Source organism: Thermobia domestica, chromosome 2, assembly GCF_964235325.1.
Source record: "Thermobia domestica chromosome 2, izTheDome1.hap1.1, whole genome shotgun sequence".
NCBI lineage: Eukaryota > Metazoa > Arthropoda > Insecta > Zygentoma > Lepismatidae > Thermobia > Thermobia domestica.
Window position 1 is genome coordinate 146,761,060 of NC_137455.1, and position 132,088 is coordinate 146,893,147.

Genomic DNA, 132,088 nt, shown 5'->3' on the forward strand with positions numbered 1-132,088 from the left:
TCCAGATCTACCACACGGTCAATTTTGGTCAAGATCAGATGAGTTTTACGAATCACGTCCTTGTGACTAATTTTTGAAAAGAAAAATCAAATGAAAGACGAAAAAAATGTCGAAAAAACGGAAAAAGAAATTTGCGAGTCGAAAGCAGATTTTTCAAAAATGGCCATTACTAATTGAAACCGGAAGTGAGGGATCTTCCACTTTCGCTTTCCACACAGGAAATAAGGAAGGATAAATTAAGGCATTGAACCCATTAATATATATTTCTCTCTCTCTCTTACAACTTTTGCATTAAGAGGATCAATATTGAAACCAAAAATCATAGATTTCTATCAATTATGCTTTAAATAGAAGGATAAAGGTCGAGATGAAACAAATTCTTGAGACAAAGAATCCCGATCAAAATACTACTTCCCGCTGCCTCTGATACCTGTTACCAGACAGACAGATGACCGGCCGGATACTTTTTTAAAATTCTTCTTGTATGGCATAGTTTGCTAATAATTAAAAAATAGTTTCTACATGCGCAAAATTCGTTGTTGGTCGGACACTTAAGCGCAGGAGGTTGATTTAAAGAGGTCTTAATCCTCAATAACAAATATATTTTTGTCCATGGACGCAACCTTGAATGCAAGTGCGACGACTTTGATGCTGTACTGTTACCACTGATTTAAACTGATGGAGATTCTGCAATCCGTATTGTCTTTTCTATTGCGCTATTGCAATTTATTACTAATTAATAACAGCGCTGTAGCTTTTTAATACGATTCACGGTGCAGTGGCCTACTAGCAAGCAAGAAAAAAATTGGAAAAATTATGCTTACAATTAAATCTTTTGATTTCTCTCTCTTATAAAACCACTCTTTTCCATGGTAGGGCCGCGGTGGCTCAGTGGTAGAGCGTTCACCTCTGGTGCATGGGGTCCCTGGTTTGATCCCAGCTCGCGCCAAATGAACTTTGTGGTGAACAAACATCGTGTGCGTAGGTTCCCTCGAGGTTCTCCCGTTTCCTCCCACTTTCTTCATTCCACCGTTTTATTCATTTCTCATCGTCACCGTCTCCTTTAACCTAGCCGGCATAAACGTGGGACGTAAAATTCAAAGATTTCTTTTCCATGGTTCCGCTATCTTTCCGCTATCCAGGCACAGGAGAAATGAAGGAAGAAAAAGAAAACAGTTCCACTTATTTTGTATAAGCAACAGATATTTAATTTCTATTTCTTTATGTTGTATTAGTAAAAAGTACGCATTTTTTTAAGTGCTTACAAATACTTTTTGGCTTTCAGTTTGTACTCTGCTTTTTAAATCCATAAGCAAAAACACAATATCATTCAAGCATTGATAATTATGTTTAACTGAACAGTAACGTTACGTAACAATGCATGAAATATATTTACAAATATGTATATACGAAATTTCTTAAGGAAGAAGTAACAATGGTTTAAAGAAAGAAAAGGAAAAGAGTTTCGAAACGAGCTTTACACAAAGTTGTCAAAGTGTTTACTTTTTTATATAAGCTGGCTAATACTGGAAAGCAGTGAATATGATTAGTGGGCTAGATTACGTTAGAATTACATGGAAAAAGGATTTATGACATAAAAATTATGAAGAGTGAAGGGAATTTTGCCTAAAACTAAATAATGACTGAATAATTACTACAGATGCGAAGCACAAAGATACTGCATTCATATCAATCTATTAGAGATCATATGACGACTGTTTGCTTTCCTTTTATGACCCCTTTTCTTTTTCAATTTGAGCTTGATATGAATGTCTCAACATGATTTAAACCATAAAAATACATTTTTGCGACATCTGCCCTTTTCAAAGACAATTCAGGATCAAATAATTTTTCAAGTAGACCTGACTTCTGGATAAACTTATCTTCACTACGAATATCAGAAATCGAAAGGATTTTTAGTTTACAGAGACGACATGAAATAGGTTCTTTTGGTTAGTAACCTTTAATAGATCATGTTTTATTGAGAATTTTATTCTCAAGTATTCGTTATGTCTTATTTCCTAAAATAGATCATAATAGACTGTATTTTCTAGCACACATTTCCTAATAACACAGTACATCAGTTGAGAGAAAGAAACATATTTAATTTTAGTTTCACGCTATCTTGGTTTTAATAATATCTTAGCTTGTCAAAGGAGATAAAGATCTTATCAAGCATACAATGCAACGAAACTGACATAGTTTTATCCAATACCATATATGAGTACATATTAATATTAATTTTATTTTTCTAATACTTATTTCTAACATTTTTAATAGATATTCATATCTTACTTTTATGATACTACACATTAAAATCTTCCTTCACTCTCTGGAATTATATGAAACATACCGGATCGTTCGAGTTTTAATATCTACAAAATTTAATCCATTTCAACATACTCTACCGCGTTGAACACAATGAACGTTGCGATTTAATTTTACAAAGCTCACAGATCATTTCAAAACAGAGTCTCAAGTGTACATGTGCCTTAACGCATAATTGCCAACATATGTATATACAAGGTAACATATTATCAATGCAATACATTAATCTTCTCATTTTACTATAACTCGATAATAAAATTGTAATTTTTACCTTAATGCGTTAATTTTCCTTTATTATAATATAATTGTATTTATTCTTGTATCAAATTATTATACTAATATGTAACCCTGGTCCCTCAAGTATATGGTCCTTAATTTAATGTTATGATTATTTTTTTATTTGATGATTCTGAGTGTTTTTGCTTGAGCGCTGTTAAGAGAAAAACGCTTATTTTCTATTCTATTTACAAAGAATTACAAAAATAAATAAACGTATAAAAATATGGCAGCCTAGCTGATAATACTAGGGATTCTCTACATAGTATATCTAGTTGAAACAAAATGATATTTTGTATAACAATGTTGAGAACGGTCATTTAAGAAGTGAGTAATTTTTGCATACACTCGTCCAAATATTGAGATTCAACTCAGGATGACATATATACACACACACACACACACACACATTCCCTGGCAAAATCTACATACCTACTTCATGAAAATATGTTATAATTTAAATGTTATATTCTCATAAATTGTTCACATTCTAGTGTGACTGTGAAGAATGAAAAAAGAAAAAGAAAAAAGATTTAATTAGATATGCACCATATTTATATTAAAGTCTCGATTAGAGTTCCCAATACCTTGTTACCTTCTGTCAACAGTTTCAGCAAATAGTCATCCAAAATGCTACAGACTACTTATAAAAATTAAATTAATAACTTTTTTTTTAAAAAAAATAAAAAGAGACAATGTCTATAAATAAGAATTCTACAATCATTATACAAGATTTTTAAGCACCCGAACACAGAAAAACAAAACTCTATATTGGATCTTTACAAAAAAACGTACAACACTAGATATTTAAAAACTTTTAAATTTTAACTTACCCATACAACATGAAAACAAAACGAAACGAAATATTCATGTAAAAAAATCGCAATATTTTTTTAGCTATCTCTTACTTAGCTTTAAGGATAATTTAAAATTTTACGTATTTCTTTAAAAAATATCACTTCAGCACAAATAAAACACATTAAATCCACATGTTTGAATAAATATGAAGAAAAAAAATGAGATTATCTCCGATAACGAAAACTTAACAAAACTGTAAACAGGTAAGCATCAACAATTTTTCTCATAACTTTTCAAGTAATTTTTTTCTGGTTATATGATATCATAAATTAATAAAAATTAACCACGCATATGATTATTCTTTACCTTAAATCTATAAATAACTTTGTAGGATAAATTTACTATTACAAACAGCACATAAATTAACATCTACACGATATTAACTTTCCGATATAAATTTACTTTCAAAATTGATTCAAAGTATTAAAATCCAAGTTATTAATTCATTTTGCATGAAGTAAAATGATTTAACACATACTTGCCAGAATGGAATGTACGATTAAAAAAAAAAATAATAATCCATACACACACACATACACACACACACACACACACACACGGGATTTGAGGTATTCAAAAATGAGATAAATCATTATTATGTATGTAACAAATCCGAATTAACAGAATAAAAATTATTAATTGTACTTCTTTCACCATAACAACTTTAATATAGATAGAAAAAAATCGAGATAAATGATTTCGTCAACCATATTATCATTAAATGATACATAACAATGAGCAAAATAATATACAGTCGGACAGGAAAAGACGCCTCAAAAATTCATAGAAAAATGGAAATACTAACATTTTTCTAGTAAATTGTGTAGCACAACAATTAACAGTTATAAAAACTTCAGTATTCATTAACATAGTTCTGTTTCTCTTTAGCAATAACAAAAAGTACGCATAACGTCTTATCATCATCATTGGTACACTATTTACAACTATAACTTCAACTCCTGCATGCGTTTCTTCATGTATGTTTCCTGATGAGAGTAATCCACCAAAGTGTTCTTAATGAGTTCACGTAATATACTGGGCCATTCTTCTTCCAGAATATGAAGCTTTTGTACAGCCTGACAGGCTAAGTCTAGCATCCGCATAAAGTGTACTCGGCCTTTATGTCTCCATGAAGCTTCGTCCTGCCAGAAAAAAGACAATAAAATATAATATTTAAGTGACAAAAAGTACTGAAAACAGATGATTAAAAAAATGATACACACTAAACACCATTTGCATTAGAAAACCTGTCACAAGATATCAAGGATGCGATACCACGGAGCATTCACGTCACAATCGGCTCGCAAAAACGTGATGTCCTTTCTCTTCTGTGCAACAATTACAACAGTTCTTCGTTGCAAGTGAACGTAGTGATACAGCCTCATGTAACTAGCATCCGAATGTGCAGTGCCAATATCCCGGAAACAACTACATTTATTGCCTACTTTTATCCTACAGCTTCAAGGATGTAAGAAGGGTTGGGTGCAGAATAACCAGATCGACAGACGAGCACACACAGGCCACACATGTATGGTTGATCCGAGAGACGAACGATGGGTATCACAATTGATACGTCGATAACGATGAATCACAGCGAAACACTTTACCCATCAGTACAATAGCGAGAAAGTACGACAATTGTCCTCTATGACGATGCGATGTGCCGTATGTCGAATGGAATCTACACCTATAAACTACCACGGGATCCTTCGTTAGCTTCACATAATCACCGACAACACCCTCCATTTACTGAAAACAGATGTCCATGGACCGTGAATACATGGAATTCCATTATTTTAAGTGAAAAGCATTATTTTATGCTTTAGCAGCGAGAATGAAGGGTCCTTTTCGTAAACAACATGAACATGAAGGCACATCATTTCTTTGGTCGCTGGATTTCCAACAAGCCGGCAGTGAAGTATCATGAAGTGGGAAGTGTTTTGCTGGCGTGTTTTTAGAATTGTTGGTCATGACAGAATTATTGAATTGTGAACATTACACGGACCTGTCAAGTGACAATCTGCATCCGTACTTCCACGAGGTCTCGCCCAACCACAGTGTCATTTTCCAACAGAACTATGGACTGTACTATGAAGTCAGGCTCACTGCGGAGTGATTGGAGGTATACGACAACGGATTATTATATTATTTTGGCTTCTAAGCCTGGTCAAAACAAATAAGCTTTTCAGGCACATTAAATCCGATGTTCTTGTTGGGATACCCTATACTACAATATTGTACTTATGTACAGTATTCAACACCTAATTTTATACTTCATACCGGAATTAGCTACAAATTTATTAACTATATGTATGTAATTATCACCGTACAGTGCTATATTTGGGTAACGATATTCTTAGCACTTTAAATATGTAATTAAATCATTATTATCGTTATTTAGTTCCTATTTAACCGAATAGTTGGCGTGTGCGACCTCGGTGTATATTGTTCGTGGCTCTATTCTCGGTGGGAGCATTCAAATTTTTCGGTATTGATACAGCATTATGAGGCAACTGGCGAAACTACCTGAAATAAGAAGTAGCGATCTCCAATTTAAAAAGCCAGAAATAATGACGCCTGCGAACTGATACACTGCTACGCATCACTTAGTTGAAACGGAGAAAAGGCAGCATTTTCTATAATGTTCAAATTTCCAGTTCTTTACACAGAAAAACTCAATTAAGAATTCATTTAGGTTAGAGATTCAGTATATAAACTTCTAACTGAAATTAATCGAAAACGTGTTTCTGCCTTTTCAAAAATTACTAAAGTTTTAGATTCTTTATTCTGAAGATACTCATTTTGAGAATTTGCTTAGATTGGAGGTGTGAGAAAATGAGTGAATATATGTTGTAGCGTTTCCGAAAATTCCACTTCCAAAGGGCGAACAAGTTGTTTTTTATTATTATTATTATTAAATATCCGGTTTTATATGCATTAAACCTTAATGTTCCCGTTCGAAGAATGGACACTTCTACTTGCTGTATCATAAACATTCTTTATTTGTCGTAGAAACACGTTTAAACACTTTGGAAGGACCAAGAAGACGTTTGAGGGAAGAAGGGCCCACTTTCCCCCGTGGTTACATTTTATAATCAATTATATTTACTGAAAATTTTTACAACTTCCGAAGTAGTCATAAGTTTATGTAATTAGATAAATTTTACATCAATAACATTTAAGAATTAGTGATGATTATATTTTATATGTCCAGCTAATCTTACGAAAAGGCTGAAAAGAAAGACAAACGTTGTACCGTTCTAGGATTCCACTGTAACGCTTCTTTCGCTACGACACCTCGCAATGCAGGATCTGCTTCCCATAGCCACTCTTTGGCACTTTTGTTGGTTGATCCTCTATTTCCCAGCTGTAGACGGCCAAGCAATGGAGTCAGAAGGCCCTCTGGAAGTGACCAGAGGACAATATCGCTCAAACTTTGGTATTCCTCTGATGCAGCTGCTATGTCATCGTCTGTAATCTGTTGAAAATAATAATAAAAAAAGTAATTTTAACAAAGACGTAAATCTCAAAACCTTCGTATTTTAATCTGAGGAAAGAATTTATACAAATGTTATAACTTTTTAAAAATCTTATTTCTAAGCAAATCTTCATATTTTAACCTACGAATTAGAATATGGAACTTTAGAAACAAGACATTTTATATACACTGATGTGCAGAATTTAAGGACAAAAGTAAGTTTCGCATGCTATGTCACTCCCAAGTTGCACAAATCGGTGAAACTTGAATCATATATAGAAAGTAGTGCTGCAGTATGATACGTAATTAGAGGAACAAAAATGCCACATTTGTACCGAGGCAATAACTTACACTGAAAGGATTGTGACTCATGATGCCCCTGACATTACAGGAATGAAATGGTCCTTAAAATGGTGTGTGATCATTACCAACAGCGATGCACACTCTGCAACATGCTCCCATGCTGCTCACAAAGTTGTAATGAGTCGTTGTGGTATGAAGTTTCATTATACCACCAGCGCTGTTGACAACTGTTGGATGGTCCTGGTCATCTGGACGTGCTACAGGATACGATACCCCATAGCATCTCAAACGTACTCGATGGAATTTAAGCTGGGGAAACAGGCAGGCCACTTTGTTTGCTGAATGCTCTCTCGTTCTTAGAGCTCCGCCACCTGCGCTGTTCGATGCGATCGCGCATTATCATCCATAAAGAAGTAGTTGAGGCCGACTACACCTCTGAAAGAATGATCGTAGAAGAATAAAGTGTCATAATAACGTTGACCGGCGAGTGTATTGCATTCAAAAATTATAAGGTCGGTATGCCCATGCAACATTATGGCTAACCAGAAAGAAAAACAATGGACAACCAAAATGATCATGTTTGACAACGTTTGTGGGATCACTGCGTGTTCTCACTTCTCGCCAAATATGTTCAGAGTTACTACTTAGACCGAATTTGCTCCATCGGAGAAGAGAACGCGACCATACTCCTCCCTTGTTCCAGCTCTGATATTCTTGGCACCACTGAAAACGATACTGCCAATGTGCAGGTGTCAGTGGAATATAACGTAATTGCTATCGGACAAAGAGACCACTCCCACACAGTTTATGTGTCATTGTGGAACGTGAGATTGGGTGACTTCCAGTCTTTCTAGATATGTTTGCAATTGCACCCGCTTTTTGACCTCGATCCTTTCACACTGTTTCACAATGTAGCGCTCGTCCTCTGCTGTAGTTGACTGTAGTCGACCACCACTTCTCCTTTGCACAATACTGCCTGTGGTTCGGAATGCTCCTCATGCACATGAAACAGTGCTGTGGACAATATCGAATTCCTGAGCCACACTCGTCACACTTCATCCGTCTTCCAGTTCCCAATGGTTCTTTCTCGTATGAAGTCACCCAAATGTTGTCTTCGGGCTACGTTGTTTTAATACACCACAATGAACCTTAACAACTCTCTGAATGACGCACGTTGTCTCGTCTCTCTCATTCAATTTCATGTTGGGGGAAGCAGTCGCATTCAGCGGTACTATCACACTATGCAATGTCTTGTTCCCTGTGGACATATGGGAAACGTCTGGCAACATCCTGCCGAGCTTTTATTTATTTGCATCGACTACGCAATATTTTATGCTACTTCATCTCACTCGTCTTTAAGTTTTGCACACCAGTGTATATGAGAATGACAGGAATACTTTCTAACTGACACAGGCTCGAGTGGTAACCAGGACAATTAACTCGGTCATGGATAAATATGACGCAAGTGAATTTTGTTTTACTTTATCGTTCCACAAAGTCGCCATTCATATGAATTTTAAGAGCCTTTTAGCCTATAGAAAATGATTACTGGACGTTAAAACTATTTCCATTTTATTTACAAATATTTCCTTGCAAAAAGAATGGCGCAAAATTTTCGTATATTGTTGACTTGAAAGCAGCATCAGGGAAGCACTTTAACATATACAACAGACTGATTTTATACTATTAATATATTTAAAAATTAACTATCTTTCCTGTTTTTCCTCTTATTGAAATACTCTGGTATACTATTTTCAAAGTAGTTTCTGTTCTTGTGCATATATTTCATATGCCTGTCTCATCTATTATCTTTTGATAGTGTATTGTAGGTAACTAAAAATGGATGTGTTACATACTTATGAGTAGTGTATTTTTTTATATACACAACAAGCAAAGATTTTCATCTATATAAATAGCATATTAAGTTCTGTTTTATATCTTTATCTTCTATTGAGCAAAGAAGTAATTTATGTGGATCTACATTGCATGAATTTACAGTAATCTCTCAATAAACTGCATGAAGTCAATATTTTAAATGTGATACTCAACACTAGTGGAGTAGTTGATGGCATACTGCCCTCGAAATCAAGATATCGTTAGTTTGGAACTCACTGTGCCATCCAGATTGTGGTTTCCACACTAGACAAATGATGATATAGTCAAGATTGATTAACTTCCGTGCATACTATATAGGTTTCAGAAGTGACAAGCACTGGCAGCACTGACAGCAAGACATTATATATAAAAAGAAAATAAGAAGTATAACTCTACCGAGCGAAAAATATTTTGAGTCACTATGAGTCAAATGTAGAGTACACTATGCATTATAAAGTAGCTAGTAATTATGTCGAGATGGCACAAGAATAATATAACAGAACACGTATCCTTATACTAAAAACAGCTATTGATTATGTGAATTTCATATAAAATGACTTATTACTCTCAGAACAAAATCAGAACATAATACCAACAAATCCCTACTTAGTTACTAAGATCTTTGACAAATTGAACGCTTTGTAATGTGTATTAGGTAACGGTACCTCTTTGCCATTGATTCTTCTCAAACCCCAATGCGAGAGCCGATAGATCGCATATGATTCCCAGTTCTTTTGAGTAATTGGGTTGCCATCGGAATTAATTTCGAGAGACGTCAATCCTTGAACTTCAGCAAGGGCATTAAGCTGTCCTAAACAATATATATTGTTACCACGGAACACAAAATCTTCTGAGTTAGGGAACTTCTGCTTAAGTTTTCCAAACGAAGGCATAATGGAGTTGAACGTTATGTAGTTGAACTTCACAGTAGTCACCTCAGCTGCTTTCGATGGATTCCATGCACGATCAAGAAAGCGAACTGAGCTTTGGCCATAAACATTCAACGTTTCATCTTCAATTTCTACTAGGAAATCTGAACCTGGAAAAGAAAAGCAGAGTTATTTTCAACGAGAAGCTCGTAAGCTAGTAGCTACCTAAAACTTCTGTAGTATATTGCGTTTTCAAGGAGAACAAATCATTTAAATTGATTGTAAGAGATGATGTAAGTTTGTTAAACCATTTACAGCTCGATTCATAGTACAGACAATCTGGCGAAGATTTTCCAACCGCTTCGAGTAAATTTCGAGTAGGTACTTTCAACAGACACCTTGGCAATCAGGTTAATAATGTTACTGATGTTATCGCTCAAAATATGATATAGGTGACATATAGTTCTACAATTATCCATTGAAGGAAGTCTTCCCTCAAACATGAGACAATTTCGATTCTAGTGCTGGCTGACTCTAGAATTATTGACTGAAACTGAAACTACATTATAAACATAGCAAATATTGATAACGTAAAATTAATAGAACTGGACGTTACTATAAGTAAAGAAAATAAAGTATCAGTTAGTTAGGGGTACCCGCATTGTACAGTAATAGATCTGGGATGCAATGAATCCAATTTCGTCCTCTTAAGTCTTGCTGCAAATTTTAATGCAAAATTTCAATTTAACCTATATCTATCTATGCTATAGAAATTAAATCGAGGTTGTCTGTTACATCATAAGGGAACAACGGCAGAAATGAATTCTTGAACATAGCTCCTGCCTCGAGCTGGTAATGTCATTCAGATAAAAATGCATGTCACAGGGGAAAAGCGGAAGTTTCAGTAATTATTTTAAAAACAGAATTCTAACCATATAGTCCAACTCATCGAATGTTATTTAAGAAAATTTTAACTTTTAAGTGGACCTCGTATAAAAGCACTCCTAAGAATTTTTCTCTCAGCAAACAGACGAATATGCATATATATATGTGTGTGTGCGTTGCGTCTGCGATGGAAGTCTTGGTGGACCCTCTCGCTTCTCCAAATAAGGTGCTAGAATCTAGCATAGAAAGAAAACTTCGTCTCCAAAAATTCCTGCCTATAGCTTGTCATAGTTATTTTTAGCTCTGACATCAACAGGTTGCATTGCGAGCCCCTCTGCTTGGTAGAAGCACGGGAAGATGTGGAGAAAAGCCAGCCAGTTTAGCTATGGACGGGCAAACGAACAACAAGCCAATTTACGTTTAAATCTCAGTAACCTATAGTTTTCAGTCTGAAACCTGAACATGATCAACAGTACGCACACTTTGCTACGCTTCGAGTGAAATTAATTATTGTCGTTTGTGCAATGAACATAGTAACAAATACTACGTATACAGTGCGTTACACTACATTAGTAACTAATATGCTATGATAATGAAAATGTTGATCCAGCCCAAAAGGAAGAAATTTGACATCATATCAAATGGAATGTCGTACACGAGGATTTCTACAAGCAACTGCCACGCTTCATGGACTTGCCAGGAAACCTTCCCTTCCTCTCCCAAATTATCCAAGGAACTGACAAAAGTGAAGCAATCGTAAAGTGACAGTGAAGTTCAATCGGTAACTCGCGTCTTCCGCGATCGTAGTGAAAATAATTAGGCCGAGTGTAAAATTGCATTATCATATTCAATTATTTAAATCAAAGTGCCAAAGTGTGATTTAATATGTGTTTGTGTCGTTTCAGTGTTGTTAATTAAAACAAAAGCTTAAAAGTTTGCATATCCTTTACGAAAATAATTACCATGATTTAAATTTATGTTTTATAGTTTAAGAGAATTTAATCTACTTTTTCTCTCCTGCATAAATAATTAATGCCTTTTTGCATTATTAAATTGTATCGGCATTAGGAATACGATTAGAATCAGTCTTTATGTCAATTTCCCAGAATGTTCTGACCTGAACTCTATATCGTACTGTCCAGTGGTTATATGATCGGCTTTGGTAAAATCTCCGAATCACTATTAAAGTCTAAAGGAGACGTTCAGGACATAGAGGATCGAATCCCAGACTGTCATAAACGCCTAAGCCCTCATAGGGATTTACACGCAAGCTTTCGGTACTCGCAATACAAGGACATGTGGACATTCGATGGATAAATTGTTATTGTATTGGAGAACCAAGATTAGGCCTATGTCACTTTTAAAGGTCAGCTGCTTAACCTTATTAGTGAAAGGGGATAGACAACTTGAACGATGCTTTTGTGAGTGCAGAAAGTATCTATTGAAAGTAAATATATTATTTTACATATAGTGTTAGTGTGAGTGATCTTCTTGTGTATGATTTTCTTATTCATATGCATGTTTTATGTATATGTGATTTTTCTATTATTTATGTGTCATTCATGTCTGTGTTCACTGTTTGACATTGCTCTGTTTGTGACATGCGGAAATCTGAAATGTGGGCATGGAGCTCCTGTAAAAACTATTTGAACACTATCAATTTATATCAACATTTTTGTGCTTACTTACTTGTTAGCAATTTTCTTTTATATGCTTCTAGATTTTCATATGCAATATTTGTTTTCTCTATTTAACTATTAATAGTACTCAGATTGCATTTTACTTAAATGGAAAACTGTCAAAGATAGCAACATCGACTTCTACTTTCACTTAACTCGGTTGTACTTACCCCTTCCATAATGAAACTGATGACCACTTTCCATTTTCTCCCTCCTCGCTCCCGAGCACTCTTATTGCAAACTGAACTAGGAAAACCAGCGGCTGGGACGACTCTGAATGTTTACACTTAAACACAAAATCCCTTTTAAGTTCTTTCGATTAATTTCGAACTATTATTCTCCCTCAAAACAATTTGTACCTCATCTTAATATTGGATATATGTTCAAAGCATGAGCTACCGGATTTTCATTTTATAAGAAATTACAGAACGCAAAAGGGTGCTGGTTGAGTTGGTACGAGGTGATACAAAAATTCTGTCCATGTTGCCACACGAATACAATTTTAACATGCTAACATCGAACAGTTAAAATGAAATATTTGTAACATTATACCTGGCTTCAGCCTTTCGATATGCGCACTGAACCCTACTTTTCCTCTTCTACACCACTATCACTACTAGATCTCATCTTACTAACAATAGGCAAAAAACGGTTCACTATGGACAATTACCTATCCCTGTAATACCTTACTATATCTAGTGTTCGAAAATTACTTTATACAAACATTGAAGAGACAGTAAAAGCTCTAATAGAAACTTAAATTGAATGAAGCTACCCCCCTTCTCTAATAAGGTGAGAATTTCTCGGCAGTTAATGAACGTCTTTTCGTCTATAGATGAAAAAGTGCATTTCTTTAACATATCGACGTTTTCACTGCTAGATAAGGATGCCTCACTCATTAAAAGCAAAGTATCATGATCTTCTTTCGGTGCTGACCAGATTAGTATTTAAATTTTCAAAAATAAATCACTGTTTGTATTTAATCTTATTAGTACACTCTTTTCCTTATGAATGGCACTTTTCCATCTGCTTGGAAATAGCGGAATGATTTTCGCTCTATTAGTATTTTTTTCTCTTTCAAAAGCCTTGAAATATATTATTAGTGATCCATATGGTGAAATACAAATATTTTGATCCTCAAAACCAGGTTTCCTAAAATACCACAATATTGCCACCACAGCTCTTACTCATATTACTGACAACTTGAAACTAGCAATGGATAGAAAGCTGGTAACTATTCTTGCTCATTTAGATTTCTCCAAAGCTCTTCAATAACACACAAAACGCTCTTCCATAAACTGACCACGAAATTTAACTTCTTCGCTGGCGCTGTGAAATGGGTGGAGAATATTTATATGAACAGCAGCAATTTATGACTTCCTCTTCACTGCGCAATCTCATCCATGGTGTGCCCCAGGAAGTGTCATTGTCTCTCTTCTTTTCTGTCTGCATATTAATGACCTGCTTCCTGTTTTATAATAGTGTAAATATCACCTACACACAGATAATTTTCAAATCTAGATTTCAGGTCAACCTGAAAACTTGGACAGTTTGATAAATGAATGATGATTTACATCTATCTTTTGTGGTCATATGAAAATGGGTTAGCCACAAATATACATAAATCTAAGTGCATTTGTGTCTCCTCCAAAACGACTAACATAAAGGCACCGTTTGAATTTATCAACAGTACTAATTAATGGAGCAATTATTCCACTTTCATAAATTTTGGGATAATATCAGGTTGTCTAAAAAGTACTGAGACTTCGGAGAATACATTTAATGTGGTTTGAAACACATTATAAAACCAAATATGCATAATTTTGATCGACGATCTTCTGCCATTTTTTCAGCAACATCGTATTCCCGTCGTTATAGAACGTCTGTGGTTTCTGGTATTAAACTAATATGTTTCACGTGGTTTTTACAGACCTCTTTTGAAACTATTTAATACCATTCAGGGAGCTCTACAGATAAAGAAACAAATAATAGTCGGGCGGTTAGGTCTGGGCTATACGGCGGATGATTAAAACTTTCCAGCCAAGTTCTCTCAATTTCTGATTGGTCGTTGAATATGTATGCGGTCTGGCGTTGTCAGTGTGGTATAGGACACATTTTCTGTTGACCAGTTCCCGCCGTTTTTCTTTTCTAGGTATACCCGCGCTAATTGTCGACAATACAGACCCGAGTTCATGTGGCAGCAGCTTATGATGCACGAAGTCCTTCCAATCCTACCAAACGCAGAGCATAATCTTCCTGGCATTAGTGTTGGCTTTTCTACAGACTTTGGAGCTTCTTCTCGCTTCGACCACGATTTTTTCGTACATTGTTGTCGTAGGTTATCTGCTTGTCATCACTCGTGATAACTCCTTCAGAAATGGATCGAGTTCGTTACGCTTCAGTAAATATTCACAGATAGAAATTCGATCGAGTAAATGCTATTAAGTCAGATCACATGTCACCTAAACGTCAGTCTTCTATTTGCAGCCAGCTTTTCCCAAATGATTTAACACTGTTTGAAGATGGATGTTTAGGTCATTGGCAATGTGTCATGACTGTTTACAAGGCGACTTTTGTCAGAATCTCATCCACTTTTTCAGTGATTCGTCGCCACTGCGAGGAGTAACTTGGGCATCAACATTTCCAGAACGAAAGCAACTGAACTATCTTTTAGCTGTTGCTTTTGATAAGTATTTTGCTCATAAAATCGCAAATTACTTCACAGGGTTGCACAGCATTTGCGTCTTTATCGAAATAAAATTGTAAAATGTAGAGCACTTTTGCGGAAAAATAACTAATTTCCACGTTGCAATACCTTACGTCTGGTTATAGGCATTCCATCTTCTGCAGATCTACTAACTTTAGATGTTAGCTCTCAAATAACATGTGCCTTGACCCGATGCAACTCATATACTCTGCGATTTGGAACGCCATCGCCAAGGCACAATACTTTTTAGACAACCTGGTATTTTAGAAAAAAAAATACAGAAACAAAGCTTAAATCTGTAATTTTTTTCTCATCTCGAATATTGAAATATAGCGCTCTCAAACTTAAATGAATTTGGGTACCATTTGCAACCTATCCAAAGTGCCAGTATTCGATTTGTTTACAGAAACAATCGAATAATTTAACTCCATACAACAGAAAGTTTGAAAGCTTTCCGAAGATGGTGTCTGCACAGACTTTTGTTTCCCTTCAAGACTTTTATGCTTTCAACAAGCTCCCTCGCCAAGACCACAATACAAGATCAGGTGTAAATAAACTTCTTTTTTTCTCACCTCAATTCATCGACCCATTACTTTATATCTGTCTTCGCATCCACTATGCGAGCATTGAATCACATTCCACCTTACATACGACATTAAAATTCAATCCATCTATTTAAAAATCGTTGAGCAAGCTGTTCATAACTCAGCGAATGGAAATCTGATGACAAGATAGGTGATTTATACTTTTCTTTCTTCTCACTTGCTTTTATATTCTTCTTCTTCTAACTTGCTTTTATACTCTTCCAATTTTATTCAGATTAGGTTACATTATATGTGTATTTGTAGTTGTATGTGTTGTATAAGAATGTCTGCTTGTGAATGTGATACATTTACTTGTACTTATTACTACTTTGAAGATAAGTAGGTCGCCAAGTGTCAGTTCTAAATGGGAACATCTGGAATACCAATTTATCCCGAATAGATGCGTTATTTACATAAGCTATCTCGACATTGCCGCACTCCTGTGTTTGATATTATAAGATGTACAGAACAGTTTTATATAGGATCATAAAAGAGGTAAAAGTGCTAGGAAATTATATTTATATTGGGAGAGCTTCCAATGCAATGAGAGGTACATGCCAAATAATTTGGAAATAATCTGGAGATGAATATCTTCTTTTACGATAACTAGTGTATTATATCAAAATTTAATGTTAATGCTTTTAACTGAAATTGCTACTGCTTTTTAACGACTACACGAATGAAGTAGAAAAGCTTGTCACTAATAGCGTGAACACAAAAGTATCTAGCAAACAATATATATACAGGCCAGATGTTAATACTTTCGACAATTCTTGTTCTTATATCCAGTAACTAGTCAGGAAATCAAGAACACTAAACTAAAAATAAAAGAGTTCTTCAGGACATGATGGAGTTCTCGATAAAATTTTTAAAGCAATGCTCTTTTGAGATTGCAGAAATTGTACTCTTTATAGTAAATAACTCATTTAATACTGGCGTTTTTCCTGAGGCTTTAAAGTTAGCAGTTGTTAAACTTTCACATAAAAGCAGTAAGGAAGAGCATACGTCGAACTACAAACCAATATCGTGTCTATCTACCTTCTCAAAACTTTTTGAAAAATGTATGTATAGAAGACTAGTTAACTACCTTAATAATTTTAACTTCATTTCTACTGCTCAAAATGGCTTTAGATCAAATAGGCCTAAGTCTACTGAAACTATTCTTTGCTCGTTTCTCTATTTCGTTCTAAACTCATTGAACAATAACGAGTATGCAATCGACATATTCCTTGACCTTGATCGCATCATTTGATATGATTGATCATGGAGTCATACTCAAAAAGTTACAAGATTATAGAATTAGGGAAAATGCCTATGGATGGTTTAAATCTCTAACCAGACCCAAACTGTTGAAATTAATTGTCACAATCACAACACACAAAGAGTAAGAATGGGTTATTCAGGTACCTAAAAGTTGAAATTTGGAATTCCTCAAGGTTCTATCGCAGGTCCTCTTTTATTCTTAGTATATTCTTCAAGTATATACATAGCTTGCCACGATGTTAGACTTCGTCGAAATTATTCTGTATGCTGACGATACGAAATTTAATACTAAGGGGGAAAACTTACGATGAACTACTTAATACAGTAGACTCCACCATGTCTGCCGTCGGTGACTGGCTAGGTAGAAATATACTAATAGTAAACAACAAAGTTTTCGTGCAGGTGTTTCTACGTATAGGGTAGAGAAGAAAGTTACGGAAAGAATTCCCTGGCATTTCCCGGTTTTTCTGATCATGTTTGCAAGTTTTCCCTGATATGTAATTAGCCATACAGACTTTCCCATGTTGATGGAAAAAAGACGAAGAAAACAATGACAACGATGATAAATAAGTAATACACTTCTCTTAATCAACTCGAAAAACGAATAATATAAGGACAAAGACAATGCATTTTATTATAAAACTAGCTGAAATATCCATTCCTCGCATAGGTAAGATAAAATATCTATGTAAACAAACTGAACAACGAAAGAAAAAAATATCAGTCATTTTCTACTACTTTTACAAATCCCGGGAAGAGCCCCCTGATCTGAATCTTAAAAAACAAATGCCCCTGGCCCCAGGCGATGGGGGCTGTATTTGGAAATCAACGCTTGTGGGAGTATCAGCATTCATCTCAGCGACCGCGAAAACTATGGATTTGACACTAATATCGGTCATTTTGGATTATTTTTACGTCTTGGTATTTCCCCCGGTGACCCCCGCCCCGCAGCCGAATGGGGTAAATTTGAAAGTTAATGCGATCGTACTTTCACCATTGATCTCAGCGACTGCGAAAACTATGAATTCGACACTAATATCGGCATTTTTTTTTTTTTTACTACTTTTACGTGTGCCGGTAAACGCCCACCCCTGAGACCCCCTGGTTCGACTTTTGAAGAAAAAAACAGCTTAGTCTTGGTCTGGGGCTTGGACCAAGGTGCCCGTGACCAAAATTTGGTAACTCTCGGTCCACTCGTCTGGTCTCCAGGCCGCACATAGACACACAGACAGACACACACACACATAAACTCTTTATTTTATTTAGATACATTATATTACAGAACACTTACCTAATAAAAATTTCTGTACAAAGCAAGAAGTTACATCTCCCCTGAAACTTGAATCTGTAACTTTAGTCACATGATAAAAGTTCCATCATATATGGAAGGAAAATATCACAGTAAGACACAATCCGAAAAAGGGTGCTAGTATGTACAAAAACTCACTTCAGTATTTATAACGACTCACCAAGGGTAGTCATCAACCTGGTTCGATCGATGATATAGGAATCTCGAGTGGTAGTAATAGTTTGCATGTAAAAATATCTTTAATAATTATATATACTATTATTCTCACCTTTTCTATAAGAATTATAAAGTCGATGAACGGCACTAAATGGTTTATTAGTTGATACACTTTATAATATATTTTCGTTCAAACTGTCATGCACACAGACATGATGATTAGGTATCTATAAACAACAACTACCTAGCAACTAATTACATAACACTATCCCATAATATATTTACATATATTAAAAACATTCTTCTTTTGTTATTATTAAATTAACATTCTATTAAGTATAGTGCACATGTATGAGCACTTTCTGCCCAAGGTACAGGTAATTAATAATCTATCCAAAGTATTTCGTTATATAAAATGTCGCCCGACAATTGGACTGAATATAAAAGTCATAAGCAAGCTTGGCTTTTATCTTCAAGAACCACTGGTCCGTTTACAATAATGGTCTTACTTTACACATGTTCATCACATTTTGATCGTCCCTCGTATGTATCTTCATTACATATCTATATATACATTTATAACAAATCTTTCATTTCATTAATACTTATTTTTGACAATAAAGTTTCAACACAAATTAATATAATGAAAACAATTTTTGTGTTTAATCAATCATGAATTAAATTATAATCCTCAACGTTAATAAGAAAGAATTAAAATCATTGAAAACTTATCGTTGGTTAATGAAAATCAAAGAAAATAAAATTGACTAAAAACCAAAAATTAAACATAACCTACGTTCGAATGACCAAAAGGAAGAAAATAAATCTATTTTTACACAAACAGAAGACACCCTTTTGTTATATATATATATTTTTTTTTCAGTCTTCTTCATTCCTATTTATTTGAGCAAGAATGTCAGGCGCAACTAATTCTTTCACTAGATGCATCCATTTTTCTTTTGTATACTGAGTAGGTTTCCAAACCTTCAACTCATCCATATTACGAAGTCCAATTGACATACCCGTTTTAGCGTTCAACAATTCAAAAACTTTAGGATTTATTTCCTTAAAACATAAATAAGGACCTGAGAAAATGTCACAAAATTTATAAATCTTCTTTAACAACATATTACTTTGTGGATGTTGTTTAACAAAAACTAAGACATTGACCTTGATCCGATATTTTCCTTCTTGCAAAGACTCTACTTGAGAATTACGTTTCAAAAATTTGTTATGTCTTCGGATTTTTACCATATTCACTAAACTGGAAGAATCTATAATTGTTGAATCTTCTAACTTGACATCAAAATGTTGTTCCACAGGGAAAATCAAATCAGAACCATTATGTACATTAGCAGGAGACACGCCTAAAGTATCTGATATAGAATGATTCAAAAGGTACGTGATTTGATTGACATGCTTGATCCATTCGGCATGTTTGTCTTTACAAAAGTGTCGAAACAACATACCAAAATTACGATGTACATTTTCTACAACAGAGCTACTAGGATGGTACGGAGTTACAAAATGAATTTTAATGTTAGCCTTGTTCATGGCTTTGATGAACACATCACTTTTGAACTGTGAACCATTATCGCATAATATGTGTTCGATAGGGCCACAATGTGGAATATATACATTCAAGATTTTATTTATGATAGCAGCGGAAGTTGCTCTACGCAGAGGATAAGCTACTACATAACGTGAAAAGATATCCATGGTTGTTAGTAAATAAGTTTCTCCAGTAGCTGCTCTTGGTAAAGGTCCATATAAATCGATTGACAGAAACGAATGTGGTCTTTCAGGCGTTATTGAGAGCATTGGTTTTTGTACAGCCTGGTAATTGTTTAATTCGCATGCACTCAACACAGTCCTTGATATAATTTTTGATTTGAGCTCTCATTCCCCTCCAGTAAAAGGATTTATTAATCAAGGCACATACCTTTACATAACCAAAATGACCAAAATCGTCATGATAGGCCTTTAATATGCGTGTTGTTAGCGTAGGTGGAATACAAATTTTGTTTCTAGATTTGAATTTAAAATCTTTAATAAGTAGAATTCCGTTGGTTAATTTAAATCTGGAATTCCAATGTTTGGGACAATTACATTCCTCACTGCATGAAGATAAATGTTCCATAATTTGTTTATATTCATGATAATTCATTTGATGTCCTCGTAGATCTTCTATTGAAATGGTAGCTATTTCATCCTGTAAGATCTTAAATTCGTTGATGGACAAGATATGTTGTTCTTCTCCAGGAAACAGACGTGATAAGGTATCTACGGGTCCATTATCTACCCCTTTAATGTGTCGTACTTCAAAATCATAAGCTTGAAGATCTAACGACCAGCGAAGTAGTCTGTTATTATATCCCTGTACGCTGTTAAGGTATCGCAATGAATTATGATCGGTAAGTACTATGAAATGACATCCGCTAAGATATGGAGCAAATTTTTGTATCGCAAAACGTACAGCCAAAAGTTCGATTTCTGTCGTGGTGTATCCTTTTTCAGCTTTCTTTAAAGTACGGCTAGCGCAATGAATGACAGCCGGTTCCTGAATAGTTGGATTAGGTTGCCAGAGTACTGCAGAGATTCCAAGTTGGGAACCGTCACACTGAACATAGAAAGGAACGTCATATCGGGGGTAATTCAAATGGATGTTTCGTTTTACGCACTCCTTCAACTTATTAAAACTGTGTTCTTGAATCGGACCCCATTGCCATGGTACTCCTTTCTTTATAATCATAAATAAAGGCTGGGCTATCTCGGCGAATCGCGGGATGGCTTTGCGAAACCAATTGAAGAGCCCTAATATTTGCCGTGTCTGTTTCACATTTAATGGAGCAGGCAGATCTTCTATGGCTTGTACTTTAGATTGACTGAATTGTAAACCAGAGGCATCAATTTGGTATCCAAGAAATTCTATGGAATTCTGCAGAAATTTCGATTTCTGTAGATTGATAGTAAGGCCCGAACTTTCCAATCTGTCTAAAACTATATCTAAGTACTTCAAATATTCATGTGGATTTTTTCCCATTATTAAGATGTCATCAGCGTAAGTTATCACGTTGCTACGTAAGTCTTGACCCAAGACTTTATTCAAGCAGGATGCTAACGCCGCACTACCATTGATAAGCCCAAAGACTACACGGTTGTATTCGTATAAGTGACCTTCAAAACTAAATGCTGTGTACGGTTTCGAATCTTCATGTAATTCGACCTGATTATATGCCATTACTAGGTCTAAATTTCCGAAGACAGCATTCCCTTGTAAAGAAGCTAGTATTTCTTCCACTGGAGGATACCTCACTTGTTCCAGATCAATGCGACAATTCGTGCGTCTCAAATCTAATACCACACGTAGAGAACCATTTTTCTTTGGAACAACATGTAATGGATTAAGATGCACGCTTCGTGAAGGCCTAATGATCCCATCTCTTAACATATCTGTAATTTGCTGACGTACATTTTCCCTGTATCTATATGGAATTATATAAGGCTTGGTTACTATGGGTTTGTCTGTTTTAACCTTAAAAGAATAAACAAAATCCTTGCAACGCCCAGGACGTTCTGAAAATACATTTTTATGTTTATATAGGATATTCTTAAAGTCAGCTTTTACTGTATTATCTGTAAAATCAAGACTGCTTTCGAGTGATTTAACACGTTCAGAAAACAATACATCGTCTTTTAAATTCACCAAATTTTGTGTGTCTTCCATTCGTTGATCATTTAATTTACCACTTTCTGCACTAACAGAAACATTATTCATTACATGAGAAATATTATTATATTGACAAGCACTATTATCTAATTTTGGAAGCAGTTTCTGAACGATTTCCTGAGGTATACCAGGTATAGTTAACGTTTGGTTTTTAAAATCAAGCATGACACGTAATTGAGATAATAAATCTAAACCCATAATTAATTTCTCGTTCAGTTCCTTTATTACCAGAATAGGGATTGATATTTCAAAATCTTGAATAGTTATTGTCACACGAGTAATTCCAGCTACTCTCTTTTTATGTTTACCGGTAAAATCAACTATAATAAGGTTCTCAGCCTTTTGTAACTTAGGGTTCGAATAATTACTAGTAATTGCTTTCCACAACGAATACGATAATAGAGAGGCATTTGCTCCTGTATCAAGTAAAGCTTCAGTGCTTAACCCATTGACTTTGATAGGTATTTTAGCTGTACTATATGATTTTAAAAATACAAAATTTTCTTCAATATTAAAACCATCATTGACAGTATCATCTTCGAACCAACAACGATTTACAACAGGTATAAATTGGTACTGACATCTATTAATTGCTATTTCCGAATAATTATTTACAGAGACGTCATGTGAAAGATCATTTTCATCATTAACATGAACATGTAAATTGGAAGATAAATGTTCATAAGAATTATCGCTTAAATTTGTAGATAAATGTTCATGAGAATCTACAGCTGATATGGGTTTAACCCCTACCACATCAGCCGCAATTAGTTTAAATTCATACTCGTGTATGGTTCCAATAAAGTACATTGTACTGCACAATCATGATTAGGTTCTACAATATGCTGTACATGTATTTCCTCGTGATTCTGATTTTGATACGAAGTGCCATCCCTTGACCTCCAATTACGTCTATCCATGTAGCTTGTTGTATTCCTGTAATTTCGCTCTATATTCCGATTGTTTTTATGTCTACTTCTGTTGGGTGATTTGACATCAGGATTACTACGATTAATTAGTTTGGGCTGATTCCCTACATAACTTTGTCTATTTTGCTCGTTTTGATTGCTAGAATTTACTCGGCTTAGGTTGTGTTCCGTATCATTCACACTTCTGATATTTAGATTCCGAACAGGTACAAAATGATCTGAATTATTTTTACTTTTACCTACTCCTGCTTGTTGACTCATAGCATGGTATTGAGTTTCATAGCATTGGACAAGCATTAATAAATGGTTGAAACTCATACACTGTGTAGAAAACAAGATCTGTTGTAACTTAAATGGGAGCAAATTTCGAATCGATGCTATTATTCTAGATTCCGATTGCAAAGGATTAACGACTTTTAATTCGTTGTATGTATTTACAACAAACTCCACAACAGATTTGTGCAAACGAGGATTGAAATGTTGATTTCTAATAGTGGCATCTCGATTTGCAAGCAAAAAGTCATTTTCATAATTCGCGATCAGTGCTGCCTTAAATTCCTCATAAGTATTGATGTGATCACGTACGGCCTTAAACCATAAAGAACATGGTGGGAGTAATACATGAGGGATTAATTTCATATATTGTGATCTATCTATACACATTATATTGCATTCGTCCTGAAATTTTTCCAGGAAAGAAGTAGCGTTTTCATTACATTTACCACTGAATTTACTCATAGCCCGTATTTCACTCATCTTAACACTTAACTTTACCTTCCTTTTATCATTCCGTGTACTCATTGGCTGACAATTCCTATCCATGACGTGATGTGTTGTTGCATCATCCCTTTTCCGCCCATCTGTCCTCTTCGGATGAATTTCTTCCAAAATAATATCCTCATCAGACACAGGTGAAGGCGAAACCATCTCTGGTGATTGGGGAAACTCCAAGCGATCACTACCCATATTATTGTGGTATGTGTTGTCCTTAACCTGTAGCGTTCTAATTTCTTCCTGTAGAGTAGCTATCAATTGCGTATTTGCACGTATGTTGTTAGAATTATTGATGACCTGAATCTTTTGCTGTTGAACAGAAGTTTCTATTACTTCTAAATCCTTTTTTACACCACTGATTTCTTGGATTTGGTGGTTGTGCTTATCTTGACAATCCTCAGAAATTCTTTTTAACTTTTCCTCGAACTGCGAGGTGATGTCATTCATCGCCTGGACAATTGACTGTTTCGTTTCATCTGACTTCTGTTCCATTCGTCTACTTAATTCCTCATATTGCTTGTTAGATTCATCGGATTTATGCTCTATCGTCTGCTTCAATTCTTCGTATTGCTTATTGGATTCTTCGGACTTCTGCTTTATCGTCTGCTTCAATTCTTCGCATTGCTTGTTGGACTCTTCGGACTTCTGCTCTATCGTCTGCTTTAATTCGGTAGACATCTGAATCAATTGTCGCTGTAAGGCTAGCAAGATTCGGTCTTCTGATGTCATTCCTGGTGCTACACTATGTTCACCGTCGTCACTATTATTGGATTCTTTCTCAATTGCCTCACCGTTCATTTTTCTTATAATTATTCTACCACTTCTTAGTCTGGTGAAATTTGTATTCATTAACTTTATTACTAAAGTAAATTCACCCTTACTTTGCTTCGGGATATGAATTTACAGCAGGTCCCGGGTGAGGTAAACCAAAATTTTTAGCTAATCCCGGTGTGAAGGCACCAAAATTTTTATAACGACTCACCAAGGGTAGTCATCAACCTGGTTCGATCGATGATATAGGAATCTCGAGTGGTAGTAATAGTTTGCATGTAAAAATATCTTTAATAATTATATATACTATTATTCTCACCTTTTCTATAAGAATTATAAAGTCGATGAACGGCACTAAATGGTTTATTAGTTGATACACTTTATAATATATTTTCGTTCAAACTGTCATGCACACAGACATGATGATTAGGTATCTATAAACAACAACTACCTAGCAACTAATTACATAACACTATCCCATAATATATTTACATATATTAAAAACATTCTTCTTTTGTTATTATTAAATTAACATTCTATTAAGTATAGTGCACATGTATGAGCACTTTCTGCCCAAGGTACAGGTAATTAATAATCTATCCAAAGTATTTCGTTATATATTAACATATCTTTAGAAAAAAATCAATAGTACGTATTACGTAATTAATTTCACTTCTCCAAGCGCTTCATTTTCTCATCAATATTGCGCGTATCTTCCATTATTTTAGTCTTTAGAATTCAAGTTAATTCAGAACAATCATTATTTTTCTGTCTTCAGCTTCTATTCGTTTCTTTTCCTCTTTCTCTTGTTGATTTGTTGCCTCTGCAAAACGAGTACGAGCATTTAGTGGACAATGAATCATAGATTTCCTTATGGATCTCAAGCCACGAGAAGAAGCTACTAAATCGCACACCTGAGTATCACTAAAGTTTATTCTTTTAAATTATCTGCTACACATTGTGCATTGATTGAAAATCCTCTGTCTAGGTTTAAACTTCCATACGAGAAAATCAAGACCATTTCAATAAATTATTTTATTCTGATGTAATGTATCTAAATTCTTCAGCCGAAAATCATCCTAATACTGACTATTTTAGAATACTGACTCATAATTGTTATACAAGTTGAATTCGAACAAAACTCTTTGAATTGCCTCACAATTCTTTTAGTTCTATTGCTATCTAACCAATTATTTTGAACTAGGTCAGCTTAAAGAAACTTCATGATATTCACTCCAAAATCAGACCCTGTAGAAACATTAAGATCCAAACACAAAAGAGCTCAAATCAATTTATAATTTAAAGGTGACTTCTTGAAAAGTTTAAGAGGAAATTTCTGTAAACACTTTCTGCAACTTTGGCGAAAACCCAACCGCTATTGGTTGACAATTCTTAAAGGTAGTATGTAGCAAAGCCAATGTCAACGTTTTTCATAGGAAGATGCTTTTCTTTTCTACATCAATTCGTATACATGAACTCAAAGAACTAAAAGCTTCTGGTTTTAAAATTTTATTTTTTATTTTTTTTAAATCGTGTTCGATAAAGTGTTGTAAACAAATGTACTAAGAGACGAATCAGTCAAATTCAGTAAGAGAAGGTTCTACTTCTGAAGCAAGTGTTTTAAAATGTATGTTTAGGAATAAGCATTTCTTCTTCTTGCAACATATCTAACACGACCTGATAGTTCGAAAAGCGGATTATCCTTCCTGACACTTTGAACATACAACAGAATATACGGATAAATATCTATGGCTCACTGGGCAACACTACTCTTTTCAAGTTAACAAAGAACAAAACCTCAGTGGAAATTTTCTGAGCCTCTACAGTAGTATACTCGACACGGCATGCTGGAACTCCTTAAAAAAGTTATGTAGAGTTTTTAGAAATTCAATAATTCTCCAATTCGTTACCTAAACTGCAGTCTTAAGTGCTCTACAGAAAGTAACCCACAGCTACTTATATCAAATATTACAGGGTTGTTTGGCGACATCTTGATAGTTGACTTAAAGATATGTAGAAATGTAAACTTTACATCGTCTGCTTTAAGGTCAAGGGTGAAGGCGTTTGAAAGCAATTAAAAGGCCAGAAACTGTTGAATTCCCTAAAAAAGACAATGTCAAATAACGCGTGTATACTTACTTTTACGGCATTCCAGAGTCGCACATTTATGTCTCCTTCAGTAACTGAATTAGGTAACTTCTAAAGGATGTTGATAATTCATAAGCAAGACTGTAAGCTATTTTGTCACGTTGAAGCTGTATTTTCCTGGCAGTCTCACTGAATGGGAACATAAGTGATACTTTTACATCTTTAGCACTGATGTATGTCATTACACTTTGAATACCTGCATACTATAGTAATTTTAGGTCTGTAATGCTACCTTTTACTAAGAATCTCGGTAAACTACTTTGTTTCGTTCTGAATTCATACTCACTTGCATCATAGAATTCACATTTGAGGAACCAACATCACCTGAAATCTATAAGTTCTGTAAGATGAGGTACAAATAAGATGACACTTCAACTCAGAAGGTATTGGCTTGATTTCTTAATTCACCAAGTCATAACTGTTCTTGATATTGAAATAGACGTTGTTATCTGCATATGTTTTTTCACGTTTTATCTGACTTACTACCATCTGCCAGCCCATGTTACTTAGCGAAAAGACGATTCGGCAATATTACAGCGAGCAGAAAATTTGTCACCTGGTACTTCTCGAATCCATGACAAAGAATTATCTAATAATCAGGAAATATTGAACGTGGTCTTGGAATACTTGGAAACTGACAAGGTTGTTATCTGTATAGGAACACTGCATACAACGAACATCGAACTCCACAACTATAACTCTTCACTTTAGATCCTGCCTCTCGCTGCTTGAACAACCACGCTAAAGGAGCAGAAAGCTGTTGCTATGTCTTCCTACCCCTTCCGCTTCTCGATGCCTTTCTATACAATGTGCTGTCGTGAATAAAAACTTGTTGACGATTGTATAAAATATATTCTCTTTTGCCACGTACGTCGCTCCGATTCACTGCGCCAAATCAACTTCCATTAGCTACTTCTTTTCTTTTTTGGAACACTGCCAGTTTTTTTGTTTAGTTTAGAAGTTTAAGCATTGTTTACGTTTGTAATATAAAAACATGAAAATGCTGAACTAAAACACCTAAACAATGAAACACAATCGCACGCTTAATGCACGATAATAAAGCGTATACACTCATTTTCAGGTATTTATTTATTTATTTGAAGTTTCTTGTAATATTATTTTTAGTACTTTACGCTTAGGTTCGTAGATTTTAGTATTTGCAAAATTCTGTTTTCTAACAACGAATACTATGGAGAAAGTAAAAGAAATTCTCACGTCAGAAAGCGAGTCGAGAATAGATTACTGCTGAGGAAAATAAAATCGTGTCCCGAAACATTATTTACGCGGATGGAAAAAGTCAATCATTGTAAATTCGTAGTTATACAATTCCCAAAGGTGCCTTACGGTTATTGACAGACGAAAACTAATTGTTTAACATTTATACTTCATATTAAAGCATTAGTTTAACGTCCCACAAACGAAATAGAATTACTGAATTAATGATGTAAGAACGAACGGAATGTGAATACGGAGAAGAATGGAAGAACTCCAAGAAAACCTGTTCACTCGGTGTTTTGTTTATTTACCACAAAACTCATATTACGCACCCATGATTTGAACACAGAAACTATCCAACTGTGTTTACTATGACCCTGAACCTGTTCTATGAGCCATGACGTACCCTTCCGAAAAGCGATTATAATTTCCGGTGGCATTTTGATCACTTCAACACCTTCACTCCGCTTCACAGCAGCTGACAGAGTGATACATGTGTGCGTACAGATTTGTTACTCTGTGAAAATTGGTTAGAGAGAGCTCGCTATCCAGAAATTGTTCGGATAGTAACGGATCAGCTTCTGTAATAGCTACAAACTTTGCTTTGTAAAATATAAAGTACGTTCTATGTGACTAAGTGAACAGAACATATTTAGATTACTTCTTTTTAAATGATTTCTACGTTTTCCACTCACCTTGTTCTTTGGTTCGTCCTGTTGGCTGAACAGTCTTCGCTCTAGGTTTGCTAGAAGCTGTACACGATCGACCTTTCGTTGCTGTTGGTTTTTGGGCTTGAGTTATTACTGTAGAACTTGCAGCTGGAACACACGTGGACGTCTGCTCTACACTTGTTGTTATTGTCGAGCTTCCAGCAGTTACAGATGTAGTAGGCACAGTAATAGTTGTAGTAGTAATACTAGTGATATCGGTGGAGTTAGATTCAATTGTTTCTGGTACCACTTTGTTAATAGCATTCTCTTCTTTTGTAGTTGCTGGTATTACTTCATGCTCTGAATGATTGTCACTATCGTCACTATCGACAGAACTAGATGAGCTATTCACATTTGGTTCTACACTCGATGTGCTATCACTATGCGCAATACTGGCTCGTACTGGGGCAGCGGTACACGGACGATTTTTCTTAGTCGTACTCTGAGATTGACTAGATGTAGCATTTGGTGTAGGCCTTTTGACTACAGCACTCTGTACTATACGTGCCAGTTTTTTCTGACCAGTTGAAGCTTTCAAACCCCCATGGGTTTTGATTTCACCTTCTTTAGAGGTCTGACCATCTAACGTCTCTGATGACAAAGATATATAGTGTAAAATTGGAGGTAAACGAACACAACCACCATGCAATGTACTACTCATAGAGTGCACATTCGACACATTTTGAGTGAAGGCTTTTTTCTTGAAATAGGATGCTTTCTTTTCTGTTCTCGTCCACGGACGCATTTTAGGGGTAGAAATAGCTCGTTTCGAGCCGACATTAACAGTTGCTGGACGCCGAGATGGAGGTTTTTCTGTTTCTGTTTCCGTCTCTACTGGGCCCGATGCACTAATAGGAGCCTCAGACATCGAAGCAGCACTACTGATTGCGGAATCAAAGTCTGAAGTGCCCGGTTTTTTCTCAGGAGTTGCTGTACTTTCCCGATCGTCTGATACATCCACAAGTGAACTACACAGTCTCTTGTTCTTCAATAGAGATTTCGCTTGACAACGCAATAGCTCCCAATGAGTCCTTGCATTAGTTATCACTTGCTCTCGTTTCTCTTCATAGTCTAATCCATCTCCTCGATCTACGGTTTTTGAGCCTTCTTTCTTCTTTCTCCACGTCAATGCTACCTTTCTTACTTCTTGGTTTATCTCCATCTGATTCAAGTAACGTAAATTGGGAAGAAAGGAGACCAAAAATGAAACACATTCGCCATTCATACACACGGAGTTTCCATCAACAGTTATCTCCTTCAGATTATTTGCTTCCACTAGACTGTACATATCGTCAATCCTGCAAAACAAACAGAAGTTATAATTCAGTTACCAGAGTTCTATAGGGTGTCATAAAAATCACAACTGGGCAATATATCATATGAACAGGAGTTGATAGGAAAGTTTGCATTTGCTAATGAGAAATAACAGAGGAAAGAAAAGCTTTCCGGATGACTATGAGGTTCGTACGCCACTTTGGTATTTGATAGCTTTGATTCAGTTAATTGTCATAGTCCCAGATTCAAGACGGACAATTGTCTTGGCTGGTTCAGTAGAAATTCCGGGATTTTTTAGGAAATTGTTTTTTTAGTATGTTAACTCGAATGCCGAGCATACACCCTAGAGAAAAATCTTGCATACAGTATTTCAGAAGAGTGAGGTATTTATTGTTCAGAATTCTGACAACACTCTCTTAGTGAAGTAAAGTCAATACGTTGCAATGTAGTGCAGGCATGGGCGATAGTGCTGCTTTTAATCACTAGCACGAATAATTATTCCTTTTTATGTGTTCACTTACAGTAGTGATGATTTTGATACGGAAAACTAAATTTAGATATGAGTATGCATAAGAATTTCTATTTATAAAACGAGGACCCTCGGATTAGATTTACATTAGATTAGAGCTACGCGTCCCTATCAGCAGATAGGGCATATGAGAGAAATACAGCTTAACGTGCGATCCGAACCACATGAGCTCTCATCGATAATCAAACCAGGGTCTTCCGCGTCAAAGAGGCGTACGCTAATTACATAGTCACGAAGGAGCTCCGAATACCCTCGCAGTTTGAAGCATTAAGTTAAATATCAATTTAGTCATCAAACTCTAATATACGATAATGCGAAAATTATAGCAGTCCTTGATTCAGCTCATTTTTAAAATAGGATTACGGTCACGTGATACTTTATGCTTTTAGGGCTAAAACTCGCTCAGACGCACGTTTAAACTCTATTTTGGAATGTATGTAACAGGTTAAATATGTTTGATGATACTCAGTAACTTACATTTTGTATAAACATGTAATGACTATACAAATTAATATTAAATATGCATTCTATTAACTCACGTACAAATATGAGTGGGTTCCTTCCTTCCTGTGGAACCTTTCTGAAAGAAAAAGGTAAATGAAATCCTCACTTCTCAAGCTGTGCTGAACTTGGCCGCTTAAAAAAAAAGTTTTTACAATATTTGAAGCCTGATACATCTTTTACCTGTTCGTAAAAAAAAGTTTGTGGAATTTTCTGCGGACTGGCATACAACAGAAAAGCTGCAATAAGCGAAAAGTTAGCTTTTATGCGGCTGATTTCTGTAAGATGTGAAGGAATTACTTCTTCTGAAATCTTTTATTTAAATAGATATACATTTTTGCTAAAACGCTATATTAATGGCTTAATAACGATTGCCTAAATTTATAAGGTGGGCCAATTTTTTTAATGCTGTATATCTCATAACGGAGATTGATTTCAAGGCCTGTAAAAATAGCCAGATAATAAAGCTTGATAGATGTCTATAAGGTACATAACTTAAATAGAAACAATCTTATCTTGTATCACGGATTTTTGTAATTCAATCAAACGGTTTCAGTGTTCGCTGACACTTTGATCAATAACATCTAAAAGCTGCTGAACTGGAAGCACAAGTTAAGGTTACTCTCTTCCGAAAGAAAAGTAGATACCCTCACATCTCAAAACTATAACAATATTCACTTGTCGGAAAATATAGGAGGTGATTATAAGTGAGTCGCCGCGTTTTAAAGTGCAGTATGTCGAAAACTATAAATACAATACGTTTGTGCTAATAATGAAACGAAAGAATACATTTGAAAGTTTTAACTTCTCATATTCGAAATCTTGGCTCGTGGCGACAGATGGCAGCACAAGCCTAATTTTCAAAATAGCGTCGTAACAGAAAGCATTCTCTGTTTTGGAGTATAAGAAGTATTTTTCCGTTGTTACCGTACAGCATGCATTACGTAAATAGTTTGCAACTGCATCATCAAGTTACCAAAGCATTCTAAGATTCTATCAAGTCTAAGAACACTAGCTGCCTGTAAAAAGATAAAAGCATACGACGTCCAAGCGTTTTTGGCGAAGCAGTAGAGCGTATATGGGGCGAATCACACTGCCTCATAGATGTACAACATGTGACGAAAGGAAGCCACAACGAACATTTGTAATAGCATGTATGAAACTTCGACAGTTTTGGTATATTTTCGGTACGTATTATTTGTTATTGTGTTTGTTATACATTTTTAAAATAGCCCTTTCAAACCTGACGGATCATTTATAATCACCTTGTTTTCTTAGTGAGAAATCACATGCACGTTACAAGTGGTGTTTTTATCTTTGCAGATGTAGCTTAATGTTTGAATGACATAATGTCACTGACAAAAGACGAGATGATAATCCGTCAGTAGCTAGATGGCGGATATAGTTCCACGGAAATTGCCAGGACCTTCAATGAACGATAGCTTGATCAGAAACCAGTCTCTGATAGTCCTATTAGGAAGTTGGAAGAGAAGTTTCAAACCACAGAATTGGTGGAAGATAAGCCCAGTTTTGGTCGTACAGCAATATGTGTTTTAGCGGCAATGATCGAGAGTCCATTAAGAGGTAACCAGACCTTTCTCAAGAACATACTATCTCTTAGAACAGTGTACATAGGATCTTAAGGAACATAAGTGACATTCATTCAAACTGCTTCTGCAAAACATCTGATGCACTGCAATCCAGATTGTAGGAGGGGTATTAGCACGACAAGACACATCCTAAAATTACCTACAACATACTGTTTAGCGATAAGGCAAATATTTTCGTTAATGGGGAGGTCAACAACCAAGACCTACTGCACTGATCTCCCCTGATAACTCACGGTGAATCATTCCTGTAAAATGAATGAACAGCGAAAAGTGGTGTATGATGTGGCATTTGTGGAAAGAGTCCCATTTATCCCATTTTCATCAAAGAATTTTTAACTGCACCGACCTACCTGCAAATTTTGGATGAAGTGGTGATGTCCTTGCTGTTAAATGAAAAGGGTACATTTTTTCATTAGTCTTTTCAGGGAATTAGTCTTTTCAGTGGTAGGTCGATTGAAGGTATAAGCTGGAGATTTAAGTTCAAGTTGCATAGCTCATATTTGCATCTCAAATACCCATTACCTAAACCTAGGTGAGCACTACTTACCCTTTTAGTTCGTTATCACTAAGATACAGTTTCTCGAGATGGGTGGCATCTGCTACTCCCATGATTTTGTGAATTTTATTTCGACGAAGATTCAGCTCCTGCAAAGATTTAAGTCCGATCAGATCTAATGTACGAACTTCATGGATCTGGTTACCAGCTAGATTTAATACTTTTAATTCCACCAACGACGAAAGACCTCCTATTTGAGAAATCTGATTGCCATGCAGATCTAATACTTCAAGTTTTTGCAAACAGTTTAGCCCTTCTATATGTCGAATTCTGGAAGAAGAACGAAAAAACATTACATGAGTGACTTATTTGCATTTGCTACGACAAATAATTTAAACAAAGAAAGAAACGATTAAGTAACAAGCAGCACTACATAAAAAAAAAAAAAAAAACTAATGCTTTTTTTTTATATTTCTTTTAATACAATCCTGGAAGTACTTTTAACACTTTAACTACACAAGTTATATCGAATCAAAAACTCAATAAACAAAAAGATATGCACTATTTACTATGGTGCCGAAATATAACAAATAATAAATGTACTTGCTTTATTCGAAGCTTTGACTTAGTGAAACTTGTACAGAAAATTGAAACAAGATGGAATATTGTATAACTACTTGTAACAGTTATTCACATATTAGGTAAACAATATTACATTTAATGAGACGTTTCAATTCCCATAAGAAGTACAAATTATTGCTGAAACATTTCTTCACCGTTAAGACACCTACTGCAAGTAATATTTGTTAAAATTCACTTGAACTAATCGTGGTATACGTCTGTCACATAAATAAGAATTGCTGAAATTTTCAACAGGAACTACATTCTTCCTCAGCGGCTCTTTCTTAATATATCACCATCAAATGTATCACATCACATGGCATCCGTCGATGAGATGCAGAGGTATCAAAACAAAAAAATCTCCTGTTAGTAATAAGAATATGTACAGATAACTCGATATTATCAGCAACGAAAGCTGCACTCAATTTTTTTTTCTCCTATTAAGACAAACGAAAACCTTTACAGAACCACTATTATGGAACTTTGGAATAGAAAAACTTCATACTAATGATTCAGCTAACTTGTTTAATTTATTTTTATTTATTTATCAGGAAAAAATTAAGAACTGTAGCTTTTGTTGCTGATAATATCGAGTTATTTGTTTATTTTTATTACTTTTTTTTAATACGTTTGTACTTCAACGATGGATGCCATATGACATGATACATTTGATATTTTAAGAAAGAGCTGCTGAGGAAGATGTGAGTTTTCATTGGAAATTTCAGCAATTATTATTTGACAGACGTATACCACTTGAGAAAGAGCCGCTGAAGAAGATGGGGAATTCCCATTAAAAATTCAGCAATTACTATGACAAACGTATACCACGATTAGTTCAAGTGAATGTTAGTAATCATGTGTCAGTTTAGTTTCTTAAGTTGTTTATCTAAAAAGAGTTTTGTGGTCCGAATCAGAAATTGTTTAATATGTAGAATATATATATATACAGGGTGAGTCATAAGTTTCCATACAAGATGACTAATGTTTATTTTTTATTTTCCAAGTAGTTGAACCAAAGTGAAAGAAGCGAAAGAATGTCACTTACGAAGGAAGAACGTATTGACATCATTCTGTTGGCTGATAGTGGTACCACGCGTCATGTAGCATGTGCGTTCAATGAAACACACAGAACGCAGATAACCCATGACACAGTGGCCAAACTCATTTAGAAATTCAAAAGGACAGGTTCTGTGGCCGACGAACCTCGATGTGGAAGACCGAAGACGGCAACAAATGAAGTTACGTCAACGATGGTGCTGGCAGCGATGATCAAGAGTCCGAAAAAGGGAACCCGACGCCTCTCTGCAGAAATTGGTATCAGCCAAAGCACTGTCATGCGTATCTTGCATACTAACAAGTGGTACCCATTCAAGCTACAAATGTTGCAGAAGCTGTCAGAAGACGATCCTAATCGCAGGGCAGAGTTTTGTGAATGGGCACTAAACACGTACCATAGTGATCATGATTTCGTTAGTACCATCCTTTTTTCAGATGAGGCAAATTTTTATGTTAGTGATGAGGTCAACAGGCAAAATGTGAGGTACTGGAGTGATACCAACCCACATTGGATGTCTGAGTGCAAACAGCAAGGTGCAGCGAAACTCATGGTGTGGTGCGGGATATGGGGTAACAGGATTGTTGGCCCTTTTTTCATTGAAGGAAACCTTAACGCCAAAGGTTATCTTCACATGTTGAAAAATGACATCTTCATGTCAATCTTGGATGAGAGTGGGGACTTCCCTGCATTTTTTTTCAGCTGGATGGAGCACCATCCCACTACGGCATTGAAGTGCGCCGATGGCTAGACCAGCAGTTCCCTGGGTATTGGATCGGTCGACGTGGTCCGGTGGAGTGGCCACCAAGGTCACCAGACCTCACTCCCATGTATTTTTATTTGTGGGGCCATCTGAAATCGATTGTGTACCAGGAGAAAATTCGGGATTTGGATCATCTTAAACAAAGAATCAGTGAAGCTTGAAAACAAGTAACAAGTGCAACATTGACAATTGTTCGTCCGAATTGGTTGGAGCGCCTGTCATTTTGTCTCAACATGCAAGGGAAACATGTGGAACATATTTTATAACTGTAGTGTAGTATTATCATCATTTATATGGAGACTTATGACTCTCTCTCTCTCTCTCTCACTATATATATATATATATATATATATATATATATATATATAATTTTGATGAACCTGAACATTTTACATTCTAAGATGTAAATAAAGTAGATAAAAAAAGCTATTACCTGTTTTTTCCAAGAAGTAGTACTCGTAAACTTGTCAGTTCGTTTAGTCCTTCAATATGGTCTACTTGATTGTCATACACATCGAGGAACACAAGACGAGTGAGACCTGCTAAGCCATCTAACCGGGTGATGAGATTGTGCTGAAGGGATAGAAGCTTAACCTTTGTCTCCCCAATAATGTGTGGACAGCAGGTAAGCCCTTTCCTAAAACGTAAGGAAATGATGTTATATCAAATGGAAAATGAACATTTTACTTAAAGATGTAAAACAAGGTCGCCTGATAGAATATACTCACATTCGCCAGTATGTTATGATAATAAGCGTTCCAATAAAGGTTTGAAGGAGACAAATATGAAATTTATTTAAATACACCGTACTCCACGACGATTGTAAAAATCAATTTTTATGGATTGGAAAATGAATTTTCAATGTAGTGAATATTTTATTTTATTCCTCAGAATATTTGTTACTGTCTTTCTCTGAAATATAGAAGATTAGACTGCAAATATTTGTTTTTATTTTATACATATCAGCATTGCAGCCACATCACGTAACGAATCGTTGTACAAAGAAAGCTAAGTTATTTTTGTTATAAAATGTCTGCTATTAGTGCGAAAGTTTAAGTTCATACGTAAACTTTTTTTTTTTTTTTTCGAGGAAGTGGGGGATGCATGATTTTGCAGCTCGTTATTGATATTTGACAATGAGTTTCGCTTCAGTATTCCTTTGATGTACCTACGAATAGTACAGAAACGAATCGTATTTACTTACTATTTAAGAAATACAGTTTTGCTATTTAAGAAATATAGACAACAATTAACTTCTTAACACTCAATTCTTACTATAATGCAGACTATATTGAATACTGAGCAGCGAAAATGTGCGCAGAAATCTGGGTTACCGACTTGCCATGGCATACGGTAACCACTATATTACTAAGACTCCTTCTAGAACAGGCACACACTTTCTTTCTTGAGGGTAGTGGACTCCGTCTTACACAACAGCTAACATCTGTTGTGATTAAAAAAAAAAGTTTTTGAATGAATATCTCAATGGTTGTGCAGGTGAACGTTCCAGCACGGTAGGCAGAGATCCGTGTTCGACCAGCGATTCAGTCGCACACTCTTTATACCTTTTTGTTCTTTATTATTAGTTGAAAATGTATTACTACATAGTCTGGAACATCACAAGAGTAATGCACTTACGAAGTACACACAGCTGTTTTCGTCTCTCACTGAAAGAAAATTGTTTTGAAGAAGCACTTTACTGATTTAGAGATGGCCGGAGACTATGTTTACTACATTGTGCATCCATTAAGTTATGTAATGGCATTATTACTATTAACTGTATGATTTATGTACAAAGATAGTCAGAAAGAAAGAATATAGCCAAACCTAGATAAGTAGGATCTGTACTAAGAAACCTCTATTACTGAAAAAAATGAAATGAAATCTTTTATGCCGGTTAGGCTAAAGGAGACGGTGATTATGAGAAATGAATGAAATGGTGGAATGAAGAAAGTGGGAGGAAACGGGAGAACCCCGAGAAAACCCACGAGCATGGTGTTTGTCCACCACAAAGTCCATACGGCGCGAGCTGGGATCGAACCAAGGACCCCAAGCACCGGAGGTGAACGCTCTACCACTGAGCCATCGCGTCCCCCACTTCTATTACTGGGCCCAACCTGCTAGGTAAGAAATTCGTTAAGTGAAATACCTCTGTAAATGGAATTACGCTGGCAATCCCTTGCGACCCCACTTATCCAGGTTTGACTGTACACACAGCATACATCCCCTAAACCTTATTTATTTACAAAGAAGTGCTGTTTCTTGGTAATCTTATGTAAGGATCAAAGTAAACGAATTTAACGAAAAACCGAGCATGATTATTATTATTGTTTTGACGAAACTGCAAGTAGAACCTGTTTGACGACTGACTTTGGCACTGAAATTCAGTACAAACATGGGTCCATTACACAATTACTGGGAACTTTCATGTTTGACAGTTTCCGCCACGCTATTTCACATAGTATATAATGAAGACAAAAGTATGAAAATGAACATGTTTGAGAGTTATGGAATTAAATTGCGACTAGTGTTGATACGATAGAAAATTATTTGGAAGAACAGTGATAATTTATGGTTCTTGCGAGCATCACCGAGTGTGGCTATATAAAAGAAGTCACAATGAACGAGCTCAAGTTGTGTTAATTTAACTCCCTAATATCAAAATAAAATGTACCGATGTTGTTTGCTACATACTGAAGCTACCCACGGTGCAAACCATAACATTAATTATAGCTTACAAGTGAAAAACTACTATGCAGATCTAACGTTCAGCCATGTGGATTTGTAGATTCAGTATCACCGAGTGTGTAGTATTATTAGTAGTATATATCGGATGTATCAGTAGTATATCCAGGGAAATAGCTGGCTTTCAACCTACAATGATGAACATTTTTCAATCGCACCATCCTTCAACCATTTGGACTCCACATTTGGTAAGGTGCCCTATGTTAACTGAAAGAGCGAAGTTTCAGTTTATCAGGCTGTTTGAACAGAACGTAAGGGCGCGAAAAATGGCATACGGCGACTGCTCATTATTGTGTGAGGAAACCTAGAATGCCTCGAATCTATTTCTCAACAATTCTATATTGTTGGTATGGTGACAGTCCAAGAAAACAGCCTGCTAAAATTGCAACGTTGCTTCTTCATTTAATATATGGCGCCTTACTTGTGTGGAGCCCAAATGGATGGTGCAGTTGGAAAAATTTCATAATTTTTTATTCAAAACCACCTATTCCCATTTCTTCGTATCTTTACTCATAACAGAGTTGTCTATGAACTAATAATAAAGTTAAAAAAAAAAAGTAGTAAGAAATAATGCGGAATTAACAATACTTAACTAAATGTAGAATCGCACTGAATGTTTATGGTGCATGTGCGTCCAGAGAAAAGCATATATACGAAGAATGATCGGAAGAAAAGGTTACAAAGCTTATTATGGGTTATGCGTGAGATATAACTGGAAGATCAAACACACCTGATGATAGAGAGCACTCAACGTTAGTCCTCGATGTAATCACCTTTTTTGTTCAAGAACTTATCACAACCGCAGATGAGGTTTTCCATATCGGTTGCACAGAAATCCGCTCAAGCTCTTGTAGCCACCATGAAGTAGAAGTTTTGACGTCATCACATATCAGATAACGATGGCCAGTTATGTTCTGTTTTAGAGCAGAGAAAAAGTGAAAGTCATACTAGGGGTTGTACGGGAGGTGCTCTAGTCATCCCAGCGTAAACGCTGAATACACTCAACGTTTTTTTTTAATGCTGAATGGGATCTCGCATTATCATCCAGAAGAATCACACCATGCCGAAAGACGTTTTCGTCTAATAGTATTCCGCAACTTTAGAAATGTCCTCCAAAACCTTTCAGCATTCATAGTTTCTTGCTTTCCAAATAATCGATCAGTAGTAAAACCTATTGCATCCCAGAATACAATACACAAAACTTTCCTGGATGAAGCAGCTACTTTGAATTTCTTCTTTCGTGAAGAAGATGAATTCTTCCTCGATGGAGTGAACAGATACAATATTGCTTTATCACCAGTCACTAACGGATGAAAAAAAAAAAAAACCTCTCCGTTATGTAACGCTGCAGAATATTCAGCGACGTCGTCATTCTGGTTGTCTTACGGATCTCGGATAGTGCACTTCGCGTACACTTTTCTATATTAAGGACATCAACCACAATATTCTGCACAGTACCATATGGTAATCCCAGGTAAGCTGATATTCAGCGCAATGTTATTCTATCTACAATATATTCATCCATACGACCACAATTCACGTCAGTGTTGAGCTACTGGGTTTACCGCTATGTCCAGCTTTGTCATTAATAATACCAGTCCGTCCTTCTTTGAAGGCACGACACCACTTCGTTACATGTTGCGTTCGAATTGAGCCCTCCCCATACGCCACAAATGCCTATAAATGCCTGCAGGTGTGTAGTGGTTTTGGACAACAGGAACCGCACCACTGATCTCACTTCTACTCTTGACCAATTGTTAAGACTAGTCATCATTTGAAATAATCACTTCAAGGTCAGAATCAGAAATCCTCAAACCAGCAACAAGGCAAACATGTTATTAATCTAAAATAAATTTTTGATTAGTTACAGTGAATAACACCACAGTTACATGCTTTGTAACTTTTTTTCTTCATTATTTTTCGTACTGTGTAAAGATAGATAATGCGATAGTATGAAACTGCATCTCTTGAGTCATTGACTTTGTTTCTGTTGCTCACTGTTTTCTATTAGAATATAGGATAGAAGAGTTCATTGCTTTTTATTTATTGGTGTTTGTTTAACGGTCCTTTTGCTTTAATAGTATACGAGACCTACAACCTACAACATGGGATTTGAATTACTTATGAGCTCACCAAAAATAAATCAAAGATAAAAACCTATCCATCTAGTCACGAGCGAGCTCTACGGGCATATATATACTAATGAAATACATAACAAAAAATATAATTATGCAGACTGTGAGATTCGAAGCAATTTTATCCATTCTGTAGATTGTTCAGAAACTATACAACCTAAAAATGAAAGACACAGATATGCTGGAAGTGATGAAACAAACGAAGGATTTCATATTTTAAAGAAACTAATTATTTCAATATTCAGGGTATGTGTGTTTTTTTTTTTTTAACTCAACATTGCAAAATATCTGGAGAAATAAGCATAAGGCGAAAAAAAATGTTTGCCATAAAAATGTAATATTTTGGAGGGGAAAATTCACCTGTGATAAAATTAGCCCCCCCCCCCATCACCTCCATGGGGAGTGGGATGGGGGGAGGTAACTTTGAAAATTTAAATGGGGATCTCTTCTTTTATTGCAGATTAGGATTCTATACACGTAAAAACAAGTAAATTTTATTCAAAACATCTTTATCGGTTCGTGATAGATAGCACTGTATACAGTGAAAACTAGTTTCACTAAGGTTTCTTCAATTCGGCGCTGCCACGTTTAATTGCGGAATAAATCTGCAATAAATAGTACAAATCTTTTGTATTAAACGTTTTCTCGACTTGTGGTAAGTGAAGTGAAAGAATGCTCTGTATTCAGTGTGAATTCAGATAATTCAAATGTAGATGTGCAATTAGGCACAGTCCGTGGTGGTAATGGTAGTTTGCTACTAAGCATTTTGCCGGCTGCATCTCTTCGTGGTCAACGCTTACGGTATCCAAGCGGGTATCCGATATATTTTTTATATTTGACACTTATTTCTTTAATTGAGAAAGATATTACTTTAATTGTTAATCAATAAGTTGCTTCATTTGTTTATTTTGTTTTCTTTTGAAGTGTATTTTATCTTACATTTTGGGTACTACTGAAACCACATCCAATTGCATAATTTTACTACATTCGTGTAGTTGCTTCACTTGTTTCGAACTGCTTTTATTTGTTGTTTTTGAACTAGTTTTGCTTAGTTTTATGACTGCGGAGTAATGCAGCCGATAAACTGCTTGGTACCCAACATTCAGCACCGCAGACTGTACATGCAACATTTGAATTCATTGAATTCACACCGAACGCAGAGCATTCTTTCATGCCACTTATCACGAATCGAGGAAACATTTAATACAAAAGATTTATCACAATTTATTCTCCAATTAAACGTGGTGGTTCCCAAACTAACAAACTTAGTGAAACTAATTTTCACTGATTACAGCGCCATCTATCACGAATCAAGGAAAATGTTTCGAGTAAAATTTAGTTAATTCTTCCCGTATAGAATCTGAATTTGCAATAAAAAGTGAGGGTACCCATCTACGTTTTCAAAGCTGTCCTCCGCCCCGCTCGCAAAAGTTTGCGGATGGGTGCTAATTTTATCGCAGGTGAATTTCTCCTCTCCAAAATATTTTTCATTTTGAACATTTTTTCGCGACCAATTCTTATTTTCCAGATATTTTGCAGTCACAAGCTAAAAAGATCACCATATATATAATTTAATATGCTAAATACATAGGTTGGATAAAAACTAGTGGCAAAACTGTTCTCATGACAGGACTGTGGTGAGAATTATAAGAGTTCTGCGTCTTATAAGGAGATATGAGACAATGAAATGTGGCGAGTGGTAATGACTGTATGTTGCACAACAATGTTTTCACGGAGCTCGTGAGACAACCTTTTCGCCAAAATGAAGGAACCACTTCGACACAAGATAAGTTACCATCGGTGCCATATGGCAGTTCCTGCGAGACATCGACAGAGGTTGGAGTGCTGACATTGTACGACAAATTGGCAGAAGGTAGTAAGAGGTGGAAAACGATTACATTGACGGAATGTACAACGTATTTTGTGTATAAAACCAGGTAGGAATTATAACAATGTTGCCATTACATTTTATCCAGCCCTCAAATCTCCACTTCTGCAAAACTACTATCTCTCAATTAAGACCAAACAGTACAGAGTGAGTTCTGTTGGAGAACAGAAAATTCTATATCACTGCAAATTACAAATAATGTTAGCACTTGTAGATTTCTCCTGAAAAATAGATAGAATATAATTTCCTTACATACATAATAAGTACAGCTTATTTAAGAACAAGCATACCCATCATGGTAGAGTTTTTCCCAATCTTCTTCTGATGAATCGTCATCGAGTCTTGTAATTCTAAAATCCCCCTCAGACGACGATTGGAAGCAATAATACCCACTCTCCTCAAAACTATCCACTAGGCAATCAACACTAGAAGATCTTTACAAACATGCAAAAACAAAAAGAGAGGAACTTAGGAGGTATGTAAAAATAAATAAATAAAGTGAAATAAAACTAAAAAATCATATTAAGGAAAAAAAAATAAATAAAAATGAATATCTTCTCCTCCCATACAAGTTACAATGAATTATGAATACTTTGTAGTAGTTCTATAATAGAGGTGTTCTTTGTAACTGATTAAAAGAGGGAAGTATTGTATAATAGCGCTGTAATTACGAGGTAAGTACGACTGGCAACAAGCAACAGATCAGGCCCTGAGTGCATATTGCTTATAACGGTTTACTGAATCGCATGATACACAGGATTACTGGGTAGTTTCCACCATGATTTTGTTGTTGTATATCTTTCCATCACAATAAGTTATGATAGCTGCGCCAGTTGTGAGATTTGATAAGCATCGAAATTCACCGTAAATTGTATAATATTTATGGACTGCAATATTCTATTTTCAATCAGAAGATTAATTCACGTAATGCTGCCACAAAATGAACTCCAGTAAAGGCGAAAAAATTCTAGCAAACCCAGTCAGAGAGACTATGACCATTTATTAATACAAACTACACTATTGGTGAAATTCACAAAGTCAGGAGCAGTAACCACAGAGCAGAGATGTCTGGTGAAAGAATTTTAAAAATAAACTATGTCATTCAAGACAGCAATGTAGAATATTGGCGTCAGGAATTTTAAATTATTTTCCTTTACAGTTCTGACTTTGCACCTTTCATGTCGTCTTACAACAGTTTATGAAAAGCCACAGTTGTTACAAGTACTGTTAATGGCTGTTACAGGCCAATTCCCAGGTGCATTGGATATTAGAACATTAGTTGCATATAATGTTTATGCATAGGGTATTCCCCACAAAAATCCCTACCAAAACAAAACAAACAAAGAAAAAAACTTAGAAAATAATGGCATTTACGTAGATGAATAAAGAAGACACTTTGATAATGTTACAGACTAATAATAATTTATCTCTATAGTTTCTGATCTTCAAATCCTTCAAATTAATATCATCGTGGAATTGTGGTACTTGTAGGGCGTCGCAGAATACCATCCAACACAATGAACAGGAAAAAATAAAAGGGAATATCTTTTCCCCTCCTCCCCCCGCGAACGCTACGCTAAATTATGGATACTTGGTTGCAGTACCTATAATAGAGATGTTCTTGGTAACTGAATGAAAAAGAAAACCATTGGATTATACAACGGTAAGCATTCTACGAGGTCAATTCACTCCTTTTACCTAGTACGCAGAGACGCACAGGCATATATATCTCTAATGTCACAGACACAGACATATACACACACAGACAAACGCTAATATCATCGAATTAAGATTATGCTGTCCCCTCGCTTTAAGTTTTTTCTCGCCAAACAATGTTGGCAGAATCACTGAACCATATGAATACCAAAGTTTGTAGATTATGACGATTAAAATTGTCCTTACATGAGGATAGAATTTGTGGTTTCAGTGGACGTATCACTACATGTCGAATGGTAAAAGGTCGCTTCAATATCTATATAAATAAAATGAATGTAACGCTGTTTGGTGGTCAATTCCTCCTGGGCTACTGCACCGATTTTCATGACTTTTGGTATATGAATGTGACCATGGCCTAACTTAGGATTTTATCACACCAGTTTTCCCGGAAGTGTTCCCTGGCCTAAGAAAACACCCCTACCAACGGCATTCTAATGATAAGATATGGGTTAAAATTTAACGACAACTGCTTCAGTTTGTTTAATTGAACTGAATAACAACTGGTTTCTTTATCCTTTTTAAACACATTTAAATTTTATTTGTAGGATATTAATGCCATTGATTATACAACCAACTAGAATTACGATTCTCCTTTAAATACGCAACTACAAAATAATGATTGGGAGTTTGTGCAGGCGAGTTCGTGTAGGAAGTGTTGTAAAAAATGACAAATACCGTTTTCTGTTTGTCGCTATAAAGACAGTCTGTGAAAACGTTTCAAGAATTTTGATTATGTCTAAATATTACAAGATATTTAAAGGTTTTAAGAGAAGGTAAACAGCAGTAAGACAATTGTGTAAAAAAGATATCAAGCTATTAGATAAACCATACTTCATATGTAAAACAATAAAGAATATAGACATTAGTTTACATGGTTTAAACTGACGCTGGGCAAGAAGACAACTAGATCACTATTATCACACTTTCATTGAAATATGTATTCTAGGCGAGAAAGAAGGTTCAAATACTTTTCACACACCTATTTTCTTCCTGCAAATAATGGTTATTTCAGCTAGTCTTAGCAATATTTTAAGTAAATCATGTGAATAGAAAAAATCATTATACTGATTTTTCATCATAAAGAAATGGTTGTATTTAAAAGATAATACCTCACGAACTAATTAATGAACGTAAAACACCAAAATTAATTCTATTTGTATTCGCCTTACCTATCCAGATTGATTCTGTCAGGATTTCTCTCTCGTTCCAATTGAGATCGCTTAAGTCGCAATCTTCGGTTATTGGAAGCTCCTTCCAGTGAGGCATCGTGAGGGGCCATGCTACCATCTTTGGATGCTATACTGGTGCAACTACAAAGCACGGGATACAACAAACAATAAAAAGTTAAATCCATTTCACGTAAAACGAAATACATAAACCAAAATAATATACAGATTAACGACTTTATAAGAAGATATGAGGCGTTCCGAATAATAACGGCGAAGTATTGTTGCTTGAAAATGCGCTGCAAATGGTTAAAATAATCATCCAGTTATTTTGAAACTACATCTAAGAGAAAGAAAATAGATTTCCACAAACTATACATATAAGCACTAGAACTAGCTGCCAAAGAGCCAGGGTTGTTTAAGTCACGATTTCAGTCGAAATATTTAAATTTATGATTTAAATCAAATTTATTTTGGTTCAAATAGAAATAAAATGCGATATTTCTGACTATTCTGGGATACTAATCGAATGTAAGCCTGAAATTCGCATCTTAATTCGTATGACAGGATCTTAGTTTTGAGATTATAGTTGATGGGCCAAGAATTTTCACAATATACTAATTTAATCATTTCATATTCTACAGGAGACTTGAGCAGAAAATTTGAATCCATTTTAACATTTAATATTCGTAAGTTTTAGTTCAGAATTGTATACATCATGGTAACACATACCGTACCTTCTTACCGTAATTGAAACGTTTATATGTATGACGGACTTAACCGTTTGAAATGAATAGTTAATACCTATCTGAAATTTGATTTTTATCACTTCACTTTGATTAAAATGTGAATCCTAAAAATTAACGAGATGAAAATTTATGCCCCAAAAATTAAGCGTCTCAGGAGTCTCTCAAGTTAGGAAAATAAAACTTAGTATATGAATTTCTCATTAAAAATAATTGGACACGTATTCTAGTGCCTTTAAAAATTCCTCTTCTAGAATTTTCCTTCCATATTCAAATCGACGTTGTCCGTCTTATCACCACCAGAAAAAGGTTGAACCATTTAAATGTATCTTTGAACATAGTAAACATATTGATCGAGTCAATTTTTCTCATGCCCTAAAGATTCTAAAGAGCTGGGTTTAAAATGTATTCCAAAACTAGAGGTATCTCACGATTCCTTTGTGTTCGAAACATGGAACTCCGTATATAACGTCCTTATTATAAGTAAATGGCCATGTGCTCAGCGTTTCAGAGAAGTCTGCTTCTGGGGGTAGGAAGGGCGGATTTCTATGTTCTTCTCAATATACAGTAGTAACATCGACGTTGTCTGTTTCATCACCACACGAAAATGGGTGAACAGTTTGGTATGAATTTTTGAGACCAGCACTTGACTTGAGCCGGGTTTTAATTTTGCCACTTTTATCAAAATGAATATCCTACGGGAGGAGAGATTTAAAAGTTATGACAAAATTTGTACCTCACGAGCCCTTCAAGTTAGACAGATGGAACTCGGTACATAAAAAATCTTTATTGAAAATAATTTGAGACGTGTCCTACGGTTTTCGAAAATTTTATCTCTAGAAGAGGAACATTTCTGTAACGTTTTAATTTCTTACTTCATATTTATAAAATAGCAAGGAAAGCACGGTTGAACCATTTAAAATGAATTTGTGAACATAACTTGGGTCGAGCTGGGTATTTGAAATACGAATTATAAGGTGCAGGGAGGGGGTACAATTTTCGCAAACAGTAATGTCTGTACAGACCTTTTGAAGAATGGTAGCACTTGGGTTGAATTGGATTTCGATCTCTTCATTTCGACTCAAATAATGTCACTCAAAAGTAGCAATTTTTAATTATACATATTTGTTTTGTAGTGTCAGATCTGTAATGTAGTTTCCAGACTTCATCTCAAATCAATATGTACATGTATAATGGCTTTTTATAGAATGAAAAAATAACACGAAAAAATTATGAGAAAAATTATTACTTCATATAGAGAAAATACTATAACTCTTACCTTTTTACTTTTTAAAAACAAGTAAAATCATGACCACTCAACATATTTCAAGGGCTTAGTTAGAAGGAAGACATATCTTTTCTAACAACGCGCACAGACATATTTTAAGTAAATTTAATAATCATTTTTCCAATCTGAATACCACTCATTCTAGCTTTGGAACTTCTTGTATAACATAACAGACAAATTCTGACCAAAGCATATATTAAGTAATAAATAACAGCGTTACAGTTTCGGCAAATTAACTATGCCTTCATCAGACACATAATGTGTCTGATGAAGGCAAAGTTAATTTGCTGAAACTGTAACGCTATTATTTATTAGTTAATATATGCTTTGGTCAGAATTTGTCTGTTATTTTTCCAATGTTGTTTATAGTTACCATAAAATACATATTGAACCACTCAAACAAGGAAGATTTACCTTAAAACACATACGAAGGTAAATATTTTACTTTACTTTATTACATATTAAGGTTTTACCTTATATTAGGGGAATGTTGAATAAAACCTATGTGAATAAAAACTCGATGGTAAGAATTCTTTCTTTTCCTAATTTATTTGGTATGAAATGTTCTTGGTATGTATTTCTACGTAAGATCAAGAATAACGGTTATTCAACTGACGATCTTCAACTGCAAATTCCTCAACAAATATAATGATGTAGTACACGTCGACAGATCTTATCTTGTATCCGGGGAATTAAAAATCCTTTCAAATGGTTTTGATGTTCGCTGACAGTTTTATCAGCTGCTAAACTGGCAACATGTGAGTGGAGCATTGAAAAGTATATCCCAAAAGCGCTCAGCATTATCCAACTGTGAACGTTTCGACAAATGGCTACTGCCTTTCTCAGCACAGATCTTTTCAGAAAACTTACATCCGTGGAACTGCTTCCGTTGATTATCTTCTTCTGAATATTATATCTCTTTTAATTTCAGTAGTTCTTTATAAAGTAAACTACGATCTCCCCTTTACAATGTACCGAACTGTATTTTATGTAGCTAACGGATAATAATTAGGGGAGAAAAAACATTGCTTTGAAGTTTCGCTTCTTTCATTTTACTTTATTAAAGATGCTTTTGGGATAAGTATTTTCTTTAATGCATCCTATTAAATCACGTACAAACAAGAATATGTTCCTGTCTTTTTGTGGAACCCTGACAAAAGTAACTTAAATCCTTATTTTTGCAGCTACATTGAACTTGGTCTCTTGAAAAAATATTACAAAGTTGATATAAGCTTTTCACTTTTTGAAGGTTAATACATGTTCTTTCTGTTTGTAAAAAGTTTGCGGAATTTTCTGGATAACGTTTAATTCATTTGTCTACATGTTATAAAATCAATGTAGAACATACAGCTGATTTGAATTTGCCTTTACAGGTTCCTCGAATGATTGGTTTATTGAGGTTTAATGGGGGACATAAACATCAAGGCTATTTGTTCCCCTCGCTATCAACAATACTGCAGTAATTAAAAAGTTAAAAACCAACATATCAAAATATAACGAAAATACTGCTGCGAAAGAGAGGTAAAAATCTAAAAGAAGAGATAAAATAATAAATATATGAGAATAACAAATATATAATATATCAATAGCAAATAAACAGTAATAATAGTAACATTAAAGAAAATATGTGACTATAACAACAGAAAAAAAAAGGCAAACCTTTCGACGTGGACTAAGTACGGTCCACTCAGTATCCATCAAGTTCTCTTTCACCATATTAGATTTCAAAGAAATTTAAGTGGCTTACGAACTGGGGGAGATTTAGTTTTTTTTTGGGAAAGGACCGTATCATAGAGTTGCCATATATATACTGGCTAAATTTTAGGTCGCCCTGCGGCGAAGAGCTGGAGTTCACCGAAGATCAACACTAACAGAAAAACGTGAGATTTAGGGAGGTTCGCTAGTCGATGCGAGTGGGGTATGAATTTCTGGACTTTTGTCAGGAACAAGATTAGTTTGAGTGGAAACGTCGGACGTCTGAGCTGTCACACTTTACAGAAGTTACCTTGACAGCTCACAGCGCGAGGAAGGAACGCTTTCTTTTAAACAACGCCTAGCATCGGCAGCAGAATACTTCTCAACAACCATTAGCTCTCGGATACGTCTCTCACGTTGAAAGGCTGGACAGTCTCGAGACCAGAAGAATATTCGCCCTTGCAGTTAATACAAAAGGGCTTATTCAATGTACGGAGTTCTTCACCATGACTACTCTGGCTACAATTCACTCAAAGAGCAGCTTGCATTACACGACGTGCTGGTGCGCCCGAAGTGTTGATATTTGAAACATCGCAGGGAATTGGGAATATAGGAACAGACCTTAAGTCGGTAATAAACAGCCTTTACGTAGACCGGAAGTGTAGGCAAACTGAAAGTAAGAATCAGTGATTGAGTAGCAATGAGTTCATCTGATTTTTTACTTTAGAGGCGGACTACCTCTACATGTTGGTCAGTCGGCTACGATTTAATCTCCTCGGTGGCATTTAGGAGGTCCCAACATATCACACCGCAAGAGACGAGGGGGTTAATTTGAGTACCTTTCCTGTTTGCTTCTCGTTGACCGTTTCCACCAATAAAGTGTCACTCCGTAATTTCTTGATGTCTTTAACCTGTCCGGTTAGAAGTAATAACTTTACTAATGAGGAATGAGGATAAGCCGTTAATAGCACTCGAACGGTTAGATTTAGCATTGGCATTATCAGATCAGCTTCTTTATATTTGGTCTACGAATTAATTCGTACGGGTGGACAAGAGATGGCGCAACGAACGGAGCGTCCCACAGTTCCGTGTATCCACACATGTGTTGCAAACCCCTGTCATCGCGTATCGTTCGTAGTATAGGGCAGTGGATTAAAGCGTCAACAACACCAGTTTGTAGTTAAGTGAACATGGCGCAATTTGTGCCTGATAAAGTGTTTTTGCGGGGTGTCCTGCTGCATTAACATGCAGAAAAGTGCGACTGAAAGTCATCGTATTTTGGTGGAAGTGTATGGTGACCATGCTCTAGCTGAGCGAACGTGTCAGAAGTGGTTTGCACGGTTTAGAAGTGGTGATTTCGGCTTGGCAGACCAAGAGCGAGCTGGACAGCCAAAAAAATTTCAAGACGAAGAATTGACAGCATTGCTCGAGCAGGATTCGTGTCAAACGCAGGAACAACTTGCAGCAGCATTAGGCGTTGATCAAACAACAGTCTCCAAACGCTTGAAAGCCATGGGAATGATTCAAAAGATGTCACATTGGGTTCCACATGAATTGAAAGACAGAGACGTTGAAAGACGAAAAACCATTTGCGAATTGCTGCTTCAACGACAGAGCAGAAAGGGGTTTCTGCATCGAATTATTACGGGTGATGAGAAGTGGATCCATTACGAGAACCCTAAACGAAAAAAGGCCTGGGTGAAACCAGGTGAACCAGGTCCATCACAACCAAAACGAGATATTCACTGTGCAAAGGTTATGCTGTGCATATGGTGGGATATGAAAGGTGTGGTGTACTATGAGCTGCTGCAACCGGGTGAAACTATGAATGGAGAACGTTATCGACGACAATTAATGCGTTTGAAGCAAGCTCTGGCCAGAACACGACCAGAATGGGAGAACAGACATGATAAACTTATTGTTCAACATGATAACGCTCGCCCACATGTCGCAAAACCGGTCAAAACCTATTTAGAAAATGTTGGATGGGAAGTTTTACCCCACCCGCCGTATTCACCAGACGTTGCTCCTTCGGACTACTACTTGTTCGATTGCATGAACAACGATTTGATTGGACAGCGGTTTACTTCTTCAGAAGATATCGAAACATGGGTCTCTGACTGGATCGCTTCCAAGGATGAGGACTTCTTTCGCCACGGAATCCGTACATTGCCTGACAGATGGGCGAAAGTGGTGGCTAGCGATGGACAATATTTTTCTTAAGGTATTTATGTATTTTGTGTTTGTACTACAGCTTCAATGTGTGCGTACCAACCGCACGAATTAATTCCTAGACCAAATATTACAAGATGTCGGACTACAGGCGTCGCGATACTTGTCTTTTCCGCACTATCTACACCTTCAGAGTTTGGGTTTTTTACGAGAGGGTGAACCCGGACCCGATTTTAAAGATTTTTTTTAGTACACATAAAAAGATGTTATTAAATACACATTTATAAACAGAAAACGTGTGAGAATGCCGCAACTTCAATCGGGCGCCTGCGAGAAAAATTTAAGCTATCCTCCTGGCTACCCCATAAGCGCGCCTCAAAGTAGGATCAGCGTGGGGCCGCTGCAGTCAAGGAGAATATAGATTCAAGAAAACCATACCTGTTAATAGAAACGCGTGGACACGGAAGAAAAATTGGAACAAAAAACTGTCCAACGACAAAGAAAGATCCTCACTAGCCCACAAAAGAACAAAAGGTACGGATTTTTAAAATCATTTTGAGCTTTTATTATTATTTTTTACTTTTCTATGTTTTTATGTATTTATTTTTTTATATTTTCAAAGACTCGGACACCGGATAAAACAATGGACGCACACACATACAACAGCAGGTCAGAATGGGCGCACGTCCGTCCCAGACAGAGGCAGACGTCCACAGACCAGCCAATTCCTACGACTTCACCAACCACCCGCGAGTTCTGTAGCGGTATTCGCGGCGGAGAGGGCATGCGAGAACATGCAGATGAAGGGTGATGCATGCACGAGAAAAAATAAGCCTCCCTTTTTTTTTTAGCTTCATCTCCTCCCCGACGATGACGGTCCACTACATGGAATGGGGGAGGGGGTCCTCGAATGAACTGGCATACAACATAAAAGTCGCAATGACCGGAAAGTTAACTTCTACGTGGCTCATTTGTGTAAGATGTGAAATAGTTGCTTCTGAAATCTTTTATTTAAATAGCCATACATTTTTGTTAAAAGCGTTCAACTAATATATTAGTAACGATTGCCTAAATTCATACGGTAGGCCAATTTTATTTCATGTTGTATGTTTTATATGATTGGGATTCATTGATTGCAAAGTCAGTAAAAATTGCCAAATAATACTGATTGATAGATTTATATGGGAACTAATTGAAATACGAACAATCTTATCTCGTATCACGAATTTTTGTAATTCAATCAGACGGTTTCAGTGTTCGCTAACACATTTATCGATGATATCTAAAAGCTTCTAAGCACATGTTAAAACTTTCCTCTCCGCGAGAGAAAAGCACACAACCTCACGTTTCAGAACTATAACAATATCTGCTTCCTGGAAAACATATATGTTGCACAGTTTATTACTAATTTTAGTCCATTTTGTTTCATGCTTCTAGTTCAGCAACTTTCAGGTGCCATCGATAAAAGCGTCAGTGGTCATTGAAATAGTTCGATAATTACAAAATTTCGTAATACACGATAAGACTGTTCATTGTCAGTTACATTAGTTTTATTTCAGTTTACATTGTAAATGGAGAAAATACTACCTTAAGCTACTATATGTTCTGGAACCTAGATGACGCCTCGAGCCTAAATGAACTCCCGGAAGGACTGGTAACGTTGGAGCTGGTACAGTGATGTGAAGATTTTTTCCAGTTCGAGACGAGATTTTCCTCGGCGGTGATTGTCCAACAAGTGGCTTTCCCTGGACAGCAAGTGAAAACTTCTTGTCCTTTAAAGCACAAATTTAACAAATTAGATAACATGAGTTTTATCTCATTATGAATACAATACACTAAGATTATGAGCACGAGGAAACACATAGAGTCGCATAGAATTATAATAGCTGGCGCGGACGGACAACTACAGATCGGGAATTTCTTTTTTGGTTCTGACACGCTCTGAGACTAAAAGAGACGACGACGATGATAAGGAATGAGTGAAGAGTGAGAACTCCCAGAAAATCCAAGTATATAATATTTGTCTACCACAAAACTCACTTTAAGGATTTAGATTTCTGGACTCTCGGTATCTAAGGTCATTTAGGCCGTTATGTTTGAGGGATGACGTCCCTCGGCGAGCACACTCTACGGGGAAAGGGAAGGAAGGAAGCGGCCTGGGACCTATAAGTTAGGTACCACCCCGGCATTTGCCTGGTGTGAAAGAGGAAAACCCAGGAAAATCTCATTCAGGGTGGCTGACCAGAAAAAGCGTTTTACACTTTTTCGACCGAGTGCCCCCACCGGGAATCGAACCTGGGACCGCTCGCACTGAAGGCGAGAGTGTTAGCGACTACGCTATGCGGGGCCACCAAAACTCACTTAGTAGGAGCTGGAATCGAATCAGGAACTCCACGTGTCAGAGGTGAAGATCAGTAACAAAAGTTGCCAGAGAAGTTGTGTTGTTATCTTACGACAACATATCTGAACTTCGGATGGATCAAGACTGAACTCGTCAAGAAGCCATTACTTCTTATCAAGAGAATAACACGACTAATGAAGACAATTAAGAGCTGTGTCAAATATATATATATATATATATGACACAGCTCTTATTTGTCTTCATATATATAAGAGCTACAATGAGCGAAAAATTACCTTTATGCGGCTGATTTTTTCTGACCTTTTATTTAAAGAGATATACATTTCCGTTCAAACACTCATTTAACGGTTTAGGAACAACTATCTAAACTTGCATAGTAGGCCAATTTTATTTCATGTTGTAAGTCCTACATGACGAGGACTGATTGGTTTCAAGGTCTGTAAAAATAGTCAGATAATAATTCCAGATAGATGCCTATAGGATACATAATTCACATATGAACTGCCTTACCTCGCATTACGAACTTTCGTAATTCAATTAGACGGTTTTAGTGTTCGCTAACACTTTGATCTATGATATCTAAACGATACATATATATATATATATATATATATATATATATATATATATATATATATATATATATATATATATATATATATATATATATATATATATATATATAGTGTATTTCAAAACAATACCAACAACGTTTGGAAGGTAATTCTTGACATTAATATAAGACAAAAAGTATAGACCAACCTGGGTGCACAAATGCTTCCTTCCGGTGTTATAGGCTGCCGAAAATATGAAAAAAAAAAAAAAAAAAAATGAAATTTAAGTATCCATGACTCTAAAACTATGGGACGTACCATAGTCGGGTCAAGACTTTACTTAGGAACTAATATGTACCCTATGCAAATATCCATGTTTCAGAATCCTGAGGTACTTCCGCAACCATTTTTAGAGAGATAGTATAACCGCTACCAGGTTATAGAAGGATTTTTTGTGGACACACTGTATATTTCGTAAAGACAGTGATTATTATTTTCGATTTATACTTTATTCTGCAACGCACATAAGTTCTTTCTTTGGTGGGAATTGCTTCTTTCCCACACAATTGGACAAAGAAGTCTTTCATCGTTTTCTCATATATATATATTTAAAACGTTGCTTTTGCTGAGAACATTTCAGCTAGTGACTAACCATTTCAGTGTTTCTCCCTGACTTATTATATGCACAGTATATATTCTGCAGCTATTTGGAACTGAATTAAGTGCTTTCTTTAATCACTTATGGAAACATTACAACAGATTAGAGAAATACGGGCTGACCAGATGTCCCAGTAGCCAAAGTGGCACCAGCCTCACAATTTTCGCAGCCCCGTTATCTGTACTTTCTCACGCCAGTGTTATCGCCGTGTCTAGTGCATTATGAGCAGTTGACTAAAATTAACATAAATTGTTTTCCGTATTCTGTTTGTATGTGCATACAGGTGAGTTAACCGAGTGAATTTGGAAATAAACTGCCAACACTTTTCCGTTGACCATTGCAACCCGTAGCTTGAGCTTGGATGCTCGAGGAGTTTGACTCCAGGTCTGGAAGATGCAACCACGCATCTCGCGTTGAACTTCAAACATAAGTTGTGTTAAGGGGCACAAGCTATTTAGCCGGTGAAGGACGATTTCTTACGGCTAGCCCCAATCAGTGAAATCCCAGGTCCTCAGACCTTGTGCGTTTAAAATGTTACATACGCGCCCTCCAATATCTGTATTCCATTGTGGAGATCTTCTTTTGTGTGTTTGCTGAAGATTCACCTTTACGCTGCAGGACTGTTCAGCGTAACAACTGGATACATCGTGGGACGATCCAGACAACTTTTCCCCAGTGCGAATCCACCAAGTGTGTTAATGATGTGAGCAAAGTATTTATAGTGATACCTGAATTATAATCATATATATAGAAAGGGCTCTATTTCCCGAAAAAGGCAAAACGTAATTTCAGCGGCAAAATTTATTAGTGTCCAGTGTTGTGTTCATTTCTCTTCGTTATTTTTTTTTCAAAAATAGTGTTCTAATAAATAAGTATAGTGTCAATTAATCCAGTGTGTTTTCGTTGTTTGTATGAGTGATGTTTGTGTGCGTTATGGTCTGGATGACCGTCTGATCGTCCGTGAGGTTTTCGAGACGAGACACCCGAACCTCTCGGCGCCTAATGCTCATCTCATTATTGAGACCGACGAGCTTTTTGGGAAACAATTTGTAACCTTTCTTGGAGAGGTCTTCGTCGTCCTGTCCAGGTAAGTTAAAGTATCAGGAGTATACTTATTGGTAATACCACGAGCCGAGGACAGCGAACAGAATTAGAAGGCGGTTACAAATAAATGACGCCCGAACTACCGACCCGAATCGAGACCGTTGGTGCTCGAATATACATATAAGATTAATATTTTAATATATCATTTCTCTTTCAGCTTAGTACCAGTAATCTGAAAAAAAATCTCTTTCAGGTGATTTTAATCATATATTCTTGTGATAGTTCATTTTATTCTAATTGTATGTTTTAAGCTTTATCTTGTTCAAGATGGCACACAAGGAAGTAGACTTGGCTACTAAGCTAGATTTACTTTTACAAAAATCAGATAAAAACGATGAGAATTTTGCTAGATTAGAGAAAGAAAGTAAAGAGTCCCGTGCTGAGAATAAAGAAAACCTAGCTAGATTAGAACAAAGAAATAAAGAGAATATTGATAGATTAGAAAAAGAACTAAAGAGTGAGTTAGGTCAGAAGTTAGACGCTGTACAAAGGGAATGTCGCGAAAATAACCAAAGATTAGAACAAAGTATTAGGAATGTGGAGGCCGAAAGTAAACGTAGGAACGAAATCCTCGAACAAAAATACGATGGCATAACACTGAAGATTCATGACCAGCTTCACGAAGTAAGTCATAGTACTAAACAGGCAATCGAACTCGCCACACAGACCAGCGTCGAAGTTAGGCAACAGACTGAAGAAACATGCCATCGTGTAGAACAAATAGAAACAAAAGTCTGTAAAATTCAGAATCATTTAGGAGGCTTGCACGATTACACACAATCCCTCCAAGGCCAATTGGAATCAGCCCGAGATGTGTGTCAGGCTAATAAGGAACGCTGCGTTAGTTTACATATAGATACAATTGATAAATTAGATGAGATGCATGACCGTATTGAGGAAATTTCTGAACGCGTAGAAAGGCAAGGTAAAGACATTAAAATGGTATATGAAGAGGCGAAACTGATAGATTACAATATGAAGGTAAAAAATGAATCTAACGCAGAATGTCGCGCCGAAATACGGGCAATAGATAAGAACATAAAAGAAATTAGGCGTGATATGGTAGAGCTCGCCCAGAGAGTAGAAAGTACCGAAAATAGAGCGTCAGAATTCGAACCCCGAGTAGAAACAGATACTCCTAGACAAGTTAGGCATTATAGTGATTCGGCTTATTTGGAGTGTAAGAACACCAGTAGTAGTGATAGCACAAGTGATGATTCAGAAATCAAGGTTGTATGTGACCGAAGGCGTAAGCGCGACAAAAATGTTACTTTCACTAATCGCCAGAGAAAAAATACAAAATTAAAAGACGATGTCATGCTTAAGGAAATTCAGTGTTTTCCTAAATTTCAGGGTGATCCTTCCAGTGAATCAATTCACAATTATTTACAAAAGCTAGAGCTTACAGCTCAATTAGCCAACCTTTCTGATAAAGCTCTGTTTAAACTCATTCCACATTTGTTGCAAGGAGTTTCATTAAGTTGGTACAATATCAGGAAAGACGACTTTACTAACTATGAGCAAATCAAACAAGCACTTATTGAAGCTTTCGCGGGAAAAGCTACAGTACAACACAGGCTATCAACCTGTAAGAGTACTAGGTTCGATCCCAAAGTACATAGTTCCGTACATGATTTTGCGCTAGATCAATTCAATAAACTTCGTGAATTGACACCGCAATTACCTGAATTTCTCATACTTACAGATGTAATACAAACTTTGCCTAATAGATTTAAAACTGAACTCTTTCTTCATTCATGTAACAACATCAGGGAGTTTTTGGCCGCAATTCAAAAATTAGAAACTTTACACGCTCAGCAAAGTCGTAGAGAGGAAAGATACAAGCAGGGTAATAATTATAATGGTAATCAAAATTCCAGTTTCCAAAGTAACCAACGAAATTTTTCGTATAATAAGAGTAATCAAAGGTACCAGGATCAGCGTGTCAATAATATGAGAATTGATAGGAATCAGAACCGAGGTCGTACGCGACACGACAATAGTAGAAATAATAGAAACCGATCCTCGAGATCACGTGATCAGAGAAATAGTGAGGAACGAAACAGTAATCATAAAAAAAAAAGTAACCAAGAATTTGTGTGTTGATACGATTTTTTCTGCCAGGAAAGCAATGCATTTCTTTTAATCTTTCTTTCAACTTCTAAGCGATAGACATTCATTCATTTTTCTTCCTTTTTGCTTTTAGTTTTTGATAGAACACCTGGATACGAAAAGAAGAACTACGCATTTCTCTCAAACTCATTTTTGCTTCTAGCTTTTAACTGTTCGGCAATGAGCAGATAACACGTTTTTCTTTCTTTATTTTGATAAGATAGTCGCTGCATTCTCGACCACCTGTGCTTATGGTTACGAATGACGAACGACACACAGCTGATTCTTTTCCGCTTTTGGTCTTTACTCCGTGTCGCGCCTCACAATTGAATACTAATGTTACAAACCTTATCACTGACTTACTATTAGTTTAATGTCATTAATTTTTTCTTGTTTTCATTTCAGATGTTTGAATTTAGATCTTTTAGTAAATAATTAACGTATCACATACGTAGGGGAACCGTACTTATCTAAAACGGTTTGAAATCTTGGCGAGATTTCCGTACCCCCAGCTAGTGGGAAGATATTTTGGCGTTATAATATATTTTTTATTGTGTTTTAAAATTTAAAAAAAAAAAAATTCTTTTAGGATCCCTTCCCATTTTGAAATTCTTAAATATGCTATTACATGTTGTTTACAACTAATGTTTGATTTTCTTTCAGAAAAAAAAAGGAATAATGTATCCAGATGCGCAGGATAAGAAAATTTTTAGTTGTTAGTTACGTATATATTTCTGTATTTGTAAATGAAACTTAGTATGTAATCTCATGCGTAAAATATGGAATTTTACGATTATCAATGTTATTTTTTAGTTTTAATCTTAGATTTTCGTTTTCATTACAAGTGTTTACTGTAATTTTATTGAACCTCATTTACGTCATTTACCCGATTTTGACTTTATTTGAATTTCCAGGATGTGACATGATATATTTTGTTCGAAGAGAAAAGTTTAGAACGGAAAGTAGGCTAAGCCTTAAACAAGTGATAACCGGCATCTCCTTGTTGGTAATAGAGTGTGCAGGAATGTCGTGTGAATAGTATAATTCTCCGAACGAAAGCAGTAATCTTTTTATTCTAGAAGGAACTATATGAACAGATATTATGATGGTGAACGGTCGTTTTTCCCCTCATATTAATATGTATGCGGAAATATGTTTAACTTCTATATTTTCTTGTAATTTCTAATTAACATTTTTTTTCGTCTTCTCTAGACCACTGAACGACCGTAGGGGAACTTCTTCGGGTAGAATATTTTATGGGGATAAATATTTTTTTTCAGGGAGGCAATATTTCCTGGAATTGCAGATCTCTTGCAAAAATGGATGTGGCTAATCCATTGGATATTCCATAGCTAACTGTATTTTCGCCATCAATCGCAAAATATAGTTTTCATTTCTCTTCTTCCTTTATAGTAACCCATAACTAAGCATGCGTATTCTTAGGTTAGATTTTTTGAGTATGTTATTGTCTAGTAACATTTCAGCGAATATTTTAACGTTTATGAATCGTAACTATGTTGTGTACTTGTATGCTAATGAGTTGTAATGTTTATTTTTCATATTAATTTTGAGAAAATCGTATATTTTAGTCACAGTATGTCCCAAAACTATTTGAAATTTATTAGTAACATTGTTTTTGTTATGGAGGATTTTTTAAATCAACATGGCCAAAGGTTTTGGAATATAAACCTTTAGGTTTCAGCCATAACAAACAGTATGGAGGATTTTAGAAATCAACATGGCCAAAGGTTTTGAAATACAAATCTTTAGGTTTCAGCCATACTACCAATGACGGATGATTTTCTTCAAAAATCGACATGGCCCATTATTTATGAGGTTTCAGCCGTCTCAGAAATATTGTTATAGATCCCAAAAAATAAACTTATTTTCTTTCTTTCCAACAGCATGAAGCCATAATGATTTATGAAAATTATTTTCTGTCGATTATTTCTTATGCTCGATGACTTTGAAATTTAATGTGTTAATAAAACCATTTTGAATATTTGTAGCGAAGATGCCTAAGAAAGTTTAACTGTCGTGGAGTGACATAACTGTTTTGTAGGGAATTTTATCTTGATGTTTCAGACCGACCAGAGAGTTGTAATGTCGTTGACTATATTCTTGTTTGTATCTCATGTTTTTCTTTTAATAGGTCTCACGTGTTTTGTCTTATAGAGACATATCTTTACGATGCTACGAGAGCATTTGTATTTTGTGTGTTTACACATTTTTTCCAGGTGGATGATGTACGTTATGTTCCAGGGAACATACGCGCATTTTACTGAATATTAGTGTTGATATTTCAGTTATGTATAGAAACATTTTGTAAGTGCCTATGGTTGCAGGCCTTCCCTCGTTTCTAGTCTTGCCTCGCAGGTGTCGATGGCATATTTTGTGTGTAAGTACGTGTAGTATTACACATTTTCCCCACCTATGGTTTTGGTCAATTCATGGCATAATGACCATTTATTTTCAGGAATGTTTGGACTAGCGAGTCAACTTCCGTGATTCAGACCTTTGAAAAACTTGGATCAATATTGAATAGTTTTCAACACTTTAATTAATAAATTTTTTGCAGATAATACCCATCTATTTTGGTAACCCTACAATGTTTACGTTTATGGAAGTGAACAACCATTATTCTAGGCCTAAGCTAATAATAACTTTGTTTCAGAACGAAACCATTTGTTGTAATGAGCATTATTGAATTAGTCTCGATTTTCACGACGAGCAGATGGCATTTGATCTTATGGCGTGCCGAATTTTCTTCATACATGTCAACGAAATCACGATCTTTTTCCTGATATGCAGAAGCATGCTTATTTCTTGGAATCACTATGAACGTCATTTTTTGACACTTAAGTTTATTTTTTTTTTATTTTGAAAAACGATTTTTCGTTCTTTTCTGCCAAACAACACGAGGCATAGTTAAAAAAAAAAAGGACATACAGGTGAAAATTTTATTTTGTTTATATATTGTCAGTTTATCATGTGTTTACATTTCCATTCATTTTACTTTTCAATGATTTTCATATTTTTCAAATATATTAGAGTGATATCGAAACTTTAACAATAATTTTAATATTTTAGTACCTTTAACATGTTTTGCTATTTGCTTATTCATTCACATTTTGATATTTTAAATACAGATATCAGTATATTTACTAATTTTTATTGAGATATTTGATAATTCTTCAAGTCGATGTTTTCATGAATAGTTATCGTGTGTGTATATTTATTTCATATTACACAAAATAAAGTGATCGAAACGGAACACTTAAACATTTTATGAAAAGAATTTATTAGTGTTTAAAAAAAAAAGCATTTAAATAGCCCTATAACGTATTTACTTCATATTATATCCAATAAAGTGATCGAAACGGAACACTTAAACATTTTACAAAAAGTATTTGTGTTTTTTTTTTTTAAAAAAATAAGAATTTTAATAGCCCTATAAACGCTTTCTGCGAACTTAAAAAAAAAAAAGTTATCATACAGGTGTTGTAACCGTACTTCGTTTCTCACACCAGTGTTAAAAAAAAAATCTCCCCTACTCCCCTCATCAACTCATCGTTGGAGAACCATGGAGGATACTCAGACAGGAAGACAGTATGGTTTCAACATGTGAAGAAACAGAAGATAAGGAAACTCAACTGCACCAATTGTTAAAGAGGATCTTATTACTTCATGGAACATTTGGATTAAACCTCATGCAGGAACCTCATCATGTTGTAGTGAGTGAACTAGTTATTTAACTATTTTAAATAGCCCTTTTCAGGTGAAAAACCATTCATCGTTTATGCACGTAAGTCTCACACCATAAGACAGTGTTGCCAACTAACTAATTTTAAATTTTCAGGTGAAAAACCTAATTTTATTCATATTTCGTCATACGGCCAAGGGTTCTCAACCTGTCTACGTGTGTACTTGACAGGTCGTTCCACTTTCGTACACCATATATAACCGCTACCAGGTTATAGAAGGATTTTTTGTGGACACTCTGTATATTTCGTAAAGACAGTGATTATTATTTTCGATTTATACTTTATTCTGCAACGCACATAAGTTCTTTCTTTGGTGGGAATTGCTTCTTTCCCACACAATTGGACAAAGAAGTCTTTCATCGTTTTCTCATATATATATTTAAAACGTTGCTTTTGCTGAGAACATTTCAGCTAGTGACTAACCATTTCAGTGTTTCTCCCTGACTTATTATATGCACAGTATATATTCTGCAGCTATTTGGAACTGAATTAAGTGCTTTCTTTAATCACTTATGGAAACATTACAGCAGATTAGAGAAATACGGGCTGACCAGATGTCCCAGTAGCCAAAGTGGCACCAGCCTCACAATTTTCGCAGCCCCGTTATCTGTACTTTCTCACGCCAGTGTTATCGCCGTGTCTAGTGCATTATGAGCAGTTGACTAAAATTAACATAAATTGTTTTCCGTATTCTGTTTGTATGTGCATACAGGTGAGTTAACCGAGTGAATTTGGAAATAAACTGCCAACACTTTTCCGTTGACCATTGCAACCCGTAGCTTGAGCTTGGATGCTCGAGGAGTTTGACTCCAGGTCTGGAAGATGCAACCACGCATCTCGCGTTGAACTTCAAACATAAGTTGTGTTAAGGGGCACAAGCTATTTAGCCGGTGAAGGACGATTTCTTACGGCTAGCCCCAATCAGTGAAATCCCAGGTCCTCAGACCTTGTGCGTTTAAAATGTTACATACGCGCCCTCCAATATCTGTATTCCATTGTGGAGATCTTCTTTTGTGTGTTTGCTGAAGATTCACCTTTACGCTGCAGGACTGTTCAGCGTAACAACTGGATACATCGTGGGACGATCCAGACAACTTTTCCCCAGTGCGAATCCACCAAGTGTGTTAATGATGTGAGCAAAGTATTTATAGTGATACCTGAATTATAATCATATATATAGAAAGGGCTCTATTTCCCGAAAAAGGCAAAACGTAATTTCAGCGGCAAAATTTATTAGTGTCCAGTGTTGTGTTCATTTCTCTTCGTTATTTTTTTTTCAAAAATAGTGTTCTAATAAATAAGTATAGTGTCAATTAATCCAGTGTGTTTTCGTTGTTTGTATGAGTGATGTTTGTGTGCGTTATGGTCTGGATGACCGTCTGATCGTCCGTGAGGTTTTCGAGACGAGACACCCGAACCTCTCGGCGCCTAATGCTCATCTCATTATTGAGACCGACGAGCTTTTTGGGAAACAATTTGTAACCTTTCTTGGAGAGGTCTTCGTCGTCCTGTCCAGGTAAGTTAAAGTATCAGGAGTATACTTATTGGTAATACCACGAGCCGAGGACAGCGAACAGAACTACAGGCGGTTACAATAGTATGTGAGTACTTTAAGTTATATACTCGTAGCCGCACTCTCTCAATAAAAATTGTTCCATGAGTACCTTAGGATTCTGAAACATATATTTTAGGATAACGCACATATTAGTTAGAAGTGAAGTCCTGACCCGACTATGGTAGGTCCCTTAGTTTTGGAGCTATGGGTCTTTAAAGTTCATTTTTTCATGTTTTCGGCGGCCTATAACTCCGAAACGAGGCATTTGTGCACCCAGGTTGGTATATATTTTTTGTCTTCAGGAATCACCTCCCAAACGTTGTCGGTGTTGTTTTGAAACACCCTATATATATAATCAACATTATGCAATGTCTTTCCTGCAATTATCAGAAGCGGTGTAACACATTACGCCGGTCCGAGGAAAACCCTCACAATTTATTGAGTTGAGTTGATTTTGGTTTAACGTCCCTTTCAGCAAGGAGGCTATACGAAACGTGGCCCTACTGATTAACGTGGAATCGGATCGACATGAGCTTTCGCCGGAACCTTCATAATTCATATCTCTATTTTCATGAAAAGAGAAAAGTATTCAATTCTACATGGTGATATGACACAACTTACTTTTAATCTGTAAAAAGAACTACATCTTTTTAATGATAGCTATCTCGAAAACCTTGAAGACTGAGAAAGGCTCGATTTGATTACAGTATATCCCAAGCTTCTTTCGAGTTTTTTGTCTTTATAAAATGCAGATGTCGTATTCTGGTTCTCACTCTTCACTTATTCACAAACATTTTATCTCGTACATCATTACTTGTGAATTTTGATAAGATAGATGATAATGGAGGAATGAACAAAATGACAAGAAACGGTCTATTATGAAGCCCACTGGGTGAGGGATGATTAGGAATCAGAGACCCTACGCACTGTAGGTGAGAGTTCTACCAGTGAGCCAGTCGATTCTCACGAACGAATTATTTCCGCTGTTCAAAGTAATTAATCTATATACTCTATTCAACACAATCCCCCGAAAACACGCTCAATGGACTGAAAGAGAATACTAAAGAGCTTTCTTAAGTATAAAACATGAATTTCTTTCTTTCTTAAATAGTTTTATCAATTTATATATTGACTGCAATATCATCAATCTCTCTATTAAAATGCTACGATACCAATTACGAGCGACCGAGCTCCAACCTATAACTTTAGCTTTCCAATCTCTGATTTACGGTTGTTTGTGATTTCACGTTTATAACAGACAAATATTTTTAAAAAGATGTACTTTATTTAAATTATCGTTTAAAGCCTTTGCATTTTAATAAGACTTCTCCGAAATAAATGCAAGTGAATTGTGCTGCCATCTTCCGAGTTCTTTTAAACTATGTTTATACGTTTGTGGTCAATCCTTTCGACAATGAGATCTCGGAAACTACATGCTCTAGAAACATGACGTTTTCACTGATCGATTGGAAATTTTGCGTAGATTGTCCAGTTCTAATTGAATATTTAAAAAAACATGACCATTATTACTTTATTACACTTTTTTAGGGTACACTGGAAGCGTTGAAATAAAAAAAAAAGCATCATATCCTATGCGTTATACATTTCAACACCACAATGTTGTATATTGGGGTTGTATATGTCTCAGGCGTTTGCTCCATGGCCAAATAATAGTGAAAAAGGAAGGATAACCATTTCTCGAGTCTAAAATAAATCTTTATTTTTTGAGTGTTCTGCCCAATGAACACCATATATAACTGACATTATAATTAATTGTATATGTAATGTATTTGCTTATTACATACTGCATGCAAGAAGAAAGAAAACACTGGCCATACATGAATTAGAAACTCCAACCAGAAGTAGGCTCAAATCTTGCAAACTGTGCGAGATATTGAGAAAAAATAATTGAAAAAATCTCCCCTTTATGAAACCCCTTGCCGATTTCTTTTAATCAAGACGTCTTTCACTTGTGTCTGTAAAGGGACATGTACATATGTTGTGAGGAATGAGAAGGAGATTTATGCTCATATGCGAATGATGCGCTGTGTAGAGAGCGCAGGTTCATCTAGTAAACGATTAAAATATTACCTAAAGTGCCTTGGGTATCATTTTTATCTGACGATTAATTTCAAAGACCACTTTTATTGCATAATATTTTAAGTACAGTTCAGTGGACATACAAATAAATTAAAATGTAAACACAACTACAGGATACCTCATTTAACAAATCTTATAACGTGAACAATAGGACAGTTTAATTTTTGAAATTAATTTTCGAGTAACAGTGACACTCCCGGTACATTAAGTGGGATTTTAATAGATCGACAAATATTTATAAATTACTTCAAAACAATGTCTACATGAAATTCGCGAAGTTTTGTATACAAGGAGGTTGACACACACTTGCTTCTCTAAATGACTAAACTGAACTAAACTTCAAATACCTGGTATTCTTTCGGAACAGCATGCACAAATTTGCAAAGTATGCATGTGAAATATATTATGTTACAATGGGAGTAATATACAGGGTGGATCATTTATTATGAAAAGCTGTTGTAACTTTAAACTACGATTAAAAACAAAGAAAAAAAGCTGAAATTTTGTACGACGCAAATATCGATAGAGAAATAGTTTGACATTGCAGTATCACCGGATTAATAGTGTTGCCAATCCAACATAAAGTTATATTTTTACAATAGCACTATGTCAGACTATTATGTACTTCAAATCTACATATTAAATGAAAGTTTATAATGCTGCTTTTCATTATTCAGTGTTATATTTTGAAATCTTTAGGTTGGGAAGATGTGATCTGAAATGAAAAGTTAAAAAGATTAAATAGTATATAACGGCACTTAATTTAAGTAGAATTAAAAAAGAAAGAAAGAAAGTGTGAGTAATCTGTCTATTAAAATGCTATAATAGCAATTAAAAGCGCCCGAGCTCCAACGTATAACTATGGCTTTCAAATCTTTCATTTACGGTGATGTGTGATTTCACGTTTAACAGAGACAACATTTTAAGTGCGAGTACTTTAAATAAATCAGTTAACTAGATCTTTTTCATAAAGTTTATGATTAAAATTGTTGTTCAAAGCCTTTGTATTTTAATAAGCCTTCTCCAAAATCAATGCACACAAATTGTGCTTCCATCTTCCGAGTTCTTTTAAACTATGTGTTGTGGAAATTTAAATGTTTGTGGCCAATCCTTTCGACAATGAGATCTCGGAAACTACAGGCTCTAGAAAGATGACGTTTACACTGATCGATTGGAAATTTTGCGTAGATTGTCCAGTTCTAATTGAATATTTTAAAAACATGGCCGTTATTTCTTTATTACATTTTTTAGGGTACGCATGGAAGCGTTGAATTTTTTTTAAAAAAAGAAGCACCACATACTACGCGTTATACATTCCAACACATCGATGTTGTATACAGGGGTTGCATATGTCTCAGGCGTTTATTTCATGGCCAAATAATAATGAAAAAGGAACGATAACCATTTCTCCAGTTTAACCAGTAGGATGAATCTTTATTTTTGGAGTGATTTGCCCATTGAACACCCTATATAACTGCGATTATAATTAATTGCGTGTGTAATGTATTTGCTTATTACATACTGCGTGCAAGAAGAAAGAAAACGCTGGTCATGCATGAATTAGAAACTCCAACCGGAAGTAGGCTCAAATCTTGCAAACGGTGCGAAATATTGAGGTCCCCTTTATGATACGCCTTGCCGATTTTTTTTTTTTAATCAAGACTTTTTTCACTTGTGTCTGTAAAGGGACATATACAGAGTGAGGAATGAGAAGGATATTTATGCTCATATGCGAATGATGCGCTGTGTAGAGAGCGCAGGTTCAGCTAGTATTAAAACAATTCTTTACAGTACTGCCAAAAAATGAAATGAAAAAATTCAGTTTAACGTCCGACGATGATTGAAGTAAGTGAATGTTGTCCACCACAAACTTGCTTGGCCAGGGATCGAACCAGGGACCGCATGCACCAGAGGTAAGCGTTCTACCACTAAGCGCCCATGCTCCCCTTTATAATACTGGAATGTACACTAATTTTGAAGAGATTAAATTTTTCAGAGTGGATTTTCAACGTTAGTGATATTGAATTCCGCACTTTAGACTTCTTTTGGAAAGAAATTTTAAGTTGAAGGAAATGATTGGATTAAATCCTACAAGTGGTGAATATAACTTATAAAGAAAGAGTCCGTTTTCTGGGATATTTGGGACTGTTTTTATTTATTTATTTATGTTTTAAACAGGGAGAAGACACTATTAGATTACTGGAATTAAAGTAACAGTTTCTGCTGACAATACATATGCACGGGATCATGATCACAGAGATGACCGAAATACAGTGGAAATGAAATCCTAAATAGAAAGAATGTCTCAGTTGTGTTGCTACTGTCGTAGAGGTTTCGAAATTTGGATGTTGTAGTGTCCTGTGTTTGTAATACTGTATAATAATTGTGGTATTGTAAGCTTTCGTATAATACAGGGAATCCCATAAAGTCCTGCAGGAAAAAAAAACTCTGTAACTTGGAACCTACGTAATGTATTAAAAAATACTTTTTCGTGTACTTATAGAAAGGTTCAAAGTTTTGTTTCAGCTAGTTAAGGTGCACTGTCAAACCTCCAATTATGCACATTCACGTCCAAACACTTTTGCAGTTTTTTTGGGAAACCAAGAATTGCATGTTGGCGATGCTCGTCTGGAATGTTCAAAATCACATCAGTTATTTTGTTCTTGAGATCGTGCAGATTAGCTGGCTTCTGCGAATACACCTTGGTCTTCACGTGTCCCCACAGCCAGTAATCACAAGGCTGCAAATCTGGTGATCTTGCAGGATAAGGCGTGGGCCCTCTTCGGCCAATCCATCTCTCCTTAAATTCTTCGTTAAGAAACTTTCGAACTTGAAGGGCATAGTGCGGCGATGCCCCATCCTGTTGCACGTGGACCTCATTAAGGATGCCTAACCTAGTAAGTTCTGGCAAAAGAAATATCTGTAGCATGTTCAGATAATTGTTACCATTTACCGTCTCTTCCTCGAAGAAATAAGGGCTGATAATGTGGTCTATTGAAACAGCACACCACACATTGACTTGGGACTACCCCGCTTGTGCTCCTCGAATTCACGTGGATTTTCTACCCCCCAAATTCGACAGTTGTGCCTGTTCACTTTTCCTGACACATGAAATATGGCTTCATCTGAAAACAGAAATCGAGACAGAAGGTCACCATCTTCTTGTAAGCGGGTAAGCATTGACTCACAGAATTCCATTCTCATGTCACAGTCTTCCTCTATCAGCTCGTGCACAAATTTTAACTTATAGGGCCGGACCTTCAAATTCTTGCGTACGATCTTGTGTAACGTTGACTTCGGTATTCCCAGTTCCAATGACCTACGTTTAAGCGACTTCATTGGACTCCTGGCTACGCTGTCCTGCAACGTGTGAATCACATCGTCACTCGTTCCTGGCCTTCCACTGCGTGGTAAATCTGACACACTTCCCGTTTGTTTGAACTTCTCGTACCACCTCTTGATATTTGTTTCTGCTGGGGGTGTTTTCCCATACATTGTTTGGAACTTTCTCCGCACTGAAACGCAAGATTTTAATTCCGCAAACCACAAAATATATTCTGCCTTTTCTTAAATAGACGCCATCTTAAGTCACGTGATTACCAGCGCAAACGTCATCGAGCATTGTGGCCAGAACAAATCTTTAAATTTCCCTTCTTTAAACCCCAAAAATTTATACACTTTAACGTAACGGTTTCCAAGTTATAGACTTTTACTTTCCTGCAGGACTTTATGGACTCCCTGTATATGGATTTGAAATATGTAATAACTTGATGTAGTGCCATTAAAAAAATAAATAACTATTTTGGGTTAGCAATGCTCATCCGCTGATATTCCAGAATATGTCAAACGACTTCCCTAGTAATCACACGAGCGAGGGACCACTTATTTTAACCATGTGAAGTTAATGTTCCAGTACAAAGTAAGTTATTAATTTCCTCTCATATGCAAAAGTAGCTTTTTCAAATGTACATAACAAATATGGAAAGTACTTTTTACCAATCTCTTAGTTTATGAGCACACCCATCATCGCTGATGTGCCTCCTCGATATGCCTCTGTGCTATTGCCATCTAGTGTAAGTTGGTTGGTGTACTTTGCACCGCCGTTTTACGGCACGTTTGCAAGCCGTAACAGTTCAGCTCTCTTAAAGTGAATCTACACCCAAGAATGAAACTCCTAAAATAATTCATAAGTCATCTCTTATATAAAGAAATATAAATATTATTTCGTTAACTGGGTCTGCACCCTTTTTAAAGCAATATTTACGACGAGCATCAAAAACTTGACCCTGTATCAAACTGACATAGCGCTTAGGGCAAACCATGTACAAACGGATGGAGATGATGTGTCAGAAAAATTAACTTCTCCTTGTGATATATATATCTGGAATCTATGACGTAGAAACTAGAGTGAAAAAAAAAGTGAGTCAGAGTCACTTTGCTCGCGTCCGAACGGAGCAGGCGCGTTAGCGACGGTGGGCATGTGCCTGAGCCAGGGTAGTGAAAACAGGTATGTTTTGGTAGGTTTCATACTAGTAACGCTCTACTTGTAAACAGTTCACCGTATCTTTCACACAATTTCAATAGCTAACGCTCGTCATTTTTGTATAATTATTAACTGTAGTAGCTTTCAGAGAATAAGCCTTACTGCAATCGACGTTGACAATAGTCACAAAACAACCTAAATTAACCTCTCGTCAACTACCTGGAAACAATTCCATCATTAAGAAGACCAAATAGTAGTAAAAAAATACACAGCAGTAAAGGAACAGGAATTACTTGTATTTCTTTTTGATCTACACGTAAAAATATGGGTTATGTTTAGATTTGGGGGAACAAAAGTAAAAATTAGTAGTTTTACAGGAGACGGGAGTTGATGTTACATAATGGTAATAAATTCCTGTGTAATTTAAGAAGTCAATGGAATAAAAATACACTGCATGGTACTAAACTATGCGAAAGGCTGTAGTGACTATTGGTAGTTACCTTCAGCATACGTATGGGTGCATGAATACAATGATGCAAGTACTGGTTAAACGTAACTTAACCTAGCCCGAAGACAACGCGAAATTTGCTTAATATTAACATAAAAGACTGAATCCCCAAAACTAAACATATGCTAAGAATATAAATAATTACGTATCCGAATTTCAATTTAGTTTTCATGACCAAAGCCTTACTTACAAGTTTCTTCTTGTAACTTCTGGTTCGAGGTGACAATTACGAGTGATTTACATGCGCAGATTACAGTACAAAACGCCCTCACCCTGAGTATTTGTGAATAGAAATTCAATGGAATATAGTATACATGAAGCTGCATCAGTTCCCGAAGGAGCAGGACGCTCATACTTTTAGGGATTATTAGTTGAGTATGCATGAACTTACAAAGGGGTAACAAAGTGACTTTTATTTACTTATCGATTGATACGAAAGTAAAAAAAGAACGTACCTGTACTTCATATCTGCATGTGTAGTGCCCTTGTACTTTATCTATGACTGTGTGTGTGTGTGTGGGGGGGGGGAATTTAACGCATATCGCATGTCTTTTGCACATGGATACTTCTTACTATTGCACTACGTAGAAAATTTATGGTATTTCATGTAGAAATGGTAATAGAACACAGAAGAAACGCAGATCGGGGGGTTCTCAGGTATACTATTACCATTCAATGTTTTAATATTTTAATTTTGATACTATATATTATATTCTCCTTTGTCAATTATTGTACGAGTGAGATTTGTAGTACTTACGAGTTTTCCAACGTATCCCCTTTCCTTATTTCTGATTGGCATTAAAATTTTAGTGATTACACCACAAACTTCTTTCTTTTTTGCATTATATCCCGGTACTAGAGCAGTCGTTTGTAAAACTATAAATAATAATATTTTAACATTTTCCCATTAATCACACAAACCCGTACAGTACTGAGACTGGTGTTGATTACTGTAACCGGATGTGTAAACAGAACCACTAAAAAACGAGAATAGCAATGCGGAAAACTATGCTCATTTATTCATCTTGTGCAGTGTATGCTTATACACGTGAAATAGTACCAATTGTAACTATAAATACATTAATCCATTGTGCAACTTTTTTCAGGGGGTTCTTACAATTTAGTTCAATCATTTGTATGCAGTAGTAAACAAACAAACAATACAATAATTCTAGAAGCATGTTCGATTTCAAATCTTCAGTTTGAAATATGAAGAAAATATTTATAGTGCATATAAGCGGCATTAATGAGCAACACTGATAAGCAGAAGATTACTGTAAAACATGGCAGGAGTTAAGATGTTACAGGCGCTGCAAATTTTCAAAGTATATACCAACAATTGTGGCTTGAATTGTTTAACTTTGATTGGTCAAACATGTAAATATTCAAAACAGGGCATTCCAGGTAAGACAAATTAGTTTTGTGTATTGGTTTGTGTGTAAAAGAAGAAGAAGAGCGTTACTGTTTTCACTGTATGCTGGTAGGTGTCAGGGATGTTTGAGTTGTTGTAACAGCGCGCATTGAAAATTTGACTGTCATTCTCTTGATGTTAGTAACAGAGGTGTGAAGAAAGCGGAATTGACAATTTGTAAACTGAAACTGTGAGACTGCTGACTATTTGGTGCAAATTACGTGAGTGTAAGAGGAAGATCATTTAGTTCGGAAATGAAGAAGGCAAGATACGATATGCCAGATAATTCTCAAAATACAAGTTCTACCGAAGAGGAAAAGGACTTACAAAATGAACTGAACAGTATTATGCAGCAACTTCAAGAAAACAATGTGGATGTGTATTCATCAAACCTGAAGCGTCTATCGAAACATGTAAAAGGTGTAGGATGTGAAACATCAGCTGTTCCAAAAGTAGTCAAATTTATGCAACCGCATTACGAGGCATTGAAAGCAGTGTATGAAAAGCTTAAAAATAATGATGACAAGAAATGTTGCGCGGATATATTGTCTGTTTTAGCAACGACAGCGGGCTCAAATCGTGAAACTCTTCGGTACAGGTTGTTGGGGAATGATATTCCTCTAAAGGAATTGGGTCATGAGTATGTGAGACATCTATCTAGCGAAGTAGGTAGAGAATGGGCAGAGTTAAAGGATAATGATACTGAAATGCGTCGTAAATTGGAAGAATTAACATGGAAAATAATACCGTATCACATGGCTCATAACGCAGAAGTAGAAGCTTGTGATTTACTGATGGAGACCGATATGTTAAGCTTAATAGCAGATTACTGCGATGAAATCGCGTATCCTAAAGTTTGTATGTACCTTCTGGGTTGCGTTCCGTATGTACCAGACCCTGAAAACACAACACTATTGAAAGTAAGCCTTAGGCTATATCGTAAGTTTCACCAGTATCCTCAGGCATTATGCATGGCAATGCAACTAAACGAGCGTCAAGTTATGCAGGATATATTTATGTCTTGCACAGATGTGCAAGATTCTAAAACATCGATTGCTGAACAACTAGCGGCAAGGGAGTCACATTGTACCATAGAAAATGAGAAAGATACGAATAAGCAAATGCAAGATCTCTATGCAAAATTTAGAGTAGCTGGGTCTGGAAAATCCATACAGAAACAATTAGCCTTTATGTTAGGCCGGCAACAGATTTATTTAGAATTACCGGAAGAAATGGAGGATCATGACGAATTAACTGAGATTATGTCTAACTCTCATTTAAGTAACCACTTTTTGAATCTTGCACGGGAATTGGATGTTATGGAACCAAAAGTACCAGAAGATGTTTATAAATCACATTTAGAAAATACTCATTCCACCTTTGGTGCCCAGGTTGATTCAGCACGTCAAAACCTAGCCACCACTTTTGTAAACGGTTTCCTAAATACTGGGTTTGGTACCGACAAATTAATATCCAACGATAATAAATGGTTGTTCAGAAATAAGGAAGAAGGTATGTTAAGTGCGACAGCATCTCACGGCTTGATCCGCCTGTGGGATGTTGATGGAGGCCTTACGCAGATTGATAAATTTCTCTATGCTAAGGAAGATTATATTAAAGCAGGTTCGTTATTAGCGGTAGGAGTTGTGAATTGTGGTGTTCGCAATGAATGTGATCCCGCACTTGCATTACTTAGTGATTATATTCTCAATAAGCAGAAAATAATGAGAATTTGTTCAATATTAGGACTTGGCCTTGCATATGCTGGTTCTAATAGAGATGCGGTGTTAGAAAAACTTCTTCCTGCATTAAATAGCAGTGATTCAGATATGGAGGTGATTGGGTTAACTGGTCTAGCTTGTGGAATGATATCCGTGGGATCGTGTAATCATGCTGTGATAGATGCAATTCTTCAAATTATTATAGACAAGACAGAGAAGGATCTTCAGAACACCTTTGCACGATTTTTGGCTGTAGGATTAGGTCTGTGTGTGCTTGGGAAACAAGATTCAATAGACGTTATATTGGCTTCTTTGGAAGTAGTGCCAGATCCTTATAAATCAATGGCGATTGCAATGATCGAAGCGTGTGCATATGCTGGGACAGGTAATGTTCTTCAGATTCAACGTTTCTTACACATCTGTAGCGAACACTACGAGCCAGCGAAGAAGCCAGACGAAAAGAAGAAGGAAGGACAGAAAAGTTCTAAGGAAAAAGAAACTGAGTCTGATAAAGCAAAACAAGAGAAAGATTTGACGTCACAGCAAGCAGTTGCTGTCGTAGGAATTGCGTTGATAGCAATGGGCGAGGATATTAGCTCCGAAATGGCATTTAGAATGTTCGGTCATTTAATAAGATATTGCGAGCCCGTAATTCGCAGAGCTGTTCCTATAGCGTTAGCTTTGACTTCAATATCAAATCCTAAACTACAGATTATTGATACATTAAGCAAATTTTCTCATGATAATGATCCTGAGGTAGCTCATAATGCAATATTCGCAATGGGTCTTGTTGGTGCCGGAACAAACAATGCACGACTGGCAGCTATGTTGAGGCAATTAGCACAATACCATGCTAGAGACCCAGAAAACTTGTTTATGGTGCGGATTGCTCAAGGTTTAACTCATCTTGGAAAGGGAACAATCACATTGTCACCATATCATTGCGATCGAATGCTTCTTAGTCCTGTCGCATTGTCTGGTTTGATTGGCGTTGCCATTGCTTTGTTGGATGTTAAAAATACAATCTTAGGAAGGTCTCATTATCTCCTGTACTTGCTTGCAACGGCAATGCAGCCGCGGATGTTAGTTACGTTTGATGAACATTTGAATTCGATATCTGTACCAGTCCGTGTTGGTATGCCCGTGGATGCCATAGGACAAGCAGGAAAACCGAAGACCATAACTGGATTTCAAACTCATAACACACCTGTGTTGCTGCAGTATGGAGAAAAAGCTGAATTAGCAACGGAAGAGTATTTTCCTTTGACACCAATCATGGAAGGTTTTGTTATTCTGAGGAAAAACCCAGACTACAACTGATACATTTGTATCATTATGTTCATCATTTGTGTGTTTATTCTATGCTTTATTCGTTGTTGCTTCAACAGTTCAGTATTATTCTGCATTTATTTTACTGGATTTTGAAAGTTTAGTTTCGTTTTCTTGAAGAAGTTAATGTTTTGAAACGCCATACGTCACAGAACTATCAAGGTTAGTATTCTTTATAGACAAATTAACTTTATATATGTAGCCTATATGTGTACAAAAATTATATAAGCAGAATGTGTATATTGTTTAAAGAAAATTAATTGTAGGTTTGATGCATTATAAAATGAAAAAAAAAAAAAAAAATGAATAATTTGCTTAAGTAGAAATGAATTCTGATCAGAGGATACACATAATAATCTTTGCTACACTATGTCCGGTAAAGGCAATGATGTATTGTGGAAACTACACTCTGTAAAGAAAAAATAGCGACACCTCAATTCTCAAACTAACTTACACAGAAAACCATAGTTGCAGCCCGTTAGAAGAGGAATAGAAGGAAATGAAGAGTGAGATAGTTCATTTGCGTTATCTGTGACACCTGTGGTGTAGGACATCGCTTGTCAATTGTTTGTGTATCAGTAGTATTTTCGATAGATGGCACTGAGTGCGTCTCGTAAATTATTGTAGTAAGAATTCTGCATTGCATTTGTGATGTGTAGGCTGAGGTAAATAGCATTTTATGATTGTTTTTTGCTTTCTCATTGTTTGGACAGTGTGTCAAGTAGCAAAATTTTTGTTGTGCTGTGTTGTTTGTGTGTGAAATTGTTGCTACATGTGGACTGTAAACAAATAAGATGGGTAAGAAATGTGAGTTGTGGCAAATCTCTAAAGGAATAGATGGAATTCTGAGAATCCATCATTCTACGGCAGGAAGAGTAATTCACAAGTGGAAACAGCATAACAAATCGTCCCTTCGTCAACAGTGTGAAAGAAAAAAGAAAACATCACCCAGAGGAGATTGCTAAATGAAATCAATAGCACCGCAGATTTAATGAGTGATTTCCCCAAAAATCGCTTTTGTAGTTTGACATGATCTTGGAACTGCAGTTACTTGTACAACTGTATTGTCTTGACTATATGAAGAGGATATTACAAAGAAAAAACCGCGTAGAAAGTCGAAACTGACAAAACACAGAGGACTTCAACATGTAATTTTGTGAGTCAATATGCAACTTGGACTTATGACAACTGAAAGCATGTCGTTTTCTTCATTGAAAAGAAGTTTAGAATAGTGGGAAACGATAATGGTGTGAAGTTGTGGATACGAACAAGCAAGGAACTTGACAAGGATTTTGCTTAAGAGATTCAAATAGTCAGTTACTGAGTGATGATATGGGCATGGTTCACCGTTAAAGACGTCAGAACGACGGATATATGTGAAGGATCGTTTGATGCACGAAAATATCTTCAAATTCTGGTACGTAAAGTTCTTACAACAGCTAAAGATGACTTTTCTGAAGAAAATATGGACTACTTCCTTTCCCAGGACGATAATGCTTCATGTCACCGAGCCAAAATTGTTAATACGTGGTTCAAGAATATGACTATTTAGAGGCTCGTGTGGCCTACAAACTCACCCGACATGAATCCAGTTGAAAATTTGTGGATCAATATGAGTAGAAATTTCAATAGACAACTATCTCAAATAGAATGGAATTCAAGGAACAGATAATCCGGGTGTTATTCCGTGATATCGAGGTTGCATTTTGCAATAGCTTTGTTACCAATGCGGGAAGCCCATGGTGCACATACAAAATACTAGTTTGGTGTATCGTACTTCTCGATGTTTGCACACAATATGTCTTACCCTAAAGAAATTCCATTTCTTGTTTTCTGCTATTGTTGTTGATCTTTTTCAGTTTTATGAATTACTCTTCCTACAAACGATTTTGCTCAAAACACACATAGCTACTTATATATGCATATAAATTCACTAAATTCATGTCAAAAGCCTGAAACTCTGGCGCAAGTGTTAAGAATGAACTGCTCATTAGGAATCTGCATTGTAATATTGTCAGGAATTCATGTAAAAATTCATATTGATTAAAGTATGTTGATAAAACCATATTAGAGCAAGTGTCGCTATTTTTTCTTTACAGAGTGTAATAGAGATCAGTAGTAATAAGTGTGTTTGCCTGAGGTCAGATTTTTATTCTAAAGGAATGTTAACTTTTGAGCACATCTTGATTAACAACATCTTTACCTAGACAGTTTATTTCGTTTGCTACAGTGATATTTAGATCTATGTTGACGATGGACTTCCACTAGAAGCATTGCCTATGCTGAGGGAGCAGCAAGACAAATGGTGCTTAAGAAGACAGCTTAGCATTCACTTTTTGCTTTGAACAGGGTTCCTACTAGTCAGGGAAACTCGGGGGGGGGGGGGGGACGAAATCAGGGAAATTTTATAAAATATAGTTCCCCTAACATTAATTGCACACCAATTTCAGCTTAGCCAACCATTAATGATTACAGTATGGGACGTTGCTCAGATTTTTATGGAAGGTAAGTGGAATGTACGTATGAGCAATTTATTACTATTTGTCTCAATAGAATAAATGTTTTCATATATAAATATTCACCGCTATTTATTCCTTATTTATATATCAACGTCATCCGACACCTGTCGTGAAAGTCAGGGAATTTCCTGCCAAAAGTCAGGGAAATAAATTTCTCCAGATCAGTATGAACCCTGTCTAAACTATATGGTATTGAGACCCATTCCTTAATGTGTGATCCGGACCACGCACATAGGAAGCACGTGCATAAGCCATTTGGTCAAAAAGATTCACTTAAAAAAAGTAGGGTCAGTGAGGGTAATTATGCCTGTGGAGGGTAATTATGACATACCCCTCACTAATCTTCAACCACTGTATTATAAATACAAATTAAGAGCACAAGCATTTAGTAACATCCTTCACAATGCTCTGTCTACATTTGAAATCTGAAATCCTATGATTAACATTTATATCTACTTGTGCAGTAATATCACTATTGTGAAACGAGTGGATGTTGATGGAAGCTTGGTAGGTCAGCTGTTACCCAAGTTGAATTTATGCCTTGGGCTTTTGTCCCAGAGTTACAATTTTTTGCTGTTGTATCTCATTTTGCTTATTCGGAGGGTAATTATGAGACGCATACTGAAATATGTCTCTGTATTTTACAGTTTCAAAAAAGTTGTATTCTGTAGTTTAGGTAGCCCTATAATCTTGTCTCTTAGTAATTTTCAAAGTTGTAGACTTACATTATTTTGTTGAAAATAGCCTAGGCTGCATATCAATATACTAACACATAAAAACAAATTTCATTTCATTTATTTGACTGCTTCATTAGCTTACAAAGCATGAGAAATTCTCATGTAAGCATTACAGTTGTCAGAAAAAAAAAATTTCAAGTACCAGAGGTATACATCATGTATCTTTCTAAAATACAAAACCACATAATAGGATATATTAAGTATAAAAACATTACAATTTACAATTAGGTAACTGTACCACACCAGACATGTACTCACGAGTATCTGTTACCAACTCTTCACTTAATGAATCATTTAGAATAGAAGTAGCTTTAGTTGGTTTTTAGTAAACAGCCTAGAACTTGGTCTAAATTTGTTTCATGAGCCTGTTTTGTAACCTGAAACTATCTAATATAGCCTATTAGCCTATAGACCTATTATACTCACTCACAAAAATGTTAGAATAAATCATGAATTCTAACATCAGTAGTTATTTCCGCTTTCTTAGTTATTTTCGTGTAACTCAGCCAAATATTTGTATAACTTTATGTAATAAATACAAAATAACGAAGACTACTTTGTCTCACAATTGGACTTTCATACCTCAATATCATATACAGCAAGCTGGGAACAACAGGTGTCTCATATTTATCCACCCAGTGTATCATAATTACCCTTTTGGAGGGAAATTATGAGACGGCACAAATTTGCCATTTACTTATCAACTTATGAGATGACAGGAAATTTGTTGGCAGCAAATTGTTACTCTATAGGCACTATCCCCATAGCAGAACATGCCGCGATCTGCGATGTGATCGCAGAAAATCTGCCGCGTTTGTGCAGAATAATTGCCATGTAACACTGTAATAAAAGTATGATAGTATCATCTTGATTTTTTATTTTGGAATTGTTGCAGAAAATTTTTGACTTACAGAAGCTCATCGCAGAAAGACAAAGAAAGTTCTGCCATTGGGGGCACTATAAACTGCTGCTTACGTTAACTGCTTTCAAAACTAATATTGATGATTTAGAGTTTAACGTCCCTTTCAGCATAGAGGCTATATGAGACGGGACCTACTGATTAAGTGGAACTGAACCATATGATCAAAACTAATGTAAGCTGAGTAACGTGCAAAAGTTGTGAAATCTGTCTCATAATTACCCTCACTGACCCTATTTGATTAACTTCCATCACAGATATATATTTTTAGTTCTTCATAATTAGCTTTGAGATATTTATTATTATTATTATCTTGTGATAGCCAGGGGCTACACTCCCTTTTAGGTGGTAGGGTTGGTGGAATATGGATCAAAAATTAATGAGCGTATGAGCAGAGTGATTCTTATTTAGTTGTTTTTATTATCACAATCTGAACATTATGATCTTTGTAATCATAATCATAAATTAGAGGTAAGTTGAAACTTCCTTTAGAACAACTGTATAAATTGATATGTTAGAAATTATATATGAACACACATAATGATAGGGTGAAAATATCAAGGAAGTGCGTATATAAATTCGGTTTATATCGAAATTAACATGTAGAAAATATATGCATATACCGGTACATAAAACGTAGCTTCAAATACAACTATACAGTTGTTTATGGTGATTGAGGAATCCTTAAATGTTTAACTACAAATTTAAATTAGAAGAGAATGAAGATGAATGATGGAGAGAGGTGCGATACAGGGGACAACACAAGAGACAATAGTATAACAGATGAAGTTATCTTCTGCCTAGAGGCTGCTCTAGGCTGATGAAGACGTAAGGAGCCCTGTTAGAGACAAAAAATCGTATTGTTCAGTAAATGATGGGGAAACGTGCGGTAGACGAGCATGAATTTAATAGTCTGCTAGTAAGAGTAAATCCAGGTGATCAGGTGGCTGTGTGTAGCAGTAGAGAATGAATAGGTGACTGAGTGGGAAGTAAACATAGAGAGGACGGATAGGATGAAGTGAATAATAGTGCATAGTACACTGCTCCAGAAAACCTAAGCAACCCGAGAGAACGTGGGATAAGTGATATGTGGGACCCATTTAAACACTGGTAGGAGGCATGCACATACAACGAGACGCACAAGCAAGACGAGGGCCCACTATAGCGCGTGCGTAGCACCGTCGCAACTGCGGTGAGTAAATTTTGCCACGAAGCCTGCACGACAGCCCAGTTGTGTCCGAGGCTGCAAACAGTGAGTTGGTCGTTCCTGTGTGGGATATCAAGCGTAGACACCTTGCAATGCCTGGCAGACGACATTTGAGTAACGTTGACCGCGGGCGAATAATTGAGTGGTTGGAATTAGGCCGATCCCAAGAGGACGTGGCACAGGAATTCAATGTGAAGTAAAGTGTTGTGTCAAGGCTGTGAAGTCGCTTCCAAAATGGACATGCATGCAGTCAGTAGACGTCATGGAGGAGGTCTTCCCGGGGAAAACGTCGGCCGTCAAACGTCATGCTCTTAACTGGCAAATGATTTGTTTCAGGCGGCGGGACAACGTGTTAGTCGTGAAACTGTTCGTCGATAGCTTAATACAGCAGGACTGTATGCCAGGAGGTCTGTGCTGTGTATGCCATTCAAACGGGAGCACAAACGTGCGCGTTACACATGGTGTCAGGAACATGTTGCGTAGGGGGAACACCAGTGGGCGCGCGTTAGATTCTCCCATGAGTCTTGATACATCCTGTCGTCTGATTCTGGTCTGTGTTAGTGTGGAGAGAGCCAGTAACACGCTATCACCCAAACTTCATTGCTGAACGTCCGTCCTTTGGCGATGGTTCCATCATGGTGTGGGTTAGGACCATACTGAATGGAGAAACGGACCTCCATATTGGCACTTCGAGGCACAACGGTATCAGGATGAAATTCTCCATACACTTGTGCTCAGTTTCCGCGGACCATTGGTCCGGACTTCCTGTTCATGGATGACAATGCGCGCCCATACCGTGCACATCTAATTTCCGACTATCTGGAGAGCGAAGCAATTACACGCATTGAATAGCTTGCATACTCGCCGGACTTGAATCTCATTGAGCATGTGTGGGATGCTCTTGGACAGCGAATAGTGCAGCGCAATCCATACAGCTCTTCTCGAGTGGCACCATCTGCCGCAAGACTTGATTAACACTGATTTGCGGCATGGAGGCCAGATGTCGTGCCTGTGTATCTGTTCGTGGTGGTCATACGCCATATTGATTACCTATACCGTCACACAGTCCAGTTTTACATGTCGAGGTATAGTGGTTCAGAAATTTTGGGCCACCTTGTACATCCTAACTGTATTATTGTTGTTCATTTGTGTTGCATTATTCATTTGTATCATGTTTTTGTTGATTATACTTGCTGCAGTGATCTTGTCGTTTTATTTTCTGCTACTTCCTTCGAGTTGCTTAAGCTTTGTGGAGCAGTGTATCAAGGAGTAATGACTGATGAGAAGTATATCGGACTGTGATGAACTTCTGCCTAAGGGATTCAAGATGATACGTGATGTCGGAGAATGTGATGAGATTATATAGCTCACGGGTTGGACTAGGTAAATGAATACGATGTGCGATGCGGAATGCGTGGCGCGCTCAAGGATGCGTAACTTTTCGTAGTAGGTAGGAAGGTGGAAACCCAAGCGTAAGCACTGGACGTATGGGAGCTTTGTATGTGTTAAGATCTGTATTAGGTTGTAGGCTCCAGGTTGTGCTAGTGTAGCGCTTTACAATATACATGGGCTGATAAGCTTTGTCAGCCACTTTCTTTAGATGTGGTTTCCATGTGAGGGGAGAACCGTTACTTCATTTTAATATTCATTAAAAATACGCAGCAATTTGCAAAGTCTTTATGGTACATGACTTCAAATAAAGTTTCAGTGTTTTTCTTTAGTAATTCTTTGATTCAAATGTGAGAAGTTCTATAAACCAAGATTCTTTCAGATAAGACGTTTAACAGCTGGGCACAAAAAATGTTCTGGAGATTAACCCTCACTACTCTCCTAAAATAGGTAACGAACATTGGCTTTCTTTATTTGGCAATTCGCAGTGAAATAAAAAAGAGGAAATAGGAACAATCACAATTTGCAGTAATAATTTTTTCCATTAGACTGTGGAAGTAAGTAACTTAAGTTCCATGATACTCAATTCGTGTTTCAATGTTGACATCTTCATACCTTTATCGTGGAAAAAAAAATCATAATTGGAATCTCCATCATGTTTGTATATTACTCTTCTATATCTTGTTTTTCGCCAAAATCCTTAGATTTTGGAATTAAGGAAACAAGCAGGTTTTTTCTTATAGCCCAGTCATTTGAGACAAAATTTGGGTCAAACTGTGCGAAAAATAATCTAAAGCTGTAAATTGGCAGATTTGTTCTATTGGATGTCCTGAACAACATATCAAAAGCCCCCTAATCTCCCGTGGTCGCTTCCTGGAATTCCAGGCGGTTAAAGTCTGGGGTGCTGGAAAAGCAGAAGTTATCACTGGAATGGCTGCTACTTACAAACGGTTTAACCCACAAAGCTAAAATAGGTCTCAAATGAAAGATAAATAATAGGACTTCAGTTCAAGCTATATATTGTTTTAATTGAACACCATCCAAATCCGCACGAAACGATTGAGCCCCTCTAGTTGAAATGAAACTAGCTCACTTTTTCTTTGCTTGGTTATGGACGTTTTGCTATCGCAGATATCGTAAAGCTACCCCGATTTAAAAAGTTTCATCAAACTTTCATCTTTCCATCGGTATCGTTGTCGTGCATGTACGACTAATAGTTACGGAGCTACCTGCGTTTAAGTGACGCGCGCTGCACTATTGCCCACCATTTACGCAACCGTTATGTGAGCACCTGTAGGCTACATATTTTACGTAATAATTTACAAATAATTGTATGAATCTGAAAATTGATACATTTGCTCTGTTTGATATCCTGAACAACATATCGGAAGTTCCCTAATCTTCCGTGGTCGCTTTATAAAATTCAAAATGGCTAAACTGCTGGAACGCTGGAGAAACGCAAGGAATCGCTCTTAAATCCAAACGAATAGGCCTACGGAGTTGAAGTAGGGCTCGAATGAAAGACAAAAGAATGGGCTTTATTGTGAGGTGTTCATTTCACATCATATACTGCCGCAAAAAAAAAAAAAAAAAAAAAAAAAAAAAAAAAAAAAAAAAAACTTAGAGAAACAACTAGAATAACCCTTTTGTTTTCGTTTTTATTTATTGTTATTTTTTACTCTGGAAGCGTTAGTATCGCAGATATTGCAAAAACTCGATATAAATCTTTTCAAGCTACTTTTATCTCTCTAATGACATCCTTATTGTTTACATAAGACCACTAGTTGTTGAACTACATAAATTTACGCGACGCACTGCACCTGCAGTGATCTTTGTCCAGCCTCACGTGATAATGCTACCGTCGTTTGCCCAGCCGATATGGAAGAGGTACAAATTATGCATGCAGAATTCATGAAAAGTTACGTTTCTTATGATGACGTCTGCAAATCCAACGCTCTCGCAACACTTTTATCTATCGTGGAAAACGCATGTAACGACCTATTATCTAATAGCTGCACTTCAGTACTTTGGATACAGTATTTTAGGTAGGTAAATTTGATTCGTCTGTTTATTAGAGCTGAAAGAACTGGAGATTGGGAACTGCACCTTCACAGCGAAAAAGTATGTTGCCTCATCTACATGCTGCAGGTCACCTAAATTATGTTAAATTTAAGCATTTGTATATTCAGGAGATGCAAAATTTGGAAAACGAAATCCCTGCCTAAGAATATGAGAAGTTCGCCGTTCAAGGTTATTTCACGATAAGAAGTGACAAATTCTGGAGTAGAGTATGGAGTGATATGGTTGTGGAACAGCAATTAAAACCTCTGGAGGACTTACGAGAGGCCGAGGTATAACGGACAGTACCCTGGCTCATTGGATGCTTTCACTACCTGGAACTTTATGAATATGTGAAGCCTTGGGAAACTTCAGTGGCATCTCCTCATCGTCGTCCGAACATTTTGATCTCCGAGAATGCCGGCTACAATGCGACTACAATGATCTTGAGAAGTTTGTTCTATGGCTCAATGACCTGTAGTCCATTTGACGTGGACACTAACAATTTAATCTCTATCGCGACTGGAGTTATTTCTGATGCTTCAGTTAACTGCGATTCCGTTGAAATTTTGGGGAAAGCCTTTGTAGAGAGAATGGTTGGGAAGGATTTTGGAAATTTAAAATTGAAGAGATCTGACCGAGTAAAACCTATTTCGTACACAGGTATATGTATTAAGTTGCATGAAAATGTTCCGGTCCGGTAAATACGAATCAAATGTTTATGCGAATAGCATGTGTGATGAAAACAGAGGAAGTTCTAAACAAGTATCTAAAGTATGAGTTAGCCCCTTATCCTCCGGCGCTATTCCGACACACAGAATTAAGAAAACCAAAATAGTCTTGAATTTGTGATCTCTTCCAGTCGAGCACTCCTAGTGATGATGATATCAATGAAATGTTGTCCCATGAATATGAAATTATAGTGGATGGAGGTATGTGCTGCTTTGAAAAGTTGTTTAGCCAAGTTCAGCTACGTACGAACAAGTTCTTGTATCCTGTATTTGCTATGTGAAAACTCACTACACCAACAAGGAAACGTAGCTGTTCAAATATTTTAGTTGAAGCTGCAAAAATGGTTACATGTAGTCAAGGGGATTATGTGTCAAACAGTTCAAACAAAATACAACTAATGAAACAACTGAAAATTCGTCTTGGGAAGGAAGGAATCCACGTGAAGGAAGGCAAGGGAGATGCTGATGGCTTAATAGTTGTGCTACTGCTTCGGAAAAGATCAAATGTAATCGCAAAGTTACTGTGGTAGCTTAAGATAGTGACATTCTGGTAATGCTTGTGCTACGATCCCTAATGGAGCAACCATTAATCTCCTCATGTCCAGCGTTGGGTCATATGGAGCCCGATTATACAATATTTCAGATATCCAAAACAAGATTGGTGATATATATATATATATATATATATATATATATATATATATATATATATATATATATATATATACTTTTTGCTATTGTGTATGCCATGAGTAGAAGTAATACTACTTTGCTTTTATATGAAATGGAAAAAATGGCTTTGAGTATACTTGAAAACAACCCACAGCTACAGGAAACGGTGGATATATTTAATACGACTGACGCAAATTGTGACAGGGTATCAAAAACGTGAGATAAATTCCGTATTGAACTTTATAATGGCTTTAAATCATAAGATCAACTAAGAGTTTACAAGTACAACAGACTTGTGGCCAAGACCGCAATAACTACGTCAATTAATTTAGACCTCCAAGGTCAGCTGCAGTACGTCAACATTTCCTCGGAGTGTACCACCAAAACAACAGTGGTTAGAAAATGTTCTGGACGCTTCATAATGAAGATGGAGACTTTTAAATGGCAAATATATTCTTCAGCCCACCAAACTACCGCCTGCACCCGAGGAGCTACTACACATTATATCCTGCAACTGCAAGGAAGGCTGCACCGAAAGAAGGAACTGCAAATGCAGAAACGGCTGGATTAACATGCTCCAAAATGTATGGACGATGTTATAGGTTATGTCCAAGTAAAGTAGTTGACTATGAAGATGATTCAGACGAGGTAGAACTTCGCCTCTAATGAAACAAGGTAAGAAAATATTTATCTTTAAAAGTTCATTTTTACTTTGTATACCACTGCAACCGTGCTTCCTAAGCACCCGTTGTATTACGTTAAAGCAACCCAATAATTAACAATGAATATAACTACCAAATGATGATTGTAAATAGACCCTTTAACTATAAAATGCAGATACGAGAAAGTGGCGGAGAAGATGATGCAGCCTACCGTTAGATAAAATCAGGAGCTCAGTGGTCACACGATTACGTTAAAGCACGACGTGTTTTGTTTAAATCCAGTGGCGGATCTAACCCGGGGCCGGGAAGCCTGGGCCCCCAGTTTTTTGAGTAACAAAAATAATTGAAGCTATTATTAATATATTTTAAAAGTTTATAGTAAACTCATGATATACCTATCAAATTCAGGGTTTTGGTTGCCCCCCCCCCCTCATATTTTACCATCTAGATCCGCCTCTGTTTAAATCTGTATATCCACTCAACTACTGGTCCAACATATAAAATATAGGCCTATATGTCATTCGATTTATATCAAGTTTTTGCAATACCTCTGATACTAAGGTTTCCAGAGTTAAGGAAAAAACAAAAGAGTTATTTTAGTTGTTCTTATAAGTTTCATTTCTTTGTGCGATAGTGCATGATGTGAAATGAACACCTCACAATAAAGCCCATTCTTTTGTCTTTCATTCGAGCCCTACTTCAACTCCGTAGGCCTATTCGTTTGGATTTAAGAGCGATTCCTTGCGTTTCTCCAGCGTTCCAGCAGTTTAGCCATTTGGAATTTTATAAAGCGACCACGGAAGATTAGGGAACTTCTGATATGTTTTCAGGACATCAAATAGAGCAAATGTACCAATTTTCAGCTTCATACAATTATTTGTAACATTATTACGTAAAGTATCTAGCCTACAGGTGCTCACATAACGGTTGCGTAAATGGTGGGCAATAGTGCAGCGCGCGTCACTTAAACGCAGGTAGCTCCGTAACTATTAGTCGCACATGCACGACAACGATACCGATGGAAAGATGAAAGTTTGATGAAACTTTTTAAATCGGGGTAGCTTTACGATATCTGCGATAGCAAAACGTCCATAACCAAGCAAAGAAAAAATGAGTTCGTTTCATTTCAACTTTAGAGGGGCTCAATCGTTTTGTGCGGCCTTGGATGGTGTTCAATTAAAACAATATATAGCTTGAACTGAAGCCCCTATTATTTATCTTTCATTTGAGACCTATTTTAGCTTTGTGGGTTTAACCGTTTGTAAGTAGCAGCCATTCCAGTGATAACTTCTGCTTTTCCAGCACCCCAGACTTTAACCGCCTGGAATTCCAGGAAGCGACCACGGGAGATTAGGGGGTTTTTGATATGTTGTTCAGGACATCCAATAGAACAAATCTGCCAATTTTCAGCTTTAGACTATTTTTCGCAAGGTTCAAACCTAAAATGACTGGGCTATTACTGGTGGCTCATTTTCATGTGTTACGTTGAGTAGAGGAAGCTGATCCAAGTGATTAATTATATTTAAGATTGCGGATTAGAAATATTGTCCATGTTGATACTAACTTAAAACGAATTCTGTGGCGTAGTCGGTAGAGCGCTCACTTCTCTGGCCAAAGTTCATGCGTTCAAAGTAGGGTTGCGGGATTTGTTTTATGGTAAATAAATACCGAAGGGCGGATTTTCTCGGGGTTCTTCCGTTCCTTCACCTATTCCTTTCGTTCTCAAATCATTAACTCAGTAATTACTATTTTGTTTGTGAGTCGTTGAAGTAATGTTTTTAAGGTGAAGTATAAATGTTACGCAATTAGTTTTTCGTCTGTCAATAATCGTAAGGAACCTTCAGGAATTGTGAAACCACGAGTTTGTAATGATTTGAGTTCTTTTACCTATGTAAATAATGTTTCGGGGCACGATTTTATTGTTCTCAAGAATAATTTGTTCTGTACTCGCTTTCTGGCGTGAGAATTTAGTTTACCTTGGCAATAGTATTCGTTGCTGGAAAATGTAATCTTTTAAATTCCCAAATGTGCGAACTTAATAGTGAATACGAAGTAATAAAGATATTATTACGAGAAATTCCAAATTAATCAGCAGCAGCATTGGAATAAATGTGTACGCTTTATTATCTTGTATTGAGTGCGCGATCGTGTTTCAGTATTTACGTGTTTTGGTTCAGCATTTTCATTTTCTTATCCTAGACTTAAAATTTAAACGTCTAGGCGGAACACAAAAGCAAACTGTGTCCCGAGAGAGAGAGAGAGAGAGAGAGAGAAAAGAAGCAGAAAATGGTAGTTGATTTATGCAGTGTATCAAAGCTGTATGCGTAACAGCAGAAAAATATTTAATTCAGTCGACAACAATAGGCTTTTATTTAGGACAGCATGTTGTTCAGAAAAGCGGTCGAGAAGCGTAAGGCGGAGTGTATAGTAACAGCTTGGTGCAGGTTTAGCTGATTGTTCCAAGTTGCAGAGGTAGGATTGAGAAAGAACAGGTGTGGTTGTTGTATTCGGCGTTTGTTCTATCCAGTATTTCTGCACAATTTATTCTAGATATTCCAAGACCATGTTTAATCCTTCCTGGTAACTAGATAATTCTTTATTTTGGATTTGGGAAGTAGCAGGTGACAAGTGTGTTGCATGCTCAACATTTGCCGGGGCGTCGTTTCGCCGAATAACACAGGACAGCAAGTGGTAGTAAGTCACACGAAAGGTAAATACCATATACAAATAGCCACGTCCATTTCAATATTTCAATATGAGGAACTGTTATGCCTTCTGAATCAATAAAACAAGCAGCACCTTCTGACTTGGAGAGTCATTCTATTTGTACCTGTACCTCACTTATACAGCACTTTACAGCAGTAGATGTGCAGCAATTTGCATACCTGGCTTCTGATGATGGTGCGTAATCAAATAGATTCTACGATGTGAATAGGTACGAATTCGGGGACGAAACAAAGTAGGTTGCACGAATTCTTAGTAAAAGATAGCCTTTTAAAGGCAGAACTATTATGGTATATTTAAAGTATAATGCTATACATCAATGCACACTGCTGCTAAAGGTGTAGAAGTTCATTTATGATCCCAGACAGGAAGACTGCCGGAAAATACGGCTTCAACGTAACAAAATAGCTTATAATTTATCTTATGGGTTATCACCACACTTTCGAAGTGAACTAATCCAGTTGTTGGAGACGACATAAATGTGCGATTTTGGAGTACCCTAAAAAGGCAGGTGTGCACGTGTTATTTGACATGGGCGTTTTTAGGAATTTTACAGCTTCTGACTTTTTAATTACTTTCAAAGAGACGCTTTCACTCATGAACTTAAAAGAAGATAATTCTAATTTCAATGGATGGCTCTAATGTAAACGTCACACTTCTGCATGTATTTTCAAGTCAGGTATCAAGACGTCTCCAAATGATTTTGAAATACTTGATATAGGAAGCTGAGGGTTACTTACTTTGCGTGGAACATTTAAGGTTGCAGTTAAGGTAAAGAATTGGAGACTCGTTGAATTTTTAAGAACTCTGCATAACTCATTTAAGTATGTTTCAACAGGGCGTGTTGAATGCACTACTATAGAGACTCGGAGAGTTTCCCAGTAAAGTTCTATTCCGTGTTGCCTGAAAATAGTAGTATTGCCCAACGGGCCATTGGCATTTATCCATGTATTATGTTGTATATTCAACGTGTTAGGAAGGATAGAAAGTTCTGAGCTCTTCGAGCTATCAGATCGTGTTAGGTATATTGAATAAAGATAAAATTCTTATTCTTAAATTTGCATTTTTTAAAGCAATTGCTTTGCAGAAGTAGTACCTTTTCAAACTGACTTTCCTGTCTTTTTACACACAACACCTTATATCGGCCACTGTAAACAGTTCTGCTTCATGACAGATATTACTCCCGTGCGATATTAATGACTGGATCAAATCAGAATAGTTTTTAATGTAGGATCTTACTGTAGTTTTAATATAGCTGAGAGGAAGTATATGGTAACAAGCCGAGATAATACGCATGAAAACGAGGTGATAATGTTACAAAGAAGATGAATAAATGCAAATGCTTAGGCGTAGTGATAACAAATAAGAATATATCTTACGCACAGAGAAGAACAGGTACTGAGTTTTCGAAAACAAACTTTTGAAGGAAAATATTCATCGCGAAAGGAAATACATAAACGGGTGAATTTTGAAAACGGGAAACTTCATAATCGGTACGATAGAAATTACCTAATTCATATGGATAATAATATAGACTTCTAAAATGGAAATTATCAGGGTACGTGCATATATAGATAGTACGTGTGGAATGCATAGAATGTTAGTTGGGAAGCCTAAGGAAAAGAGACCTTTGTGTAAACTAGAAAGAAGGCGACATGTTAGGACGGCGAGTAATAACAGTCCTGTATGTATTGGCTTGGCACAGGATAGATTAACTTCGGATTCCATAAGTCGTAGAGTGAGCGTGATTCATCACATTGTTGCATATATATATATATTTCCATTTGTTTCATGGACCAATGGAGCCGGTCGTTGCTCCACTTCAGTCGGTACAAGACGTTTATCCTGTGAGCTGCTGCTTGATCATGGATATCCATCTCGACGAGTAGCTATGACATTGGGTACATTTCCGGTAGCATTTTAAGCCCCCTGGAAAATACTCCCTTTCTGTTACGAAAAAATCCATACTCACAATGTATACGTTATTGTGTGTTTTAATTATTTGCGAAGAAAACCTCAAAATCTAAACAGAGTGAAAAAATTACCATGTGTTGCCATGTATTGATAGTATTACTTAATGTAGCCTTCAAATTGATATAAATTGAAATATTGATTTCGTAAATACAGTTCTTTCTTTAAAAAAAAGACTAGAGAAATCGGATTAAAAAACTTAAAAAAAAAATACCGGGATTGCATATAGATGCATACTTCCATGAAAATGAAAAAGTACTGCCTCTGACTTGGTAACGATCGAAGATTTTACTAACTTTCAGTATTGTGTATTTTTAAGTATATTAGGTGTATAAGGTTACAATTGTATTGTGTTATTTGATACAATTACATCATTCACTATCAATGTGGGCAACTTAAGAATTCATTATCTTTATCGGTGGTAGCTTATGACTTTCATGTAGAAAGTCTTTACGTTCTCTAGACCGATCATTCTTTTCTTACTAATTTAAGTATCACATTCTGTCTCGTCTACTTTTATGCTGAACGTAATATTTGCTGTATTTATTCCAGTGATGTCACTTTTTAAATTTAAATATAAGGTAAATAGTTGAACAGGAGATCCAGACACGTTATTCCTTTCATATAAATATATTGAAAATCAGATTTTGAGATACGTACCGACCGTAACCATTTATGGCTTTAAAGTATGACTTGTTAAAGAAAGTTTCCTATATTATACACGATAAATTGAGGAAATAATAATCCATTTCATAGCATACCAATTGCCTTTTAAGTGACAATCTCAGTCCAGTTGTGCTTTTTTTCACAATCATCTTGTATCAAACTTTTTATTCAAGAAAAGACTGTTAGAAGTAGGTAAGGGCAACTTCTATGCTGCACTAGGCACGAAAATAATAATAATTAATAAAAATAGGAATTATTTATTGTATTGAATTCTTATCTTCTATGTAAACTATAAGTTCGATTATTTTTTCTTTTTTAGCCATTTCTTCTCTCGGTAAAGGAAAGAAGAAACTTCAGAAGTTGGGACCCACTATAGAGAAGAAAGTGCTTCCTGTAGAAACGGATACTAATAAACTGGTTAATTATGTTTGTGGAAGTAATATTTTAAAGGAAGGTGAAGATATTAAACTTAAACCTGATAGTGAATATCCCGAATGGCTTTGGACTTTGAGAACAGGTGATTTTATTTATTTATTTATTTATTTATTTATTTATTTATTTACATACTTCCATCCTTTCTTCCTTCAGAGTTAAGATACAAATATTACAATTCTAATTTGAAGTTTAAAAACCATATGCATGTACTTTATTTAGGCTTCTGCTGTTAGTCTTCATTATAAATTATTGAGTTCAGTATTTATATCATGCCTGTTGAATATTTTTGAATGTGACATCATAACTTACAGTGAATGATACTGATGATGGCTACTCCAAAAATTCGGTAAATCTTCGGAAGTTTTCAGTAAAGGTTTTTAATTATGATGAGCATCAATATCTTTAGTATGTCTTAGATCGAGAGTACGTTTCAATGCCACTATTTTGAAAGATAACAAAAATGAAATTTTGCCTTGCTGACAGTCAACGCTAAGTGGAAAGTGTTTGCTTCCGTGTTTTTTCTTTCTTAAATTTTTCATATGATGTTCTGTGTTTATGTTTCGACGCTAAAGGAGACGGTGATACCAATAAAATGGTTGAATGAAGCAAGTGGAAGGAAACAGGAAAATTCACGCACACGCATATTCGTCACAAAGTCAACTTCGCGAGAGTTAGGATTGAACCAGGCGCCCCATTGCTGTTAATTGTATTTATTTATTATTTGCTTTCCTTTTTCCTTTATATATACAGGATGGCGATATTGTTATTTGCCAATTGTATTTAGGCAACCCTACCCAAATGCGCGTACAAATGCTGCGCATGCGTACATTCTTTGAAGAGGAGGGAATCAGGCAATTAGTATGACCTGAAGCGGTGGTCTTTGTAGACTCGAATTGCGGCGGTAGAAGAGTTTATCCGAACTAGTTTTGTTACGGAGGCTTTGCAGTCACTGCGGCGGAACAGTGATTGTCGCCATGAGATGGGTAAGACAGTGGAGTTGTAATGTAATGTTTTGAACTGGCAGCCACGAGGACGGGGAAGAAGTGTTCGAACATATTATCACCTGAAACGAGTGCGCGTATCACTTGAACGTAGTCGCAGACGTTCAGCACGGCGACATGCACAAACATTACAACTATCGCGACGTTCATTGTGCTGCTTACTGGATGATTTGAAGTTCTGTCTGTATAAAATCGTGTTGGTTCAAGAGTTGAGAGACATTGCTGAGCAAAACAGACTCGCCAACTACACAATTCTTGCAATAATTAACCGAGAACCACTGTTTCTGCAATAACTCCTGATGTCTGATGAAGCAAACTTTTTCATGACTGGATATATTAATAAACAGAACTTCTGATATTGTTCTCAGGAAAATGCACGATATTTACATGGAAAGTTCCAGGTTTGTGTTCTTACTACGGCAATATGATCGTCACGAAAGTTTAAAGATATTCTATTCTTTGCATACATACGATTATAAATACAATCCTCACCTAGGGAGCGTAATGGCTCAGTGCTAGAGCGTTCAAACCTCTGGTACCTGGGATCCTTTGTTCGATCTCAGCTCTGAGCCTTGTGGTGGACAAACACTGTGGGCGTGGGTTTCCTCGGGATTCTTCCGTTTCCTCCCAGTTTATTCATTCTACCATTTCATTTATTTCTCATCATAACCCTCTCGTTTAGCCTAGCCGGCATAAACGCAGGAGGTAAAACAATAGTTTTCCTTTCATTTTTTTTTTTTTTTTTCATTTATAATCCTCACTTCTAAACGTTAACATTGTTCTGGTTAATATGTACTACTCTAAATTCGAATCATTCAGTTTAGAACTCGAAAAAGTTAATTATTGTTTCAAGAATCGGATACTGAATGCTAGTATAAGAATACTACCAAACAAAGTTATCGGCAGCTATTGGAGAAACAAAACTGTGAATGCTGAACTGATTATGATTCGAATTCTGATCTATCTATGGTTACACTCCTAGCGATACAATTTTGTGACATTTTGCTTACTCGTTTAGATCTATGAACCAGACATTGCTTTTTTTCTTTTTTTCTTTTACAAAGCAGTTCAGTAATCTGTTGATGCTCTAATTGAATTTCAGACTTTATCTCATTAAGCATCCTGTATACTGTCGTCCTGCTAGTGTCCTAATGAAATATTTAGTAGTGTATATTTCAGGATCAGTTTAATCTTAAGAGGTAATGTGATTTGTCGTACAGCATACACTTTTATATTTACACAAAGGAAATTTGTTTTTATTGATTTTTTCTTCTCTTAAACTATGTATGAGGATTTACACTCATTCAGATCATTTTGTCCAGCTCACTGAAACCTATCGATTGTTATTTCATCTGTGGACTTTTTTTTTTTTTTTTTCGTTAAACGCTAATTATGTTGTTGAATATCCAATACCTCTGTGCGATGGTTTCACGAACATAGAACTTTGCTTTTAAACATACCAAATAGGATTCCGTAGTTGCATCGCGTCTTAGAAGCCCACTTCATCTTTAATTTACCTCGTAAATCAGAGTCTAAAAATAGTCATTTGTACAGTATATCTTAGAAATTAGAATACAGTAATTAGAGAAGAGTACACTGTAAAACATCTAAATATCCAGAACTGTAATAAGTACAGCTCGGATTTATATGGAAAATGCATGTTTATAGTAACATGCAGGAACGTATGAAAAATGTTTTCTTCTTTCCGACGGACTTGCAACGATTCGTTTGAGACGCATGTGATAGTGCAAAAAATAACTGCATATTTTAAGTCAATTTCGATGTGCATGAATATTTCGTAAACTTTGCAGGATATTACATATTCCCGAATTTTATTGCTGCATACTAGCATATTTGAGAGTATATCACAAGAAAATAAGTTATATTTAAAATGAACTGTCTCAGTTCGTAAACGCAGATGTAGAATAAAATGTTGTACAGAAAAGTAGAAGAAAGAATTGTATCCTATTCTAAATTAGTCCACTTGTCTTGCACACGGTGTTCATTGCGTAGAAGAAACAATCAGATGCTAATATCTAGCAGTAGCGCGTTTGTATCAAATATAAAGAAAGTCTTTGTGAAAGCTCCATCGCGCGTACGTATCTTCGAAAAATTTTCCAGTACCTTCTCAGCCAGTGGAGCTCGTGGCTAGAAGCTGTGCCGTATTACGAAGATAACTTAAAATCAAGTGAAGACTCACTAAGTCCCGATGATGCAGCCTCTATTTATGTGTCTCAAAAATGTTTCTCTACAAGTGGCATTGAGAACAAAATTACGTACATACACAACTACTTCTCGCGAATACCTGAAATTACCAGACAGTTGGTATCCTGTAAGAAGGCTTTGCAGCATTCACTCTCCATGTTATGCTAATTATCGTAGACTTTGTCCAGTGAAACAATTCACGGTCTTGCGAAAATAGCGTCAGATAAACTTTGCAAAGTATTAGGCAAAAATCCCGGGCACAAAACAATCTGTGCCACCTTTGGCGTGGGAGACCCGGGTTCGATTCCCGGCGGGAGCTCATGTAGTTCGGATTCCACGTTAATCAGTAGGTCCAGTCTCATATAGCCTCGCTGCTGAAAGGGACGCTAAACTAAAATCAACTCAACTCAACAATCTGTGCCATTTCAAATATACTTAATGGTAAAAAAGTGGAATTGGAAGAGAACGTAACACAGGAAAACTTTGGTGTTTTTCACATGTACCAGTGACTTCTGCTGATGTAGAAAGAAACTTTTCGATCTGCATAACGTTTCTTACTGATAAACACAGAGGGTCGACAGAAGAAAACCAAAGGAAGACTTAATAGTTCATTGCAGCAGAGATCATTAAAATAAGATATTTTTTTGTAAGAAATTGACATTTTATTTTCTTAGTGTATGTTTCAGTTCATGTGTTAAATTTTTTAAATGCATATTTTAGTGCATATTTTTGATATTTTTCGTGCATGTTTGCATGCGGGTCAATCCATACGAAGTGGTCCAGAGGTGGTTGTTCGAGCATCTCCGAGAATTATAAAACTTTGAGTGTGATGAACCTTGTGTATGGGGAGGTCAATAACACTATTCACGTTGACGTATATACAAGTGTTCCTGAATGACGGCCATCTTTGTTGTCGGTGGAGTGCCATTTTTTGCATTTGCAAACGTTTACGTTGCTCAGGACGTATGTATCACACGAACTCCAAACAAAAATAAATGTTTAGAGGAGAGACTGAGGTATACGGAAAACGTACACTGTTGTTTCGAAATAAATATACAGGGTTGCAAACTAATGCATGAAATTACCAAAAAAAGTACATAAAATTACATTTTTAAAGGGGCTGCATTTTAGAGTGGCATAAACTGAGGGGTTCATAACTTTTGTGCTGAATACCATTGCATGTAAAGAGTCTGCAGAAATATCCACAGCTATGATACTACTATTATCGTAGATTTACGGGGGCCCGAAATTTGAAGTTTGTGATTTTGATGCCATGTTTGGGGCGTAATATCTCAGGAGGGCAAAGTGCTATAAAAAAAAAAAAAAAAAAAAAGTCGCTGCTTGGGCCACAAAATAATTCTGTATGTGAATAAACTATTGCAAAAAAATCATGACTGATATTATATGGAGAAAAAGTGAGGACATAGTAAAAAACGCGAGAAAAGCACGCGCGTCACGATGGTCGTAGCGCGGAAAAATTTTAATACTTTGATATGTTTCATGCTATATCTAAAAAATTATGCATGGTTCAGCAATTAGGCCCGCTTTTGGTTGTGTTCAGTTGTGCAAAAGCTTGGGAGTGGCGTTTGTTCCATCTTTGTAGCTCCATGATCATTGCCACGTTAACAAAGTGGTTAATTTATCTTGACCATTCTTCTATAACGGTCAAACCAAAAGAGAGAGAAAAGCGAAACTTTGCACGAAGCAATTATAAGAAATAGGACATCTTTTTATGTATTAGACAGAAAGACTCAACGTACAGTGTTGCCAACCCAATTTAGTTATATTTTTTCAAATGACAGTACGTCAGATTATTACATATTTCAAATTAACGTCTCAAACGTAAACTTAAAATCCACTTATATTAATCAGTGTTGAAAACTAAGGATGTTATAGTATCACAAACATCGAAAGTTCAGAAGCCTCTATCGCAAATAAGGAAGCATAACGGAGACGCACAGCATAATGCAAATCGAAAGTACTTTAGTGTTAAATACCATGGTCATGGTATGACTTGTTTCGAATTAATAGAAACGAAGTTACCAGAGTTTGATAATTTTAATTTCTTTTGAAAGCATTTATTTTGAAAAATGCTGAGATAAGTATCATATCTAGTTACTTGGGTGGTTTGTAATGGATGTGCAAATTATTTTGCCGTTTACAGCACTTCGATATCTCAAACCGTTCCGGAGATATGATAAACATTGCTGAAGCTTGCAACACTGCTTAAATCGTGTAATTGTAAGAACTTGTAATTACAGCTACTAAAAGCTATTGCTGTTATGCTATAGAAGAGAAGGGAAACAACAATCATTTTAAATTTCTTCCACAAATACGTCATTTTCATCAAGATAGGATAGATAGGTGTAACGCAACCTTGTGAACACATTAACTTCCGTAACTGGGATTGGATTTCATTGATACTTTGCTGATAAATTAAGTGCCTTAATACCGCGGTCCAGTTCGACGATGGGTGTCGTGGGTGCAAGAGGGAGCTAACGCCCTTATCATATAGACGTGACAATGATCATGGAGCTACAAAGATGGAACAAACGCCACTCGCAAGCTTTTGCACAACTAAACACAACCAAAAGCGGGCCTAATTGCTGAACCATGCGTAGTTTTTGAGTTCTAGCATGAAACATATCAAAATATTTCAGGTTTCCCGCGCTACGACCATCGTGACGCGCGTGCTTTTTTCGCATTTTTACCATGTCCTCACTTTTTTCTCCATGTAATATCAGTTATGACTTTTTTTGCAATAGTTTATTCACATACAGAATTACTTTGTGGCCCAAGCAGCGACTTTTTTTTTTTTTTTTTTTTTTTTTTTTTTTTTTTTTTTTTTTAAGCACTTTGCCCTCCTGAGATATTACGCCCCAAACATGGCATCAAAATTACAAACTTCAACTTCGAACCCCCGTAAATCTACGATACCAGTAGTATCATAGCTGTAGATATTTCTGCAGACTCTTTACATGCAATAATATTCAGCACAAAACTTATGAACCCCTCAGTTTATGCCATTCTAAAATACAGTCCCTTTAAAAGTGTAATTTTCTGTACCTTTTCTGGTAATTTCATGTATTGGTTTGCAACCCTGTATATTTATTTAGAAGCAAGATTATATATTCTCCATGTACCTCAGTCTCTCCTCTAAATATTCGTTTTTGTTTGGAGTTCGTGTGATAGTACGTCCTGAGCAACTGTAGTTTTTGTAAACGCTTGCAAATGCAAAAAATGGCATTCCACCGACAACAAAGATGGTCGCCATTCAGGAACACTTCTACATACGACAACGTGAATGAAGTTATTGACCTTCTCATACACAAGGTTCATCACACTCAAAGTTTTATAATTTTCGGAGATGCTCGAGCAACCATTTTCCCCATCTTTGGACCACTTCAGATGGCTTGACCCATGCACATTTTAGGGTTTGTTTATGCATGGAAATCCGGGCTCTACTAATAATAATTGTGATCGGTTATCAGAAGACAGTGAACCTGAATATTCTAGGTGTTACAGAGGCTTTCTCCCTGAGATGCTGTTTCTCAGGTGATATATTATTCTTTCTTGTTGACGTCATTTGAAGTTCTTTCTTGTTAACGTCATTTAAACTTTATATATTCCATGTTATATATTTGAAGGGCTCGGTGCAATAAGGAGCTAACCCTCACTTTTGTCAAAATTGAGATAAACAGTGTACTACATTAGGCATGAAGGTCTGCTTCATTCATCAACAGATGGTGCTTGTGCTGTGTCGTCATCGCGCGCAATCACGTGATATCCTTCTTGAGAAGAAACGTACAAGCGGAAAGTTGTGTGCAACAAGGTGTTAAGCCACAGGAAAATGTCAGTTATCGAGAATGTTATGCAGAGCACCTCCGCACATATTAGTGTTTCTGATGAAGAAGATGGCCCCCTACTCGGTGAAAACAGCTTTGATGACCCAGAGTATGTGTTTGGAGTGTCAAGCAACAACAGCACCGACTCTGAGGTAAGAAACGAGTTTTATTTTTGTTATTTTGTTAAAATGTTGGTTAACACCTTATTGCCTCAGATATAGGCTTGTAAAAAACGGTCTTTAAGTGTGAGTTTTTACGTGCATCTTAATACGCAAATCAATTCCCTATGCATTCGTCAGGACTCTAGCGAGTTGGTACAGAAAAATCTTGAACTTTTTCTGATGACAACAGCTGCTAATATAATGAATGTTGGTTAGCGCCATATTGCTGAAATAATTAACCACAAAGAAAGCGACATTACACATGTACATTTTTCTCTGATTATGACAAATTCTGACAATGTAGCGTCAAGAACGGTGCTGTAAATGCTATGAAATGAGAAAGGTAATAAAGCAATCATGTCAGGACAGTGTTGCCACAGTCCTAGGTCTGAAGGGAGCTGAAAAATAGTACCAAATTGAAAGAAAAAGGGTTAAATTTATTCCAGTGTAATACATGACTCTGTAACACGAAACTAAAATAAGTAAATTTCTAGACCTCCCCCCCCCCCCCTCTTTCAAGGGTCCAAATCAACGCGTCGATACAGATCTATAAAACGGAGAAATGTTCGGGTATCTTTATATACGTCAATATGGCGTAATTAGAAACAACTTACCGCGGTAAGGCAGGAATTATGTCAATATATTTTTCGTGCTATTTTCGTTTGGTGTAAAATCTTTGCAACGACGCATAAATTATAGACTTATTTGAGCATAGGCTGGTTTTCTTCAGAATATTCAACACTTGGTTCAACGTATTTGTGTGTTATTATTATTATTATTATTATTATTATTATTATTTTAAGAATATATTTCCACAACACTGTTACTTTCTCGTCTAGTTCATACGGGGCTCGGATGCGCCAATGTATCGTCATTTATTTCCTGGTATAGTTTCTAGCGTTAAGCGATGCAACGTCAAAGAATGAATGTCCAACAGCATTTTTTAAGAGTCCAACACACAGTATGAGTACTGTAAAATGTAGGAAAAGTCTTATTGACATTTTTGAAAATGTGAGAAGTATTTGTTACATTGGGTACAATTGGGTACAATTGTACCAACTTTTTCACAAAAGGGGATGAAAATGGGCCGTTGAATGACAAAGTGCTGAATTTGGTACAATTGCACCAAGTGTGACAACACTGTGTCACGATAAATGATCAGAATTGTTTTGTCATTTTCAATAATGAATTTGTTTCGAATATTTATGATTTTCGAGTGGATTGTACAGTCAGTGACAAAAGTTCTTTCCATTTCGTAAAATTATTTTGGGAATAATGCTAGTGTGGCTGGAATGTACAGAAAATTACAGTCTTTTCAATTTGCTAAAAATGTATTCAAATTTCCCTTACATTCTGAAGTTATTTACGAAACAATTTTCATCAAATGGAAATAATTTTTGTTACTGACTAGGATTTTTGCTAAATTTCGCGCACGCAGAATAGCAGTGGGGTTGAGACGTCATATCGGTTTAGAAATACAGTAGATTCAATAGCACTATGGCCAGAATATTTTCATTAGGTATTTCTAATTTCCTGTTGTAAAGAACCTAGTGTGTATTTATTAAAATCGTACTCTTATCCTTTTCAGAATGACCTTCACATCACAAGGACGACAGAGGGATCTCCAATCAAACGTCCTCCAGCCAGAAAGAGACGATGTGAGAGGGATAACTGGGAGAGAGTGAAGCGTAAGAGAAGAATAAATAAAGGGGAGCAATATACCTCCAGTCATTCGAAGGATGTTGTTTCAGCCAGGAAAGTGGGTGAACCATGTAAATGTCCAAAAAATTGCTGGAAAAAAATTAAAGGGGACATAGAGTTTATTTTTCATTCATTCTGGGACTTGGCTGATTATGCAACACAAAACACCTACCTCATGCAAAATATGAGAATTCAGAATACGAAACGTTCCTACACAAAAGGACAATCTTCGAGGAGATCATTCACGTTTTCTTATAATTTGAAAATTAATGGTGTAGATGTTAGTGTGTGCAAGAAGGCCTTTCTTGCAGTTCATGGACTTCACCGCAGCAGAAAACGAATACAGCTACTTCAGGAACAAATCAAGGGTGGAAACATCACAGCCAAAAGTGATGGAAGGGGTAGGCATCACAACCGGCCAAATGCTTTTACAGAAGCCAGTTTGGAATCTGCAAGGAAGTTTATAACATCCATACCGAAATATGCCAGTCACTACAGCCGGAGCCAAAACGCGAACAAGCAGTACCTGGACTGCGATCTCACGATAAATTCTCTATATGAGACAAAGTATATTCCGTGGTGTGCATCTCAGCAGACAACGTCCATTAGTTCTGACAGATTCCGAAGGCTTTTTTGTGAGGAATTTTGTATAGGGTTTAAATTACCTAAGTCAGACACTTGTTCCTTTTGCGACTCGAATAAAATAAATTTGGATCATGCTAAATCTGTACATGACGAAAACGAAGCCAAACAGTTAGAAGCCAGTAGAGCGCTACACCTAGCTAGGGCAGAAGCCGCTAAGGAGAAACTCACCTATCTCTCACAGCTTGCTTCTTCAGATCCTACGAAATATCATGTAATCTGCGTTGATTTACAAAAGACCCTCCCAACTCCAAAATTAACGGTTGGTCCTGCTTTCTACAAAAGAAAACTCTGGAGTTATAATTTCGCAGTTCATGATTGTGGCTCGGACATTGGCTTTATGTTTCTCTGGAGTGAAAATATAGCTAAACGCGGTTCCTCTGAAATTTCTAGTTGCATACTTAAATACATTATGGGAAATAACGTGCAAAGTGAAGAACTTCATATTATTAGTGACAATTGCAAAGGGCAAAATAAGAATTGGACCTTGATTGCCTTATATGAAGCACTGCTTCGGTGTGGACGATTTAAGAAAATTTTTCATCATTTTCCAGTCGTAGGCCACACACAACTGCCATGCGATCGTGATTTTGGCCGCATAGAACTGTACGCACGTAGGCATCACCCCATTGTGTATACAACAGATGAGTGGGCACATGTAATCAGCAGTGCCAACAGAAAGAAGAAATTTCATGTAACTCGCATGCAGCAAACCGACTTCAAGGATTTCACACCACTTGTGTCATCAATTTCCAAGAAAATAACCACAGACACCAAACAGCCTCTCAAGTTTTCAGATGCAGCCGTGTTTAAGATGGAATCAGCTACTCCCTATGTTTTGCATGTAAGCTATTCGTACCAGAAGGAAGCACCTGTATGGACTACGTGCAACCTAAAGAAACGAGGCCGCCCACAGCCAGAAGTGAACCTCAACGATTTGCCATGCAAGTACCAGGAAGGAATTCCTATAGATATCCGGAAATACTCTGATCTAATGTCTCTGTTGGAATGGATCCCCCCAATATACCATAATTTTTATCGTAGCCTTGTTCCGACGGAAGTAGCTGGAGAAGAGTGTGTAGAAATGTTGGATGGACTTGATGATTGATGCATAAGAAGGGTCAACCTTGGTTGAATTCAATGTAATTTGTGACCTGCAATAATATGCCACTATTTCATGTCAGCGCTAAGAGCATTGTGACTGACTTACATATTCATTAAACTTGTAAAGTATTTAGTTTTCCTTACATACTTCAGTTTGATTTTTCATTATTATGTATATTTTTTGTTCACAATATAATTCTTGTGCATTTATGTTAGTTGTTATCCCACAGAACTGACTCCTAAAATTCTGATGCAATAAGGAGCTAACCAACAATGAGTAATATTGAATTACAAAAAGAACAAATTCAACCTCTTTTCATTTTAATTGTACATAATTGTATGTCTTTATATAAACTAGAAACTTTAGTGAAGCTTTTCGAATGAATTGCACAACATAAAAATAATAATTCCGATTTATGGATTTTTTCAAACTTTCAAAAGCTATTATCTCGGAAACAACTTTTTGAGGGTTAGCTCCTTATTGCACCGAGCCCTTCATTTATTTGTTTTCAATTCTCTCTCTCTCTCTCGCTCTCTCTCTCTCTGTGTGTGTGTGCGTGTTTATGTGCGTGGTGTGTGTATGTGTGTGAGAGAGAATGATAGAGTGAGTGAGTGAGTGAAAATTTAAGAATTTATCTAGTGCGGTAATCTAACCACTATGACACTAGTAAGACAACAGTACACAGTATGGCTGATGAGAGACAGCCCAAAATTATGGTTAACTTTTAAACAACTTTATTGTTTGATTAACATAATACTCTCCGAAGACAAGACATGCGTCAATCGATAGTTCACATCGAGCTGAACAAATGGCATATTTGAGGGAACATTCTGATGCGTAGTTTTGGAGAAAAACTATTTTTTATGGTGCTTAAAATTTCGTCGTTCTTTGCCAATCCTAAGCATTTGATAGTTTTAATTGTGCTAGCAAGAGCATTGCTCTGTAATACATAGAAGTTGACTTCAAATCATTGATAGAGTAAGGACAGAAGAATATCAAAGTCTGTTTAGCAAAATGAAGACAGAAGGAGTTCATTATTATTACTATTAAAATAAAAACTGGTGAATAACAGTGATCCAAAGGGCGGACCCCAGCTAGCTGGGAAAAGGTTTAGAAGATTATTATTATTTCAGTGAACCGAAGTACGCATTGTGAGTGAATGTTGTGCATAGAACGTTTTTTGTAGCTTCTGTGTTTCATTTGATGGTTGGATTAAAAAAAAAAAAATCCAAATGAGCTGCAAAGTAAGAGAATATTTTTTTTAACAGCTCCACTGAAAAAAAAAAGTGACAGAAAGCCGATATCCAGAATGCAAAGATTTTGTATTAGTGCAGGGGCACATGTAATTCCGTGAGATTTTGAGTGAAGGCAATGGTGGTGGCAGTCGATAAGTAATGAGCTATAGAATCATGTACTACCGGGTGTTTTGTCTCAAAGTGTGGCCGAGCCGGTATATGACGTCATACTTCTAAGATGGCTTCTAACGCCGACACCGATGTTTTTTTTTAGCGCTACACAGGCTAAAGTTCTCAACCGATTTTCATGGGAAGTGGCTCATTTTATTTCTTCTGGTTGCCTCATATGCGTTTTGCATAGATATTTGCCAAATAAATAGTTTCACTACTTCAAAAATTAAGAAAACTATCAAAACTGAGGTAAAATTAAATCGCTTTTTTTTAACTTCAATGGGCATACGCACTAAACTAGCGAATGGGTTTTAATAAGTGTCTCATCTTTATCCATGGCTATTATTTATACATATTGAATAAATATTTGACAAATAGATAATTATATTTATTTACAAATTTAATAAAAAGTCGGCAAAATGATATAAAATTTTGTCTTTTTGAAAGCCGATAAATACTTTTAAATTAAACAAAAGTTTCCGATTATAGTGTAATTTATTCTCGTATTGTAGTGGACCACTTCCTTATTACCGTTAAAAAAAAAAGATATGCATCCAATTAAACAAAAATAAAAAATAGTAAATATGCTGGGTTGTAAAATCAAAACAAGTAGTAAAATACTTCAAATACACAAATAAACCCTTTTTATTATTACAGAATTGTTTAGAAAGGAAAGTAATAATAGAAATTCGACTTATGAGCCATTATCTGAATCCGACAGTCGAATTTGATCGTCATTTTCACAATTGTCACAATGCTCTTCCTCTGCTCCACGTTTGCTCAGTTCTGTACATCTAGGTATTTGAACACAGTGTAATTGAGACAATGGAAAGCACATCGTCCTCTGACACAATCGCAACGCACCAATTTTAAAATAGCTTCTGGAGAGCATGATACAAGACTCATGGTAGGAAAATACTCATTTTCCCTCCTTTCCTATCTAAACGTAGATGGTCAGGGAGATCCAGTTGTCGAAGATTAGCCCATTGTCACCCCATCACTTGGTAGTGAGTTCTTAAGATGTGTTGGTGTAAAACTGGCTGTGTTGGCGGCAGAGTTCCACGTTGGACATGTTTTTCGGTAAACAGCCACCACCGGAATTTACCAGTATTTGAAAATTGCTATTATTTACCAGTATTTGTAAATATGCGCGATAAATGTACCATCTATCAATTTTTCACCTTCACATGTAAAACTTTCTGAGCAGTTTAATCTATCAAATGCCTCTAGAACTTTTTCTGTGGAAGATTCAAAAACTTTCTAGAAAGATTGTTTTCCCCTGTTCTTGAAGCAATCTGCTGTGTCACACCCAGATAGAGAATGAAGTTCTAATAATGCCTTAACTTGCTTGGGATTTAGGCAAACGTAAATACGATAAGTTCTATTAACCTCTTTTAGCTCCAATTCCGGTCACAAACACTTTGCCTGGTGGAAGCAACTGTCAGTGGTGATCGATGTCGGTATTAGCGGCCATCTTAGAAGTATGACGTCATATACCGGCTCGGCCACACTTTGAGACAAACCGGTAGTACACGATTCTATAGCTCATTACCTATTCATCGCCACAAATCATATAATTGCTTCATTCAAATCCCACGGACTTTGTTATATTTACATATGCCCCTGCACTATATTGCTCTTTAAAGTATTTGCTCTTAACGGCGATACATAGATCTGTTTGAATAAACCAATTGTTGAAACAGTTATGCCACTCAGCAGTAGGTACCTCAGAAATATTCGTTTTATATACGTATTTGCACTGCCTCTTCTGGGCTTAGAAATCACTGCTTATGTATTTTTTTTTTTTAATGGTTGGAAACAAGAAAAATATTGGGCTAGGTCTGACGAATAAGTAGTGTGACATGAGTTCAACATTTTCACTGTTCAGAAACTCCAGAATTCGCGCTGCTGTGTCAGAAATTACATTGTTATGTTGTAAAATGATTCGATTTTGGAATTGGACGACCTAAATGTATTGACTACTTCTGGCAAACAAGTTTTAGTATACCACTCAGCAGCACTTCACTGTCCTGTAAGTCTCCAAGGTAATTGTACAGATGTATCCAGAATTAGCGAAGAGTGAAGTAACCATTTGCTTTGAAACACTACGTGAATAAACAACTTTCCTTTGTTGTGATTCATCTTGGAACACCCATACAACAAATTGTTGTTTGGTTTCGGGTTCGTCGTTTCATCATCTGTGGTGGGTTGCATATAAGATGTGACGCTCTTGGTTTGAATTGTATGAGCATAATCTTGCGCCACATCACACGAGTGTCTTTTTGTTTTTGAGTGAAATTGTGGGGGATCCAACGAAAACATAACTTTTTTAAATATACGAATTTCACGGAACGTCGGATGTTGATCACGCACTTATTAGCTCATGTAGAGTGTCGTTCTCTTGCACTATGGTGTCACTTGGAGATTTTTACGCATTTCGGCACTGACGCTGTCGCGACCAAACGTAAATTCCTAAAACCAACCAGATTTTTTTTTTTTTTTTTAAGATAGGACTTCATCACCAAACATAGCACCCATTCGACTGACATTGTTATTGCTTTAAACCCGTGTAAATTCATCATAATTTATGGCACTAAAATGGTGCGTGGTCAAATACATTTTTTCATCGACGACTTTACTTCAAACTGTTTCTGTATAAACAAAAACCAGTTACTGTTGAGAAGCTACTTGTATATTGAACATATATCAAACTTCACAGATATAAGAATTTCCATGATATTGCAAATACCCCAACATTAAATTCCCGAAATTTTCAGTGCAATCCATACAGGGTTCCCACCTACCTGGAAAATTTGGAGAAGTCAGGGAATTCAGCTCGAAGGCCCTGCAAAGGTCAGAGAATTTCGTGAAAATAACCTGCAGAAAGTCAGGGAATTTTAAGTATGAATTTTTACTTACCAGAACCCATTGTTTTTCTTTTTCGTTTCCTTACTGGGTTATTTGGTAAGGAATAATTTGTAATTTAATTAGTTTGTTTTGCAAAATTTCCTCACCTATGCACAGACTATATACTTCCACATGCATAATAGATGAAAAACCTCTTGGTCGGTAAAAATTAAATTCTTTTTTCGTAAATCGTGACCTGGAAAAGACAGGGAATTCGTGCTCGCTAAATAAAGGGGAACTCTGTTCCGAAATCGATCAGGCCAGCGTAAAATTGTCTAAGAGCACTTGCGCTACATTAGTGATCATGTAGAGCATTTGTATTACAACGCAAACGAAGTTGCTGTTACCTTATTATAACTGCCTACAAAAAATGTTTATTATAGGTTTCCCAAAAGAAATGAATTATTGCGCACCAATTTAATAACCACGCTCACCAGTTGTTTCTTTATTCTGAATTCAAAAATAATAACTATGAGCATATATCTTCAAAATCTTCTTTCTAGTGTCTCTTAGTTATTAATATATTGCAATAACTTGGTAACAAAATAATGAGGTAAAGTACATGATACTTACTTTTAGTTTTGTGTATTATAGGAAAGGCTCCTTCTTTGGAAGAATTGGATCCTGAGACTTTAGTATATTGGAGAAAATTAAGGAAAGAAGCTTTGAGAAGAAATAATAGGTTGTCAAAAATAAAGAAGTTTTAGCTTGATTCCAAATCGTGCAAAGGCTGATAGATCTTGAAGAGAGAAAACGAACTATAGAAATATATTTATGAAAAGATGGTTTTGAACGTATGGTCGAGATAAGTCAAGATATAAGTGCTTGAAATGAAACGTGTATGTTACTATAGTTTTTACGTTTCAATAGTGTTTTATTGAAATGTTTCATTAGTGTTTTATGATGTTTTTTAAGAATTTGATATTAAAAATTATGAAAATTAGTAAGTTAATCTGATTCATTTATGTTTCGAAAATACTTTACTTCTAAATCTCTGTTTTTTAATGCATTGTGGAGACAGTTTTGTTACTTGTTTTTCACCATTTAATGAAATTCAATGATATGAGCGTTTGTACTCGTGCAGAAAGTTATATTCCTACAATGACACATGTCCTTAGTCGTAAGATTAACAGCTCAAAGCTTATTTTTAGACTTTTTCAATATAAAGACTGAATTAGTCGAAAGCAATTCGAATGCGAAATAAAAATTAACTTAAGCAGTAGACATTATTTTGCTTTCGGATGCCGATTGCTAAACATACATATGTATAATGTTTTAAGAGACTTCATTTTAAAAAATACGCCTTCCGTTTTGCCAATGATGTATAGGTATTTGGAGACCTGAAAGAGTCATTAGACCTGCTAAGTAGAGTTAAATGCGATAGAATTCGAAGATTACTACACATACTGATTGAATTACTTTCATATAGAGCGTTTATTTCAAAAGTAATGACCAGGGCCCGGATCTTGTTGAAAAGTCAACTTTTTACTGTTACGCATAGGACAAGACAAGTTGAAATATAAACGTTGTTCATCAACTCTAGGTTCTAAAAATATATCTTTTTAGGGTCAACATTTGGTCACCTTTTGACGTTTTGAAGTTTCAGGTCATTTTTTATTATTTTTAGGTAAATTTTAGGTCACTTATGGTCTTTTTATTCTTTTTCTTCTACATAAAGAAATCTTAAAATGAACACTTTTACGGATTTGAAAAACACGAAGTTAAATGATCTCTTTTCCTCCTTCCTGACTTTTGGGGTGGAAAAACTGCATTCCTAACAAGCTAATGAACACTAAACTGTAGCTGGTTGACGAGGGGTGGGGATTGGTAGGTGGTCAAATAGATGTTTTCGGGTTGTTGACCACAAGGGATATGATCAGGTGAATAGCTAAAAATAAATTAGAAGGCGTTCAAAGATTTTAAACTTCTTTTTATCTATTATTCTCGTGTATACAGTCTACACTTGCGAACTTTTATTCTTTAAGTGTACTTCCTAGTTTCAACTCGGGAGTGAATTGACACTTTCAGTACGTACAATATCGTACAATGGACTGATAATTGAACACAACATTTGATCAATGGGCTGCAACTAACAAACAAAACTTTTGAAAATGTTGAGAAATGATAATTAAAATCCAATAGATATTTAAAAAAAAGTCTATGTTTAACGAAGTAAATGTTTTAAAATACGCAAGTTTTAAGGTCAATTTTTGTGAATTTTAGGGTCACTTCACAGAAATTTTAGTGTCATTTTATAGGTCACTTTTTAGAAAAGTTTAGGTCAACAAGATCCGGGCCCTGGTAATGACAATAGTTTCGTGCGGTGATCGGAAAGGTCAGGGTGCTGCAGTTGGTAGGGCTTTAGATGTACACTCAGATCCAATTCCATTGCCTCCGAGCCAGTACGGATTGTTAACAAAACATAAAGCTGTGTGAAGGACGTGTTACAGATGAAAATGTAACGTAGTTTAGAGCAGCAGTACGCGGTAAAATTCTTCATCAACTAGACCAATCACGTACCAAAAGTAAATGTTATGGAAAATGTATAACGAAGAGGCTTCTGATGTCAATGTAAGTACTCAGGTAGCATAAGGCATTCAAGGAAGGAAGAGAAGTTGTGGAGAATGAACATCGCACAGCACGCCCATCAACTTTCAGAACTGATAACAATGCGGCTCGAGTAAAGGCTCTTATGGCGAAGGGCTTATGTTTAAATGTGAGGTTGCCGAAATCAGATGTACACTCATGTCCAAAATGATTGTCACATATCTATAACCAGTGCCAGTCTGGAGCAATCACGGGCCCTCGGCTAAAGTTGGTTGTGGGCCCCCTGATCGAGAAACTTTTCACAGCGTATCTTCGGTACTTACAACAATGATTAAAGGTTTGTTTATGAAAAAAAGTTTCTGAAGTATTTTAAATCTATCTATGTTACAATAAATGACAAGGTAAAACATACTTAAGCAATATAACGTAGATATAAATAATGATATAACGTAGATACGTTTCTGCGTCAGTTCAGCATCGTACTATATGATGTAATGGGCTATGAGTTAAATAAAGAGAACTGTGTTGATATGGCAAAATTATGCGAAACCCATATAGTTATAAACATTTTTTTTTTATTCTATGAGAACTAATTACAAATATTTAACGTGTATTACAACATTTATATGACCACATAATTGTAAAAAGACGAAAATATTGGTATGCACCAACAAAGTGAAGCTTATTCTAGTTTTATATTAATACAAACAGGCAAATTATTGATTACTACTAATAAATGATTACAATATCATAAAGCACATAATTGTAAAATTGAAACTGACTCAGACACACATAGGAATTACAAAGTATCAGGAACATATCAATACATTAATTTTCTTTCAAAACTTCGCTTGTCACCGCAATTTCATCAATGACTTTATTTTTGTCCAAATTTATAAACAAGCCTCTCTCAACATTCATCAACATTAAAGGAGATAGTAAGTTCTCGCTTAAAGAATATCTGAGTCTGTTTTTTACAATTTTCAATTTCGAAAAAACTCGTTCACAAGTCACCTGAGTGGATGGAATGGTCATTATATATTTAAACACAGTATATAAGTTACTAAATAATTCAGACCGTGACGATAGTTCATAGAGAATGGGAAATGCACATGAGAGACATCTGAAACATTTCCCTTTAGTACCACATTGAGTTTCAGACTTTTTATCTTGGCAGATTCTTCTTCAGATGTCGCACTTTCATCTGAATCACTACGTCATTACTTGTAATTCTCACAAATTTACACACTTCTTTCTCTTCTGGTTCTTCAGACTTGTCACTAAAATCTGCACTCAAATTACGATACTGGTTTGGAAACTGTTTCAGTTATAACAACAACTCATATTCACGTTTGCTAATTGAGAAACAGTTTGCAAGCAATCATCGGGAAAATCTTCTACTTCCATTGCAACTATATCCTCGTACCTTTTTGGGTCTGACCAGGAACAATGAAGCAGTAAAGTCTTATTGGGTACAAATCGTTCTTCTATACTTTTACTTGCACAATCGAGAATGTTAAAGTATAGTGCTTTGTATTTCTGGTCATGTGACAAATTTCTAGCCTCGTCAGAAACTTGTTCACAAGGCATTTTCTTCACACCTTGGGAATTCTTTTTTCTGGAAAATCACCTTATATATCAATTTCCCCATTCCTAAAATAAGCTTTGATGTCTTTAACCAGGGATTTACATTTGTCATGCAATCTTTTAACATTTTTGTCACTTCTTTTTCTTCTAATTTCGTTTAATAATGCATCTACCGACTGCCAGGCCTTTGCATAGTCTAAAGACTTACTTTGGAGAAAGATAGACACAGGAGAAGTAACTGAAAATATGTCTAGCATGACTACAGCTAGAAACAAATTTTCGAATTTGCACCACTGTCTTAGAAGGGAACGCACTGTAAATTTTGTTTTGCAATCGAAATTGCCTGTTGACATACTTATCTAACAATACTGACAATAATGTAACGAATTTAGAAGATTCAACATTATCATAATGTAAATCTATTATGGATGATAGAGCTTTGTGCTTGCTCGACCACCTAATAGCACCTTTTTTTTTTTTTTTTTTTTAAATCGATGTAGCTTGCCCACCTAGAATGACGTTTCTTTGTAAATTTCTCTCACACGATCATCCTCTTCTATGAATTGCTTAAAAAGCAAGCGGATTCTTCCATAAGCCCGAATAAATGTTCTGCTTGGAGGCACTTTACAGTAGAATCTGCTATAACTAAATTGAGAACGTGTCCCATGCAATGAGTGCATATGATTTCTGGGTTTACCTTCTTCAAATGTGCTTGAAGACCATTGTAGCACCCTTTCATATTACTGGCTCCATCAAAACAGCATGCATCCATATTTGAAAGAGGTATATTTAACTTTTCAAGAGATGATTGTAATTGTTCAAATAGTGTTTCGCCAGAGGTATCTTCTGCTATAGTTAAATCAAGAAGTATTTCATAGATTTTACCCTGTACAACATAACGAACACAAACGGCTACTTGGTCCATCACTGTTATATCTTGAGTAGTATCTATCATGACACTATATATTATGCTGTCTTTTAAATATTTAATAATCATATTTTGCGCCAAAGATCCTATTACTCTTATTATCTTATTTATGGAAGCTTTAGACAGGAAAGTAATTAGAGATCCTCTTCCAACTTGTGTCAATCTCTTTTTCCCTTCATTTTTTTCTTTTCAAATAAGCAGCTCTTTTTTTCTTATTATTCTCAATACACTGATTTACATGGGTTCGCAATATGGCATCGTATTCCGCAATAAGTAAGACTAATTCGAGAAAATTGCCATGATTTCCCTCGTTTTCGAGAGAGAATGATGCTTCTTCATTGCCCCTGTAAGCAAGCCCTTGTCTACCAATAAAAAGTGTAATATCTATAAGACGTTGTATTTAAAAAAAAAAAAAATGTTTAGTAAACTATTTCACTTGTTTTTGTCGGGAATTAATACGATGTTAATGTTAGAGAATTTTAGGAAAACCTGTGAAAAATACGAAAAGAAAGGAACAATAACTCTACAAAAATTGTCACAAAGGAAAGTGCGGCAACTATAAAGTCCGAAGGGAAATAGTATAACAGATAGATAGTTTTCGGTTGTATCTAGGTAATGTTATTAGAGAAGATACCGTATGAACTGTGAACTAAAAATTTAAGTTAGATAGGAAAAAATGTCATTATATCCAACTTACTTGTTTAATATTTTGGAGGCCTCTACAAGAGTGGCGCCTTAAGCTATAGCTTGTTATGTGTAAATCTGGTACTGGCTGATTTTTAAATGGTTTTCAAGCATTACATTAAACTATGTTGTTGTGTTTTAAAATTATCAGTAGTTAATTCTGTTTTTGCATTCTAAACATCTGATAATTAAGTTTTTTAAGTTTTAAATATTTATTTCCCTATGCGTCCGGGCCCTCCCAAAGGCTCTCGGGCCCTTTGGGCCCTCGGCGATCGCCGAGCAGCCGACCTAGCCAGACCGGCACTGTCTATAACTGTGTTCTTGTAAGAATATAATTTGATAGTGATTTTGCAGGGTACATCTAATTAGTGATTTTGCAGGGTACATCTAATACCGTTGCTATGTGTATAATCGGGAACTTAGCAACATTTGTGGTAAATTTCATGGGAAAGAGAATTATAAATACGTAAATTAGAATGAGTAAAACAAAATGTTGCTAAGTGGACAATAAAATTTTATTTTCGTTTTATTGTTCTTATTTACTGCTCTTTTGACATAAAATTTGCAACATACACGTCTGCCGTTTATACACATACTAACATTATAAGAGATACCGGGCGCATTCGTTATCAAATTATATTCCTACAAAAACATATTCATAGACATGCGACAATAATTTTAGACATGAGTGTACGTACAATAAATCATTTCATTTAATTGAACACAAGGAAGAAAATAAAATCAAAACTGGTCTCGAAGATTTCGTTTTAACTTGTTGATATCTAATTTATTTAAAAATTTGAATTGGAAATCTCAACTATAAAAGTTCCTAGACTTATTTCCCTGTTAACTATTAATTGCAACACCGTTCACAATAAACTGAAGATAATGCAGTGGGCAGAAAATGTTTCTAAAATCTGATACAGCCCAGACCTGGAAGAAAAATAAATTGTTATGGTGGATGAAATACTTGTAACTACAAAAGATTTAAAGCAAATAATTACAAAATAGTGATATTTTGTGCCATAACGAACATAATTTCTAATTTAAGGAAATAGTAAATTAACTACTTTAAGAACATACAGTTACTGTAAAAAATCCGAGCACACTATTAATTTCCCAGAATTTTCCAATGAAAAGACACTGTGTCCATACAAAACCATGTTTATTGGACACGTTTTTGAAAATAACGTTATTCATATAAAGATATCAAAATTCGTGGTCCTGTTGACATCGGGACAAATTTATTGAGGAAAGTCGCTTGGCAATAAACAGATAACTAACGAACTGACAACTAGCGTGATGCTTTGATGATGCATCGTTTCAACGACACCTACTGGTGTGTGTATGAGCCCTTGTTAGTAGTTGTCTCTTTACCTCAACGGATAGTTTTATATGCGCTATTCAATCATGTAATATGGGCAAAATTAGATGCAAATCTGTGACATGTTATCGTACTGTTTGCATGCGCGTGAACCAGTTGAATAATGTGAAGAACATGCAAATACTGAAAAAGGTGGAAGAGAAACTGTTAACTAAGGTTCAAAGCACGTGTTCAAGTGGTTATTTTGAAAGAGAATCATTCTCGAAAAATCGCTCAGTGATCTAGCGGAACAGGGTGCCGGGCTCCATTTCTACCTCAAGATCTATCAGTATACACACTTTCCAGCTTACGAACATGTAAAGGGGAAAAAGAAATTTAGCCTTGGCAGTCACGCGTTCACCCAAGTTGTTCTGCGATGAATTCCCATGCCGAATGTAATAGAAAATCATGGGTCCTTTGTTTTCTTCCAACGAAAGAAAACTATGCAATGTGTAGGTGACGAGGGCTATTTCTGCGTCTAACTACGTCACACTGATTACGTTTTCAACACTTTCCTTAGGTTCGTAGGCGTCAAAAACTTACACACGCACTCACGTCACGAAAGGCCTGAGATATCTTCCGCCCCGCTGCAGTGGCGTTTGACCCAAGTTTGAACTCGTACAGCATACACGCCCTTATGACACTCTATGGAGGTTCCATATTCACTCTGTCCTTATACAAGTTCACGTTGTAACCTAACTTCCACAACCAGTTAGAGTTGGATATACCCACACCAATAACTGACATTCACGTTATCTCCATTCGCATTTAACTCACGGCGTGAGGGCCAATTGAACACAAACCTCCACAAAAAGCGACAGAACTTTCTTGGTTACCTTTATATATATATATCACAGGACATAATATGTTTCGTATAGAGAATATTGGTTTTTTTCATATAGATACATAGCGTCTATATTACATTTTAAGTTTTAATATCTCGAGTTCGGGAAGTCGGAATGTCAAAACTCCTTCAGATTCGTCTTCCTCGTGGTCTAGTTTACAAAATATATAAAAATCAGGTGGGGTTCAGTTTTCTTCCCTGCAGCCTACTTTTCAAACGAAACTGAGTTTTCCAGAATGTACATTTTGCTTCAAACTACGTTCTGCCCTGGCTAACAAACGTAAATTCGCTTCTATAAGAGTCTTTAAAGTTACACTTGAAATTGTCGTTCGGCATTCTTGTAGCTTATGAAGGCGTGAATAATTCAAGTATGTCACAACATCTACAAACGAATATTCATTCGTATAGAACCTCCAATACATTACATTAAAAGCATGAACTACACAAAGAAAACCATTGTGCAATAGAGCAGATTTCTTGTTAGCAAATGGCCTTGCATGCGCGCACTGCTCAGATAGCCCACAGCCTGAGCCTGAGCGCGAGTCCAAATTTAACTCAATCGCAATTGAGATTACCAGAGGTATAGCGGTTTACGTTGAATATACCAACACTTTATCAACTAAATCGTCTTAGATTTTTCTCCAATCCCAAAAAGCGGGTGGTTTATCGTGATTAAGAAATGTTTAAGCGGGGGACGAATATAGAACCTGAAAATCGGGTAATATGGCAACACTAAGCTAAATAGAAAATAATGTATATCCGAAATTCAATTTGAAATCTCATCCACTTCGACTGAGATCTTTTATTTATTATTACTCCTTCCCCTTGTTTTTAAAAATAGTACTGTCACTCTTTCTTTTGTTAACAAAAAAGCACCACCTCCCTTAAAAAAAAAAAGAAAGAAAGAAAAATCTAGATCGCAATACACAATTTTATTGTTGATTTGTTGCCACTCCGATAAATGTGAATGTTGTGGTTTTGCATGTGGTGACTAGTTTCTTATCCCAAGTCCCAGACACCTGCAATAGTTTATACGTGAAGGAACACCGATCATGTTTTATTCTGTATCTCTTTACTTCCCAATAACGATAACCGTGCCTCTTTGTGAGAAATTGCAACTTAATTTTTTATTCTGCCAATTGTAAAAGTATACTCAACAAGAATTCTCCTACATTTTAACATTTTAAGACATTGTAAGAAAAAATACCTTCTTTCCTGCAAATTTTGAGCATTTTTCCCTACGCCGAGGGAAATTTCCCTCCATCTGGCAACTGTGGGCCGAAATGGGGAAAGATTCTTTGCTGTTTCCTCGTCGTTATTTGATAATAGGTTTGTCGAATTTTTGTGACATTTGCGGTTTTCGATTTTTGAAAAAAACTTGTTTCCTGAAAACCGAAAACCTAAATGCGGTTTTCAAAACCGAAACCGCAAATGTGGTTTTTAAAACCAACATTTCGGTTTTATGAAATTTAACTTTTTTAAAAAAATACCGGTTTTCGGTTTTTTCAAAAAACGATTTCGACAACACTAGTTTCTAAGCCTGCCTCTGAGACTAAGAAACAGAAAACTATATTTAATATTTATCAGCAACAGTTATTATTTGAGGAAGAAATATGTGATGTACTGTTATTTTTGCATGCACCAACAGGTTGTGATACAATCTTGGCTATATATTGAAAGGGAGGCTACGGTGGCTCAGTGGTAGAGTGTTCACGTCTGGTGCATGGGATCCCCGCTCGCGCTAAGTGATCTTTGTGGTGGACAAACACACAAACGGTGTACACACTCTAACAACAACTTGATGTCGGTTTGCTCAGATCTGGAACCTGCTACTTCTGAGTTATTGTACATAATATCTTGTGGGTGTAAAGATAATTATAAGAAGAATTGTGTTTGTCTCAACGCTGTGCTGCCTTGTTCGCCCATGAGCGGTTATTACCAGGGTGTTTCGTGTGATAACTACCCAAATGTTCCTATTTCGCAAGAAAATTAGAATAATTTTCAATATAAGTTCTTGTATTCTAATGTATTTTAGCATCTTTTGGTATAAAAAGGTAGTGGCACCTTTCAAAACAATATAAACGCTGTAGAAATATTAACCCTCAACTCGTGTAGTGAATTTTTAGTGCATAGTTAGTGACGTGAGGTTCCTGGGACCCCTTATTAATTATTAAATATTAAAAGGAGCACAATTAGTTTTGAAAGACAAATTTGTTTTAAATATACATTGTAGCTATAGGACGTAATGCACCATAAGTATAATAAAGAAATATGGCAGTGTGCATGGATATAACATGCTCAAACCAGTCTGGTATAAGTTTTCTAATATGAATATAGATAGCTTCATATATGGCTACACTGACACTGATATGCAAATTATAATAAACGAACTCCTCAAAATTATTGTCAATGGAAGGCAAGACTACAAATTTGTGAAATTTTTGAAGTATATATTAGTTTTTCCAATTTTGCAAAGCTCTGTTCTACCTTACTTCTCACTGCATCACTTTCACTTTCTGACATGAAACATGTAACAAGTAATTAACTTTTTTCTGTAAATTCAGAATCATACACATTCACACTAGATGGGCCAGGTTTGTCAAATATATTGAACGAGAAAAAGTGATTATAAAGTTTTCAAAATGCATGAAATATGAACACTAGCAGGATCCTTCACGGCTAAGCGGTTAGCGTACGCGCCTTTGGCGTGGGAGACCCGGGTTCGATTCCCGGCGGGAGCTTATATGGTTCGGATTCCACGTTGATCAGTAGGTCCCGTCTCATATAGCCTCGCTGCTGAAAGGGACGTTAAAACTCAAAATCAACTCGACTCATGAACATTGCCCTGGAACAAAATAGTAACACAAATAGTGACGTGTGGTCCCTGGAACTCCACTCACTGCAATGAAACGTAACTGTGACGCTTAGACATCCGAATTCTACAGCTACTTATAGCCAATTGCGAGCGAGAAAGATACTGGGAGTGGAACGCATTCAAGGTCAATCGTCTGCTAGATGGAGAAGTAAAAGAGGTGTTCGGTGTCCGTAGAACCTCACGTCACCAGTTAAGAGTTAAGTCAAAGCTAGAGATTTGTTAAGGAAAATAAACTATGTTCAATAGACGTTTATGTCTACTACAAAATAATTACATTTATTTTAAACTTACGGATCGCCACTTGATTTACAAATGTTATTGCTGTGTGATTTACAAGCCACTTATATATATATATATATATATATATATATATATATATATATATATATATATATATATATATATATATATATATATATATATAAATCTATATTTTTATGCTCTCCATTTTAATGCACAATTTTAGTAAGTATGCAATCTATAGTGATCGAAATCTGCCAGAGAAACCGTACAATCTGCACTAAATAACAAGTTCCCATAAATTAAAACTTCATATCTCCTGAACGAATAAAGATAGAGAAATGTATTATACACCAAAATGTGTATTTTTCCATTCTGTACATATAGTTTACGCTATATCTGCTCATTGTAGAGTTATCGGCGAAAAGCTGAAAATCGGCGGCCATTTTCCAATATGGCGGCCGAAGCCCAAGGTCAATCTTAGGAGACTTTTAGTATGTGTATAAGGAGGTCAAGTACTACAACTGTGCAAAGTTCCTTGCTTTTTTTTGTGTGTGTGTGTGTATAAACCCCTAATTTTGAACTAAAATTCCTGCACTTAAAATAAAGAACGATTTGCTTAAGCTGGATGCGTGAAACTCGGTATTTCAACTTTAACTGAAAGTAATAAAATATATGTTTTAGCGTCTTGAAAATTACAAATTTTAAGAATGAAGGAGGTTCAATTCCTATAATATTAAAATTTCTCACTGCTTATGAGATTTGGGCAGAAAACTCTCTTTCCTTTAGGTCTGGGTTCGTCCAGTTAAACGAATGAGAGTACAAAATGGATGATTAATTAGGTTCTACTAATTATTTTAACATGTTGATGTAGTTTATTTTTTTTAAAATGTTTCTTTCACATTTTGTTATTAACATTATTAATTTGCTGTAATTATTAAACACAGACTAACCCTCACTTGGGGGACCAAGAGTTTGTTTTGGGTGTTAAGCCATCATTTGCCGTCCGTGACATTCTTTGATTTTAACGTCACGTGCTCAAAAATGTATCATATTTGAAATATATTATTATTATTATTATTATTATTATTAATAATAATAATAATAATAATAATAATAGTTAATTCCAACGGCAACAGTTATGTTAGTAATACTAAAACTATTGTTAATAATGGTAACGAGTAAAGAGTAGTTAATTACGAGTATGACAACTATTTGCTACTGAAAGAGTTAAATATGATAAATATATGTGTAAAAATAATTTACTTCAAATCAACACAAAGAAAGCAAAATTTATGACTTATATAACTAAAACACAACATTATGTTGCTTATACAAGGTTAATGGTGTGGAAATAGATAAAAACAAAAACAGGCATTATGAAAGATCTGGGAATCACATTTGATAAGTAGGCCCTAGTTAATATTTTGTCACTACACAAATGCTATCATGCAAACAACAAGAAAGAACAATAGGCTTTCTTTATTATTTTTTTTTTCAGAACGATAGAATACGTATTTATACAAATTACTTATAAGAACTAACGTAAGCTAGAATCTGGTTCTATAATATGAAACAGTATATCTAAAACTTTGACTAACATATTGACAGTATTCTTGGCACGGACGCGATGGTAGCGCTACAAGAAATTTTTAGGTCCAGTGCCGTTTAGGACGTGCCGCGAAATGATTTTCAGGACTTGTGCCGTTCAGGACTTGTGCCACAAAATGATTTTTAGGTCTTGTGCCATTTAGGACTAGTGCCGTGTCCCCGGTGTAGAAATAAATATTACACGAAAACGCACTGATCGACCAAAAATAACATCATCTCTTTAGGACAAGTCCACTGGAAAAACAAGCAAATTGAATAGACATTAACCCTTCGAGAGAGCCAATATCATAGAATTATGGGAGAGCCATTTCCATTCGGTGACAAATAGGACTGTGGCCCAGTTCCTTAAGATCTATGGACTTGGGGGTAGGATTGCGGTAAAGAAACCATTCTTTCAAGCAGAAAACATTACAAAAATATACTCCTGGACCAAAAAATAGAATAAACGATGAACAATGGAAGAGACGGGTCTTAATTTCAATTTTTAGCCTTCCAATGCTAGAAGTTTGTGCGTCGTCATTTCGAAGAGCGTTTTCATTCCGATTGTATAATGTCTACAGCAAGAAACGGAGAAGGTAGTGTCACTGTTTGGGGATGCTTCAGAAACTACCAAGTTGATAATTTGGTTTGGAAATGGAGTAGTGCACCAAAACATGTTCCACAACGTTTAAGTGACGGATAAAAAAAGTACAGTGGGCCAGCACCTTCAGATGTATTAACAGGATTGCGGTAAAGAAACCATTCCTTCAGGCAAGAAACATTACAAATAGTACTCCAGGGCCAAATAAATAAACATTATATTAAATTAGACTGGAACGATGAATAATGGAAGAGGAATCTACTGACGAATCTAAACTTTCCGCATTTCTATGCTTCACAATCTTAGAAACAAAGAAAACAACATTTTCTAAATTATCCCTGTAACTCTAGTAATATAGCAATGATCTTTAAATCTCCACAAATTTGCCAGAATTACTTATAATAATGATTTATACTTAATAGCATAATCATGCTATGATATGGTTTCCTTCGTGTCTACAGAATATGCCACTCATATTGATGGGTTAGTGTTCTCGTTGTATAATAATAATACTTTCAGGCTTAGTTTACAAGAGCCGGTAGAAATTCTTTGGTGTATTTGACTTGACGCCTACTCTTACCTTCCAAGCGCTGCTATCGGCTGAAGGAATTCCACTCCCTTTCGCTAAGGCTCTCTCGCTTAGCAACAACTGAACCCTTATTGACTCAACGCGTGGGTGTGAGCTTAATTTCGCAGTTTTGCCACGGCTCAAGACATTTTGGCAACACTATAGTCCTGGACAAACCATTTGAATTGTTGATGAAAGAACTGAGTGTGTTTAGAAGACAATTCAAAATCCGTGAGTATTTCTCTTTTCTAGTGACGGAGATAGTAATGAAAAAGAGATTTTTAGGAAATGTGTTAAATTTCTCGGAATTTCAGCTAAACTATTTGTTTTATTTAGAGATAAGTTGACGACATTTTTGAACCAATTGAAACGAATAAAATAAGGTACAGTCAGTGACGTAACAATTGCCTTTGGCACCCGTAGGCAAAATCCCTAATGGCGCCCCCCTCACCCATCGAATAGGCCCCATACATTACCATCTATAACTTATGCGTGCGCGCAGGAACGACCATAAACCGAAAATTATCAGTAGGAGGTTATTGACCGTTTTTCTTTTTATATCGTTGTGGTATTTTCTTTTAAAAGTAAACTGGACAGTGTGCCTTGGGTCAAAAAAAATATATTCATGTGAAATTCGGACTTTTTTTTTCAGTGGTAGGTAAATAAACAGTAATGTATCAACCAGTATTACCAAAAGGATTTCAAGTGAATATACTCGTATACTCGAAATCGTATATAGTATGTTACAATTTTACATGTAATAATAAATCCTGTGAATCCGCTTATAAGCATTTTTTTTATTTCAGTTATTTCTTTTTTAAATCGATAAATTGTATACAAGGCCATAAGTGTTTCTTTCTCACTTTTGCTTCTGCAAATTCTTTTATCAGATCAGAGATGTCCAATTCATGATTTTTGCTCAATACCCAGCATGGCCACACCCCAAATGCGTTATTGGGTCATACTGTTTCTGATATATATCTTGATTAATTTTAACTTAGAGAATGATCGCTCAGCAGTTGCAACTGTAACAGGAAGAGTTACATACAGAGTGGTGCATTTAAAATTTGCCACCCCCTGTATCTTCGAAACTACTGCGAATATGAGAAAACACAAAAACACGGCCAAGGGGTTTGAATTTTGAGCTATAAAAGATCCACCCCAGACACCCCCATATGGAAGTACGTTGGTTCAACTTAAAAGTTTTAAATGGGAAAGGGGATCGAGTGATATATCGTTGGAAAGGTCTCGATAAGAGAAATATCTTGCCGAAAGTTTCAAGTCCCCTGTTGAGCCCATCTAAAATGGCGGGGTTCACATTTCGTGTCCATAAAGTCCGTTGCCACCCCGTGTATCTGCGAAACGACTGCGAATATAAGAAAGCGAAAAACAAATTCGTCATTATTTTAAGGGATTGAAATTATGTGCTATAAAATCGGGATACAATTCATTAAATCTTCTAGTAGTCGGACGATAATTTCACTCACGTTCTCCGAAAAGAAAAATAAGTTCAAATATATCTTCAGTAGAACGTACTCCTTTGATACGATTTATTATGAAGGTCGTTAAGAAAATCTTCAGTAAAACTCACACACAAGCTCAATCAAACTATCCTCGATAAAATGTCTTAGAACAACACAGCGTTCACTACTTAATTTCAGTACTGATTGGAGGACTGCGCCCAATTACATTCGTTTGTATGAAGATTGAATTCGACGCGAAGACAGGCAGAACTACAACAATATTAAAATTTGTGAGCACTGTAACGCATGACTCACCATTGTATTTGAGAAATGTAGAAGTTGCGAAGGAAAATAACACCGAAATGTCCAAATAGGATAGGCAATTGTACTTTTAATTGCTTGCGTGAGCCTAATCTCTCTTGGTCTTAAGCCTGTCTCTTTCAAATGGGTGCGCTCCTTTTGCGTGGAAGACCCGGATTCGATTCCTGGCGGAAGCTTAAGTGGTTCGGATTCCACTTTTATCAGTAGGTCCCTCTTATGTAGCCTCGCTGCTGAAAGTGACGCTAACCTCAAAATCAATTCAACTCGGTCAAATGGATAACTTGCTTGGCCGAACACTTAACCGGTGTAGTCAACTCTGCTTCGACTGGTGCGCCTAGAGGCAAATCTCAGAACGAACAAGTAACACCGTAAGATGTTTATGCAAAGGTTGATTCACGCCGATATATCTAATTGGAAGATAATTTGGGACTTTGTATGCAGGTTTAATTTTCAATCAGCGAAACTACGTATTCCTACAAGTCTTAAACCTGTAGTGATTAACATTTCTCTACGCTCTGATAGTACTGATCCCTCTTTTGATGTCTATATTTTTGCAACTCTTTATTCCTACTTTTGAAATAACCATTTCTTAAAACCTTACCCTCATGCCAATACAGTATAACACCAACATGGGCCTCCGTTTACAAAACTAGGGGCAAGATACACAGAAACAAAGTCTTAACCCAATAAATTATAATTTTCTCGTTTTACAGAAGTTTTTACGATACTTACACCCTGCCTAAAAGTAAAAAAAGAAAAACAAAAAGGTAGAAGCACCACATTCACAAGCCATAGATATCTAAAAGTTATCAAAGGACTTAAATACGAAATTTGATTTCACGGACATTTTAGATTTCAGCAAACTAGCATGTTCAGAACTTACACCAAAAAGTTCATTTGTGGAGTCCGTTCAAACTACTCAACCCCCTTTGCCATTTGAAATCTTCAAGTTTACTCCCGTATCCCTATTTGGGACTTCTTGGGTGGACCTTTTATAGCACATAATTCCAATCCTTTAAACAATGACGAATGTGTTTTTGCGTTTTCTCATATTCGCAGTCGTTTCGAAGATACAGGGGTGGCAAATTTTATATGCACCACCCTGTATAAATAAAGAGCAATAATCAGATTTGGAAATGCTGAGCTGAGGTCAGATTCGGTAATAAAATGAAGAAGCTCTTCGTGGATTGAAAGATTTGAAAGTTTGTCTTGGAAAGTGTCTCTGAAAGTCAACACTTCTCATTGAATAAATCGTCTTTATACAGAAGCGCAAAGTCATAAAACTGCTTAATGACTTCTTTTTCAGGAGTAGTTCGTAACATTGACGGGCATAAGAACGAAAAATCTTTCACAAAGTTCTCATTCCTTCGAAGCGTACTACGGAGTCGAGGATAGGCAATAGCATTTTGATCTCGAATCCTTTGACAGGGTCGGTAAATCGCGTTTCTTATGCCACTTCATCAAAGAATATTCTCGGCACTAGTTTCCTTCTTTCTTTTAACTTATCTGAAACAGCAAATTTGGGCGCTCAAGCACTGACTTCCTGAAATACTTAATACATATTCTTTCTAACATCTTGCACCACTGTACCGCATTTTTTTAGTTCTCGTTGACACTATGAGAGCACATACTAGGGCGCTGCAGCTTTTTTGACACAACATTAATGGTTCGTAGAACTTTTCCCCACAATACAAGCGTTGCCATGAAATCGAGCCTTTCCATTTTTCGTTTATAACGAGCTGCTTCTGTCAGTTCTTTTTCAGTTCAAGTAAGGCACATGACATTAAAACATTTCATAACGTCCACATATTTCTTTCTTAGTGCAAACACGGCATAATGACTTGAATCCCAGCGTTTTGAGAAAATTCCTTCAGTGTCGTTTTATTTTCCGAAGATGTATCCTTGGGAATACAGTCTTGTAACCTCCCAGCGTTTCCCGCTGCTACCAAAGAAATTGCATATATTTTGTAGAGTGGCAAAGAAATTAACATCTTCTGTGTTTACCTTTGTAGCATCCGATAACACAAGGTTCAGATTATGTGCTGCGGAGTGAACATATATGGTATTCTTGGCATGTTTTTGAATCCGCGTTTGCAAGCCAGAAGTACGACCACACATTACTAGTGCTCCATCGTAGCATTGCGCTCTGCACTTGTTAATGTCAATCCCATTTTCTAATAGGACTTTTAGTATTAAATCTTCATAATTTTCTGCACAGTGTTTGTCCTTATCATAAAATCCAAGGAAGCTTTCTACAATTTCGAATTGTGTGAAATGATCACTAAGTTTAGAAGATAACTGAACATAACGAATAGTGATGCTAGTTGCTCGATTTTTGGTCAGTATCATCCTCATCCATTTAACATTACATCATCTTAGTCAGTATCAGGAACGGACGAAGGCAAAATTTTCACTCGGCCAAAGTGTCTTTTTGTTGCCCCCCATTTAGTCCTAGCCTATATCTTACATTTTATTATAGCGATATTAAAATATACGTTTGAAAATTTATTTTGGTGTGCTCGTTTGGGCGTCAGGTTGTCCGACCCTTAGTGCTAGTGCTTGGTACTGTGTAGCCGCAGTACATGGCAATTGTGTTGTGCCTCATAATCATGGTAACATTTTCTTTAACTCGTTTTAATCTAGATCTTATAGGTGTAGAATTTGTCATTATTGTTGAAAGCCTGTTGCGTAGGAATTTTATTTAAAGTTAATAAGCTTAGTACATGTAATATAGGACTGATATCGCATTAATACAGCAGGATTAATTTCTTAATCATATAGTGCTATAACCTCGACAAATTTACAGTAATGCCAATAATTTGATACGCAAATGTAATAAGCTGCGAGCCATGCGAGCAGGAATTTTTATTCTCTCCATGTTTGGAAGTGAAGACCGCGAAAACTTGGAGCTCCATTTATATAATTTGCCACTTTTTTTATTAAAAACCTATGGCGCCCCTAATGTACCGAAAGGCTTTGCGCCCGGTATCAGGGACAGACAGTTATTTAAGATCGCCTGCTTTTGATTTTTAAGAAATCCTAGAATGAAATGTATTTTAATAATTATTTATAAAATGAAGAGTTATGGCTACTAATTTTCATGACTTTTCAGCTTTGCGACAAAAGTCTTGTTAACAAGTATGATTTCTTTAATGTGTCTACTGGCTTCAGTCGTTGATGATTGAAGTTGAATGAAATTTTAACATTGTGCTTGCAGTAAATACTTGCATAGGGGCGAGCGCGTAACGCTGGTGGGATCGGGAGCGGCATTCCCTCGTGCAGTGCTTATGTTCGTAGTTGGAGGGAAATTTCGTAGGTAAATTTAGCTAAAATGGAAAAAGGAATTTTTCGATAAAGCCTGAAAATCTAGGGAAATTCTTGCGCTGACTGATTGACTAATTTAGGGCCTTATGCAGTCATTCTGGCGCGTGATTACTAAAGAGTCCGACTAACAAATGTTTCCTGCAGTAGTAGGACCTATAGTATTACGTTAATCATACGTCAAAACGGCCCTGCATAAGGCCCTTAAAGTTTTGTGTTTTTCAGAAATAAAGCAATACAATAGCAATATTTTTTGTGTGTGCGTTTCTTTGTTCAAAGTATGATAATTTGCACCTATTGTTAATTAGATGTATTTGTGTGTATTTTTGTAATAAATAAATAAAATAAAACAAAAATATAATAAAAAAGTAAAAGTAAAAGAAAGTGAGAAAGAAGTAAATTAATAAGAGAAATATAGTTGGCACTTTCTTTAATGTAGGGTCTAGCTAAATTACTCTTGTCAGATATCTTCTGTCATAGTAATTGGACACTCAATAAACTAGGTAAAACTTGATAATAAAAGGGAAAATTTTGTGGCAGTCGATTGAAATTTTCTTAAGGAAACTTAGAAACACAGGCAGTGTTCCTGCGCATGTGCACCTCACAACACCCATATCACCATACCAAAATACATTAGAATTTATATGAAAATGTTGAAACAAAGGTAATGCACAAAATACATTTATTTTTTAAAAATTGTCTAGCATGTTAAAATTTTCTATGTCTGGATGAGGGAGTGCAAAACATTAAATTCGTCTCTAATTGATGTTTAAATAAATACTTTTTTCTTTCTTGAAAAAACGTGTAATACGGAAAGGTTAACAAGTAGGCCTACGCATTTTTCTTCTTAATGACATCAAGAGTAAGTTGAACATAAACCCTGACGATGAATCATATTTTGAAACTGATATCGGACGATTATGCTGCTAAAGAATGAACTAAAATATTCAGTAACGATTTTTTCTAGAGTCAAAATCTCAACTAGTGCTCTCAACGGGTCGGGTTGAAGACCAACCCAACCCGACCCGTGACCTGAATTGACCGACCCGACCCGACCCAAGTGACAATACCCGTGATCCGACCCGACAACCCGACCCGAGCTGACCCGACTCGACCTGACCCGTTTGAGAGCACTACGTCACGACACTGGGTGAACGCCAAAATGCACTCCCATTGGGAATTAAACCCGGACCACGTGTACCGAAGTCTTATACGTTAACCACTAGCTAGATCAAGCGGGGGATTTGTATATGCATCTTAGGGAATATTTGGCACTTTTGAGGTTTGGTTATTTCTTTTTATAACTGATACCAATATCCGACTTGGGAGAAATTTATTTATTTTTTCTTGCTTTAGTTCTATGTGACGAAATTTTTCTTCAAGGTCAGTGTTCTCACCTGCTCGGAAGGCAGGGGATCTTCTCTGAAGGGAGTAGCAAGAGTCTCTTGGCGGAGACAAAAGGAAATCGTTTAACTAGAATGATAAGGGTTAAGGAAACGGGAGAACACCTGTGATTTTTTCCAACCCTTCAACTTTCATTCCAAAATAGGTTCTTATGATTCCGGGACCCGCGCCATTTTGATTTATCTTTCTCGGTAATTAAAACGTATTTTACAGTATATATAGTTGCAAGTAAGAAGGTACATAATATGAATTTTGTAATTTAAAATTTCAAAATACAGTATGATAATTAATTATAAAGTACTAATTTTATTTCATCACTTTTAGTCCAACAAATGAAATTCAAACAATTCGCACCCTGGGTCTTGATTAGTCATGTGAGGCGGAAAATTTTCCGCTATATTTTTCCGGAAAATTTTCCGTTCTAAAAAATATCAGTAATCAAGTAATAGTTCCTCAGCAATCATGAAATTGATTGAATTCATGTATAGAAATGTTAAAAACTGAAAGATCGTTTAAAGAATCTGAAAATTTTCATGGCTCAGACAATTTTCAGTACTATGTAGGAACAAGTTAAACAATTTTTCATGAATCGAAATATTTTCTGCCTTATATGGAAAAATTGAAGAATTTTTTATGAGTCGGAAAGTTTTCATCATTTCGAAGCAAGAAGTAAAACAACTGTTTTCTCAATCGGAAAGTTTTATTGCTCTGTAGAAACAAGTGAGAGGAATTTTCATAGATCGGAAAACTTTCATCACGATGTAGAAACAAGTGGAAAACACTTTTCATAGGCCTGACAATTTTGGATATTATGTATACTGATGTTAGGTGGAAAATTTTCCACTATATTTAACTGCACATAGAGCTACAAAATTGAATTTCAGTAGAGGAAAGTTAGTCAGCAACAAATTATAATTTTCCAATTAGCTTTCGGGAACCGGAAAATTTTGTATTTCAAGTTGGGAAATAAAATTTTACAGTGTTTTTCTCTCTCTATAGAAGAAAATTTTTCACCTCACATCACGGTTAAACAACGATGTAGGAATAAGTGGACTATTCTTTTACAAATCGGAAAATTTTTCGTTTCAAAATTTCCCGGAAAATTTTTCGTTTCAAAATTTCCCGGAAAATTTTCATCACTGTAGAGGACACAATTTTTCGATTCATGAAAAATTGTTCCACTTGTTCCTACATAATACTGAAAATTGCCTAAGCCATGAAAGTTTTCAGATTCTTTAAACGATCTTTCACTTTTTAACAATTCTATATATGAATTCAGAAAATTTTCCACCTCACATCTCAACTAGACAACGATATAGGAATAAGTGGAGTATGTTTTTATGAATCGGAAAATTTTCATTGTACAGGACAGACAATTTTTCGATTGATGAAAAATTGTTCCACTAGTTCCTACATCGTACTGAAAATTGTCTAAGCCATGAAAATTTTCAGATTCTTTAAACGATCTTTCACTTTTTAACATTTCTATATATGAATTCAATCAATTATGAATACTGACGAATTGTTACTTAATCACTGATATTTGTTAAGAACGAAAACTTTTCCGGAAAAATATAGAAGAAAAATTTCTACCTCACATCTTAACTAGACAACGATATAGGAATAAGTGGAGTATGTTTTTATGAATCGGAAAATTTTCCGGAAAATTTTCATTGTACAGGACAAACAATTTTACGATTCATGGAAAATTGTTCCACTAGTTCTTACATCGTACTGAAAATTGTCTGAGCCATGAAAATTTTCAGATTCTTTCAACGATCTTTCACTTTTTAACGTTTCTATATATGAATTCAATCAATTTTATGAATACTAACGAATTGTTACTTAATCACTGATATTTGTTAAGAACGGAAAAATTTCCGGAAAAATATAGAAGAAAATTTTCCAACTCACATCTCAACTAAACAACGATGTAGGAATAAGTGGAATATATTTTTATGAATCGGAAAATTTTCCGGAAAAGTTTCATCACTGTAGGACAGACAACGTTTCGATTAATGAAAAATTGTTCCACTAGTTCCTACATCGTACTGAAAATTGTCTAAGCCATGAAAATTTTCAGATTCTTTAAACGATCTTTCACTTTTTAACATTTCTATATATGAATTCAATCAATTTTATGAAACTGACGAATTGTTACTTAATCACTGATATTTGTTAAGAATGGAAAATTTTCCGGAAAAATATAGAAGAAAATTTTCCACCTCACATCTTAACTAGACAACGATGTAGGAATAAGTGGAGTATGTTTTTATGAATCGGAAAATTTTCATTCTACAGGACAAACAATTTTTCGATTCATGGAAAATTGTTCCACTAGTTCTTACATCGTACTGAAAATTGTCTGAGCCATGAAAATTTTCAGATTCTTTCAACGATCTTTCACTTTTTAACGTTTCTATATATGAATTCAATCAATTTTATGAATACTGACGAATTGTTACTTAATCACTGATATTTGTTAAGAACGGAAAATTTTCCGGAAAAATATAGAAGAAAGTTTACCACCTCACATCTCGGCTAAACAACGATGTAAGAATAAGTGGAGTATGTTTTTATGAATCGGAAAATTTTCATCACTGGTCTTGATAATCAATACTGCATCTTATTCTTTGTCTTGCACAGTCAAGTCTTGGTCCTGCATTTCGTAGTCTTGGTGGTTTTTCATGCTGTACAAGAGCCAAGAATTCTAACCTCATCGGTACAAATGAAGGGACCCGGACAAATCTGCCAATTACCAAATGCGCCAAACGCGAAAATGACCAAATGTGCCAATTGTGAAAATGGACAAATCAGCCAATGGACAAATCTGCCAATGGACAAATCTGCCAATTGACAAATCTGCCAATTACCAAATCTGCCAATTACCAAACGCGCCAAACGCGAAAATGACCAAATGCGCCAATCGCGAGAATGGACAAATCTGCCAATTGACAAATCCGCCAACTACCAAACCTGCCAATTACCAAATCTGCCAATTACCAAATCTGCCAAACGCGAAAATGACCAAATGCGCCAATCGTGAGAATGGACAAATGAGCCAATTACCAAATCTGCCAATGGACAAATCTGCCAATTGACAAATCCGCCAATTACCAAACCTGCCAATTACCAAATCTGCCAATTACCACATCTGCCAATTACCAAATGCGCCAATCGTGAAAATGGATAAATTTTCCAATTGACAATTCTGCCAAACGGAAAACACCCAACTCTGTTTGTATTATCATCAAATAACTGGATAATCTAGTAAAAAACATAAAGAAAGAAAGTATTTATGAATAACAAGCAAGAAACTAAGAGTAATTAAGAGAAAGTAATCAAATCATCGCCCAAATATTTGAGGATTTGAACGAGGTAACCATTTACAATAGCATTAACATTTACTTATTGGGGGAGATCGTGGCTGGTTGACGAACTGCATATAACTCCTTCATTAATTAACATAATGAGCTGTTGCTACTGTCATAAAAGAGCGACCTATGGATGCAGCTGCCACCTTTATATGGAATTTGTAACTTGCGGATTATGGTGTCTATTAGATAAAGAGTGTTTTTGCCAGTCTGAAGTATTTTTTTTCAGTTCTCTGTTACATCACAGAATCGTCACTACTTGGGGTACAGAGGTAAGTAATATAGCATTAGTTAGATCTGAACTTTGTTTTTATGGATATTCAAACAATAAAACGTAAATGCCAAACAATTGTTGAGTAATTACGACTTTGTTGCACAAAATGGGCTTGGGGTTAGTTGGCGTATAGCATTTGGGGTTGGTTGGCAAGTGCGCCAAACAACCTCATGTGAAATTTTATTTCATTTTATTTTTATTGTTACATTGTTTGTTTTATTGTTATATAGTTCACAGTTCTACCAATCTTTTACTTCAATGTTATAGAATAGCATGCAGATGCATGTTTGGATTGCTGTCAAAATTTAGAAATCGAGAAAAGACTGTATGCCGGACTCTGAATTTTCTGAATAGGCCTAATTCTCAGGATCAAGAATATTTTGCATGTGCCCTTTTGTTACAAAAATAGAGGCCTAGCTATTGCATTTTCTTTCTTTGTGGAAAGTAGGAAATAAATTGCATTTCTCGATAATTCAGCTAAAACAAATCTTAGTTTCTCTTAGCTACTTTGTGAACAGCGGGAAATAAACTACTTTTCTTGATAGTTCAGTTATTTTAATTACATTTTGAAATAATATGAAGACTTAACCTACACCAAATCATATTAAAACTGATGTGGTTTAATAATCTTGTAGCTTTCAATGTCATGACAACCAAGCTAGAATAAAAGAAAGAAGTTTTCATATTTCATAATGCTGATTCTTTTAAATGTTGTGAATAAAAGTAATTTCAAACTTCAAATAGCCTACTTCATTGCAATACATATAATAGAATTCAGAAAAATAACGTATATTTCTAATAAATCCAATTTTTTGTGTGCTTTGCTATATTTAAAAAGAATGCCAACTAGCCCCACGCTATCAGCCAACCAGACCCTCAGTAGGGGTCGGTTGGCATACTCCGTTTTAAAAGAAAGAAAAATTATTTCTCGAAAACTGTAAGCAACAAAACAAAAACAAAAATGGAATTTATTAGAGGAAACATTGGTCTGTCCGTACACATCCATTACATTGCAATACAGTGCACAATCTGCTCAGAAAAAAAAAATAATAAAGAATGAAAAGTTCGCCAACCAGCCCCGGTCTCCCTTATATGTTTAAAAAGTTGGTTATTTTGTGAAGACCGGAGAGACATATGATGTAAAAGTTCAATAAATCGTACATGCTCTAAGGCAATGAGAGATAATTTGCTTGTAATTATGTGTTAATTTCGATGAATTTATAACTGTTAAAAATGAATGTTTTTGTTATTTGCTGAAGTGATTGGCCACTTTCTGCACTGAGGTTATAGTTTGGGGCGCCCGACCTCTTGGACATTACTAGTGATGGGCAGTGGGAATATTCCCAGTGGGAAGGGATTTTTAAAAAATAGGAATATTCCCGGTTTTTTTCCCTGGCCTATAAATTCCCGGGAAGGAATTTATATCCATTTCTTTACTTTATCTTCCAAATTATAAGAACCGTATGACTAATTACATTATTTTAATATATTATGATTTACTTCTAGATTTTAAAGAATTTGGAGGTTACAAAA

General features: G+C 35.9%; 2 protein-coding genes and 1 pseudogene across 4 annotated transcripts; 2 read left to right on the top strand and 1 right to left on the bottom strand.

Annotated features, from left to right (window-relative positions):
- Positions 1 to 1,216: 1,216 nt before the first annotated feature.
- On the bottom strand, positions 1,217 to 71,523 carry LOC145676118 (uncharacterized). 2 transcript variants are annotated; one of them, XM_081747018.1, is made up of 10 exons: positions 71,205 to 71,523; positions 52,835 to 53,019; positions 45,350 to 45,490; positions 42,755 to 42,898; positions 36,130 to 36,333; positions 33,310 to 33,588; positions 28,833 to 30,145; positions 9,784 to 10,157; positions 6,719 to 6,940; positions 1,217 to 4,604 (listed from the first exon to the last, which is right to left on the bottom strand). In XM_081747018.1, the coding sequence occupies exons 1-10, from the start codon at positions 71,244 to 71,246 to the stop codon at positions 4,407 to 4,409; spliced, it is 3,102 nt and encodes a 1,033-aa protein (XP_081603144.1). In that variant the 5' UTR covers positions 71,247 to 71,523; the 3' UTR covers positions 1,217 to 4,406. The 2 variants fall into 2 exon arrangements, with proteins under 2 accessions (XP_081603144.1, XP_081603151.1); XM_081747025.1 differs by lacking the exon at positions 42,755 to 42,898.
- A 106-nt stretch (positions 71,524 to 71,629) lies between these two features.
- On the top strand, positions 71,630 to 107,514 carry mRpL54 (mitochondrial ribosomal protein L54). The gene is made up of 3 exons (XM_081747045.1): positions 71,630 to 71,851; positions 91,483 to 91,680; positions 107,166 to 107,514. The coding sequence occupies exons 1-3, from the start codon at positions 71,731 to 71,733 to the stop codon at positions 107,276 to 107,278; spliced, it is 432 nt and encodes a 143-aa protein (XP_081603171.1). The 5' UTR covers positions 71,630 to 71,730; the 3' UTR covers positions 107,279 to 107,514.
- On the top strand, positions 71,891 to 91,619 carry LOC145676128 (26S proteasome non-ATPase regulatory subunit 2 pseudogene; annotated as a pseudogene). Its single transcript, XR_014129302.1, has 2 exons — positions 71,891 to 75,070; positions 91,483 to 91,619. The product of XR_014129302.1 is annotated as a 26S proteasome non-ATPase regulatory subunit 2 pseudogene (transcript).
- Positions 107,515 to 132,088: the final 24,574 nt, after the last annotated feature.

Excerpts from the sequence above, each read along its gene's own strand:
- mRpL54 (XM_081747045.1), top strand. The coding sequence starts at position 71,731 with ATGGCAGGAGTTAAGATGTTACAGGCGCTGCAAATTTTCAAAGTATAT. Across the intron at positions 71,852-91,482 it reads TTCAAAACAGGGCATTCCAG|CCATTTCTTCTCTCGGTAAA; the intron begins GTAAGACAAATT and ends TTTCTTTTTTAG. Across the intron at positions 91,681-107,165 it reads GCTTTGGACTTTGAGAACAG|GAAAGGCTCCTTCTTTGGAA; the intron begins GTGATTTTATTT and ends TGTGTATTATAG.
- LOC145676118 (XM_081747018.1), bottom strand. The coding sequence starts at position 71,246 with ATGCCAATCAGAAATAAGGAAAGGGGATACGTTGGAAAACTC. Across the intron at positions 6,941-9,783 it reads GAAGAATCAATGGCAAAGAG|ATTACAGACGATGACATAGC; the intron begins GTACCGTTACCT and ends TATTTTCAACAG. Across the intron at positions 4,605-6,718 it reads TACAGTGGAATCCTAGAACG|GACGAAGCTTCATGGAGACA; the intron begins GTACAACGTTTG and ends TTTTTCTGGCAG.